Source organism: Drosophila gunungcola, assembly GCF_025200985.1.
Source record: "Drosophila gunungcola strain Sukarami chromosome 2R unlocalized genomic scaffold, Dgunungcola_SK_2 000006F, whole genome shotgun sequence".
NCBI classification, from domain to species: Eukaryota; Metazoa; Arthropoda; class Insecta; order Diptera; family Drosophilidae; genus Drosophila; species Drosophila gunungcola.
In genome coordinates this window covers 3,679,508-3,801,593 of record NW_026453168.1, presented here as the reverse complement: position 1 = coordinate 3,801,593, position 122,086 = coordinate 3,679,508, and the positions used below count along the sequence as shown (strand labels likewise).

At 43.1% G+C, this 122,086-nt stretch overlaps 26 protein-coding genes and 1 pseudogene across 31 annotated transcripts; 15 read left to right on the top strand and 12 right to left on the bottom strand.

Moving 5' to 3' along the window:
- Positions 1–11,203: 11,203 nt before the first annotated feature.
- Positions 11,204–14,080, bottom strand: LOC128254719 (autophagy-related protein 9A). The gene has a single exon (XM_052983971.1). It carries the CDS (start codon positions 13,957–13,959, stop codon positions 11,386–11,388), a length of 2,574 nt encoding a protein of 857 aa, XP_052839931.1. The 5' UTR covers positions 13,960–14,080; the 3' UTR covers positions 11,204–11,385.
- A 465-nt stretch (positions 14,081–14,545) lies between these two features.
- On the top strand, positions 14,546–16,461 carry LOC128254722 (RING-type E3 ubiquitin-protein ligase PPIL2). The gene is made up of 4 exons (XM_052983980.1): positions 14,546–14,715; positions 14,776–15,730; positions 15,784–15,935; positions 15,993–16,461. The coding sequence occupies exons 1-4, from the start codon at positions 14,684–14,686 to the stop codon at positions 16,405–16,407; spliced, it is 1,554 nt and encodes a 517-aa protein (XP_052839940.1). The 5' UTR covers positions 14,546–14,683; the 3' UTR covers positions 16,408–16,461.
- LOC128254732 (mitochondrial translation release factor in rescue) lies at positions 16,441–16,915 on the bottom strand. The gene has a single exon (XM_052983996.1). The coding sequence runs from the start codon at positions 16,913–16,915 to the stop codon at positions 16,472–16,474; it is 444 nt and encodes a 147-aa protein (XP_052839956.1). The 3' UTR covers positions 16,441–16,471.
- LOC128254734 (MIEF1 upstream open reading frame protein) lies at positions 16,819–17,328 on the bottom strand. The gene is made up of 2 exons (XM_052983998.1): positions 17,021–17,328; positions 16,819–16,956 (listed from the first exon to the last, which is right to left on the bottom strand). The coding sequence occupies exons 1-2, from the start codon at positions 17,186–17,188 to the stop codon at positions 16,918–16,920; spliced, it is 207 nt and encodes a 68-aa protein (XP_052839958.1). The 5' UTR covers positions 17,189–17,328; the 3' UTR covers positions 16,819–16,917.
- Positions 17,329–17,467: 139 nt separating this feature from the next.
- LOC128254725 (uncharacterized) lies at positions 17,468–19,793 on the bottom strand. The gene is given in 4 exon segments (XM_052983987.1): positions 17,468–17,800; positions 18,306–19,105; positions 19,473–19,522; positions 19,525–19,793. Coding segments are annotated over 4 exon segments (1,317 nt in total). The 5' UTR covers positions 19,709–19,793; the 3' UTR covers positions 17,468–17,517.
- Positions 19,794–19,982: 189 nt separating this feature from the next.
- On the top strand, positions 19,983–20,737 carry LOC128254730 (uncharacterized). The gene is given in 3 exon segments (XM_052983994.1): positions 19,983–20,128; positions 20,130–20,290; positions 20,292–20,737. Coding segments are annotated over 3 exon segments (615 nt in total). The 5' UTR covers positions 19,983–20,041; the 3' UTR covers positions 20,659–20,737.
- Positions 20,738–20,813: 76 nt separating this feature from the next.
- On the top strand, positions 20,814–21,484 carry LOC128254731 (uncharacterized). Its single transcript, XM_052983995.1, has one exon. It carries the CDS (start codon positions 20,918–20,920, stop codon positions 21,413–21,415), a length of 498 nt encoding a protein of 165 aa, XP_052839955.1. The 5' UTR covers positions 20,814–20,917; the 3' UTR covers positions 21,416–21,484.
- Positions 21,485–22,236: 752 nt separating this feature from the next.
- Positions 22,237–23,530, top strand: LOC128254680 (isocitrate dehydrogenase [NAD] subunit gamma, mitochondrial). The gene has a single exon (XM_052983896.1). The coding sequence runs from the start codon at positions 22,313–22,315 to the stop codon at positions 23,453–23,455; it is 1,143 nt and encodes a 380-aa protein (XP_052839856.1). The 5' UTR covers positions 22,237–22,312; the 3' UTR covers positions 23,456–23,530.
- A 39-nt stretch (positions 23,531–23,569) lies between these two features.
- On the bottom strand, positions 23,570–24,333 carry LOC128254809 (uncharacterized). Its single transcript, XM_052984118.1, has 2 exons — positions 23,950–24,333; positions 23,570–23,697 (listed from the first exon to the last, which is right to left on the bottom strand). The coding sequence occupies exons 1-2, from the start codon at positions 24,229–24,231 to the stop codon at positions 23,665–23,667; spliced, it is 315 nt and encodes a 104-aa protein (XP_052840078.1). The 5' UTR covers positions 24,232–24,333; the 3' UTR covers positions 23,570–23,664.
- A 470-nt stretch (positions 24,334–24,803) lies between these two features.
- Positions 24,804–25,285, bottom strand: LOC128254821 (uncharacterized). The gene has a single exon (XM_052984131.1). The coding sequence runs from the start codon at positions 25,064–25,066 to the stop codon at positions 24,911–24,913; it is 156 nt and encodes a 51-aa protein (XP_052840091.1). The 5' UTR covers positions 25,067–25,285; the 3' UTR covers positions 24,804–24,910.
- Positions 25,286–26,927: 1,642 nt separating this feature from the next.
- Positions 26,928–27,630, top strand: LOC128254794 (protein lin-32). Its single transcript, XM_052984095.1, has one exon. It carries the CDS (start codon positions 26,938–26,940, stop codon positions 27,541–27,543), a length of 606 nt encoding a protein of 201 aa, XP_052840055.1. The 5' UTR covers positions 26,928–26,937; the 3' UTR covers positions 27,544–27,630.
- A 396-nt stretch (positions 27,631–28,026) lies between these two features.
- Positions 28,027–33,647, bottom strand: LOC128254897 (uncharacterized). 2 transcript variants are annotated; one of them, XM_052984253.1, is made up of 4 exons: positions 33,146–33,647; positions 32,963–33,086; positions 29,075–32,908; positions 28,880–29,021 (listed from the first exon to the last, which is right to left on the bottom strand). In XM_052984253.1, the coding sequence occupies exons 1-4, from the start codon at positions 33,491–33,493 to the stop codon at positions 29,011–29,013; spliced, it is 4,317 nt and encodes a 1,438-aa protein (XP_052840213.1). In that variant the 5' UTR covers positions 33,494–33,647; the 3' UTR covers positions 28,880–29,010. The 2 variants fall into 2 exon arrangements, with proteins under 2 accessions (XP_052840212.1, XP_052840213.1); XM_052984252.1 differs by having other exon boundaries at positions 28,027–32,908.
- A 337-nt stretch (positions 33,648–33,984) lies between these two features.
- LOC128254550 (kinesin heavy chain) lies at positions 33,985–39,445 on the top strand. Its single transcript, XM_052983687.1, has 4 exons — positions 33,985–34,601; positions 35,682–36,141; positions 36,718–38,597; positions 38,697–39,445. The coding sequence occupies exons 1-4, from the start codon at positions 34,455–34,457 to the stop codon at positions 39,135–39,137; spliced, it is 2,928 nt and encodes a 975-aa protein (XP_052839647.1). The 5' UTR covers positions 33,985–34,454; the 3' UTR covers positions 39,138–39,445.
- On the bottom strand, positions 39,442–41,757 carry LOC128254556 (protein arginine N-methyltransferase 5). 2 transcript variants are annotated; one of them, XM_052983696.1, is made up of 6 exons: positions 41,284–41,757; positions 40,777–41,236; positions 40,546–40,711; positions 40,312–40,474; positions 39,745–40,256; positions 39,442–39,683 (listed from the first exon to the last, which is right to left on the bottom strand). In XM_052983696.1, exons 1-6 carry the CDS (start codon positions 41,660–41,662, stop codon positions 39,528–39,530), a joined length of 1,836 nt encoding a protein of 611 aa, XP_052839656.1. In that variant the 5' UTR covers positions 41,663–41,757; the 3' UTR covers positions 39,442–39,527. The 2 variants fall into 2 exon arrangements, with proteins under 2 accessions (XP_052839656.1, XP_052839657.1); XM_052983697.1 differs by having other exon boundaries at positions 40,777–41,221.
- Positions 41,758–41,800: 43 nt separating this feature from the next.
- On the top strand, positions 41,801–44,252 carry LOC128254558 (coiled-coil domain-containing protein 93). The gene is given in 9 exon segments (XM_052983699.1): positions 41,801–41,998; positions 42,059–42,267; positions 42,326–42,455; positions 42,632–42,934; positions 42,995–43,243; positions 43,245–43,354; positions 43,413–43,437; positions 43,439–43,527; positions 43,593–44,252. Coding segments are annotated over 9 exon segments (1,788 nt in total). The 5' UTR covers positions 41,801–41,914; the 3' UTR covers positions 44,182–44,252.
- An 878-nt stretch (positions 44,253–45,130) lies between these two features.
- Positions 45,131–67,304, top strand: LOC128254551 (cyclic nucleotide-gated cation channel subunit A). Its single transcript, XM_052983688.1, is given in 10 exon segments — positions 45,131–45,509; positions 51,695–51,878; positions 52,500–52,729; positions 52,732–53,000; positions 60,879–61,112; positions 61,673–61,835; positions 62,710–63,249; positions 64,587–65,252; positions 66,220–66,370; positions 66,442–67,304. Coding segments are annotated over 10 exon segments (2,676 nt in total). The 5' UTR covers positions 45,131–45,421; the 3' UTR covers positions 66,593–67,304.
- A 2,514-nt stretch (positions 67,305–69,818) lies between these two features.
- Positions 69,819–70,930, top strand: LOC128254573 (uncharacterized). 2 transcript variants are annotated; one of them, XM_052983729.1, is made up of 3 exons: positions 69,819–69,877; positions 69,929–70,227; positions 70,294–70,930. In XM_052983729.1, exons 2-3 carry the CDS (start codon positions 69,960–69,962, stop codon positions 70,803–70,805), a joined length of 780 nt encoding a protein of 259 aa, XP_052839689.1. In that variant the 5' UTR covers positions 69,819–69,877; positions 69,929–69,959; the 3' UTR covers positions 70,806–70,930. The 2 variants fall into 2 exon arrangements, with proteins under 2 accessions (XP_052839689.1, XP_052839688.1); XM_052983728.1 differs by lacking the exon at positions 69,819–69,877 and having other exon boundaries at positions 69,884–70,227; positions 70,294–70,929.
- Positions 70,931–71,498: 568 nt separating this feature from the next.
- Positions 71,499–72,308, top strand: LOC128254592 (mediator of RNA polymerase II transcription subunit 9). The gene is made up of 3 exons (XM_052983748.1): positions 71,499–71,751; positions 71,885–71,948; positions 72,004–72,308. The coding sequence occupies exons 1-3, from the start codon at positions 71,546–71,548 to the stop codon at positions 72,166–72,168; spliced, it is 435 nt and encodes a 144-aa protein (XP_052839708.1). The 5' UTR covers positions 71,499–71,545; the 3' UTR covers positions 72,169–72,308.
- Positions 72,309–73,118: 810 nt separating this feature from the next.
- Positions 73,119–77,527, bottom strand: LOC128254554 (GTP-binding protein 1). Of its 2 annotated transcripts, none has more exons than XM_052983693.1 (5): positions 77,373–77,527; positions 75,719–76,076; positions 75,116–75,296; positions 74,714–75,056; positions 73,119–74,655 (listed from the first exon to the last, which is right to left on the bottom strand). In XM_052983693.1, the coding sequence occupies exons 2-5, from the start codon at positions 75,975–75,977 to the stop codon at positions 73,426–73,428; spliced, it is 2,013 nt and encodes a 670-aa protein (XP_052839653.1). In that variant the 5' UTR covers positions 75,978–76,076; positions 77,373–77,527; the 3' UTR covers positions 73,119–73,425. The 2 variants fall into 2 exon arrangements, with proteins under 2 accessions (XP_052839653.1, XP_052839652.1); XM_052983692.1 differs by lacking the exon at positions 77,373–77,527 and adding an exon at positions 76,148–76,306.
- A 2,884-nt stretch (positions 77,528–80,411) lies between these two features.
- On the top strand, positions 80,412–81,432 carry LOC128254572 (uncharacterized). Its single transcript, XM_052983727.1, has one exon. It carries the CDS (start codon positions 80,518–80,520, stop codon positions 81,301–81,303), a length of 786 nt encoding a protein of 261 aa, XP_052839687.1. The 5' UTR covers positions 80,412–80,517; the 3' UTR covers positions 81,304–81,432.
- Positions 81,433–81,889: 457 nt separating this feature from the next.
- Positions 81,890–82,866, top strand: LOC128254576 (uncharacterized). Its single transcript, XM_052983731.1, has one exon. The coding sequence runs from the start codon at positions 82,007–82,009 to the stop codon at positions 82,715–82,717; it is 711 nt and encodes a 236-aa protein (XP_052839691.1). The 5' UTR covers positions 81,890–82,006; the 3' UTR covers positions 82,718–82,866.
- LOC128254552 (transcription factor mef2A) lies at positions 82,759–88,454 on the bottom strand. 2 transcript variants are annotated; one of them, XM_052983690.1, is made up of 4 exons: positions 87,694–88,454; positions 85,428–86,393; positions 85,085–85,116; positions 84,368–84,661 (listed from the first exon to the last, which is right to left on the bottom strand). In XM_052983690.1, exons 1-4 carry the CDS (start codon positions 88,041–88,043, stop codon positions 84,507–84,509), a joined length of 1,503 nt encoding a protein of 500 aa, XP_052839650.1. In that variant the 5' UTR covers positions 88,044–88,454; the 3' UTR covers positions 84,368–84,506. The 2 variants fall into 2 exon arrangements, with proteins under 2 accessions (XP_052839649.1, XP_052839650.1); XM_052983689.1 differs by lacking the exon at positions 85,085–85,116 and having other exon boundaries at positions 82,759–84,661; positions 87,694–88,449.
- Positions 88,455–88,940: 486 nt separating this feature from the next.
- On the top strand, positions 88,941–90,738 carry LOC128254567 (E3 ubiquitin-protein ligase TRAIP). The gene is made up of 7 exons (XM_052983711.1): positions 88,941–89,180; positions 89,246–89,461; positions 89,519–89,872; positions 89,933–89,990; positions 90,047–90,166; positions 90,223–90,423; positions 90,480–90,738. The coding sequence occupies exons 1-7, from the start codon at positions 89,065–89,067 to the stop codon at positions 90,717–90,719; spliced, it is 1,305 nt and encodes a 434-aa protein (XP_052839671.1). The 5' UTR covers positions 88,941–89,064; the 3' UTR covers positions 90,720–90,738.
- A 16-nt stretch (positions 90,739–90,754) lies between these two features.
- Positions 90,755–92,461, bottom strand: LOC128254564 (armadillo repeat-containing protein 6 homolog). Its single transcript, XM_052983708.1, has 2 exons — positions 92,214–92,461; positions 90,755–92,154 (listed from the first exon to the last, which is right to left on the bottom strand). Exons 1-2 carry the CDS (start codon positions 92,328–92,330, stop codon positions 90,877–90,879), a joined length of 1,395 nt encoding a protein of 464 aa, XP_052839668.1. The 5' UTR covers positions 92,331–92,461; the 3' UTR covers positions 90,755–90,876.
- A 389-nt stretch (positions 92,462–92,850) lies between these two features.
- Positions 92,851–103,839, bottom strand: LOC128254553 (uncharacterized). Its single transcript, XM_052983691.1, is given in 14 exon segments — positions 92,851–93,240; positions 93,897–94,207; positions 94,379–94,502; positions 95,002–95,091; positions 95,160–95,282; positions 95,340–95,469; positions 95,552–95,680; positions 95,739–95,975; positions 96,085–96,375; positions 96,444–96,541; positions 100,896–101,003; positions 101,860–102,000; positions 102,002–102,329; positions 103,776–103,839. Coding segments are annotated over 13 exon segments (2,211 nt in total). The 5' UTR covers positions 102,275–102,329; positions 103,776–103,839; the 3' UTR covers positions 92,851–93,084.
- On the top strand, positions 97,483–98,319 carry LOC128254584 (C-type mannose receptor 2-like). The gene has a single exon (XM_052983740.1). It carries the CDS (start codon positions 97,514–97,516, stop codon positions 98,087–98,089), a length of 576 nt encoding a protein of 191 aa, XP_052839700.1. The 5' UTR covers positions 97,483–97,513; the 3' UTR covers positions 98,090–98,319.
- Positions 99,087–99,990, top strand: LOC128254585 (C-type mannose receptor 2-like; annotated as a pseudogene).
- Positions 103,840–122,086: the final 18,247 nt, after the last annotated feature.

Sequence of the window (122,086 nt, the reverse complement as noted above, 5' to 3'; positions counted from 1 at the left end):
AAGTGCGGCAAAAAATAGAGAATTTATATGTTAGTGAAAAATAGTAAGACTATAATTATTTATTTGTTCTACCAATAACAGTAAAAAATTGAATTGCTTTATAGCCTTATTTATTTGTATTTCTCATTTACAGTGCATTGTATATATTAAAACTAAAATTCTAAAAATGAAAAGTATTACAAATTTAAAAGTGTTTGTCGTTGTAAGAAAATGGGTTAAAAATTGCATAGGAAAATCAGACCATCATTTAATTTGTTCCAAAAGTAACTTATCAAAAATCCATTTGATTTTTTAAACTTAATATGTTGAACCTTTTAGTTCTGCCAGAGAGTGGGTTAATGGTGGCACAGGAAATGCCGACCAAAAATAAAAAATAACTAAACGCAGAGTTACAGAAAATATTGTTGCCCGCGATCGCGGATCGTGGATCGTGGCATGCGCACTCTGATCGAGATCGCAGCGACAGATAGCGGAGCAAAGTTACGATCATACATATGCATATAGACTGGGTCCCCAATGCTCCACTCCACTCCAGTCCACCCCACCTCCCCACCATCCCACCACCCCTTCTGGATGCCCGCCTCGAAGCCGTAAAGTTGTCGAAAATGATTTGCAGATCAAGATTTGTGCGCACAATTTATGTGATAACCCACTAAGAGCAGTCGAAAAAACCTACAAAAATGGAGAGAGCAATGCAATTGCTATGCGAGATCGGTACTACTCCCTGCTCCACATCCAGGTCCTGCTCCATCTGCTCCTCCTAGTGCGTCCAATTAGTGCGTGGACTTCGGCTGCATTGGAAATTCATGGACAATTGTAGCGCTAATAATGACGCCTTTAAATGTGCAATAACAATTTTTGAGGCGCGCAAAAAGTGCCATCTATATATAACTGCCAGTATGTCGGTGTGCGATCGTGTGCGTGAGCTTAAGTACCGCCCATAGGCCGGCAAACCAGCTACTGCTGCACTTACTCCCCCTCAACCTCAAGATCCCCGATCCTCCAGCCTCCAGACGATCTACAAAAAAGTTGCTCATGAGATACGTGAGTTTTTTACTGATCAGCAGGCTCAGAAGAGCAGAAGATTGACTTTGATCTGTTGGTGGTAATGGGAAATGGGTAATGGGTATTGGATAATGGATAATGGGCCAGCCTGAGTGCGATTTTCACTTAGCTCCGATCCAATTGGCATCCCAAATATGAGTCGTAAAATCTGTTGTCTTTTTACTGTCTTAAGGCAGGTTGCGTATACGCACCGTGCACTGTGCTTACAAACATTTCAACGGAATTCAATGATAATATGATAATGAGCACAGAGATAGATTGCCTTGACATTTCATCGCCGACTCAACATTAAATGGAGCTGTTAAAGTGAGAACTTCATTTGCGTGTGATTTTGTGCACAGATTGCAAAACCAAGGGGAAATCCATTGCCTTCTCACTTCTTTGGGTGTAAGTAAATGTTGACATGGGGCATGGGAATCACAGCACCCACATCTTTTATCAATCTCTGATAATAACAGATCCGAAAAGTGTTTCTTTGTTTGCTTATGGCAGTGAAGGAAATTACGTTGAGTCATGGTTTGGAATTTTTAACGGGGAAAAAAGTGAAATTAATAAAATACGTTTGAATAGCATTGTGTTTTTTAAATACTATCAATATTATTAAAAGCTTAAACACGTATAAAAAATATCACAATTTTGATTGTATAATGTTATATGTTATATAAATGAATCAAAAATTGTATCTTAAAATATCAATTTTAAATGTATATTAAATTAATAAAATAAATATTACGTATTTATAATTAAATATTTAATTTTTAATATTCCACTTTTGTAAGGTGAATGTTTAAAAAAAAAATAATAATTGAATAATGTAAGGTGAATGTTTAAAAAAATAATAATAATATAAGAGTTCTAATTTTGCTATATGATGAAGACAATCAAAAACACATTTAGTTAAAGCTGTAATAAGCTTATAATGATAAAGGTATTTATCTATTTATTACCATTGTTGTTGACTAACACTTTATTATTTAAAATTTAAATGAATTTATTGAATTTTAATTAAAGAATAGCTAAAAATATGTACAAAATGCAATAAATATATTATTAACTTTGCAACCTTTCCTTCGATTTGAAGTATTTATAAGCCCCGCTGCAGTCAAATGAACTGCCAGTCCGGTGGTAGTAATCATTAATCAATTTAATGCACTCCGCCTGGCTGATTAAAATTGGGCGCATGTCGCGACCAGTGAACCAAATTAAGCCCTTGGGAGTGGCCCCAGCCGCCCAATCGAAATGCCAGCTCATGTCCGGGGACATGGGACTTGGTTTGGATGTGGATATGGACATGGACTGGGAGACTGGGAGTCTGGGTGACTGGAGCTGAGACCTCTGGACCGCCCGGGCGACAGGCGAACAAAGTGTGTGTCAGTTGCAGTCAAGTGGAGCCATAAAGCTCCCCGATCCCACAGATCGACGGTGGCGATGGCGATGCCGTGTCAGCTACTGCGATCAGTCACTGGCGAATGGGTATTGGATTGGGACTGGGATTTGGATTTGGATATGTGGATATTTGGATATGTGGATATGGTTGTGGATTCGGTGGTGGGCGGTTGGTTTTCAACTATAAATTTATGGCCTGCCCAACGTCAGCTTAATGAGCTGCCTGCATCCATAATGCCGGCCCAAAAAGACGTGAGCATTGGAAAAATAGTGCAAAAATACAGAAAAAATAAAGGTAAAATAGAGTAAAAATAGAGAAAAAAATAGAGAAAAAGTCAATTGGATTAGATTAGACGGCGCAGCTGTCGTGACAGGTTGAGAGCTGAGTTTGGAGTTTGGAGCTTGGAGTTTGGAGTTTGGGAAACGGGCACGAATGAGAATTTATGGCCAATGCCAGCCGAGCTGGATCTCGGCCAGATTCAGAGCTCTGGCTGCGTGCAGGGTACGCAATATGTTATAATGACTTCATTACACACAAAAAATAAGCAACAGGAGTCGGAAAGCTGGCTGGAAAATGGCAATAAAAAGCCAGGCTTTGTTTTGACTTTTTCCCCAGCCAAATTTGGCCGCTTTGATTCGTCGCATAATTGGCAATTATCGTGGCAGATCGAGTCGTGGGCGATAATCCCCTCTCCACCGAAACCCCTTTTTCGTTTAGCTTATTTATTTATTTTTTTTTTTTTTTTTGAGGCAGCACGCAATCCCTGCGGGTTGTCTTTGTGTGTGTGTGGCAGTAGCAGGATTTATGCACTAATGTGGCTCATTGTTTATTGTTTATTGAGCTGTGGTGGGCATGGTCAGGTGCGGTTTGCGGCCATTTATTAATTGCAAATCCATTCACTTTGCCTCCAGTGGTGCGCGGCTTTAGCCTTAGGCCCACAAGTGAATGTGGTGCAAAAAAAACAAAAAAAAAAAACACACAGCCAAACTCCTGCACGCACATTTGCATTTTATGGCTGAAATTAGCGTCTAATTGGAGTTTACACGCTGCATATTTTATTCGTAAATAAATTGTGTTTTTGCAGCGCCCGCTTTTCGGGGGTTTTAGTTGATTTTGTGTTTTTTTTTTTTTTTTTGCCAGTTGTGAGTTGCCAATTGCCAATTGCCATTTGCCGAATTTGTCAGCGTTTCTCGCTCTCTCAATCTGAATAGGCCCGAAGTCAAGTGCTGCGATCCGATCCGATCCGTTCACCACGCACTCACACTCACACTCACAGTCACACTCATACTCACACTCATGCTCATACTCACATTCACACTCATTTGCGGGCACCTGCAATGGCTGCTCGACTTTGGTCTATGCGGCGTATGCGTGATTTATAATTGCGAGCCATCAGCACAGGCACACAAACCACAGAGACACTCGCACACACACTCGCACACACACACACACACACACACCTGCACAGGTGCATGCAGTAGGCGTGTTCATTAGTCGGCCTTAAAACGCACACACTTCCAAAATGGCGACCATATCGCCAAACCGCCACATGGCAAACTTATAAATTGAGCAACCAAAAGCAAATCTTGAAAGTGACACAAATCGCCCGAGTCGCAGGTGGCGATTGCTCAGACTCAAACTTGGATACACTCGGTGAGATCAGCACAAGTTCCCAGGAGCCTAATCAGATCAGCATATTCTTGACAAAAGGCACGACTTATGTGAAACATTTATTAAAGTCCGGAATCAATGGTGCTTTTTTTTATAAAGTATGGAACAATTATACCTTAAGCGATTTTGTTATTCTAAAATAATAACAAGCAAATTAAGACCCAGTATATTTTATTTTGCGGAATATAGTTATATGATGCACCAGGAGACAACTTATATGAACAGCAGCTGAAATTTATGATTGTGTTAGAAGAAGCTGAGCATAATTAAAGCTCTTAGCATTCACACATAATAACTAAGCTAAGCTATTGCGAAATATAATTCCATATAAAATTCAGCTAATTAATTTATATAGGAAATCGTATAAATAACTTAAAAGCTATTTTTTGTACATTAGGCTTGGCTAAAATGGACAAACTATAAGATATAGAATTAAATCCGGCCTTTGGGATCGGGCTTACCAAAGCCTATATTCAGATCATCATGCTCTGAAGGTCAAGTCAATTAAAACTTAAATCATTTAAGTAAAAGTGAAAACAACCTTTATATATTTTTTGAATCTCTGGCTAACATTTTTATATAATTTATAATTTTCTCAATTCCTTTGCTTTGGTATTACAATATAATATAATGTTTATATTATTTATCATGTTTAATGAAGGCTTATTGTCAACAATTTCCGTTGTTAGCAGTGAATTGAATCTAGGGATTTACTGGGTTGACCGCAATCAAAAAGTTGAAACTCATACTACGTCACAAGATACATTTATGGAATTTGCACCTGCACAATGTGGAAGTGTCTCTGGGATTTAGCCCGAAATCGGATGCTTTACATGTCGTCAGGTCGGAGGCATCTCAAGCATCTCTGGAGCTTCTCCTGCTCCGTTTGCAGCATGTTGAACAAGTGCTTGGTAGCTCGGGCTTGGAGTTATCTCGAAGAAGTGGCTCCGGTACCGCTGCCGAGTGACAGGCGGTGGCTACCAGCGGGTAGCTTGAAATCCGATACGCCATTTGCTGCTCCGAGTAATCCCAATGCGATTCGAGGCGGATCGCAGTGCACTGCCCACTGTGGGCTAGAATTTTCCAATTAACTTCGCATTAGCCCGCCCAAAGTTAAGTTCTGGCGACTTGCGTCGAGTGTTTATTCATATTTCGCTGCTTCTGCAGCCTGTCAGTTGGGGCCATGTAACGTCATCCGGGAACATGACAGACGCGGTCTAATCCCGCAGCCACCATCCACATTTACACTCACATCCACATTCACACCAGCGCTTGGCCAGCAGAATTATTAACGCCATTAACGGCAATAGAAATATTTGTGCAGGCCGCCTTAAGGCCGTCTTAAGGCCCCCAAACCCCGATCCCCGATCCTCTTGTCCCGCCCAATAATGTCCAAACGGGTTCCGCAGAGGCAGAGGCAGAGGAGGAAATTACAAGTCATGGCTACAAGCGCCTGCGACTGTGGCCCACAAATGTGACTAATGGCATTTCTGAATGCAGATTCAGCCGCGGATCCACTTGGGGTCCCCAGGGAGGGGCCATGCAGCCAACTCCTTTGCAGTTCTTTAAGTTTATAGGCAACAATTTTTAACGCCTCGCCAGGGAGACCAATGTTACACTTGCAAAAAAAGTCAGCTGGGGTATTAAATGCAAATATAAAAGCGCATGTCTTCTGTTTAAAATATTATTCAAATTATGACAATTTTATTTTTTCTACTCATATAAAGAGAAACTGGGTGTTTTTTTATGAAACCCTTAAAAATATAGGATACATTTAATGGAGTCTTGTTAAAAGTCCAGTTAACACTGAAAGTTGATGTTTTTTGTACTTAGGTAATACTATAACAATCAAAAATCGAAATCCTTTTAAAATATATTATTTTAAAAACTTTAAAATAAATTTTTTTCATTAGAAAACGGGAACTAAAATAAACATATATTTAAATCCTTAGCCAAATTGCCTTTATTAATTGTAATTTTACAAGGATTTTTCTTTATCATCGGACCAATTTTGCTCAAAAATCCGTTTATATATATATATATATATATATATATATATATATATTATAAACTATAAAAAAATTTAAATTGAAATATATGCATACAAATTCGAATTTTTTTCGTGTGCAGCAGATTCCGTGTGCGTGTGCTTTTCTGCAGCGTCATTAATTTTGCCATGAATTGACAAAAACATCATAAACTACTTGTTGAACAGAAAATCCACTTCGGGCGACAGCATCCCAGCATCAGCAACCCAGCATCCCAGCATCGATGCAATCCAGCCCACGCGCCAATGGAGCCCAGCTGAATCTGAATTTGAATTTGAAGTGGAAAGGAGTGAGCCAATATCAGTGTAAGCCGGGAAAGTTGGGGATCGGATAGGGAGTTGGGATTGGTATATGGGGTCTATCTAAAGAGGTGGAGTAGGGAGTTGGGGGATGGGAGATGGGAGATTGGAGATTGGAGACTGTTGCCGCCCGGCAGGCTCATGTTCGAGGCTCCGGCTGCCTGTGCGTCTGTGGGGAGCGGCTGCCTCATAAATATGCCAATGACTTGGCCCCCGTCCTCCGACTCCTCCGATCCGCAAAGTGACCTGCAGCTGGAGGGCTTATACCAAATTAATGAGTCCGAAGAATGCAATCTCCGCTTGATCAGGAGATGAGGAAGGAGTGGACCGGATAGCGGTGGTAAATTGGACAAACCTATAACTGTAACTTGCAGTTTGTGAGCCAATTTGAGTTCCACCTTTTATGTGACAGGGAGTGATGGTTAACTTTGTATTCCCAATCACAGTCGCATGGTGATTCAGCTTTTTCTATTACATTGTATTCCCAATGCCAGACATAGTAATTCAGCTAAAAGGCCATTTAAAGAACCGCATCTGAAGTTTAATATTGAATGTGCCCATCTAGATTTGGGAATCATTTTAAGGGTATGACGAGTATGACTTTCCATGACTTGACCATAAGTTACAATACTTTTACGGTCTAAACAACAAACTGCAATATCTTTTTTCGGCTGACTACGTACAATTAATTCAAAAATTGTAAGACTGGTCTCAAAATTATTATGTTTCAAAGTTTGAAAGCCAATCGATAAAGAATCTTTTTACAAGTTTACCATCTTTTATCACCCTTTTTATTATAAGAACAATTCTCAAGGAATAGCACTCTAGTTTAATTTGTCGTGTCCAGAAGAGTTTCCCATGTTATTCCCACATCGCCAGCTTGCCCTCTTTCTGCTGACCCACACGGCGTATGCTTAACGTTAATTAACGTAATGATGGCTGGGAACGCTAACGCTCCACAATTTAAGCCAACAAACATTTACAAACAGGCAACAGCAATTGGATGTTTAATGGAGAGTGGACTCCAATCAATACCCTTACCTCCCCCCCTTCCACCCCTCCCCTCCCCCGCACACAAACCCCTGCGAATCGCATCTCGAAAAACAAGTAGCCGACAGGAGAGCCGGGCAAAAGGTAAATCGAAGCCGAGATTAATAGCGATAAGGCTATTGATTAGCATTTTAGCCACTGCCATTAGATGGAGGCAGTGTAGCTGCAAAAGATCTGCAGACGTTGTAGATGCTATCACCCCATGGACAAGAGGAGAAGGAGGAGGAGGAGGAGGAGGATGGAGGGATCTCGAGATCGTAAGGTGTTGCAGGCATGCGATGCGGAGATAATTCAAGCGGATGCTAGGCCAAAACCCGACTCCTTGGCTGATCGAAAATTAAGCGCATGCCGGCAATTTGCATAAAAGCAGTTTAATGTTTAAATGTTTTATTGAATCGGGTCTCGATTACCAGGCCAACAAGGCAACGAAGCAAGGGGGAGATAGCCGAAATGGAGGCGACTCTAATTTGCAATGCAAATCTGGGGCTGCTGCAACTAAACCATTTGATCCGGGCCCAATCTCAAGCGATCCTCTCCAGCCAGAGATGGCTATTTGTAAGGAGCCAAGCGAAGCCGGTTTTTTAATTATGAAAAAAATCGATAAGTTATCATGGCCGGGCGAGGGGATGGGGGCCAAACGGAACGTGCGTGCTCCAAAAGTGGGAAACGCTGCTCCAAAACGCTGATCAGTTGTCAATCAAAGGCGACGCTGATGCTTCACACTCGAGTCTGCTGGGGATCGAGGGGGGCAATCAGGGTGATAAAGGTGATCGGCGATCGGCGATCGGTGGTCGGTGGACACTGGACATGGAACCATCATCATTAGTCGCTGCCGGAGACATAGAGACACGTTTAATCTCGGCCGACGTGCGGCAGCAACAACAGTTGCTGTTGCATTTGCTGTTGCTGTTGCTGTTGCAGTTGCAGGAACAGCTCTAATTGCGGAATGGCAGCTGCAAAGTCTGGAGTTTGGAGACCAGAGAACAGAGACCAGAGCCCAGTGCCCAGAGCTCCGTTCTCCAACTCGAAACCTTATCCAACTGTCAACGGCAGTCAGCGGCGCAAAGTGACGCCTGATCTTGAACTGGTTCTGCCGACCGATCGCTACGCGGTGGTCCACGGTGGTCCACGGCCATCAGAATATAAGACAGCCGCATATGCAAGTGGCTCCCGTCGCCACACGATCATATCCAATCCAATCCATATCCATTTTCATTTCCATTTCCATTCCCTCTTGGCCTTTCCAATTTCAATTCCGATGGCGATGCCGATGCCGAATTTCCAGCCCTGCTGTGACCAAATTGCGTATCGAGTGATCACCAGATATCCAGAGTTTCGGGGTCCGCCGAGGTCTACCACATGCAGTGTCATTACTCGATTGGCGCAGGAAATCATAAATTAAATTCGATTGTTTGACAAGGCTCGCGAAATGTTTCCATTTGAGCCATAAGCGTCGCCCCACTCCACTGCACTCGTCTACACGGGGGGAAATCTATGTATCGCCAGTAATTGACACTTCGAATAGCAATTCCTATTATAGTTATAACATCTTAACATAACATTTCGAACCCCTATACGTGTACATTTTCGTTCTAATCAATTAAATGTTTTTAAAAACGACTAAGCAATTGGTAATATACTTTTTGAATTTTTCCTTAAATACGAAATAGTAAATACACAAAAATAAGGTTAGTAAATATTATAAAACATTGAAATATAATGTTCCATTTATTTTGTGTTTTAACGCGAAACCAATTTTACGCAGAATTTAAGATATCCTTTAAATATCATTCTTTATTATTCAGTGTTGAAATCAGAGACCGAATATAATCGTTTTTGGAGCCCCTAATTTTTATTAACCTATTTTGCCAACTGTTATCCTTAACTGGTTATCTATAAATACCCATATCATTTAAACTTTTAAACTAGGTTTATAAAGGATCAATTCTTTAATTCTTTATATTTAAAAAAAAATTCTTTTTAGGCCAAAGTCTAAACGCAAATAAGATGAAAGTGCTCTATAAATTAAATCATTAATGTGAGTAATTTGTCCTTCTTACCTTAATTATTGTTTTCTTATCAAGCAAAGCTCAAGTTAAATTAAGTTTTAACTTATTTTGTTATCATTTGTAATCATACCCTAAGTGGTTAATTATCAATTCTTAAACATGTTTCTGACGTTTATTAAGCAAAAATAAAGTTTAAAAAAATTAGTTTCTTATGGTAAACACTTTGTATCTGATATTGAAATACTTTTTTCTCTGTGGCGGATCGGATATCGCGAGCTCTACAATTAGTACTACATGCAACTGCAACTGCATCTCCTGCTTCCAGTGTCCATCGGACTCCGACAGCTCCAGTCGGAGGATGGATCCAAAACGGGCAAGTGGCCGGCAAGCAGTTCGTACATTCGTGCAATGTTGGCCAATGCTCCCCCCCAAAATTGGCGTGCAGCGGAAAAATGAGACAACGTGATCCAAAGACTCTCCAGCGATCTAGCCGCCGATTCCAGCTCCAGCTCCAGCTCCATGCAGCACGCACATAATTCATAAATGTTGCCACAGCCATTGCCATCGCCTTCGCCATCGCCATAGCAGCTGGCGGGGATCTGGAGGTACATATCTGCATCTGTATCGGTGTCTGCTGGGTTGGGAGATGCATTGGCACGCACTTGGCCAGCTCCACTCTCCATCCTTCATGCTCCATCCTCCATCCTCCAGTCTCTGCTCGCCGCATTGGCCATCAACACCAATCGCCAAATGGCGTTCGTGTGTGGCAAGTGACACACGAGGCGCTGCAGCACAGCTGGATGCGTTCTCCTCATCCACTCGCATCTGGATCTCGGTACCAGGTGGTTGAGGATGTGGATGTGGATGTGGTGTGCCAACAATGCCTACAAATGGGGGCCATCCATCAGAGCCCCTGGAGTTGGATTCCCACAGCCGGGAGAGCTAAGATCGGGATAAGTGCCAAAGCCATTAAGTATAATCCTCACAATGAAAACGGAATTTGACTTATAATCCCTAGTCTATGCTGTTAAAAGACTATAATATATTGGTCAAATGTGGTTCAGAAAACAAAGCATATATCATTTTACCATTAAGAGACAACAACTTTCTAATTAATCTATTAATATATGTATATAAAACACCAAAGAGAGCTGAATTTGTATGCTTCTCACTTGACTTAAAAACCCATAGTTAATGGTGTAAAAAAAAATTGCTAAAATATAGTCAAGAAAACACACCAATGTATCATTAAATTAATCAAGAGGTAACCCACAATGAAAACGGACTTTGTAAGGTACTTACTTGTCTTCATAATCCCTAGTTTATGCTGTTAAAAAACTTTAATAAATGGTTAAAACACGGTTAAGTAAACACAACATTTATAATTCAATCATTTCAATTCAAGACATAACACGATTCTAGTAAATCTATTAATGAATATATTCCCCCAATGAAAACGGAATTGTTTTGGTACTTACTTGGCTTCATAATCCTCGCTTCATGCTGTTTAAAGACTTTAATATATTAGTTAAATATGGTTAAGCAATTAAAGCTCATATTCTAGCAATCAAGAAATAACAATTATCTAGTAAATCTGTTTAGAGTTATTTTATGTCTATGTTTCTGACCCACGAATTTGATACTCAAAAGAAATCATACATAGAGGCAAGGCAATTTCGATAATGCATTTAAGTTTATTGCTTCTCGTTTAGTTTAGCTTAGTTTCACATTAGTTTAGCTACGCACTAGACGACTTCGTTCGTTCGTTCGTTCACACTTTAAAACTTAGGTTAATCACTAATAGCAGAATGGGTGGTCCTTAGCTCTACAAGTGGTTAGATCCACTCGGGCCGCTGCTATGAGCGGATGCTCCCCAGCAGCGGCGTGCTCTCGGCAGCCTTTGAGGTAATCACGGTATGGCGGGATCCGGAGCCGGATCCAGCTGCAGACGACGGAGCAGCCGGCGGTGGACGTGGTGGCCAGTGGCTCGGTCCCGGACGCTCGTCCTCCGCCTCGTCGATCCGGGACTGACGCGCCTGCCGCCTCTGCTGGCTCAGCTCGTGCAGATAGAGGGCGCTCAGGCACATGTCGGCCACGCCCACGTTCAGGGGACTGCGGCCCACGCGCGGCTCCAGGCCGCAGAGTCCGTAGAGCAGGGTGTCCGACGGACCCTCCAGACGGCCCTCGGCCCGGCTGAGACGCAGCCGGCGCATGCTGTCCAGCGGGCCCACGCTGGCGGACAGATTCTGCTGCAGCATCTGGCGGAAGTCGCTGGCCGCGACGGGGAATCCTCCGGACACTGGTCCCTGTTGCGGACGCAGCGATTGCGAGATCTCCAGCTGCTGGGGCGTCAGCTGGGCCGTCAGCACCGAGTTCGCTATGGAGCAGTACTCTGCGCCCATGGTGCCGAACGAGATGAGGCTGTTGGTCAGCGGATTCTCCTGCACAAGCGAGGTCTTCGCCTGCACCAGCTCGCCCACGGCGTGCTCGCGGACGCCGCGCAGGAACTGTTTGGCCTCCTTGGGCATCTGCCACTCGGGATTGTTGAGGGTGAAGCGCACCAGCGACATCTCCGTCTTGCCGCCGGCCAGGCTCGTCTGCTGCTGCGGCTCCTGCTGCTGCTGCGGCGGCTGCTGCTGCTGTTGAGCCGCCGGCCGGGTCATCTCCTCTAGTTCGCTGGCTAGCTGCCAGTCGGGATTGCCGTGCTTGCGCACATCCATCTGGGCGAAGGAGCAGACGTTGCCCACGCCCCGCACGGACACCGTGAATGTCCTGAAGAAGCGCACCAGCTCAATGGCCTTTGGCCGGAACACAAAGATCAGCACGAAGGGCGTGATGAACGGACTGAAGATCTCGCTGAGCAGGTAGCCAGCCTTGAACTGGAAGAAGTTGCTGAACTCCTGGCGAACGCGCGCCGTGTGCGCCTGCTGTCGCCACTCGGAGGGCAGATAGTGGACGTGCGCTAGGATGGCGGTCATCAGTTGCTCCGGGCACCATATGAGGTTCTCGTCGGGAATGAGCGTTCTGGAGACCACACCCACTGCCGTGAGCACTGCGATGATGGTCAGCACATGCTCCACCTGGAAGACATGCTCCTCGTAGATGCCCAGTCCCAGGATGAGCAGCAGCAGGCCTCCACTGATGAACAGCAGGTTCCGGGCTATCACAGCGGCCAGTGGCGAGGAGAACGAGCTAAGGTATCGGTCCGCGTAGTCATAGGCCCGATTCAGCCTGGCGTCCAGCTCGTGGTCCAGCTCGTTGAAGTGGCGCAGGTAGAGGCGTCCGTAGTTGGACCAGGTGCGCAGTCCCAAAGCACTTGGCTCCTTGCGCAAGATGTTCGCATAGGAGAAACTGAAGTAGATCAGCTGCCACACGAAGATCAAGGGGGCCAGGAGCAGATTGAGCAGCGCCACGCCCAGGATCAACTTGGAAAGGCGCTGGGCCAGCTCCGTTTGATTGCTCCTCACCGCAAACTCGTCCCGCAACTGCCAGTTGTTCTGGAAGGGTGATCCCGGGCCGCGGAACAGGATGAAGTCAATGTTGAACAACATGCCGCGACTGAGCGAGACCACCTCCCCGTACAGCGGTATGTGGAATCGCACGGGCAGCAGCTGCTTGTTCATCAGCGCCACCAGGTAGTTCTTGAAGCGCAGCACCCGGTGGTAGATGTCCAGTTCCGTGAGCGACTCCTTGTCGATGCACATGTGCTGCTCGGCCTGGACGCGCCGGATGCGCTGCTGCACCTCGTGCCACGTGAAGTTGTCCAGGTCCGTGTCCTCGATGTGAAGCGCGGTCTGGTAGAATCTCCGGATATCGGCGTACTGCGTGATGTGGTAGACCATTTTCAGCAGCCGGATGCCCAGGTAGATGGCGGCAATGAACACAACCAGGTAGGTGATCCAGCCGAAGCTGGCCACGCACTCCCCCGTGGGGATGATCACATCGGATATAGTAGTCTTGGTGGGATTGTCTCCCCCGGGCAGGGCATCGCCAAAGAGCACGTCGAAGCGGACGCAGTGCGTCACGAAGGCCAGCAGCCAGACAACGAAGCCAAACTCCAGCACCTGCAGCATCTCGTCCAGCACGATCACCCGGAATCCGTGCTTCTGCTGGTACTGATACATCCGCGAGAAGAACGAGTCCAGGTCCTCAATGTGGTTCCATCGCGCACGCCCCGTCTCCGGAACCATGTGGATCATGACGCCACTGTTCCGGGGCGTATCCTCGCCCTCGTGCTCGGTGTCGTGCTCCTCCAGCGCCTGCTCCATCCCGTGCTCGCTGTGGGGGTCCAAATCTAAATGCGCAGCAGCTGCGTTCGCTTTTGCGTCTTGTGTTTTTGCTGGGCCTTGGCCTGCGGAGGGAAGCTGCTCCAGGAACGGACTGGCCGCCTCCTCGGCCAGGGAGCGGTAGTTGATATGGGGGCTAGACATCGCCCAACGTCAAGGTCAACCGTGCTGCCTATTTATATCGTTGTATAGTATAACTTGGAAAATTCTTTGTTGTTTGATTCTGCTGAACCTTCCCAGCGAACAGCTGATTCTGAGCAGCGTAGTGTTGGCCAACGGCGAAATACTGGGTAAATAATGTGTAGGCGGGCTGACGTAGTACCTGCAGCAACGCGTTCACACTGGCATTGCAGTTGCAGAAAAATAAATATAATAAAACACAATTAGAAGTGTGTCGGTCATTTAATTTGGAGCCCCAAATAAAGGCTACTACTAGTAGTTTATTTATAAGTAGTAGCCTAAATTTCTGTTGGTTACTTGATATCTAAGTATTTAGAGCAAGCAATTCAGGAGACTTTTCATACTTGCAAAAATCTACTACCCGAGCTATTTTCTTATACTTACACACTTTGGTGTGGTTCAAAATAAAAATCTTTTTTTTTAAAGAATCAACATAAAACTTGTGCTTTCGTTTGTTATTTATATGGTGCATTTCATTATTATTTTTAAACATTTTTGTTGCATTAAGTGAACTAAAAAATCGTTAATGCCATTTTCTAACTGCTAAAAGAGTTGCGCGCAGCATAAAACGACTAAAACTGCAATCAATGATATTATTGGGAAGAGTTGGCAGTTCTGCCTCGCATTTGTAAACAAATTTCTAGAGCTCGTTGAAAAACTTTACAATTTTTAATCAAAAGCAGACAAGATGGGTAAAAGACAGCATCAAAAGGATAAAATGTTAGTGCCTTAAAGAGCCACAAGCATATGAAACTGAAAATAACCCCTTACTTTCTACAGGTACCTCACGTACACGGAATGGAGTGAGTTGTACGGAGGGAAAAAGGTAGAATCCGCGGAGAACGACCATGTCAAGTTCAAGCGGCTTCCCTTCGAGCACTGCTGCATTACTATGGCGCCCTTTGAGATGCCCTACTGCGACCTCCAGGGCAATGTCTTCGAGTACGAGGCCATTCTAAACTTCCTGAAGACCTTCAAGGTGAATCCCATCAACGGGCAGAAGATGGACTCCAAGTCCCTGATCAAGCTGAACTTCCACAGAAACGCCAACGATGAGTACCACTGCCCCGCCTTGTTCAAGCCCTTCAGCAAGAACTCGCACATCGTGGCGGTGGCCACCACGGGAAATGTCTACTGCTGGGAGGCCATCGACCAGCTGAACATCAAGACCAAAAACTGGAAGGATCTAGTTGATGATACGCCCTTCCAGCGCAAGGACATCATCACCATACAGGATCCTCAAAAGATAGAAAAGTACGACATATCAACCTTCCATCACATCAAAAAGAACCTGCGAGTTCTCACGGAGGAGGAGCAGCTGGAGCGGAAGAATCCCGGCAGCGGGCGCATCAAGACTATGAATCTGGAGACCAAGGAGACGCTGGCACAGCTGCAGCAGGACTATCAGCCGGCGGAGGAGGAGCCCTCCACCTCCAAGCGCACAGCCGACAAGTTCAATGCCGCCCACTATTCAACTGGAGCGGTGGCCGCCAGTTTCACATCCACCGCCATGGTGCCCGTGTCCCAAATAGAGGCGGCAATTATAGATGACGATCTGGTTAAGTACGAGCGGGTTAAAAAGAAGGGCTACGTTCGTTTAAATACCAATCATGGCCCTCTCAATCTGGAACTCTTTTGCGACCAAACTCCTCGAGCCTGCGACAACTTTATTAAGCACTGCGCCAATGGCTACTACAACAACGTTATGTTCCATCGATCCATTAGGAATTTTATTGTAAGTTTGATCCCTTAACGAGAGGCATGTAATTAAAATCGTTTATACTTAAGGTGCAAGGAGGTGATCCAACGGGCAGTGGATCTGGTGGTGAATCCATTTGGGGCAAGAAGTTCGAGGACGAGTTTAAGCCAAATCTCACGCACACTGGCCGAGGTGTTCTCTCCATGGCCAATTCTGGACCCAACACCAACGGCTCTCAATTGTCAGTTGCCAAGTATTCATTTTCCCAAACATTGCTTATCTGTTTTCTACTTTGCAGCTTTATTACTTACCGATCCTGCAAACATCTCGATGGAAAGCACACAATCTTTGGCAAGCTCGTCGGCGGCTTGGACACGCTTCAGAAGATGGAGAACATCGAGGTGGACAACAAAGACAGACCAATTGAGGACATCATCATTGAGAGCTCTCAGGTCTTTGTGAATCCCTTTGCCGAGGCAACCGAACAGTTGGCCAAGGAGCGCGAGGAGGAGGCGGCTAGCAAGGAGGAGACCGTCAAGAAGGAGGAGCAGCAGAAACGCTTGAAGGAGCCCTTAAAAGTATATAGGGATGGTGTGGGCAAGTACCTGAAACTACAAGCAGTGGCCAAGAAACCGGACTCGTCGCTTTCTGCCTCCCAAGCAGCCAAGAAAAAAAAACTAGCAAATGGTTTTGGAAATTTCTCCAGTTGGTAGTCGTTGCCCTTGCGAAAATAAAAGTTTAAGAGATTGTATGTTGGTAGAAAAGTATTGATATTGACTATTTATCAGTGGATTCGGTTCCTCCATCTGTGCGCTCTCTATCCTGCCAGCTTTTCTTCATCTCCTGCAGTTTGCCCTGCCTTCGGCGCCGCTCCGTTGACTTCCTCTGCTCTTGTGCCTTGATCTGCGCCGAAATCGAATGCTCCCCATTCAGATGGACATCTAGTTTCTCCAGCAACAGTTTCCGTGCCTCTACCCGGTTCTTGGATGCCAATCGATGAGTGTGGCACTTGATGGTGATATTGGTGGGCAGGTGACGCAGGAACACGCAGTTCGAGGTCTTGTTAACGGCTTGACCACCTGGTCCACTGCCGCGCATGAATGTCTCCTCGATTTCGGACTCCTGTAGCGTGGGAAAGCGGGAGTAGTCAAGATTAGCTGTGGATTTGCAGCGCACAGCAGGCGGAGGAAGGGCCAAAAATCGCACCAGACTTCTCAGCATCCTTACAAAATGCGTCCCTTCTTCAGCAGGGTCTCTCCGCGCTAAAGAATAAGAGGTATACTTTATATTTAAGAAGCTGTTATGAAATACGGTAGAGTTGTTTACCTTAAAACTAAACTCTACTTCTGCCGGATTTGTAAGGGATCGGTTGTCCCGGAACTCGTGCCGTACTCTTCCCAGAAAGTAGTTTTTGTCGGTCAGCTTTAAATGATTGCCGTAACGAATTAAATGTTTGTACAAACGCAGAATTTGCTGCCGCGAAGGTTGAATCATTTTTGGATTTTGTTATTTTTTGCTCACATGTGTGACGCAGTGTTGGAAAATGCGGAATGCGGAAGATAGGTTGGCAGTTCCGTCGCAATCAGCTGTTGCAGCCCGCGATCAAAACAAAAGCAATGCTGATAATGAAAACAGTTCCAAAATAATACGATTTGATAAGGATGAAAGAGTTAAGTGAAATATAAGCGCCAAATCACCATTACAAGTTAGTAGATAAGACTATAGTCGATTTGTAGCCTTTCGCTACGCACACCCAATAATTATTGCAGGCTATTTAAAATGTCTGATTAGTTTTAATCTCTGCAATTACGTTACGGATATGATTACACTTTGGCCAACTTGTCCACATCAATGCCATCGTCAATGGAGACCCCAGTCAGTTGGCTCAGTTCCAGCATTTCCTGGACCTGATGGGCTACCTCCTTGTCCACTACTTCCCCGCCCTGTTTCATTGTGCGTTCGATAAGCTCCTCATTGCTTGTTTTCTTGGCAAACATCTCCTCCGGCGACATGTCCAATGGCTCCACCAAAGTCATGAGGAAACTGCAAGATATGGACACGCTGTACGGCAGGAATCGCACGTATTCCTTCAGAAGCTCCGCCCGACTAAAAAAATGGATTATGTTAGATCATAGTTTTAATACATACATGTATGTGTATACAGGGGTCAAAAATATCAACTATCTTATCATTTCGAACGTATCTTTTTTGATTAAGGCTGATAGTGTTTATATCAAATAAATAATCAATTTTTTGGTAATAGCAGGGAATGCAATCATTATGCGCATTTTTTTTTAACCAAACATAATCATTTTGAATTTAGTAAGAATGTAATAATTTAAGTAATAATAATACATTCATTATAAGGAACAAAAAATAGCGGTTAAAAGTAAAGGTTTCCTGTAATTTTAATTGCATTATATTTCGCGATCGTGTTTTTTGTTTTTATATTTAAAACTTTAATATAAAGTCTATAATTAAAAAGTATTGAGGGTTCAAGAAGAGAATATTTTAACTTAATTTTTAAAAACAAAAATGTTGTAAAATTTAACTCTGGATTTATATACTATTTTTAATATATTCTGGCTTTATACACTAGTTTCAGACTCACCTTATGTCCTTTGGAACCTCCACCTTGGCGTGACTTCTATAACTGTCATATAGCGCCGTGCAGTATTTATCGAAGATGGCATCAAAGTTGGGATAGCGCACGTCGGCGTAAATGGATACGGCCAGAAAGACGGCGAGATCGATCATGGGCGAGGAGACACGCAGGGTCTGGTAGTCGAACATCATGATCTCCTGCGGCACCTCCTTGTCGTTGTACCTGTAGGCGACGTTGTTCCTCACATAGTCCCCATGGCAGAGGGTCGCCAGTGGTTCCCTGGGCGCCACTCGTTGCCTGCCATAGAGGTTGTAGTCCGTGATCAGGAAACATAAGTTCTTCACAAACTCCTCGTCAATCTGGGGCTGAAAGGTGGCCACCGCCTTGGCCGCCCTTTTGATACTCGTCTTCATGGTTAGTTCCCACTCCGGATGAATCACATCGGAGGCATAGCGCGATTCCTTTAGACCGTGGGTCAACTTGGCGAATAGCTCCGGATTCGTGTGCTTCATGGCATAGGCAAAGCCATGGAACTGGCCCAGGTAATCCACAGCAATCAAGGCATGCTCCAGGCTTAGACCCACCCGATCCTTGGTCACGCGCCATCCTTGCTCCGCAAAATTCTCCAGAATGGCCACTGCCGAGTACGGATTCAACTCACTGTAATAATACTTGGGTGCAGCAAACTTTCCGCCAGCCAACTTCTGTATTTCTGGAAGAATTACCGTGTAGAAGTTGATCTCGTTGCTGAAGAGAGCTCCAAACTGAATGGACTCGTAAACTTTTGGCGGCATCATAGGGGTTTTCTAAAAAACATTAATTTCAAACCAAGATTACAATAGATTGCTTGATTATCATATTGCCCAATTATAAATAAACTTTAACAGGTTTGAGAGAAGATTGAACAAAAATTCCTATACTATTTCACAATGTTTGCCAAAGATGCATTAAATCGGTTCTCTTGATAGACTTATCAGTGTTTTCCGCTGAACAACAAAACTGGCATATGTACATATGTATCTTTATCCGTAAACGCAGTTACGGGGATTTATACTGTGCACTGAACACACTGCAATAATTCCGTGACTTGGGTACTGTGATGAATTTAGCCCATTTTTAGATTTCCAACACCCTGCCATTTAATTGTTGTAAGCGGTGATCAAATTTCATTACCTTAACGACCATTTTTCGTTGGAACTTTTCACCGTCGTATTCAAAGTTATGGTAGTCCGGTAGCAGAAGGTGAGCATAAAGGCCTCTGTATGTCCGATCACATCGATCTCGATGTCTCCCACCCGGAAGGTGTTCGCCTTGGAGTCGCTGTAGTTGTCCACCAGTCGTCCGTTCTTCAGAATGTCTGGGAGAATCGTCGATCGCAGCCACTGCGTCTCCGTCTCGATCTTCGACATGGTGAATATATATACTTAGTAGTCGCACAATTCGAACCGCTTGGCTTCCGGCAAACAACTGAAAACTTTGGGATACTTACAGTTCATTTTGTACTCTCGAAAAGCTCACGCTCAATCTGAGGCTACACCAAACCCGATCAATTAAGAGCGGCATCAAAAAGCTTTCCAATCAAAGAGCGTTTTGATTAACAATAAAAATCTTTAAAAAAATTTAATCAATAAAAAGCTTCCTTGCTTTGTGTTTGAAATGGTTTTTCCAAGATTATCTCTAAGCTTGCCAATGATTTGTTGTCAAAATTGTTTTGTTTTAAAGCAGATGCAAGTTCATCGTTGATGATGCCACTTAATTGGTACTTACTGAACATGACCGGGTCGTTGACCAAAACCAACACCTATGTCCGGAAGTACACGGAAGGATCGGATGCGCAGTGGCGTGATCAGGACTACACCCAAAGCTCCGAAAAAGGGAAGAGCTTCGTTCAAGATCACGGAATTGGATAGAAGATCTGCTGCCTCCTTTTCTTCGCGGAAGAGCAATCGCTCTGGTGGCGACACAAAAGTGGCCAAGATTTCGCAAGACGATCGAAACAGGTCCTTTGGAAATTAAGTTTAAATCCAAAAAAGAGCCAGTCGTCCAGGATTCTCCACAAATGCGGCAGTTCTTCGACGAGGTGCGACAGCGGGAGCTCAAGGACTACTACCGTCAAATGAGGGCTGCTGAAAGGGATCCAAAGGAGTCTCTTGAGTGTCCACATTGTGGTCTGCCAAAGCGTGGACAAGGGGATCTCACTGCGAACATTTACTGCAGGGGAGATGAGAGCTTGAAGGGGAAATTGGTTGGGGATAGCGATGGTTTTAAGGACCTCACTTGGCTGTGGAACTCCTCCACGGCTTATTCCCACTCAGCGGTGAGCTGTGAATGCGGTGGAGGTGGCTCCACTACCTTGTAATCTATTGTAATTCTTTATTCAGGCATTAAACTTATGGGGGTCACCCCTTTTATATAAGTTATATAACCTATATATGTTATACATTGATGAGATAATACAAACAAAATTTTGGATGACCCCCATAAGTGATTACATAAAGCAAGCTATGCCCTTGTTGCTTTCCCCCCTGGCTTAGCTTTTCCCTTCCACTTCCAGTCTCAGTTTGAAGTCCAAATCTTTCGTACCACATCGAATCCAACCCACGGGTATCCTAGATCCCATGATGTTTTCCGACCCCGCCCAGGAGTCAGTGGCGACACAGACGGAGCCGCAGGCGATCCCGACGCCCGCCTGCACTCCGCTGCTGATGGTGGACGAGGATGGACGGAAACGGTACTGCTACCACGGCGGCAAGTGCAAGTGCGCCACGTGTGCCAAAATACGGGCGGAACAGGCGGTGCAACTGGATCGCGAGCTGTTCGCCTACATACCGCACTCCAAGCTGAAACTGGAAGTGCCCATGCGAATGGTGAAGCCGAAGCAGTACCGCCTGGAGGCCCGGCGAGCTGCTCCGGACATGGCCAAACGCCTGCAGGATGACCACGAGAGGCTGAGGGCCGAGTACCCCAGCTACTACCTTCCGGACCGGTACTTCAGCGACAAGTTCTACGAGTTGCCCGGACCGCAGCACAAGCAGACCCAGACAGACATCCCCATCGGACGCTTCGGCATCGACGGCTGTCCCTGCCCCAATAAATCACTTTGCTACGATATGTAGCTGTAGTCCTGGGCAGGATTCGGGGTGGGCATGGAGGTGTTAATAAAAACTGAAACGGGAAATCCAAATTGGCTTTTAATGTTTCATTGCACTGGTCTTAATTTAATTAGGAGTATCGTGATTGTCAGCTATGTGTTTATAAACTCGTCCAAATTTAATTAGCTACACTATAAAAATAAAATTTGGAAATCTCCGCTTTTGATTCGGCCAGCATTTAAATCAAGCAAAACATTTTTTTTGTTCAGACAAATTTTAAATTGAATTGAATATAGATATAGAGATAGACAACAAACAACTTTCTTCAAAGTACAAAAAGTATACCAATTTTGCTTTTTTTTTTTGTTCCATTGCAGCAAAAATATGTGCTTAACTTTTAAAGGCCAAATATCCCTAAAAAATAGAGAGGCAGCACTTACGAACGGTTAAAGTCGAAATTAACCAATAACTGATGTCATTGTCATCTATAGATGGTAAACATTTAGAAAGATGAATGAAGATACGAATGAAGATTTTTTAAAAAGAAATTCCTAAATTAAGTAAGGTGATTTTTTTTTATATAAATTCGCTTAACACTTTCAGATTTTGCTCTAAGATTCAAAATGTATTTTAAAACCGGAATAAGGATTCTCATTAGCTTATATGCTAAGAACAAAACCCTTTTTTGTTCTTAAGTTTATGATTATCTAACTTTTAGCCTTAGCTTTAAACCTTTAACTTTAGCTTTCAGCTTTAAACATATATTTTTAAATGTTTAAATAAAATTAAATAAATAAAATATTTAAAACAAAAAAAAAAAAGGGGGGAAAAACATATGATCAAGTTGCAAGGCGACTCCTATCATTTGTTTACTTACTAGTTAAAATTGCAGGACTCTTCCTCCGTTGAAATCTAACAAAAATGCTCCGTAGATGCAGCTCCCGGATGCTGTCGAGGATCAGTGTCCGCCAATACGCCGATGCAGTCAACATCACGGGCAGTGTGCGAGCGGCGTACGCCAAGGGAATGGCGGCACGACCCCTTGACAAGCTGCTGCTGCCCAAGTCCATGTACGGCGGAATCAACTACGTCACCCTGCTCACGGGCAGCACGATCATCGGCCAGCAAGGAGCCCAGTTCGTGACGTCGCTGCTGCAGAGCAGCCGGGTGCCCGTGGAGACGCAGATCATCGAGGCGGGACAGGACGATGAGTATTTCAACTCGGTGCTGCGGAACAGATCCGCTGTCCACGTGGACATCCAGGCGGATGGGCCGGCCAAGGAGAAGGCGCTCAAGATCAGCAACGATCTGGATTTGTATGTGTTCAAGACCCGGACGCGCAGCTTTCCCGGATTCAACTGCCGCTTTCCGGGCGTGGACATCCAGATGATTGGCCAAAACAACATGGGCAACTACAGCGAGCTGGAGTATTCACCCGTAAAGGGTGTGGTCGAGGCCCTGTCCGTCGTTACCCAGAAGAGCAATGAGAAGTACCTAAAGCACGCCTTCGCTGCGGCGGCCAAGGCGGGCCGGAAACGGGTGACGTTGATCAACAAGGCCAAGGAGTGGCCCATTAGCGATGGCTCCCTGGTGGAGGCCGCCACGCAGATGCACTGCGACTACAAACACTGCCTGGAGCTGGAGCTCATGGAGGTGGAGGAGGCCGTCAGCCGGCTGATCACTGACCCCGCCTACTTTGACTGCCTCTTCGCCAGCGATCGCTATGCCACCTTCCTGTCCACGATCTGCAGTGGAGTGTGTGGCGGAGCCAATCTCTTCAGTGCCGTGGAGATCGGCGATCACCATGCCGTGTTCAAGCCCCTGCAGACGAAGCTCTCGCTGACCAACTATGCCACCCTGAGTGCCTATGGCATCGTGGCCACCATTGTGGACCTCTTCCAGCACCTGGGCCACGACAAGTGCGCGGATGCTCTATGGTCCGAGATGCTGCGCACCATGGACGAGGGTATCCGCACCCAGGAGTTCGGAGGCAAGGACAACGGCGAGTACGTCATCTGCAACATCGTCAACAATCTGCGCTGCCGAAGTTTGGGTATGGCTTAAGCCAGGAAAAAACCTGCGGTGAACGCTGCAACATCGAACGCAATCTGTTTTTCCTAGATTAATAATAAATTGAGAATAAAGGCTAACTTTTCCTAAAATTAAAAAAAAGAAATGTTTAACCAACACTACCAACATTAACTTTACTAAATCGTTGACCAAAACAAATTACTTTCATTATACAATTTTAAACTATTTAAAATCGACAGCCATCAGGAGTTTCGACGCTTCAGGTTATACTTGAGCTGGGGATCAAAAGTTCGGTTAATAACCTGCTTAGTACTACAAATATTTCCGAAACACTTAAAACTTTCCAGCCAACTACTCAAAAAAAAAAAAGAGAAAAGGAAGGCGTATATAGGAATCTTGCATTTTAAAAACAATTAGTTAAATTAATTTAAAAATATTCATTTTTGTATAAGTTTTTTAAGGCCTATATGCATCGGAAATACTTGTTTTTGGGCGCCTAAAACTAGGCTTAGGGCCCGTAATCGCACCTGCTCCTCCTCCGTGCGCAGTTTACTCTCGCTCATCCTCATCTTCCAGTTGTCCGTGTAGGTCACCAGCTCCACCATCGTCTTGAAGGAAACAGTTTTCCGTGGCTTCTTGAACAACTTGCCCTTTGCTTTTTTACTAGGATACTTCATGTAATCGTAAACGATGGCCTGATCATCCATTTCATTGATAATAACCTTCTCCGTTTCGGCTAATTTGGGTAGATCTTCCACCATCTTAGGAAGTTTCTGTGGTTTCTGGCGTAGTATTGTTGGGCTGTCCATGATCCGGGGGCAATTTAGTGTGATTTTGTCATAGAGCTATCAAAAATGTATCAAAACTTCACTTGTGTGTTGCTGAAAAGTCAGATTCCAAGTGCCTGCTGCGGGTGTGTAATAAACGTTATGTCCTCCCATTTGCACGTACAATTTGAATAAATTTATGCTCCCAGCCGTAGGCTGTAAACAACTACATAAATACCGGAGTAGAACCTATTCTGGGTGATATTCGGGGGGTGGTGGCAATAAAATGTCTGGCCAGAAGTGAAGCATATTTGCAGGCGCCAAAAACAAAAGCCACAACACAATTGCCCAGCATGTAGGGCCGTGTAAGCCCCAGTCGATACTTTATCATCATGCAAATGGCCAACGTGCCTCCTCTATAATCCCTACCCCGGCTAATAAGTACGATAAACGACTCCGCAACACAAACAAACAGCGAAAGGGAGCCGAAGGATAAACAAAGGCAAAAATTCTGGGAGCCGTGGAGTAAATCCTTGCCGTGGGCCATCTTGAGTTATGGCTCAATTCCCGGTTAACAAGAAGGAAAGACAATTGTTTACACACACATAGCGGTTGTAATTTATTCGCCACTAGAAAAGTTTTCTTTAATAAATTTTAGTTGAACCAAAGCACACACCCACACACACACACATCATTTTTAGCAGCTCTCGTAGTGTCCTGGTCATTGCTCCAGTTCGTTGGTGGGTCCATGGGTGAGCTTGGCCTTTAGGGATCCGCAGACCATCATGCAGGTGAACAGGGACAGCTCCAGGACACGGCACATGCAGTAGGCCACCACATCCAGCAGGTGCTCCACGACTCCCAAGTACAGACACATGCGTGGGTGAGTGATGAGTGATTGGGTGGCTTTTATAGCGGCTTCTGAATGCAGTCTGTCTGTTTTTCACTGCAATAATGTCCTGATAAGCTTAGTCCTTTGTATCGAATCTGCTGATAAACTGCACACTGTTTTTATCCCACGAACTCTTTTCCTTAAATGATAACACTCCGCTGGCTGGCCTCCCGTTATATTCAATCCTGTTGCTGTATCAAAACCCGAAGCTCCTCTTCGTCCTTGTCTCGAATTTCTCTACAAAAACAAAACGAGAGCAAAACAAGTGCCGACCAGAGAGAGGGAGAGAGAGAGGGAGAGAGAGAGAGTGGGAGTGCAAGGAGGAGAGCGGGAGAATGGGGAAGTGGGACAAGGATAACAAGGAGATTCAGGGGATTCCTGCCACTGGCGGTGCATGCGCAAACTGGTTCACTTTGGCTACGCTGTAATGCCAAAACAAGGAGGGAAATTAATGGATACTGATAACAGACAATACCCAATTTAGGGATTTTTTGAACCTGAATTTTTGAAAACAATACTTTGGGAGTCGGAATCTAACAAAACGAAATCTATCAAGTAATTAAGTACAAAATGGGTGTACTTACAATTTTGAGTTATACTTTAATTTTAAAACAAAAACTAGTACATTAAAGTTAAACACATAGTTTTGAAGCTTTGTTAAAAAAAATTAAGTTTATTCTATATTTTCCTATTCAAAATTTGGATAACTAAAGGCACAACTAATTGCTTAGCGTTTTAACTAAAAAGTAATTTTCAGGTCCTGACTTAATATTTATTATTTTAATTTTTTATTTAATTTAAATTAGACTTTGTATGTAAACTATTTTATGTTACACTTTTTATAGCTAGTACATCTCCAGCCTGAACTGTTTAAATTTAACATAAGAATAAATTTAAGGTCCGTTTTAAAATGTTTTTAAAAACTTTTTCTTTGTTTTATTATAGGGAATCTTGTTTTTGGAAAATGTAAAATTACGTCTTACTTAGAACTAGCCTTCAGCTATGCTTCAAAGCCTTGTAGAATTAATTATTTTATTGATGAGTGAATTTCGATGGGTAACAAAATATCCCTTAAAATCTATAGTCACCAAACACAAGGTAATTATCATTCCATGATATATTTTTCATAGCCATTTAATAGTGGGATACTTGCTCTTTGTCAGTTAATCGTTTGATTCGACAACTGACTAGACGGCAAATGTCGTGTTTTCACCAAGGACACTACCTTCGCAGGACCAAAGACAACCACTGGGCCGCCTCGACCATATGGTGGTTCCTAAGCCGAGTTGGGTCGGTGCAACATATGGTCACTAGACGCGAGCCAGAATGCAGCTCGCCAGCGGGTTAATTGATGGCCCTGCCATTCAGTACAGTAGCTCATCCTCGCCACCTCTCCCTCTCTTTGCCTCTCCCGCTTCCACTCGTGTGTGCCGTTGAGCGTGAAAGTCACAAATTACGGGGAACAGAGCAGAGGAGAAGATCACATGGCATGATAGCACCAATTTGGCAAGATATGACGCGTGCCCTGTGAGAAAGAGATGGCAGTACTTGGAAGTGTAGGTGGGCAAGCAAAAAGTAGAAAGAGAGAGAGAGAGAGAGAGAGAGAGAGAGAGAGAGAGAGAGGTGGAGAGGCAAACTTCTAACCCCTAAGTGTGCGGCCGGGGGTCAAAGTCACCCCTGCTCCTCGGGGAGATCCTTTCGGCCGGGTTATATGGTAATAAGTGCGAGGATCCTGGGGCCAGGGGTCATTTGCGGGCCGTTTACACAAACTTGGTCAGCACGGCGGTGAAAATATTTGTAGAACGCATTTCGCGGGGGTTGACTGTGGCGCAGCGACTCGGGATCGTTTCAGTTGCATGGAAACTTTCAGGCCGCGCGGATCTGCCATGAGCTACTACTACTCGTCTGCCTCCGAGGAGGACGGCAGCTCTCAGTACTTGGGCAGTCCCAACTATAACCTCACACCGCAGACCGCAGTTTCCTCGCAGGATTATGGACAGTCGGCCTTCCTGTCGCCGGAATGGCAGTTCCTGGATGCCGCAGGCGGAGCACAACCTGAGCTGGCGACCATCCTGGAGATCCCCTCCGATACCAGTGAACAGCAGACCAAGCGGCGTAGCACCAGCTCCACGGGATCGGATGGAAGGAAGAGCTATTCAGGCAGTGAGCTCACCAACCTCAGTCCCACTGTCAAAAAGCGGAGACGACAGGCGGCCAATGCCCGGGAAAGAAAGCGGATGAATGGCCTGAACGAGGCCTTCGATCGTCTGAGGGAAGTGGTGCCTGCGCCCTCCATCGACCAAAAGCTGTCCAAGTTCGAGACCCTCCAGATGGCCCAGTCCTATATCCTGGCACTGTGCGACCTCCTCAACAACGGTGATGTGGAGGTGGATGCGGCCGCCTACACCATCTTCGGCGGCAGTGAAAGCAGCTTCGGGTTGAGCGGTGGATCCTTATCATAGATGAATACTTAAAATCATTCTCTATTAGATTTAAGCTTTGTGATTTTTTTCTTACTGTTGAATAGGCTAAAGGTATAAATGAAATAAATGGAATATGAATTAAACTGAGTTAAATTAATTAAATGAGGTTGTAAACTTTATGTTTTTTGTTTATTTTGACCATTAACATTTCTTTGGTACTTTAAAAGAGTCAAAGTCAGAGTAAACTTAAGAGTGAAACAAAAAACTGGTTAAACATTTTTTAAAGTGGGTTTTGTGATGCTTTCCACTTGTAAATAGTTTTTTGTAAGCCGGCTCGAGGTCATGTGATGATGGTGAAAATAAAAAACAATATTCTAATATATCCTTTCCATATTTAAAAATATTAAAAAAAAAGTTTATCGTTGCAAATAATGAAACCAGCTTTTTTTAGAAAAAAACTTTTTTAATTTTTGGGATTTAAAGAAATTCTCAGATAACCCTTCGTTTGTTTTTTTAAATTTAAGCATCCCCCTACTATAGCCCTCATTTTCAAGTACCCTAGATTCAATTGGCCATCGGATTGTTGGCTACGCCTCAATGGCTCCGAAAACGATCATAAATTAATTGGTGAAAAAGTTCATTGATAGGAGAATGTCAAGTTTTGGTCTAACCCCGAAACGATCCCGAAACTCTACCGCCACCAAAGTAAGCGGCGAAGCGTAACGCCCCTCGATTCCTCGACCAGAACTCCTCTCATTGAATAAAAGGCAGCTGAGTCCTGCGGCTTCGGTTGGGTGCTGTTCTTTATATGATTCGAGGATGGCCAGGATGGCCGAAAAAATGTGCGTAAGGACATAACAACTACAGATTGATCACCGAGGGACTTTTTGCTTGGGCTTTATAGGTGGCTTGGGTGGCTTTGGATTCACACCGGGATCCTCGCTTTGGACCGTGATGTGCTGCACCTCCACTTCGTCCTTGCTGAAGGAGTTCTTCGAGGGCCGAAAGCCGGGGTCCGGTGGATGCAGGACTATCACCTCGCGCTGGTTGTCGCCGAAGGTCAAATTTCGGAAGGGATTGTTGGTGAGCAGAAGGGTTCGGTTCTCGTCCAGGATGGGGGCGTTGGCTTTGTGGGATGGCCGAAGAACGGGTCTTCTTGGCCTGGATAGTAGTGTGCGTCGCATCTTTCGCAGAGGAAGCACCCCCGGATTCGGCGCCATAATTGTCCTGTTGAGGTGCTCCTTGATGATGCCCAGCGCGGTGTTGGCCAGGAGGGGCGGAACCGAGAAGGAACCCAGAACGGAGAGACCCTCCTCGCTGGGCGGGAACTGCTGAGATCGCTGCGATTGGCTCGCGAGCGACGGATTGGTCCAGGACACGCTCTGAAAGCCGGAGCACTGCCGCTGGCAGTGCAGCTGCTTGCCAGACGCCTGTCCTGAGCCCATCCGTTGGCCATCGGGTCGTCCAATCGGCTTCTTCGGCACCACAAGGAGGTACTTATGGTTGTTACCTTCGTCCTGTAATTTGCAAATAAAATATGCGGCCGATTTTAGGTCAAAGGGCAACTTGCTGTTGGCAGCTGCATTGGTGTCCATAGTTGGTTTCTTAGCACTGGATGGTCCTCCAGTTTTCGCAGTGGCGGGTGCTTTCTTGGTCGGTTCTCCTGGCTGAGTGCGTGGAGTCACCAAGTGGCGAATGGGGCTGGCGGATCTGGACTGCACCTTTGTTGATTTTACGATCTTCGGGGAGGGATTATTTTTAACAGAAGACGGCTGAGAATCATTAGAAGACAAGGGTAAAGCTTCGCGAGGCTTAGTGCTCACTTCCTTCGGATCCACCTTGATTTTATTTGACTTTACATTTGTTTGAACTGGCGGTTTCTTCACTTTCCCAATCGATTCTTCCTTTTGGACCTCGCATTCCATTAGAGCGTTAAGTACCTTACATATACTACCAGCTTGCTTTCGTTGATTTGACACAACTATCTTGGGTTCCTTTGGACCACTGGGAGGACCGCAAATACAATCCTCATCAGAGTATATGTTGTCATTGGAATTACTATCCTTGGATTTGGAGTATTTTTTTTCATCAGGATCCCCAACATCATTGCTATTCCGTCTATCACCTGTTCCAGGAGCATTCGAAATCTTTTTTTCGTTTTTACTCCTTTTTGGTAAAGGAGATTCAGGCGATCTATTTTCATTTTTATTTTCGAATTGTTCATATCTATTGTCTTCGGAGTTGTCAAAATCGATTATATTTCCAGTGGTTCTTTCTTGAATCTTCTCTTCGTTATTGTACAAAGTCGGTGGATCATTTTGCGATTTCCTATTTGGCGCAGAATCTTTATACCTACTGTCTGTTTCTGGAAACACATATTCACTGCAGAAGCATTCGTATTCTGAGTCCAATATATCTGGTCCCCTCGAAAAAGATGGTTTCTTTTTCACAGCCAAATTTTCTTTATTTCGGGTTCGATTGTTATTTTGGTTATCCGACTTTATATACGCCTGATCCTCGCTTTCGGAGGAGTAGTAATCATAGCCCTTACCCCTTTTGTCTCTTCTATTAGCTTGTGCTCTATCATATCCATTTGATTCTATATGAGTTCGGTATCGGTTCTCCCTCAAGGGATATTCATTATAGGCATTACTGGCGTCATATCCATCGGAATCAGTGTAATCACACCTGCACTCCATCGCTGTTCGCCCAATACTTCTGTATTTATTTTCATTGCGGTATTCCCTCGGAGTTCTTTCATTATTTTTATTTGGTACATTCTTTTCCTCCCTTCTTGAATATTTGCTGATCCTTTCGGCGGGTCGACCATCTTCAGGGCTAATATCATAGTCGAGGTTATCATTCCTATATTCTTTTGTTTGATATTCATTATCATCCGAGTCACATTCACAATCATCACAATCGTCGGGAGCTTTATTTCCTGCATTCCCAAAAGATTCAAATTCATTCTTAGCTTTCTCGTGATCTTTAGTTTTGTTCGTTGGCTCACTTCTATACCTTCTTCTCGGTAGCATTTCATCTTCGCCACGCTCTTGGGTAGATTTTCTCAGCCTTTCTTTATGGACGCCTGCAAAAGCTGCATATGGGCACGTGTCATCATTGCACTCGTAGTCTTTTCTTCTGGATCTTTTATATTTACCATTTTCAACTTTTGAGTTTATAATTTCTTGAGCATTTATTGCTTGACGTCCGGTTCGATCTTTATCCTGCCTTAATTTATAGCCCCCAAACGGGCAGGTTTCGTCATTGCAGTTTGCTTGGTTTCGCCGTTTTGAGTTGCTAGGTTCTTCTTCTGATTTTTTCTTGGGTTTTACATTATCTTCCCTGCTTTGATCTTTGGTTCTTGTCTTGGGACTAAGCTTCGGCTCGTTATAGTAACCATTATCTGGGTGATTTGTCTCTTGACCTTGGGATTTACTTTTGGAACTTGGTTTTTCCTCCTCTTCGTAGTCGCGATTCCTTGTAGATGGTCTTGTTCTCATCGCATTTATGTCTTCCCTGGGATTAAGGCGATCGTATGCCGAACACTCTATTTTTTGGGAATCGTCGGTTTGAAGCTGGTATACTTTTGAATGGTTTGGTTTCTCGGTACGATCTCTCCTTGGCCTAGGAGGGGTGTAATCTTCATAGTTGGAATTGGGGTAACTAACCACCATATCATCATTGCGAGGTCTCCTTTGGCTTGGGCGTTCTTCATTTGGATAGTGCCTGTTAGCTGGACACCTCACATCGTCACATCGTTTAGTCATCTGAGGTTGACCATCTCGAATCTTTTGGGGAGGTTTCTCATCATTATAATCGCGCCTTCTTCCTCGAGCAGGATATTCTCCATATTTGTTAAACGATTCCTCTTGATCTATTACTTTACGATGTCGTTTTTGCAGATCATTTCGCATTTGCCTTCGATGTGCATGCTCATCGTAAATTGGGTTTTCCAGACTGGCAAGAGAGTCTTCATTTAAATTAGCAGCTCTGTCTTGTGTTTGGTAGTTCCCTCTGTTCGATCGTTCCCTTTGGTCCTTAGATCGTGGTTCTTTTTTAAAGGCAGGACACTCTACAAACTCATAGTTCTCTATTGGTGACTCTGGTTGACATTTTGAGTGTACATTTGATGGATAAGTTGATGGTGATGTCCCATTGCCTGATAGTGGTACCATGGGCATCTGTGCAGGACTTGGAGCGCAACACGCGGACTGAGCCGGAATCCACACGTTTGGGTCCTCTGCATTGATGCAGTAAACGATTGGTTGATTCGCGTATGCACCCCGTCCGTACTCATTTTCCATTTCTTCATAAGCTTGATTTGGTGGAGGACAAGTTTGGCCGAAATTTGTGGCATTTTGATCAAACTGTTGAGGTGGATAGTAGTTTGCTTGGGCTGGAGCCAAAGATCGATTGCAGTACATGCACTGGCATCCATAGATTTCGCAGCGTTGTGGATTTGGATTTGATTGGTAATAAGAGCAATAACATTGATTTTCAACTGGCTGGTTGCTATTGTAGTTACCCTGATCCGAAATCGGTTCGTTGTTGTTGTTTCGGGCTGAATCGTTCTGCTGACCGTTTTTTTTTAATAGCAATACATTTAACTGATCCTCTCCCGACTCCCGGCGATCGCTATGTTTGTAGCTGCAGTTTTGGTCCTGATCGGAGTCTCCTTCTTCGAAGTAACTGCCATGTGGATTTTCCTGCTTCGCCAACCGATCCTGGAGTCTCCTGCAGATGGCATCGTTATTCCGTTTCCACCTTCCGCTGCCGGACTTTCGACCGTCAGGCACCTCTTTTCGACCCCTGGGCACATATTTCTGGCGGTGTTGACCGCACAGCCTGGGACCTGGCCAATTATCACTTGGTACTACATTATTGGTGGACTCTTCACCATCCCAGTTACCCATATCCACGAACACGCCATTTTGTTGGGTTCTTAGAGAAGTTTTTTGCCTGTTTGTCGAAGAGCTTGGATACTCAACGTGTGGGTGTTTCAGATTCTCGCTTCGCTTTTGTCTGCTGCCGGATTCGGATTGAGATTCCGGTGTATATGGACTCTCGGCCTCTATTTGATGATTTGGGTTGCCGTTTCGATTTTGAATGACCGTTTCTAAATGAGCTTGAGTCTGATCATGACTAATTGTCACCGGATTTTTTCCCCCTTCCAAAGAACTCCTACTCCCGGAACGTGCAATCAGAGTTTGACCTCTTCCATGGCTGTGCCCATCCTCACCTTCATTTTGGTTGCACTGGACACAATAGGTCGTGGGATACCAACGATCATTGCCGGAGGTGGCTCTTTCTTTGTAACTCCTAATGTGTTCTTCTTGATCCGGCTCTGGTTCTAATATCATATTGTAAATAGTGTAACCGCTGGAACAATGCGTTAAGTAAGCTATAAGAAAAATTTGTGTAAAATATAGTTATATTTTCTGCCCGGCAAACCCACCTTCACGTTCGCAGAATGTGGCCTCCGAAAAGGCGGGGTGATAATTGGCTTTAATGGAGCTACAATCGTCCAGAACTAAAACATCCTCCAAAAGGCAATTGAGTTGACTGAAACTGGCCTTGCACTACGAGTTAGGCAGATTCCTGGTAAACTTTTAGGTATATATTTTATTTGACCACATACCTCTTTCGATTCCTCGAAATCCAGGTTACCCAAGAACTGAAGGTCCTCAAAATAAGAGTGTCTGGGGGCGTAACTAAACCCCTTACGCTGACTGAGCCGGATGGCGGCGCACTCTTTGGAGTAGTAGTTTCGGAGACTGAACACCTGAAGTTTCACCTGGTCAGGCGTTAGGCCGCATTTCATCTGCCTCGTAATCCATTGCCAAGCGTCCTCCTTTACAGAATCACTATGGAATCCTGGAGATTTGGGATTCCACAAGCATTCGTTGGATCGATATAGACGAATAAGCTTTTGGGTCCTTTCTAAGCGCTCCATTTTCGAATGCGAGGTCATACCCTTGGGTGCCATCTTGCCTCTTTGTCCCTCGCAGTCCTTCTAGGTGATCAATCTAACATAGCGTTGTCCCTGTCTGGCTGCTATTGGTAAAATGGCAGGAACATCAACTTGGAACTATTTTTTTGTTGGCCTCAAGCCTAAGCAATTTTGACGTACAACTCGAAACTTAACTTAACTTAAAGGTAATTTGATGTTAAATCGTATATGTACCCTCGATATATCCTTTTTAGATTATTCGTTTAAGTGATTACTATACTATTGTGTAAAAGTGTCCAAACTGTTATATTTTAAAACTCCATTCAATTGGTTTCAATAAAATCCTAGTAATAACCCTTTTACTTTAAAGAATTCTTGTGTGATTTATTAACAAAAACAGTTCCTAATTTTCCGTTACAGTTGGCAAGGATAACTGGGAATCTATCAGTCTTCTACAGCCAATAACGGTATATTTAGTATTTTCGGGAAAATGAACCTGGTAGGTTATCCACCAACTCGAGCGGTATTAAGCGTGGCATCCAGAACGGTCACACTGGCCAACGCGAAAATAGGCAAATAAAGTCAAGTTTTGTGTGCCACAAATTCCGACCCACTGACGTATGAGAGTGCATTTAACGGCCGCACTTAAGCATTCCGGGACAGTGCAAATCCGTACGAGGCACCCAGGACCGAATCCGCGATCTCCTGCGATCGAAATCGACCCCTCTGTCTGGTATAACCACAAAATTTTCACTGCATCTATTCGAGCCGCCCCCAACCCAATTTTCGCGAGTGCGACGGAGTCGGAAAAGCAGCGGTGGAACGGAAAGGAAAAAGACGGGCATACGGAATCAGTAAATCCCGCGGGCAGTGCCAGTACCGGATAGTGCTGTAGTGATTCGCGGACTCGCATCCACGTAAACAGCTGCATGCGCAGAGGTCGCGCCCAGAGCTCCAGTGCAAATCTCCGCCAGAAAGAGCCAACTCCGTCGTGAAAATGTCCGCGGAACGCGAGATTCCCGCCGAGGACAGCATCAAGGTGGTCTGCCGCTTCCGACCGCTGAACGACAGCGAGGAAAAGGCCGGCTCCAAGTTCGTGGTCAAGTTCCCCAACAATGTGGAGGAGAACTGCATATCCATAGCGGTATGTTGTCTGATTCTAGATCGGTTTTACAAGTCACCAATCCTCTCGGGATTCCCTTTATTCCCCCGATTTCCCTATGTGTTATGCGTTAATCTCTGCGTGCCGTGCCATGACGTCATGCCTATTAGCGTACATTTACCCCTTCCCCAAAATTGCCGACCAATTGGAACGCCAACCGAAAGAGAGAGGCACTAAAGTTACCCATGAATAATTGCACAAAGCAAAACAAAAATATATGTTTCATCATTAGAAACTACTCCAAATCAATATTGCTTTGCATTAAATTGATTTTCCCCCGCAAGGAATAGGGTGTGTAAGCGGCATACAGCAAGAGCAAGGGAGAGGGAAGACCACCCACTAGAAGGTTTTCTGCTAAAAGCGGGTGTTGGGTGTTCCATTCTTTTGGGCCGCATAAATATGCGCTTTTCTAGAGTTTCCAGTCCGCCTCCAGTGCTTACCTCACTTACATTTCCACACACAAACACATAGACACACAGCGAGACCGCCTTCCACTCCCCCTCCCGAACCCTCTCCCGCCGCCGCCACCAGTGAGTCATGCACGCAAACTGTATAATAAAAAAGAACGAAAAACAATAAGAGCAACTTTGAAGGCAATGGAATTCGCTTGTATTGCTTGTATTCGACATGAATTGTGATTAGTTTGTATGCTACGAGTTTTCCGCTTTTCCGCCAAGTGCTGACCAGCTGTAGTCCGTCATTTTCCTGGTAAAAACTTGGGCAATTGAACCAGTTCCAAAAAGTCAGCACTACTAATATATGTATGAACCTCCATTACTCTCCATCTCGCCCTCTCCCTCTCTCTTTCTCTCGCTCTGTCTTTCTTCCGCCGCTCGTTATTCACTATTCTTCCCCCCTCCACTTACCATTTCTTAATGCTCATAATTATAATCTGCTTCGCGGCCATGCGTTGAAAATGATTTGAAAGCAGTCAGCGGGAAAGCGGGAAGGGGCATTAAATCTTCGAAAGAAATTTCACCGCAACTGTTGGTACAACTATATATGTATATGTATGTGTATATGTGTATACTATACCAAAAACATAATCCCCTCCGTCCGCAGGGCAAGGTCTATCTGTTCGACAAGGTCTTCAAGCCGAATGCCTCGCAGGAGAAGGTGTACAATGAGGCGGCCAAGTCCATCGTCACGGACGTCCTGGCCGGCTACAATGGAACGATATTCGCCTACGGCCAGACATCCTCCGGCAAGACGCACACGATGGAGGGCGTGATCGGGGACTCCGTGAAACAGGGCATCATACCGCGCATCGTCAACGACATCTTCAACCACATCTACGCCATGGAGGTCAACCTGGAGTTCCACATCAAGGTCTCCTACTACGAGATCTACATGGACAAGATCCGGGATCTGCTGGACGTCTCCAAGGTGAACCTCAGCGTACACGAGGACAAGAACCGGGTGCCGTACGTCAAGGGCGCCACGGAACGGTTCGTCTCCTCGCCGGAGGACGTCTTCGAGGTGATCGAGGAGGGAAAATCCAACCGTCACATCGCTGTGACCAGTGAGTCTCCACCCGCTAATGGGGTCCGAACAATGTCAGCCAAGAATCTGTAATTGAAATGCAAAAAAAATTGATTAAGTGAGGAAAAAGATATAGCAGCTACAAAGTTTTTGGTTTGCCTTATCTATGATCTGGCAAATATATGATACAAATTTCTAAACAAGATTGCTGTCTTATGTAATTATTACAATTTTGTTCGAAAACCCATAGCCAACATTGACCTAAAATTTGCCTTAAAAACTTTACAAAATAACTAAGAGGACAGTGTTATAGTGCCAGTGCTTAAATTTTACAAGTGTACAAACATGAGATCACTTGATATTTTAATTAGTCACTTTATTCAATTATCTGTTAGCAAACTTACACTTTTTCTTTCGTAGATTTTTTAATATTTACTAAAATTGTTTAAAATAATTATTTTTATCATATTCTCTGCAGTTTACTTCTTGAAAAAATTTAAGGATATAATTAACTTTGTAAATTAAAATTTTACTTGGATTCCAGTTCTTTGCTCTGATCCCAACTGCTTTGATTTTATGTTCTAGATCACAGTAACCATTGTTCCGTTCTTTTCAGACATGAACGAGCACTCCTCACGATCGCACTCAGTATTCCTCATCAATGTGAAGCAAGAGAACTTGGAGAACCAGAAGAAGCTCTCCGGCAAGCTCTACCTGGTCGATTTGGCCGGTTCCGAGAAGGTTTCCAAGACAGGAGCCGAGGGCACTGTCCTCGATGAAGCCAAGAACATCAACAAGTCGCTGTCGGCTTTGGGCAATGTCATCTCCGCCCTGGCGGACGGCAACAAAACGCACATCCCCTACCGCGACTCCAAGCTGACGCGCATCCTGCAAGAGTCGCTGGGAGGCAACGCACGCACAACCATCGTCATCTGCTGCTCCCCGGCCAGCTTCAACGAGTCGGAGACCAAGTCCACGCTGGACTTTGGCCGACGAGCCAAGACCGTGAAGAACGTGGTCTGCGTGAACGAGGAGCTCACTGCCGAGGAGTGGAAGCGGCGCTACGAGAAGGAGAAGGAGAAGAACGGCCGGCTCAAGGGCAAGGTGGAGAAGCTGGAGATCGAGCTGGCGCGGTGGAGAGCGGGCGAGACCGTCAAGGCGGAAGAGCAAATCAACATGGAGGATCTCATGGAGGCAAGCACGCCTAATCTGGAAGTGGAGGCGGCGCAGGCAGCAGCGGCGGAAGCCGCGTTAGTTGCCCAGCGGACCGCCCTTGCCAACATGTCGGCTTCGGTGGCCGCGGGTGAGCAGGCCAGGTTGGCCACGGAGTGCGAGAGGCTCTACCAGCAGCTGGACGACAAGGACGAGGAGATCAACCAGCAGAGCCAGTACGCTGAGCAGCTCAAGGAGCAGGTGATGGAGCAGGAGGAGCTGATCGCCAACGCTCGGAGGGAGTACGAGACCCTGCAGTCGGAGATGGCGCGAATCCAGCAGGAGAACGAGTCGGCCAAGGAAGAGGTTAAGGAGGTGCTCCAGGCTCTCGAGGAGCTGGCTGTTAACTACGACCAGAAGTCGCAGGAGATCGACAACAAGAACAAAGACATCGACGCCCTCAACGAGGAGTTGCAGCAGAAGCAGTCTGTGTTCAGTGCCGCCTCCACGGAGCTGCAGCAGCTCAAGGACATGTCCTCGCACCAGAAAAAGCGCATCACCGAAATGCTGACCAACCTGCTGCGAGACCTGGGCGAAGTGGGCCAGGCCATCGCCCCCGGCGATTCCGGCATTGACCTCAAGATGAGTGCTCTGGCTGGCACGGATGCCAGCAAGGTGGAGGAGGATCTCACCATGGCTCGGCTGTACATCAGCAAGATGAAGACGGAGGCGAAGAACATTGCCCAGCGGTGCGCCAACATGGAATCGCTGCAGTCGGACTCCAACAAGAAGATCTCCGAGTACGAGCGGGATCTGGGCGAGTACCGCTTGCTCATCTCGCAGCACGAGGCGCGCATGAAGTCGCTGCAGGAGTCGATGCGCGAGGCGGAGAACAAGAAGCGTACTCTCGAGGAGCAAATCGATTCGCTGCGCGAGGAGTGCGCCAAACTGAAGGCCGCCGAGCACGTGTCCGCCGTGAACGCCGAGGAGAAACAGCGGGCGGAGGAGCTACGCTCCATGTTCGACTCCCAGATGGACGAGCTGCGCGAGGCCCACACCCGCCAGGTGTCCGAGCTGCGGGACGAGATTGCCGCCAAACAGCACGAAATGGACGAGATGAAGGATGTCCATCAGAAACTGCTGTTGACTCACCAACAGATGTCGGTCGACTACGAGAAGGTGCGCCAGGAGGAGGCCGAGAAGTCCAACGAGCTGCAGAACATCATCCTCACCAACGACCGGCGCGAACAGGCTCGCAAGGACCTCAAGGGACTGGAGGACACAGTGACCAAGGAGTTACAGACGCTGCACAACCTGCGAAAGCTGTTTGTTCAGGACCTGCAGGTACATTTGATGTGGATTTGAAGCATCCATCTATCTCTTCCTTTACATAGTTAAAGTCATCAAACTCTTAACTCATTCGTTCCCTTTGTTTTCTAACAGCAACGAATCCGGAAAAACGTGGTGAACGAGGAAAGCGAGGAGGATGGTGGATCCCTTGCGCAGAAGCAGAAGATCTCCTTCCTGGAGAACAACCTCGACCAGCTGACCAAGGTGCACAAGCAGTTGGTGCGGGACAACGCCGACCTGCGGTGCGAGCTGCCCAAGCTGGAGAAGCGCCTGCGCACGACCATGGAGCGGGTGAAGGCTCTGGAGACAGCGCTGAAGGAGGCAAAGGAGGGCGCCATGCGGGACCGAAAGCGCTACCAGTACGAGGTGGACCGCATCAAGGAGGCGGTGCGACAGAAGCATCTGGGCAGGCGCGGCCCACAGGCACAGATCGCCAAGCCGATCCGCGCCGGCCAGGGAGCGATCGCCATCCGTGGAGGTGGCGCCGTCGGCGGTGGAGCGCCGCTGGCCCCGGCTAATGCTGTACACTCGTAGATCCGATCACCACCCGTCGCCGCCCAGTTCAGCTCCGCTTTAAACTAAACTAAATCGATTACGTTATACATACTTAACATAACTGATAATTGCCTTCGCTTAGAGAGATGTCGTGTCGCGATCATGTGCAGCGCTTTAAATATACATACATATAATTTAATTAAATAAATGAGAGGAAACCGGAAATTAACTAAATTTTACAAACCGAAAATAATAAAACCCACAGATATGTAAGGACATCTATGTACGTTAAGAGTATTTATAAACTTTTCAAACATAAACCTAAATAAAAGTCGCAGACAAATTAAGGTCGCTTCGGTTTGATTCTATATTCAGTTCAAAAAAAAGTATTGAGGATCATTTGGCTACAAGGTGTTGCATTTCCTGCTGCTACAGTCGCATGTTGTAGCCAGTGCCGCATATGTTGTGGCGCTCCCACTCCTCGGAATCGCTGATCACCTGCCATTCGTACCACACTTTGGTCGCATCCACGCAGCGCCAGAACTTGATGTTAATGGTCTGGCCCTCCTTGAGAGTCCTTGGACGCTAAAAGGATAAATAACTAACATTAGATGGGTGACCTTCAAAGGATCTAAACGTTGCTCACCGTGGGGAAAAACATAGGGAACCAGGAGAACATACCCGCCGTGTGCGTCAGCGGGTTGATGCTCAGGCAGATGTCCTTGTACAAATGGGTATCAAAGTATCCGCCGATTCCGTGCAGCACACAATCCTTTTTGACAGTAAACGAGAGCATCTTGCAGCGAGTATTGTCTATCTTCTCCGCGCGATTGGGATGCGTGAATTCAAACAAGGCCTGTGGCTCATCGATGTGGTAGATATTCTTTAGCAGCGACACATAGCCGTAGTCGAAGGCAGGCACAGTGGATACCAATTGACAGACATTCTGATGCAGCACAGCCGTCATGAGGGGATTAATGTACGAGGTGGACTTGTAGGGTATGCTTATGCCATCCGGTTTGAGCAGCTTCAAAGCTCCGTCCAGACACTCGGGTGAGAGTTCATTGTCGCCAAAGGAACCGAGTAATTCGGACACCATTATGTCAGCCAGCTCGGGAGGCGAAAAGTCACGCATATCCTTGGAGAAAATGTGAACGTCTATGGGATTAAAGGGAATTAGGCTTTATTTTTCTTAGTTTTTTCTTTTTCCTACCCTTGTTGGCCCAAAGTGTTTTAACCATATAGGAGAGCGTGCGAATGGCATTGGTATTCTTCTCTATAATGTAAAGCCGCACTTGGCGCTTGGTCAGCTCAGCTGCATTGAACACAGCCCGCGCAAGAGGACCGCGTCCGCCACCCAGCAGCATGACCACTGTCTAGAGGGGAACATTTTTAAATTTAGAATATAGACTTTGATTTTACATTTAGAATAGAGACATTCTCTTACCAACTTGGTTTTGGCCTCTTCATCGCTGACTTGATCTAGCAAAGCCGCCTGTATTGCGTCTTGGTAAAGCTTGTATTTGACGGGATCAGTCTCAAATACTTCATAGGTATAGCTGTCCAGATTATCGCAGAGTGGCTGCAATGGGATCTCCAGCATGTTTTCATAGCTGGAAATGGAAGGAGTTTATCACAATAGGTATTTAAGTTAACAAATTCCTAGCATGACACGCACCTGTTTAGCATGTGTGTGTCGCAGTTCTCACTGATTAGCTTCTTCAGATAGTCTGCATACTGGGACAAAGCCTTATCGGTGGGATTCGTGGAGATGATGATGTTGGCCCTCACGGAGATGAAGTGTCCAATGATGACCTGCCACTCCTTCTTCAGCACGCAGTAGTTGGAGCGATTCCTCACGAACAGGGAGGATGGAATAATGATGGCCTCGATGGGCTCGCCCAACCAGCGACGTACTGTCTCCTTGCTGGGTCGATCCGAGTCGTTTAGCTCGATTACAACCTTCACCTTGGTGCTCTGTTTGACGGCGATTCGCAGGTTGTTCCACCAGTGCCATGGGTCATTGTGTTCCGCACGAGTCACATCTTCGGCGGACGCATCTTTGCGGTGCTCGAAGGTGGCCAGCTCGGGATTGGTGATGGGCACCTGTATAAACCAGTTGCCTAGGGGGAAGAGATCTTTGAATAAGTGGCTACAGTTTCCGCTCCAACGGCCAGATCCGTACCCTTCGTTTTGGTCCGCACAATGTCCGCCAGATTTGCGTTTTCCGGACCGCGCAGTCGCACCATCACGCTGCCCACGTTCTGCAGGTGCTCCGCCCAGGCCACGTCCCGCAGGAGCACCTCCCGGGCGTGCTGGCGCAGCTTGGCGTTCGGCGAGTCCACGTCCACGTCGGACATGGTGAATATCACCTTGGAGTTCCAGTCCACGGCGCTGAGGATTGTGGCCGGGTATGTGGGATCCGACTCGTCCGGTTCGAAGGGCACCATGTTGGCGTTGATGGAGGTGGCCACCACATTGTAGTTGTTCGCGTAGGCTTTCTCGATCAGCTTGGGAATGCTGCTGACGCCCTCCTGGTGCAGGCAGACGTAGTAGGACATCATAAATCTCCACTTGCACTGCGCCGCTTCAAAAAGGCCAAAAAATGCGGTGACCGGTGCGAGTGTGACCGTACGTCACGAGAAGTCAAATGGACCGAATGGTGTGACCGCCGCGCCAAAGCCGCAGAATACTGCATTTCACCCAATATTGTTGACAATTGTTTGTGTCGTCGTTTGCCCATTTTTGTGTTTTCCCCAATTTGTATGATAAGCAATAGCTTCCGGGCCACCAATAGCATGTAATTCAGGCTGTTCATGGCTAACCGCGATGTATTCTCCAAGATCCTGCCAAATGTCAAGTTGGGCACCCGTTACGACGAGGATGGGCGTGAAGTGCAAGTGAGTCAACGGAGCTCTTCCTGCCGGGAGTCCTTAATCCAAATTCGATTCCCATCCAAGGTGGAGCGTCGCGAAGACTCGGATGCCACGGCCAAGGAGCAGGACACCTTCGACATCCTGGTGGCAGCGGGATATTACCGGGCCCGCATCAAGGGCTTGTCCGCCTTCGATAAAGTTGTGGGTGGCATGACCTGGTGCATCGAGTGCTGCGACTACGGTGTGGACGTGGACCTGCTCTTCCACGAAAGTCTCTCCATAGGACAGAAGATGTGAGATATACAATAGAAGGGTTCGGGTACAAAATCACTTGCATCACTTAATTTCCAGAGCTCTGGTGGAGAAGATTGTCTCTGTCCTGATTGACATGAAGTGTCCACATAGCCTGGAGCCACATCAAGTGCAGGGTCTGGAGTTCCTGGCCATACATCCCGTCATCCAGTGGCTGGTGAAGACCTCTGTAAGTCACCCACACAACTATAAGAATACAGTTGCGGTCAATTCAATAGCACTGAGGCAACACAAAATTCTTGAAGCTCTTAATTTTAAGACACAACAAAATTTCCATTTCAATTTTCTGATAAAGTATACTCTTTAAATGTTAAATGACTAGACTTATAATAATTCCCTTTCTAGGTGGAAAATCGAGCTGAGCGTGGCCAGCGCTTGAAGAGATTCGCCATTGGCCAGTTCCACAATCACTATCAGTACAAAAGCGACAAGGACAATCTCACTAAGATACGCTTGGCCTCCACCCACATCAAGGCCATTCAGGAGCTGTACGGCCCCAGGAGGCTGTACGAGCGCCAGGAATCTCCTGGGGATGATGATGATGTCTCCCGTGTGCGACTTACTCTCTTGGAATACGGAGATCCAGGACCAATGCTCAAGAGCAGCGCTGGAAGAAAGGTAGAGCAGGGTCCTGGGGAAACGGCGGAGGTGGGTTTTCTTTCATTTCTTAATCCTATTCCCTATTAAAGAGTTCCCTTTTATCTGCAGCTCGATTTGGAGGAGTATCTGCGCAGTTTATCCCTCGCAAAAGATGACTTAACGGGCACTCAGAAACGAATCGATCTCGATCCCACAGCGCGGCAAGAGCTGCAAAAGCACTATGCCGAGTTTAAGCTGGAAATGGAAACGGATGCTCAAGACCTTAAGGCACAAAATCAACAGAAACGTCTTGAGGCGGCCAAAATTGCCCTGGAACACAAAGTAAAGCGCTACTGCAAGGACAAGGAACAACTGCAGGCAGGCAGAAAAGGAGCAGAACCAGAAGACCAAGGAAGCGGAGGAGCAATTAGATACCATAAAAATTGAGCTGAAAGCACACAAGGAAACGCAGGATAATGCAGATCCAAAGTAGGTTAAAGAATATAAGGCATTCTATCAGTTATTTGTACTTTAATGTATATTTTAGGCTCCTTGAAAAGGTTCAAAACTTACTTGCAGCAACATGAAGAGCTGAAGAAAAGCGAGGCGGAATTTAAGGAATCTTGTCGCACCGATTTGGCCACCCTTCAGCAGCAAATCGAGTAGGTGTTTCATTCGAAACCAATTCCAAAGTGGAAGATTATTATATAGCCATTTAATTTCACAGCGACCTGGAAGCATTTAGTGCCCAAGATGCGGAGACTCAAGCTGCAGCCCTGGCGGGCGAGGAGCAACGCCTGAAGGAGCTGCGCCTGCAGCTGGCCAAGCGGAACCGCGGAATTGTGGCCATCGAACGGAAGCTGGATGCCATACCCGATCGCACAGAGCTGGCCCAATACCAGCGACGCTTCCACGAACTGCACAACGAAATGAGCGGCAAACATCTGGAAACCAAGCAATATTACACCCTGTACAACACGCTCAACGACAAGAAGCGCTACCTGGAGAAGGAGCTGGCCCTCCTCAACTCCATCTGTGAGGCCTACAACGAGGGCATGATGAGTCCGCACGGCCGCGAGGACTTCATCCGCCAGTTCGAGTCCATTGTGGACGGGGTGAAGAGCGCCCAGGACAAGGTGCGTCATAAGTACAACGAGGAGCGGATGCGTCGCGACGAGCTGAACGAGGAGCTGCAATCGCTGCTGGAACTGCAACGCCAGTATGCCCTGGCTGTCAAGCAGCTCACCCGCGAGTGCCAGCGCTGCGAGCAGCTGCAGCAGGAGCTCAGGTCAATTAGGAGCAGGACCCAGTCCTAGCCCATTTTAACTATTGATTAGCTAACACGAAACACTCTTAGCGAGTTCGTTCAATAAATTCTATCGCCCCAGTTGTAGTGCAATATCCAGGAATCCAATCGAAACGTTCTTATCCAAGCATTTTCATCGCACATTTGTCAAGCTTAACTTTAACCTTTGGCCCTGTCGTCCCTCTCATTTTTCATATATTCGAGTATTTATGGAATTCCTGTCACTCCAGCAGGGTCAGCAGTTTATTTCCATATAGCAGTCGCTGTGTGATTGAGCATCCCACATGCAGCTGGTGAAATTTGCATATTTGCCTTGCTGTCAGCACACTTTCTTTCGTTCCATTTGGTGCTCTAATTAATATGCGGCCCGCTTAGTGGCATGCCGAGCAATCAGAGCCACTTCAGGAACCCCGGACTGCTATGCTCCTGGATTGCTGGACTGCAGCTGCTGCTTGCGGTTAATTAATGTCCTTGCACCTTAACATTGAATTCAAGCTGAGCCATTGCAATTACATTTTATTGCGTGGCAATCAATTCCATTCAACAAGTGACATTGAGACGTGTGGTGGAGGACGGGAAAAATGAGAATTGTGGCCCACTTCCTGTCTTCAGCCTTCGGCCATTTGGCCAACATAAATTTACAGCGTATGACAAATATTTAAAGCGAGGAGTCCTCCGGCAAAGGTTAAACCGAAGTCCTTGACAGACATTTCACAACTAACTTTATGGGAACTCTGCTCCCGGCTCCCCTTCTCCACTCCGCCCATTTCTAAATCGACCTTATCGTACAGAAAACACACCCATATAGAACCAGTCAGGCATATTCCGCCCATATATAGTCTATAGTCAGAATAAATATGTGTAAAATGGGAGGTTGCCGACTCTGGATAAAAGTGAAAGCCAACAAGGGCCCATATCCTCCCGCGTTTCCTCATTTGTATTTGCCATGGCATTTCGCCCGTCCAAACACAAAGGCTGAATGGAAATGGATTCGAATGGGTACTGATTGGGGATGGGGATGCTACAAAAGGGTGCCACACACACACGAGCATGAGCATGGGCCTTGACAAAAGTCAATCAGCATATTTGCTCGATTGGAGGGAGCATGCCAAGCGGATAATCGATTCGCAATGTGTTTGAATAACAAATTACTGGAAATTGTGAATGCGAAAGTCACTGTGTAGCCCAGAGCCTCGAAACACAAACTGAACACGGAGTACTTTTCGGCGGAATCAGGGAGATTAAAATGTATGCAGCTGTCGATCCCCAACATCTTCATCCTGACAGCCTCGGGAATCCCCATGCGATGCCACTTGTTGGCCCTTGCCATCTTGTTTGGTGAGTGAACTTGTGACTCGAACTATTGAACTTTGGGCTCAAACAATGAACTGTCCTCACTATTTGCTCCTTCCAGACTCCCCAGCCTACAGTCAGAGAATATTTTGTATTATGGATAGTGCTTAAAAAGCTTTTTAAGTTTTAAATTCAAATTATATTTCTTTTCATATATATAATCTTTTTTTATTTTATGTGTAGTCTCTGAAATTGTTTCTGATGCTTTGACCAATTAATGATGCTGTTATTTTATTGCAAGTTTATTAATTTCAAACTTAAATAATTTTTATATAAGGGGGTGACTCAGATATCCCTTTGCTTAGAATTCGGTTTCCTTTTTTAATCATCATCACACACTTCATAAAGATTCTCCACAGAATTATAAATGTTAAATTGATAATAATATTTACTTATTTTTATAGTTAAATAGTACCTAGTTGTTATACCTTAGTATCAAACAAAATAAATTAATTAATAATTAATTAAATAAATTTTATTTTACAATATTAATTGAATTAACATTCTTAAACTTAAAAAAAAAAATGATTTTATTGGTAAATATTTGACCCGTTTTTTGCCATCAAGTAAGGTATCTATTTTCGAGTAAAGCCACTTTTTAGTTTCCAAGTGCACTGTGTTCTCTGAGTGTAGCAAAACCGAAAGCAATAAACGTAGACATGCACAGATGGTCGAGGAAAACTTTATCCCCATATCGGCAGAATAGAAGGGAGCAAACCAATGGGGCAGCTCAACCACACAGCCATATAATGTTCTGGCCAAGTTTAATCTAATCTCTGTGGCATGTGAATAATCGTGCCGAATTAGTTGCGTTCGATTTGGTCAGATGTCAGTGCACCTTTCTGTCAACAAAGAAAGTTGCCCGTCCCAAGATGCTTGACCATCGGGGACAGCATATGTGGCAGACAAGTTTAAATCAAACCAGAACAAAAAGCGAGCGATTGAAGCATTAATCAACTTCAGCAAATGAACCAAGTTGGCCCCTGGCCCGAAATCCAAAGGGCAGTTCGAACCTCATGACCCTGACTTCTGACTTCGGACTCCCAAAATACTGAATCGTGGAGCCCCGCAAAAACCCACTCCCCGGCCACCTCAATTTGTCAATGTGTCAGATGATCAACCGAAACGAGCATTGGGGCATTGATTTAATTAATTTATGTTATTCCTGCGGGCCTGGCAACAGCCGACCCTGGTAACTCTGGCCAGGATGCCGGGATGCCCGGACTCTCTGGCTCCTAGAAGGCTCAACAGGTTGGCCAGCTTCCGTGCGCGTATCCATAGAGCTTTTCTTGCGGGAAAAGCTCACCCGAACCCGAAACAGCACTCATGAATGAAAAGCAAACGGACTCGGCTTCAGCCTCTGCTTCTGCTTCTGCTTCTGCTACTGCTACCGCTTCTGCTTTCAGTTTCGGTTTCAGTTTCAGTTTCCGGAGCTCTCATTGCGCCGCCAAACGGGCAAGCGAACGTACACGGCGCGGACAACTCCGTCGAGATCCCAAACACAACACAACAAAAAATATCACGAGATCCCCCCATTGTATCGCAACGCGCGGTTCCATTCAAACCCAAAACGGAACAGGGCCAGCCGTCACATTTGATTTGAATTTTAATTCAATAAAAAAGTGCACAAAAAAATCATAATCATAAAAAAAAGGATATCGCAGCAGGCAGCTACAAATGTAAATGCCTGTCATTTCGAATCCTCCCCCGTGTATGTGTGTTGTTGTTGCTGCCGTTGCTGTTGTTGTGTGATGTTGTTTGTGAAGTCGCGAGGCGTAAAAAATATTCAAATTTCATGTTGAAATTACTGCACGCATTCTTAAATAATCCAATGCCAGCAGCACAAGTGTGCAAGAAGTAAGGAGACTCAAAAGGCGACGCCAAGCGTTTGCTAATAGGATTACGCATCATCTCCGCCACTGACAGAGTCCAGGATTAGCAGGATCCACTTGAAGAGCACTCCAGAGCACTCCAGAGAAGAACCGAATCGGTACAGAACAGGTACATCTGGCAGCCACCGAGCAACAGGCTCGAATCTAATCGCAAAGCACTAAACTAAAGTAGACCACACGGCGTATGCGTGATTTCCGTGCCCAATCCGATATTGATATCGGTCTGCCTAATTGTTAGCTACAGCCATAGGACACACACAGAGCGGTGAATTAATAACAAACTTGGTGCCATATTAATTGGCATCCGCAGAGCAGGTAGGGGTATAGTCGGGTGAGGGGGGGTGGTGAGGGGGGCCTCAAGAGGAGCAGTAAACTCCATAAATATCACATTTTATTAAACAAAGCCCGAATCCATTTGCGTTATTGCCTTTACGTGCACGAATGTTAATTGAAGTCACCTCACCTTTTCAGGATGGTGATACCCCCGACACCCCTTAACCCCCTAAAACCCCCTCAGAACCCCCGTGTTAACCCCTGATTCGCCCCCGTAGCACTTATCTTGCCAGCAAAACCACCAAAACAGATTAGATAAGTCGATGGCTGCGGAATGATTAGCGAACAAAGGGGATGTGGATGTGAATATGGATATGAATATACATGTGGCTGTGCAGGATGAGCAAGTGGAGAGCACTTGTATGCGGGAAATGAATATTCATAATGAGGCGCCAGTTACACATTTCCCGTCGAAGCATGAAAAGCAAATTACGCACAAAATAATTGACATTAGCATATTTTGTGCATCCCGTACAATTAAGTGTATCTGTGCGTGCGTATATATCCTATTTTAGAAATTGCTTTCAACTTCGGTATTTCTTTATAATACCCCGCCAACGTTTTGATTGAACTTGAAAGTCCCTGTCCCGCAGCCACATGGCGTATACGTGATGCGTCTGAGAGGATTAAACACAGCTAGCTGGCGAATGGCAAACAGAGGGCGTGCAGTGAGTGTCAGAGTGGAACCCGCTCCATATATTGAATAAACATTTTTTTCTGTGCCCCGACTCTGTGGGAAGCTCTAATTGATCCCCCCAGCTGACAAGCGGAAATGGACAGAGGACCAAAGCGAAATTTGATTTCAATATGGACATGTGTTTACTTATTTAGGACCCTCGTCCCAGCCACTTGGACAATCATAATCCCCGCTAAGCGAGGCGAGTGTAAACGATTCCATGGGGCATAAACTTAACACGTTCCCCCAGTATCGCTTTACTTACCCCCATGGTGCCACTAAATCATTACAAATAAGACACATCGATGCACAGGGAAAAATGTATTTTGCTCAAAAATATATATCAGCCAAGTTAAGTTCCACGTGAAAAAAATAGAAAATAGAAAAATGAGATATATTCTATTGGTATGTGTGTTTTTCTTTGGTTTTTGCTAGCTACAATTCCAAATTGGTACTTATTTTGTAATAAATTGCTTTTTTGTTTTGATAAGACATATTGAAGAACAGGGAAAAATAAATTACACTTGCCTATAAAGACGTATTTTAATTCCTTAGGCGTTTAAATTCGCAAATTATCATAATTATTTGTCTACTCAGTTAAAATTAACGTAGCATTTTAAGAACACCGATGTTCAAAAGTTTTGATAAAAATTAGTTTTTATTTACCAATTATATATTTCATACCGATTTTATTGGAGTCGCTAATAACTCAATATTTTTTTAAACTTTTTATTATTATTTTAATTTGAAGAATAGGTTTAATTTGTTTATTTTATTGAGATACATAGAACAATTATTATCTGAATCTTAAGTATGTTTTGGCCATTCTACTTCCGTTTGTTTTGCTTACTGTCAATATAATTTTCGATCAATCTGTTATGATTGCAATTAATTTGGTTGTAAACGAAGGTCATGAATAAACATTAATGGACTAAGCCAATTAAATGGTTAGGTTATGCTTTTTTCCACGTGCACACCCAGTGGGGCACATTTATGGCTCGTTAGCAATTCCAGTCGAAGAGGCGTAAGAGGGTCTGGGAATTATGCCAGAGGCAAAGCCAAAAGTTTGCCTAATTTTGAAGTTGCTGCCAATGCGGTTGCGGATGCCTTTGAGGTCCATGGGTTAATTGCCTCGATATCCCGCTGCAAGAGGGGCTTCCCCTGGCTTTTCGATTGGCTTTGCAGGGCAATAACCAAAGGAAGATGCAAACATCTAAAGTGGCTTGCCAGAAGAGCCACATTTTATCAAAGTCAGTTCTTATCTGCACGAAAAATGTTTGCAGCTGATGTTGATAAATGGATTTACTTTGATTTTATAGCTAAAAATCGATGCTGCCAGGGGTAGGAGTTACTGTACGTAGCACTTGTGCCATTTAAATCCCTTGGCCAGAGTCAAATTCGAGACAATGGACCAACTGGCGGTCAAAGACTTCGAGCCCCTTGCCTCTGACTCATCGAAGGATGCCAAACCACTCCGCCTGGCCAAAAACCAAAATTGCACTTAAAATTGAATGCTTGGCTGGAGGAGCGTGCAACCCACAGATAATCTATGACATAAAATCACGCGACAGTAAACGGTGCTTAATGCCAGACAAAGGAAAAGGACAAAGGATCAACTGCAACTTCTGTTTTCTTTCGCTGCGAATGTATAGATATACCTACATAAAGTATATGCATATACATACCTTCTTTGTGGCAGCCACTCGACTGGAAATTACATAAAAAATTTCCCATTGCCGCTCGCTTTTTGCGCTCGTTTTGATTATCAGCCATTGCATTTGCATTCGCACTCGCACTCGCATTTTCATTTTCATTTATATTTTCGATGGCAAACCCTGCTTCGATTTTTTGCGTGAGTCACAGCTGCATTTTATCAACAACTGTTGAAATTTTTGCTCTACTGGCAGCTTGTATTTATCATTTGCGCATCATTAGCCCGCGACTAAACGGAATAATTTATTTGCCTTCGTTTGCCAAGTGAGAACTTTGTCTACTTGGGCAGCTGCTGTTGAATCCAGAATTCCTAGAACTCCTCAATTAACACTAGCTGATGTGCAAAAAGTTCTGCATTTAGTATTTGCTCTTGAATTTACTGGGATTTTTCGTTTAGTTTTTCCAAACGATTAAAGTTGTGAAAATGTCCCAGACAAGAAAAGTTTGTACTCCCTAAGTTAATGCCTGTTTTTGCTAGTTAAAGATTTTCATAGTAAACACAACCGCTTCTTTTTTTATAGAAAACATATTATATCATTAATTTAGGCTTTAAAATATTAATTATCATAATATTTCATCATTTTCATTTTTGTACGTTTCCTAAGAAACAAAGCTTTATTTCGGAAAAATATAAAGTAGATTCATATATTTGTCTGAATTATTAAACCCTTTTGTTAATTGAAACAATAAGTTTATAGAAACATTCTTCTACATTCTGAACCATTAAAGTTAAACAGATAATATAGGGCTCTCAAGTGATTTCTTAATAGTGTCCTGTAGTTTAATAGAAGATATTTTCCTTTGAATTTTATATTAATTAAATTATTTTCTAATGGCTCATAACTAATTTTATGTAAGCTTAATATGTCTTTAAGTTATGCCATATTGTACGAAGCTATTTAAGTTTCCAGCCCAAGGGGGCTACTTTTTTCAGGAATTTGCATTTGCTTGGCAAAACCTCAACCTGGTGTAGATTAAATTGGAAGGCAAAGTAGTTTCTTAATCATTTACCATCAGCATTAAATGCTTTTCTGATTACCTGCGGAGAAAGTTTTATGTGCCAAAGAGTTTGCCTGGCAAACACACCCCGCTCTATGCTCCCCTCCTTCAAGTCGAAACTTTTTCACATGAGGTGCCAGCAGGATGGCCCCCTTGAACATTTTCTGTTGCCTACCTCGAGGGGCAATTTAAAAATGTCGAACCACAGACTGTTTCGTAAGCCAACAATTTTGCATTTAATTGCTTAATTACTGCAGCACAGCAGACGTCCCAGAGGCACAACCCCTGAACCCTGACCCCTGACCCCCACTCTCTTTTGGCCACTAAGCGGCTGGCATTTATGTTTACGTCTTTCCAAGTGTTTTACGGTCGTGCAGAAAGGAACATTTATGACTGCTCGGTTTCCCGGAGCTGCAGCCCAGGGGCGTTTAACGGTGGGCGTGGCCAGACCACAATTGCCGCCGAGTGGGCGTTTTGGGCACACGGGTCACACAAACAACTTAAATCTTGGGCCGGAGACAAATGCAAAAGTTTAACTCCCTCGTCCTCCTTTTCAGACTCCTTGCCCGCTGTTCATCATGGTGGTGGGTTCGTGCCTTGCGTAGCTGCATTCCCTCCGACATCCAGCCATCGCCCAGCTATGTGGACCTACATGATGGCTGCCGCCCGCGGAGATCGGGTCAACACGATGATGTCCAGCCGCAGACGCCCCGAAACCGAGTCCCCTAAATATGGCTACAAGTAAGTTGGTATTGGTATTGGTCAAAACAAGATTTTACCAGAATTACCTTGCTTTCATAAATATAAAGGTATATTAAGAATAAAAAATATAACAACAAATTATATAGCCCATTCCCATAACAATCTTTAGTTAAATTTAGAATGCCCACTAGGCATACTTACACTATGAAAAATATACCGCTAAAATGTAAGCCGCAATTCTTACCGTTTATAAGATTATTTTCTTAGCTTTGGACCATTAATTCATAAATGAGGAACACTAAAAAACAACCGCTGTTCGTACAGTTTTTTCCCAGTTTCAGTCCAATTTTTGTTATTTGGTTATTCAAATGCAGTTCTTAAATTGTTACGTTTTCCCAACCTTTCAAATTTTGAATAGTTTTAAAACTTACTTCTTAAACAAATTTATTCACTTTTCCTTTTAAAATAATATTGATTATTTTAAAAATGATTTATTAAATTCAAAGTGTATAAGTAAAGTTCGTTGTCATATGGTTTGCCTTAAAATTTAATAATATATATTAATTTAAAAACAAATTCGCATGCAAACTTTATAAATAAATAAAACGTAATTGTTGTACCTCTTCTAATTGTGTCCGTCACTAAACCACTCGGCCTTAGCCTCTCCACCCGTCCCATGTACCGCACCACCCGATTTGTGGGCCCCGCCTCCTCGGCGCCCGCCCAGCTGCAACTGCCCTGCGGCTCCCATCAGGCGTCGGTGGGCGTGGCACCTCCGCCGCTGGAGGAGATTAGCGGCGGTCTGTTCGCACCGTTTGCGCCCACGGCGACGATTACGGTCGAGCAGGCGGCCACATCGATTCCGATGGCAGTGGATGGCGAGGTCCACCACCTCACTATCCGCGTCGCAGTTGGCAACGGAAATATCGCCAGGGGAATCATCGCCGGGCTGGCGGAGACGCCGAGGAGGAGGACGAGGATGAAGACGACGACGACGACGACGAGGATGACGTGGATGAGGACGAGGATGAGTTCGGGGCGGCAGTGGGCGTGGACAACCCGGAGGAGGCGATTGCCCGGGCTGACCAGCAGCAGAAGCAGCACCACCAACCGCATGCCAGCGATTCCAGCTATGTGGAAAATGGCAGGAAGCTGATACAGGTGAGTAGCTAGTCATTAGCTACCTATAATCGTAAGCTTAAGATTTAAAGGGTACATATATTGTAATCGAGTAAAAATATAAAACTTTTCAATTATTTATTAGAACCAACAACGCTTTGGTTTTTAAAAAGTTTATTTTTAAAACATTATCTAAAACTCTTATACATGGTTCTTGTACAAGTACCAATCATGTGAAACTAATCTGATTTCCTTGTCTAAGTTTCGCTTAGCAAAAGCAAAATGTTAAAAAAATATTTGTTTTCTTTTCAATGCTCTATTATATTTAAGGCAATTATTTTATTTAAAATACATCTTATAATTGGTTCTTCAATACTGTTGGTAGTCAAATGAAACTAATGGCAGTTACGCACTTTAAAAGTGTTTCAATGCATCACATAAAGTTAAACAAATAACTGATATTTAAGTATATCATGTCAATAAAAATATCCTTTTGAAATATCAGTTAAACAATAAAAATATCCTTTTGAAATATCAGTTAAACATTTAACCATTATAACTTACGGTCATGCTATTTTTTTTAATCTGCAAATCAATTTGGCTGCACGGCCAAAGTGGCGTATGCGTTATTTGATAACACTTGCAGATAAACAATAACCAATAATCCGCATTTAATAACTGATACATTATGCTCTGGCTCCGGTGCGGTTGTAATTCCATTCTGTCCCTGGCCACAATTCAATTATGTGGAAATGAAATTAAGTAATTGCTCTAATTGATTGACGCCTCGCCCCCAGGAGGCGGAATTGGCCCAGTTTGCCGTAGCTGCGGGCCAACGAAACTCCGCATTGTCTGCATAACTCCCCGCAGACTTGCCATTCCAGACTAATGCAAATGAACTGGGCAGACCTTCATAAACTTGACCTTGCCGTAAATCGCGTTTTAATTACTTCCTCTATTGTCACGTAGCCGAGGCATCGCCCCAAGCCGTCTACTCCGCCCCTTATTGCTTTATATACCCTTGTTACCCTCCAATTGAATGCCATTTTCGGCTGCCCGCAGAAATTTTTATTAGCACGTGTCAATCGACTTAAAACACTGATAAAAAGACCGACAAAAAAGGCTGTGTAGTGCTTTGGAAGGGGAAGGAGGTTATGGGCTTGCTAAATTCATTTTTGGGTTCTCTAACAATGGAAATGTATTAGCTGACAGAGTTGAAGGTGAGAAAAGTTTAAACCGATGCATTGATAATGATATTAACCTTGATTTCTTTTAATAGCTAAATCAAATTCCTATTTTTAGGCTTTAGGAAATCATTTTAAATGATCCTAAATATAATTTTATGTTAAAACATGAGTATAGACCTTTAAAGAAATTAACATGTAAAATTTAAAATTTTAGAATTATTATTTTCTTACCAAAATTCTTAGAGGAAAGCCCAAGCCAAACATCCAGTAATATTTTCTAAGTATAAAATATATGTTCAATTCGTTTTATTTTTTGTATTAAAAAAAAAGAGCATTACAAAAGTCCTCATAAAGTTTTATTTAACATTTTTGATATTATGATTAAGAGATTATGATTTAAATTTGAAATAATTTGCATATTATCTGGCCCTTATCTATGGACAATCGAAAATAGTTTGACATTCTTGCATAATAAATAAACCTAAAGTTTGAATAAAAATATTAATCGTAAATTTTTATGCAAATTCGTAATAGGCATTTCCATGATCTAATTTGAAAATGCAAAGCTTTTAGGAAAAGCAAGCATTTCAGTTGGTGTCCCTTGACTTCCGTATCTTTAATCTACAACTTGCCGCATCTCGCCTTTCAAATCAACTTGCTAAGCAAAGCGACTGCATTTTTCGCTTCCTCCGCAATCCTCATCAGCAAGTTGGAGAGCTCTCATGTCCTGTCCGGGATAATTGCATTACTTAGGTTTCCTTATAAAATACAAAAAAAAAAAATAAAAAAAAGGAAAGAGAAGGAAACCAGACTTCTTCTGACCCGCAGGGCTATAAATAAGTGAGTGTGTATTTCGGTCAGGGGAGTGGGTGTTGGGTGTTGGGTGTTAAGCCAGCTGGTGGATACTGGTGGAACCAGAAGGATACTGCTGCCAGGAGGACACTGAGAGGACATCGAGGGGCCAGGGGCGACAACCAATTTGATAGATAAGAGACTCGACTCAAAGTGAATGAAACGGAGGGCGAAAAAACAGCAACACAAACTGTTTCAATGTCATTTCATAAATGGCAACAGCAATGCCAATACCGAAAGAAAAACGCAATGAAATAAATACAAATGAAAAGCCCTCAAAGTCCCATCCTCTGGAGCCTCGCTTCCCGGACTTTTCCATTTCCACAACCACTTCCATTTCATGCCCGCATATCGTTGTGGTTGTCCTCGTCCAAATATTGGCTTGGTCGGTTGTTGTTAATGCTTTTGAGGTGTGTTCCGAGTGTTTGTCCAGCAGCAGTAGCAGCAGCAGCAGCACAAAAAAACAGCACAAACAGCTGAAGAAAAGCTAAGGAAACCGCAAACTGCTGGCATTGTGGTTATATAAACGTCCATTACTCAAAATTGGCCGCTGGTGGGGAATGGGTGGGCTTAATGAGGAGAACTTTATAGAATTGGCATTGAAAATATGACAAGTCTCGTGCCAATCCAAAATAGTTACAAGTCCTCGAGTTGAACAGCCCCGACAACAGCGATGTGTATCCTTGTCAGCTGGTCCGTACAGTCATTCAGTCATCCAGTCATGCCATTAAACCGATTAATGAACTCTATTTGCCTGGCCGTACCTGCGTACGTATACTGGGCGAAAAAGTTGAACAAGGATGAAATTCTTAAATGCAAAAATATAACATATAAAAGTAATTCTTGATTTGTTCATTATTAAATAAAATAACAGTTATTAATATAGATAATATTGAATCACTGATAGAACTTTTGAGAATCATTACTTTCAAATCTGTTTTTAAAATTAACTCGAGGAACTTTGTTATGTTAAAATAGAGATAATTAAAACAAAACAGGACCAACTTTGACACACTTTCAATTCCTATTCGTCTACAATCCATAACAAACATAATACAGTCAAACTTCCTTAGGGCGAACAACCATATTACCAACAAAATGGGATGAGTTATGGAGGGTTTGAGCTATAAAATTGATTTAACCAATATTTCCTATTTCCTAATGCTACCATAATAAGTTTGATATAGAAACTTTGAGTTAGGATAGTTGGAGTTAAGGCTGAATATTACAAATCTATTGGAAACTTTTTGGATATTTGGATTAACAGTATTTAGAATCTATACAGTTAAAATTTAAATTTTTTAAGTTGAATTATCATTTTTCTCCCAGTGTCGATGTTGGCTCGATTGTCTTTACCATAATGTAGTTGTTGCTGTGCAATTTGAGAAGGCAGCAGGACACTCAACACGATGATGATGGCCATCGTAGAAAGAGAAAGTGAGAGAGGGTGAGGGAGAGGTAGGGTCGACGGAGAAAGGAGCGAGAGCAAACAGCGAAAGTGCGGTCTGTCTGCGGACATTCCGCTTAGTCAAATTTTTTGCGCCATCGACAGTTACGAAAAAAACGCGTTCGCAGGCGGCAGCTTAGCTCGCAGGCAGTAACTTTGCAACAAATAAAATTACTAAAAACAAGAAACAGAAACAATGCTGAACTCGTCAACTTATGCGTTCGGTAAACAATCGAAAACAAGGCTTAAAAATTGAAGCGGCAATAACAAAAAAACAGTGGCAGTAGCGAACAACGACAACTGTTCCATGGATTTCCATGTTGATGAGGGTTTTCCCGATTCAAACGTAACTTCTAAAAGAGAGACACAACAATCAGGACATCGAATAATGCGCAAAATATAGGAAGGGGGGAGCATTAGTCAGTTTATTAAACGGACCTTGTTGTCGTTTAGCCCATTGCTTGTTGCTCGCCCTCCGAAAAGCATTCACATCCAGCTTTTGGTCATCGCCATCCAATCTGCGCCACAATTTGCATAATTTCCCACGTTCCCATCGAAATCACAATCAATATAAATAAATACACAACTATCGGCTGTATCAATAACAGACAAGTGATAAAGTGCACGGGTTTCAGAAAAAACAAAGGGGTTAAACCTTCGAATCCGTCGTGTGATAAGATATCAAATGGCTGTTATTCATCCTATAAGTTACTGAAACTAGAGCTTTTCCACTCTTAAACGTTTGCTTTAGTTTATTAGAAAACACACTATCGGCAGTATTCTTCAAACGCTGTGGGCAAACAAAGGGGTTGATCCTTTGAATCCATCAAGTAATTTGATATCAGAAAGCTCATGTTTATTCCACTCCAAGGAATCAGCTTAATTTTTGTGTTCGGTATCACATTGTTTAATTTATATCCTTTTAAATCAAATTACGAAAATTAATTCGTTTTGATTTTCGACAATCAATTAAAATTAGGACTCCAAAAATAATAATGCAAGTGAAAGGAAGCACTGACTAAAAAAGTCCTGTATGGGATAAGCCTTCAAGAAGCTATTACTCAAGAAATCCCTTATTAAATTTCCTTTAAAAGTACCTCTCAAATGCTTCCCAATACCATTGCTAGCTACCCCTTAATAAACTGCAGTTTACAACTCGCTCGGTTTGATTTCCTCAATTACGGGTCAGCAATTTGGTCATTTCTAACTCGATTTTTATGGTGCAATGCCTTGGCTTAGTCATGTTTTATGGGTTAAGCATAAAATGCCCACGCCTGCCATAAACACCGATATGAAAACGCTTGATTTGCTTAGCATAAAGATACCTGGCAGGTGTAAAAGGGGGAATTGGGGGGTTTTCGGCCTAACGGACTCGCAATTATGGAAATTTATTGTGAGTTCCACGCTGCCGGTGTGATATGAATGCCAATCAGGGCGGTGGTCCGATGATAATACCAATGCTGGTTCGCTGGGTCAGTGTTTCGATTTCGATGCCAGCTTCAAGTACGGCCAAAAAGTAAAATAAAAATACCGAATACCGCTCGAATTTTGTGCGTAACCTTGCAATTGGCAAATTGCTGGCCGATGATGAGCTCATTGAAAATCAAAATTATCGGCTAGCAGGAAAACTAACTGATCTAACGCACCGGCTATCCGTCAAATGAATTGCAATTAATTTATGCACAAGCTTCGCAGCGTTAACCCCTGACTGCCCGCGGTCGCAAAACGCCGCCTTTCAGCCTAATTGAAACCGAGTTGGTCCGGGCAATTAAAAAGCATTTAGACTAAAACGACAAACGCCGGCCGGCATAATCAATCTTGTCGATTTGGCTGGTCCGGGGCTGGAGCCAAATAAATATCTTGCGGAACCGAAGGACCAAGTCACCGGAGACTTCATCCACCGATGATGCAAGTTAATTAATTAAAACGCGGCAGCGCGATGAGTGGCGATGCAAATTAAGAAAATTGCAAAACAGCATTCCGAATTGACAACAACAGCCAGCAAACAAGCCACTCGGTTTAAACTATTGTGCACTACAGTCGAACTTCTGCATAACGAACTTCTATGGCTTGCGATTTTGTGGGCTTAAAAAGCTAAATTCAAAATTTTAATAAAAAATACAATTTTTTTACAAATATAAAAATTAGTTTGTTTAAAATGTAATGTAAATGTAATTTATAAAAACTCAAAAGAAGTTGCGATAAAAAGTTTATTAAGTGTGAATATACATTTATAACAAATAATAAAAAAAATTATTGTAACAAATCTAACAGGCAAATTACAACATTATATTTAATATTTGTTAATTAAGGTAACACAAAAATGTTTTAAAACTTTTGTAAAATTAGTATTTATTTGTTTTGCCCAAATAGGTACCTTTTTTATACAATTTTAAAATCCATTTTAAAGTATTTTTAAAATATTGATATTATTTGCTTAAATATGGGACATTAAAAACATAGAAAACTATTAAAATCTTCAAATTAGAAATTTCTTTCGCGGCAAACTGTAGTTGGTGTTATTGAATGTTCGACTGTGGTTTATTGTGTATGGATGTCGTGGTTCGGTCAGTGGCGACTGCGCTGCCGGCGTCGCTGTCGGCGTCGCTGCCTCGCCTTGGCCAAGTCAAGTGTTTTGGCGGCAGTTATCAGTGTGAACAGTTTGAACAGTTTGAAAAGTCCGCTCGACGCAACGAAGCGCATGCGCGCAGCTGCTGCCCAAAAACTAACCGTTATTGCCGCCGTTATTGTTCTTGTAATTGTTATTGCCGCAGGCCAAATTCGGAAGCACTAACGTGGAAGTGGAAGTGAAAGGGAAGATTCACCAGTAAAAGGAGACGAAGAGAGAGAAAGAGAGATAAAGAAAGAGGAGACACACTCGATTTGTATGCGACATTTCAAAGTCAAAGCCATGGTGCAGTCGTTGGATATATCCGCCATAACGGGACAGCAAACAGATGCGGTAAATCCACCTACATACTCACTAATACAAACCTCCACATATGGCCTTCGAACCTACTTACACACGCAAACACACACACACACACACACACTCAGCGGGGGGCGTGGCATTGCATTGTCATTTGCCATTGCCCGCCCAACGAGGCGTATGCGTCATATTTTCTGCTTTTTTCCACCGCTTTTCCCATTTTTTTTTCTCAAACTAAAGATGGCTTAATGGATTAACCGCTGCCGGCGGCTGATAAGCGTTTATTAGACTGTCAAGCACACGCCTTTAATGCCCAGAAAATGGCTAGGCAACTGGAGCAAAGTAAGATCTGTAAACAGTTATGCCCCTGGGAATTCCATTAAATCTGGTGTGAGCGTGGATGGTCTTTGAAAATAGTTTAAAATTTGTAAGTCCTTACCCAATAACGTAAACTCATCTAAAAAAGCAAAACAATTAATTTTTAGTCAATGAAAACATGTTATCCCTATTATGTATTTGTAGTTTTCCATTTAATTTTATTCTTTACAGTCAAAATACATGAACACATGAATTTTTTAAATACTTTATCAAATGCCCTTATATGTTATTTCATTTAATTTTATTTTATGCGCTTTGAAATGGTCAGAAGTTGATTAAATCCTTTTCAAGCCGACAATATAAAATCAATTAATAATTTAATTAATAAAACCATGTACTTATTATTAGGAACATTATTATACTAAAATTTCCTTAGAGAATTTTATAAAATTTCCTAGTGTTTCAGTTTGCTTGCTTATCCAACAATATTAAATCAAATATTTTACTAATAGAACCACGTATTTGATGTTAAAAATATTTGTATTACTTTCAAAGAATCAAAACAAAACACGCACACGTGCCAGAATTAAACACTTTTTCACATGCAAATTTTCCGATTTCGACAAAATTTTCCATTTTATTTTAATAATTAAGTTCAGATAAGCGCTTTGAAATGTTCATAATTTCGTTAAATCCTTTCAAGTTGCATAAAACCTATTCTTTAATAGTTTTATAGTTGGCTTGAAATACTACCCCTAAAACTGTGTAGCGATTGGCCGCGTCATTCTGCTGGCAGACATAACAAAACTTAAGCACCAAACTTGGATACTGACCAACTTTTAATGTGGTTAGTAGGGGGAAACCAGAAAAAAGAGATGCCCATAACCCGAGCACTAAAACGCTTCAATTAGTGAACGTTCGGCGAAACTTTTCCCTAAACTTATGGGAAAACGTCCCACTCTTAACCCATTCTCGATTACACATGGGAAAGTAAAATACACAAAAAATAAAATATGACTGCAAACTCTTTAAAAAGTATAAACTAATTTCCAAGAAAGGGAAAAATTTTGTACAAAATTGGAGCAAGAACTCTTTAATAAATGTTTGAAATGGTGACATAATTTTAATAAACAAATATTTCAAAAATATTTTGTATTGACAAATTGAAATATTTGTTCTCTGTGTAGGAACCAAATAAGCGAAGCAAACCATCGGCTCTAAGACGCACTCTGCAAGCTCTACGTCAGCGTCTGACTAAAAGAAATCGCCCCAAACCGCCGGACTGGTTCCTTGAGAAATTCTCCAACACCACAAATACGGACAAGATTGGCAAGGATCCGGCCCTCTCCAGCGAAATTCGTGGCTCCAGTGTCCTGTGCAACCGCCTCTCCGTGGATCCCACTCTGCAGTCCCACTACAGGGTGAGTGAACTCTTGCACAAATCAAAGTTTTGTACTCTTTCATGATTGATTCCATGATTTATGATTTGTATTTAATTAAGGTTTATTTATATAAATGATAAAATAATGATAAGGTTGTAAGCGTACCATTGTCGGTCAATACAAATATTTATCATTTATATTTAATTAGGGCTTAGTAATATAAATGATAAAATAACGATAAGGTTGTAAGCGTGCAATAAAACCATTGATTTTTTTTAAATTAAAAACGGAAAACCATGTTTATAACTTAAGTCATGTAAATTAAGTATTTGCAAAAAAAAATTGTTAAATTCTTTCTTTTAACTAAAGAATTTCTTTCTTTTAACTATTTTCAATTTGTTCATATGATTTATAGTTTTTAATATGCAAGAGATCATACAAATCTCAAGTGACTTGAAATAAGAACTTAGAATGTGCCTTAATGTATGCAGCGAATCGGATTTTTCATTTCCTAACTTAATTATTGATTAATGCCAGCTTTGTGGCCTTTTAATGGGGCGTTTGCGAGTAATAATTATGCCTTAAATACATATTTGCAGTGGCTGGCCATCGTTTCCCTGGCAGTGCTTTACAACATCATCTTCGTAATGGGCCGTGCGGTCTTTTGGGAGATCAATAAGAGTGCTCCGGCCGTGTGGTACACCCTGGACTACCTGTGCGACTTCATCTATCTGCTGGATACGCTCGTCCACATGCACGAGGGTGAGCCACCACATTTTCCCTTCTCGGCTACGGGTTACGGGTTACGGGTTAGGGTTTAGGGGTTTCAGATTTGAGATTTACCTATGCAAATGAGACCCGCACTAAGCCGCCTTCAGACAATGGAACAGCGATGCTGTCGGCAAAGCCATTTGGCACGCATGCCAGTCCCATTTCTGTAGATGAATCCACACACAGCATCCACACACATCGCAGATGTGGGAGAATTCTGGATTGTGGGTGTGGTTGAGTTGCCAAATGCAGGGGATAAGCCAACCTTGACATTTTGTACAATAGCAACAAACGTTCTGCTACCGATTAGTTATGTGGAGTAGGGCATTATTCATTTTAGTGGGGGAATGTGACAGGCTGAACGATAGTTGAGGATTTATAGATATTATGGCGTTTAAAGTTTTGTGGTAAATCAACTCGGGAAAACTAAAATCAATACTAAAATCAATTGCCATTTTATCAAGTTATTAATTATTATGTTTTAGAAAACCCTTCTTTTTACGAATTTAGAAAGTAGAACTTATAGAAAATTAATTGAGTATTAAAGTGATTACTTGTGGAAATCACAGGTAAAGTTTTTAAAATTTAATAATTATTTAGAAGGCATATCCTTTATAAAAAGTTAATCTACTGATATCCACTGGTATTCCTGGGCACTCGTGTTCTATGATGCCATCAAAAAGTTAAAAATCCAAAAGAGTCATAAAAAAGCGTCGCCGCATGGCGCAGGCATAAGGCAAAAGGCACGACCGAGACAAAAGGCAGAGTCACCACCCGGAGCAAATCTCTAGGTCACCCCCTCATCCCCCAGAGTCACAGTCACACAACTAAGTCGCATTGTTTCCGCCTCTTTGCTCCTCCGCAGGATTCCTGGATCAGGGGCTCCTCGTGCGGGATGCCTTTCGGCTGCGAAGGCACTACTTTCACACCAAGGGCTGGTATCTGGACGTGCTGTCGATGCTGCCCACGGATCTGGCCTACTTCTGGTGGCCACCGGAGACCTGCTCCAGCCTGTATCTGCCGTGTCCAGTGATAGTGCGTCTCAATCGCCTGCTGCGGATCAACCGGCTGTGGGAGTGGTTCGACCGAACGGAGACGGCCACCGGGTATCCCAATGCCTTCCGCATCTGCAAGGTGGTGCTGGCCATCCTGGTGCTGATCCACTGGAACGCCTGCATGTACTTCGCCATCAGCTACGAGATCGGCTTCAGCTCCGACTCGTGGGTGTACAACCTGAATGGGACGCGCAATAACACGCTGCAGCGGCAGTACATCTACAGCTTCTACTGGTCCACGTTGACGCTGACCACCATTGGCGAGACCCCGACGCCGGAGAACGATGTGGAGTATCTGTTCGTGGTGGCCGACTTCCTGGCCGGCGTCCTCATCTTCGCCACCATCGTGGGTGAGTGGGTCAGCGGGTGACTGCCTGCAAAATCCCCTTTTTGGCCCTCTGTTTGCGCCCGGTTTACGCAAATATTTCGTCTGATCGTTTAATTGGTTCCAGAGCTGACATCTGTGACATCAATGGGTATTAATTTACAGCCACGCACGTCAGGGTCGTCCAAGTCCAAGTCAGGGTCCCTTTTCCTTTCCCTTTCTCTTTCCCGCCCATCGACCCACATTATTCATTACGCCTGCCATGTTCTGTACCATTCGGTTCTATGCCATTTTGTTTTGTTTTGCCGGGTTGATTTGTTGCCGTCGCCCGCTTGCGACATCTCTCCATTTTTTTTTTTTTTTTTTTTGGCAAACGTGCCTTTTTATCATTTTTGTCATCCTCCTTATCGCTGCCATTATTGTCCCCAGATGGGTGGTGGTGTCAAGGAGCACAACCCACCCTCTCCCCACATTCACATTCCGCAGCCTCGTCCTCATCCTCATCCTCATCATCATCCTCATTCTCATTCTCGAACTCGCTGTGCAAACAAATTTACTTACTGTGATGAATGCCGAGTTCGTTTGGACAGGACAATTTGAAGGGACACACTCGGAAAAAGTTAAGAAATAATAACAAGTCAAATTATGTTTAAAAACTGATATTAACCAATGCTAACTATGAGTGCTTCAGACAATCACTGCGAATTTCAAAACTCTTAAAAAAAATAGATAAATTTGCAATGCCATTACTAATTACTTTTTATGAGTATTGAATTTACACAATTAAATGTTTGATGCTGCTTAACTTTTGTTTTTAAAAAAAGGATTTATTGAACTCCTGAATGTCCTTTTAACCATAAAAGTTTGGACACTTAGAGAGCAAATATATTTTTTAATAACTTCTATATATTAATTTAACATTTTGGGTACTAAGTTTGTAAGCAATTGCATAATCATATTTAACATTAAAATGATTTATTGAGAAGATAAACATGGCCCAATTCATTAGGTCCTTGAAGTCTGCAAAGTTTAATTTTTCTTCAAAATATATTGCCAGCAAGGGAACAACAATTTTGGGATCAAATTTTTTTTGCTGAGTGCCCTGAGGCATCTCCACCATTTCGCCAAGTTGGGGATGCGTGTGCTTGAGTCCGGCACCGGAAGTGCCGCCATTAGTCGCCTTTGTGCCATGTTATCCGCACGCCGGAATCCATGAGTGGCATGGAACATTGTGCTGCTGCTGCTGTTGATGCTGCTGCTGGGAGTGGGTGGCCGGTGAACCGGTTATGGAGCGGCCAAGATGAATTGCTGCCGCCCCGCTCGTTCATTAACCAAGTTTCCCTTAATTTCCCCGCCCTCCAGGAAACATTGGCTCCATGATCTCCAACATGAATGTGGCGCGCGTGGAGTTCCAGAATCGCATGGACGGGGTGAAGCAGTACATGGCCTTCCGGCGGGTGGGCCACGAACTGGAGGCCCGGGTGATCCGGTGGTTCGCCTACACGTGGTCGCAGAGTGGCGCTCTGGACGAGGAGCGGGTGCTGGCCGCCTTGCCGGACAAGCTGAAGGCGGAGATTGCCATCCAGGTGCACATGGACACGCTGAAGCAGGTGCGGATCTTCCACGACACGGAACCGGGTCTCCTGGAGGCCCTCGTGCTGAAGCTCAAGCTGCAGGTCTTCAGCCCGGGTGACTACATTTGCCGCAAGGGCGACGTGGGCAAGGAGATGTACATCGTGAAGCGGGGCAAGCTGTCCGTCGTCGGAGACGATGGCATCACCGTGCTGGCCACCTTGGGTGCCGGATCGGTGTTCGGCGAGGTCTCTGTCCTCGAGATTGCGGGCAATCGGACGGGCAACCGGCGAACGGCCAATGTGCGATCCCTGGGCTACTCGGATCTCTTCTGTCTGGCCAAGAGGGACTTGTGGGAGACTTTATCGGACTATCCGGAGGCCAGATCCACTCTCACGCAGCGGGGATGTCAGCTGCTGCGCAAGGATGGCCTCTTGGATGAACAGATATTCGCCGGTAAGTTAGTTACTCGAATTGATTCATCAGAAAGCACGTATGCGACATGTATTGCAATATTAAATGGTGGTCACTAACGCCTTTTGCAATGAACGGCTTTCGTTTTCATGATTCATGAATGCCCACTCGAAATAATCTCTGTTGCATTAAAATACATTTTAAAACATGAATTAATAAACGAAACACGGACCTTGACAGCCTATTTATCAATGGTTGTTTACCATATAACATTACCTCAGATTAATTTCTTATTAATTTGCTATTAATTTACACTAATTGCTTTGCTCTTAAAATCATAAATCAGTAAAGTTTGAGTTTAATTAATGCTATAATTTGTATTCAAAGTAACGTTAACATAAGCTTAAGCTTACAACTAAAACAATTAGTTTGTTCAGTTCATATTCAGTCAAGCTTCCCTGAGCGAATAATATTTAATAGGTTGTAGATATTTATTTTAATAAATTTGGAAATTATTTTGTATAAGTCGAAAGATATTGACCGAAACAGACACACAGCCAAATAGCTAGGGTCTAACATGTCTCAGACTTTCAGGCCACATATTAAAATAAACTTGCGCTTTGTGGGCATATAGTTTCCAAGATTTGTACATTCATACGCGGACATACAGACCTGATCAAGAATATACATACTTTGTAGGGTCGGTGAAGCTTCCATCTACCTGCTTACATACTTTTGAACGAAGAAAATATATTATTTTAATTTACGAGTAAAGGGTATAAAAAGGAAAATAATTTACCGACATATTTTTAAATTTCAAAGTAATATACATTCAATTATAAACAATTGGAACATTTACAAAAATTAATTTTTTGTCTTACAAAAGTATGGATTGATATGCCTCTTATATCTTATTTAGAAGCAAAGGGACAACTAGTTTATGTTTAATTAATTTAAAATAGCCAATACTTAATGTTTCATATTTAATATTGTATTTAATGTTTCGCAGATTCGCAAAGAGTGCACGATAGCATTGAGGGCGGCATCGAGAAGTTGGAGCTGTCGGTGGAGAACCTCAATATGCGGCTGGCCCGCCTTTTGGCGGAATACACGGCCAGCCAGGCCAAGATCAAGCAGCGCCTGGCCAAGCTGGAGATGAAGTGAGTATCCTTGGAGTGTTGTTCTTCATGAACCTTAAACTTAGGCCCCTCATTTCTCAACCCCCCTTTAGCGGCGGCCCTGGCACGTGGCGACTGGAGTGCGAGCCGCAGACGCGGGTTCGCAGCGGTCGCCTCTATTCGCTGCAGCCCAAGCGGCGCCCACGTTCGCGACCCGACGCGACTGCCAAAATCGGCGATGCTGCCAAGCAGAACACGCTCTAAGTCCCCGGAAAACCAGCTGGAAAAGCCCCAGGTCCCACTAAATACCCCCCCAAACCTCCATATCTCCACCCGAGGCCGGAAAATAGTGATAAATGCATTAAACTTGCAGGAGTTTTTTTTTTTTTTGGCCGCGGAGATAACCCCTTGGCCCGAAGCCAACTGTAAATTGGCCTGGGCCAATCAATTTTTAATTTTTACAATTAGTTCGTAGCGCAGAAGGGTGCGGGGGGGGGTAAGTTATAGGGTTTGACTAAGGGTGTTGTTTGTTGCAAACTTTATGAATTTGTAAAATGTTTCAAAACTGAATGTGCCTCAAAGTGTGTGCGTGTGTGTAGAGCTAAGTTAAGAGGGGCGGACGGAGAAGCAAAGGGCAAAGGGCAAAGGGCAACCCACTAGTTAACCCACTACGATCCAGTGTACATACTTTAAGCATAGTCCAATTTTACACGTGAACAGCAATTGTTCGCCTAGGCTAGGATGATTTTACACACACCGGCGACCGATTTGGCACCAAATGGCACCAAAATCAGAGCAAAATCGACAGAACAGCTAAGGATAATTTCACAACAACTGACCAAGAACCGAGGACTTTGCTGAAATAATTAAGGACGGACGGGGGGGATGATGCACACAAATCGAATTCAAAGAAAGCAAAAATGTTAACAACCAAGCTTCCAAAGCTTCCAAACCAACGCAAAACAAACAAAGTCAAGAAACAAAATGGAAAGCAAATGAAATGTATTTTTATATTAGTCCTAGACATTGAGTGTACGATGTACGATGTATTGTCTGTGTGTAAGTACAGCTAAAGCTACAGAATAAACGAGAATCGAGTAAAATTATACGCAGCACTTATGTCAGCGAAAACATATCCGGCGCAAGTGTTTCAGGCAGGCGTTGGGTAAATGCAAATCGCCCGCAGCCTCCGGCCACGCGTTACCACCAAAGGATTCCTTGGCAGGACTCCTTTTACTGGCTCTAATGACATCTACGAGGGTGTAGACAAAAAATACAGAAAGAAATGAGGGAAAAGGGAACTGTGTACCAGAACACCTACAAGAAAGTCAATAAATGCAGACGCATTGGGGAAAATGACAGCGACACGCGTTGGCTTTTTAGGTGCGACTTTCTTTGTGCGTACAATGAGGCGTATGAGCAATGTCAGAGCTAAGAAGGTAAAATGGGGCAGCAGAAGTGTAACGTTTGGGTAAGGGGCACTTTACACAGAAAATTAAGATGCACTAAATATTACATTTTGTTGTTCCCAAGCTAGTCAATATTTGTGCTTATTAAAAATCTCTAAAAAAAATCCGCAAAAGACTCACGATTTTAGAAACCACAAAGTGTAATTTAATTTATTTTATTAAATTACATTTGAAAAGGTAATGGTTACTATATTAAAATACAAGCATAGGCACAAATATATATTTTGTGGTGTGTTTAAAGTTGATTTGAAAAGAAATTAAGAGTCAAAAGTATATTAAAATTATAGAAACATAAATAAAATATACCTTACCTTTTAAAATATGTTTTTTCAAACACATTCTTGACTACAAAAAACATAGCAGTAAAAAAATAGTATTCATAATTGGTTATTTCTAAAAACATACAAAGCCATTTTTAAAATTTAAGCAATTTCATTCGGATAATTTACATTATTATTCCTAATAACATTAAATATAATTTTTCAAAATTATTTGAACTTCGTCAGATTTAAATCGAAACATTTTTAAAGTCATATAAAAATTTCACTCTGTGTATAAGGCCCACGAAACCATGTGAAGCCATGTGGAACCCCAAAACGGTCGCATCATGCCGTAAGTGCAGTAAAAAATCAATTTTGACAAAATGTTGAAAAACACACTCAAAGCCTTAAAAAAAGTGAAGGAGAAGTTGGGCCCCTTCGAAAATCACTTGGGCGGTAGGCAATGGGGGCGTGGCACGTGAACGGAACCGATTGCGGTGAAGAGGCCGCGGGGCGTTGGAAAATGACTGACAATAAAATGTTGACGCAGCCAAAGAGCATTATGAATACAGGGTGCTCGAAGGCGATTGGATTAAGTCGATGTGTCCTGGAGTGGGGGCTTTCGAATAACCCCACTCCAATGAAAAACCCAATCACACTGCGAGTACCTGCTGGTCTTTGCTTTATTAAAGGCAGGCGTTCTCATACAGCTTAAGCTGATTGATGTCGAGGGGTTTTCAGTTCACACATCTGCATTAAATAAATTTTAATGTGCTTGGGCGGTGGTGATGGCTGCGGGTTTTATTAAAAAGAGGTGAGTGTGCAGTTTCCTTTCAAAGATTTCTGCGGAAAAACTGGTTAATAAAGTGTTACATTTCAGCCGACTTAATTTGACAATATTGTTTCCTATGAAAATCAGTATGACACTTTTTAAGGTGTCACTCTAATCCACATTGAAACTGTCTACATTGAAGTTTTTTTTTACACTTTTAGCTGTAAAAAAGTGTAATACTTCTTAGTTTAATATTAGCTTAAGCTGATGTTTTTCAAAGTAAGCTTTCAGTCTTTTTCCCTTATATTTCATATAGCTATTTATTTATTTATTTATTTTTAACTTAAACAGTTTTAAGGCTCGTGGTAAGACAGGTCTGATAAGAGCTGACTGGCGAAAAAATTTTTAAAATAGCTACATAAATTTAAAATTAACAATAATTGCAGAGCTCAGATGATTGTAACAACTTGGAATATCTGCAGATGATGCTAATCGAACATTTCTTTATTCTAGGTGTTTGCGATAGTTTTAAGGTAAAGCTCAAGCTAAATAGACTTCCAAGTTTTTTAAAGTTCTTATCTCACTTGGCTCAGAGTTGGTAAATATATCCAGGTCGTCGAAAGGCTTTATTAAACTCAAAAACCTCAACCAACTGAATAATCACCTAGAAACTCTCCCACAATGGGCCACCTTCTACCCTAAATTTTTGGGATTTTTAAATGTACTTTACAAAACAATGAACAAAAACAAGGACTATCCTTTTGTGGCGTGTTTAATAAAAATGCCTCTTCGACCTATTACAAAAATGTTCTATATATATTTTATATATTATAAGTATTAAACTTGGGTTTGATTGCACACTCCTCCTTTTGAGGTATGTTTGACGGTTCCTGCATTTAAAGAATGTCCTAATTAAACCCCGTATTTTAAGGATACAGCTTTTTAAATAAATGAATGCGTCAAAGGTTCTTTCCTTTTATTGTATCATTTGTCATTCATATTTGCACAAGCAGCCTCTGCTATCAAACGTCTTTGTTTAAATTTGAAGGTGATTTATTTTATTTTCACGTCAGACCTGAATAAACACTCCCCTCAGTAGAATAATCCAGAATTGAATAGCAAGCAAAGCCATGTCCCAGGCATCTCCAGCAACTGGTGATATGCAGTCCCTCCGCTGCCTGCACTGCATGAAGGTGATCCGTTGCTCCCGCTACGACACCAGTGGACTGGTTCGCCACATCGAGCAGGATCACCCGGATATCTATTCGGCGACCAACGATAAGATCAAGAATCTGCACAAGCTGGCCGCGGATCACGGCATCAGCGAGGAGCGTCTAACGAAGATTGGCAAGATGACGGGTCTCTCGGAGACCGAGATGGCCGAAAAGGCAGATAAATGTAAGTCTTTTTAGAGTGGAATATATATATAGTATATATATATATATATATATTTCCATTCAACAGATATGGCCAGTAAGATGAGCTCTGGTCGGAGTGGTGTCTCCGGCGTGGGAGAGCCAGTGGGAAAAACTTCCTCGAAAGCGGCCTACAGTGCGGCATCCTCAAAGGAGGAGAGATCCTCCGGTCCATGTCCATGCCCATGCCCACGTGCAGTGGACAAGACGGCGCATCGGAGGCACTGCTACCGGGCCTCCATCGAGCGCTGGGCTCCGGTAGAGGGTCGCATCTTCTGCCCGTGCTGCGCCTGCAGCAGGCGTCCGCTGATCAAGGCCGCCACGGAGATCATGGATTCCGGATGCTGTGCCTCCTGTCTGCTCACCTGCTGGCCCCTCTGCTTCCTTCCCTGTCTGCAGTCCGCGGACAACCGGGAGTACCTTTACTGCTCCAACTGCCGCACCTTCCTCGGCATCTACGATCGCGATCATAACTGCGTCAATCCCAGCAAGGAGTTTGTATCCTGTACCAACTCGGCCACGCCCCCACCGAAGCCACCACTGCAACCGCCCCCCAAGTAACCTTCAAAAAAACTTTGTTCTTTTTTCTATTGGTCAAATTGTTTGTGAAAAGATTTGGACGAGCTAGTGAGTAGGGCCCAAGATCCCTATTTTTGTATCTCTTACTATAAATTATATTATTAAATTTAAAACATATCGTTGATATTTGTAAAATACTTTTAAAAAATCTATTTGTATAAACTCAAGTAATGTTATTTAGTCAGTATAGGAAAATAAATATGTAGTTTTCCCTGTTTCGATTTTACAAAATAAAAATTAGTTCTAAAATAGTAAGACACAATTTTATGTGTAAGCATATCCGTATAAATTGAAAAACAGCGACGATTTATTTTTTTATTTATTTTTCGGTTGTTCCTAACTACCAAGCTGAACCAAAATATAATTTGAGTTCTAACGGTATTCAAAAATTTCTTCACTACTTTATTAAACTTAAAAAATCCTCTTGCGTATTCAAACTATGTATTGTAAAAATATAAATTACTCCAATTTATGTATTTTTTCATATTTAAAATAAACAGAAACGTAAGCTTATTTGAATTAAAAATCTTGACTTTAAAACCTAATCCAATAAGAATAAAATAAATAGCTAGGTTTGTCCAATAATAGCTAGATATCCCATGACCAAAAAACAGCTATTAAAGTGGCGGGAAAAAATGCAATTGCGGTATATTTGGTATTTTAAAGCATTACCGGTAAGGTCCCACTGATTGCGACGCTGGAAACTCGATTCGCCTTTTTTTATGATGGAATTGTCGCCAAACAACCAGATCGAGGACAGAAAACCCATCCTAACCGCCGACGGCCTGGTGCAGACTTCGAACTCCCCCTTCGAGCCGACCATATCGCAGGAGACGCAGACGTCCAACGGAATCGGCGGACAGTGCCAGTTGACGGTGGACCAGTTGGACATTGAGATTCTGCCGATAATCTACGACATTGTGCGCTGGTGGGTTGGCACTACGCTACGGGCTTTGGGGCCAATGCCCCTGTTCGGATAATGCTGAAAATAGCGAGCATGCGTCAGCAAATGCGCACTCAAAACGAGGCCTTATATAACCAGGTGTCTTTGTGTCTTGCAGCGTGGAAAAGGATCCTTTGGAGAACGCCGTGAAGCTGCGCGAGTCCCAGGATTGCAACCACAAGGTGGGTCCTTGGATCACGCAGCCCGCCGTCAAATTTTATTTTCTATTCTCCGTAGATCTTTGAGCTGCAAAAACGATTTGAGTCCGCCCGCGAGCAGATCCGCCAGCTGCCCGGCATCGATTTTAACAAGGAGGAGCAGCAACAGCGATTGGAACTGCTGCGCAACCAGCTGAAGCTCAAGCAGCAGCTGATCCGCAAGTACAAGGACACGGAGTTCTAGACGGGATTAGGGAGCGAAAGAACACGGCAAGATGGTGCTGCGTACTGCTGATGCGCTACCTGGCCAACAACGAGCAGCTCATCCAGCGCATGGCGGATAGCTATCCCATGCGACGCGCTGCCCAGTTGGCCGTTTCCCTAATGTACCGCACCAAGAGCTTGGCCAGGGAGCAGGGACTGCACGAGATGACGCCTGAGCGCTTCAAGTGGGTCCATGTTCAGGCAGGAGATTGCAAAATCTAACAACATTTTCCAATTGCAGGGCCTTCGTTAACATGTTCAAGAACAACGTGCGACAAGAACTGGAGGGAGTCAAGAAGGAGCTCAATAGCAAGAAAAAGAACTAGGGATCAGTGATTACCTTGGTCAGCACCAGCAATTGTACATACGCGGCAAGATAAATTTTAGTTAACTATAGTAAACACAGATGAATAAACATTGAAGCCTGAACATTTAAAAAGGTTTACATGGATTATTTAACAGGGAACAGTAAGCTCTCGTTACAAGGTATATAAAATCATAGATTTGTAGTCAAGGAAATTGCTTTTATTAAATGGATTGAGAAACTAGATAATCTTAATCATTTTTCAGTGACAGTGTACTGTTCTTAACTCTAAATAACAAAAGTAAAGGGAATCCAGATTGTCATTCGGAACCCACCGTTTTACAAAAGAATTATCCTTCTAAAAAAGAAAAAATAACTTAATTTATGCATTCACAACGCTTTAAACTTTAGTAGTAAAAGTATTTCGATTATGTCTACAAATTCACTCAATTTTTTTTCACAAAAAGAAAAGTTTTTTTTCATTCCTAAATTAATGATTGAACATTTGAGTTTATTCACAAGCAATGGGAAATTCAATTAAACTTAATTTTCATCTGTAAACTTAGCTAAAACACACAAAGGTAAACGAAAAAAATTCATTCCAATTAGTATAGTATAAAACAAAATTGAAGTCGATAAACTCGCGTTTATTTAGTAAGAAAAATAGGTGAAAGAAAATTCATGTTGCAGTGACTACTGTGGTCTTAATTCTAAGGAACAAAAAAATATATCGAATTCGGTTTGGCATTTCGCACAATGTACAGTGGACGAGAACGGGACACGGAACAGTTTATTTGAGGCAAACGCCCCTTCAGATCAAGAGTCCGGACTGGAGAGTAGGAAAATATATATTCATCCGCTTCTCTTTAAGGATTTCAAAAATACTTTAGCTTACAGAACTAGAAAGAACAAAACTTTGGGGCGGCACGCGAGTTACTCTGTGAGACCTGCCGACGCGGCTTCTGCCGAGGACGACGAGGCTATCTCGCCGAGGGGCAGACCCAGACCGGACGAGCCGTTGGACTGACCCGTTCCGCCGCCGGACGGAGTCGGGCGATTGTTTCGTTTCCGCTTGCCGCCCCGCCGGCTGCCTCCCTCGCGCTTGTAGCCGTTCTGCTTCTCCTCGCCGGATGCATCCTTGCTGCATCCCGCTCCCGAGGAGCTGCCCTGGCCCTGCTGGCGGTGCTGGTTGTTGCTGCCATTGCTGCCACCGTTCTGCGAACGCGATTGCATTTTGGCGGGCTTGGGCCGGTATGGCGAAGCGGCGGCATTCGGTAGCGGGCGCAGGATGTTGCCCACCGCCTTGGTGCGTCCCTCGCGGAAGACCAGCCGCTGACCGGAGCGTATGTACTCCGGCTGCTTGATGAACCGGAACTTCACATGCGCCTTGTCGCCGGTCCGCAGGCAATCACGCGACATGTGGATTATGGAGGCCGTCTGGCGGATGCTGCCGCAGTGAACCATCGCCTGGTAGCGTGCGGATATCGTCGTCGGGTGATGCAGCACTAGGATCTCGCCCTCGAACTCCCAGCAGGCCTGCGGCTTCAGATCCTGCGACACCATCACCATGCCCTTGCGCAGATAGGCGCGCTTAATCTTCTTCAGCGCAAAGCTCGCCGTCTGGCCACAGCGCACGCGCGCCACATTCATCCGCTTGCGGTGGATACTCTTGATGGTGATGGGCACAAATCCACCCACTGCGTCTGGACCCAGCATCAGGCCGTCGTTAAGCCGGATGGTGCCCTGAAGGCAGGTGCCGGAGACCACTGTGCCAACGCCCGGCACAGAGTATACATCGTCAATTTGAAACTCGGCCGGCAGGCTCTCGGAACCGGCCATCCGCGTGCTCAGCAGGTTGAGGAACATCTTGAGCAGCCCCAGGTTGTCACCGGTCACATTCGACACCTGGAAGATGGGGCATAGACGCTCACTAACAAAGTTCGTAGCGCTTAGGACAACGTCGTCGTGCGATCGCACCACTACCGGCACCTTCCGGCATCCCTGCGATTTGAGCATCTTGAACAGCAGCTTCATGTTGTCCTGCAGCACGTTGGCCGGGCACATGTCGATCTTGGTGACCACCACAAAGACGGGCACGGCTAGGGCCAATGCCAGGCCCAGATGCTCCTTGGTCATGCCGATGATGCCAGCATTGGCGCCAATCTGCGGAAAGAAAATGCTCAGTTAAGCCACGATGCGATTGCAAAAGCGAAGGACTCACCATCAGCATGCCAAAGTCTGGAGCATGTCCTGTCATGCCGAAGACCGTGGTTTTCAGGTAGCGCTCGTGCCCCGCCAGATCGATGAAGGTGATCACCTTGGCCGAGTTCTCGCAGATCTTCACCCAGTCCAGGTGGCCATGGTCCGGCTTATTGACCACATTGCCCACCCCATCGAAGCCGAGAATGTCGTTGCCCACGGAGCTAGTGCGTCCGCTCTCGATTTCGTGCTTGTGACGGAAAAGTCGCTGTCTGGCATGACCACGGCCATTGTCCAGCTCTCCGTGGGTCAGCACGCCCAGCAGCGTGGACTTGCCCGCATCAACATTGCCCACAACGGCCACTCTGAGGAATGGCAAAATGGTTAAATTCGGAATTTTTCTGAGAGGATATCTTAATCCTACCGTATTTCCATAAAGTCCGTCGTCTCGATGTGCTTACGGATGAGGAACTGCGCCGATTGGCCCTTCTCTGCCCGCCGCTCACGCAGTTTGACCACATCCGCATCTATGTTGGCCGCCAGAAGATGTAGCGTGGCCACGGAGGCCTCAAACTGCTCCGGATTCAAGCCATTGTCGCTACCATCTATTAGGAAACAGCATTAGTTGAACGATTAGTTGAGTTTATTGAACGTTTTCAAATTTTTATGCAACTCCATAAACACATTTGTTGTTTATTGCTTTTACCAGTTAATTTTTGTTTTTGTTCATTTACATAAATCGCATTTAAAGGTAATGTGTTAAGTATACAAAATATGATAGCCACATAGTTAAATTGAGTTTCTGACTTATATATTTATTTTAAACAGAATATTTACGTTCTTAAACATTTTTCTATTTTTCAATTACTAAGTAATCAATTTCACAATCAAGTGAAATATATAAATCTGAGGTGTCTAAAAATGACCTGGCGCAGTTAGTTAAATACTAACAGACTATGCCATGTTAAGCTTCATATGGGTTCCGTTGATTTTAGCTAGGCATGCTTTGAGCTCTGAAAGGACTCACCCTCGCCAACGCCAATCTCGTAGATGGTCTCCCCGCAGTTGTCGGCGATGCGATCCTGTAGCCGCTTCTGCAGCAGCTCCATCTGCTCGTCGCTGGGCTGCACCAGGACATCCTTGCCCCGGATGCTGGAGTAGTCCACGCTCATGGCGGCCATCTGCTGCGGCAGACCGTCCACATTGAAGATGTTGCTCCGTGCCGTCTTGATGCCCACGCCCACGGCCACGCCCCCGCCATTCGGGGCACTCTGTACGTTATTCATAGTGCTAGTAATTATCGGTTGCCTCACTGTATCCTTGGAATCATTGGAGTCTGTGTGTGATGGTGCAGGTTGATGGTGATGCTGGATGTTTGGTGAGTTCTGCAAGGATCAGAGAGCAAGTGCGTCGTGTTAGAAGGTGGAATTCCCTGGAGACTGAAGGCAATCCCGACCTATCCTACGCCCATTTGGCTGAGTTGTGCTTTCGTCTTTTGCCGGGTGTTTACTGCTTGCATCGCGATGATGGAATAAGCGTGAAGAAGCCAGCGACGCTGCTTTTATACCAGCCCACTAGGATGATGAAATCCCAAGCGTCGCATGATGCAATATCCGCTCTAGTTCTGCACTCCAAAGAGAGGCAAATCGAAGAGAGCCAGCAGAAGAGTTCAAGGAACTTCCCGCATTTCACAAACATTTCCTTAGAAAATGAAATTAACCTTATCGGTCATATATTTTAAACCCCAGATGGAAGTTCCACATCGATTCTGCGACCCAAAGAGGGTGGACATTAATATTTCCGTTAAAAGCATTATGCAAATTTGTATATTTGTAGAAAGAAATTGGGGAGCACAGGAAATCAAACAAGATACCTTCAGGCTGTGAACGATGCAATAGTTACTCTGCTTGTGTACTCCAAAGAGAGGCTTATAGAATAACACAAAAGAGAGTGCAAAAAGAGAGACTCAGGAACTCCCGTACTTCATAATAATTTCGTTGAAAAGTGAAACGACCCTTATCGCTGGGAACACATTCTTGCGGTTTGCTCGCCAAAAAAATAAAACACAATTTTAAATTATTTAGACTCAAATTCACACAAGTTTTACTATTTTTTTTTTGGTATACTTTTTAATAACAAGTTAACTTTTAGTTTAAAAACCGTCTTTGTTTTATAGATACGATTTTAATGAATGTCCAAAATGTACAACTAATAATGAAGTCTATCTAGGGTTAACAACAGCTGATGGCCGATTTGTATTTGTTTATATAATAAAGCTTTGTTGACGTACACAAAGAGCGGCTAAATAGCAACAAATGGCATTAGTCAGTACGCATTTTTCGCTGTTTATTTATAGGCGGCAAACAAAGAGCGCAGGTTTTATGTACATATATGTGTGTGTGTGTGTGTGTGTCAAACATATGTACTATGTACTCTTGTACATACATATTTGTATGTAGCGAACCAAAACAAACACTACATTTGCATATTATGCGCCAAATAGTTTATTTTTGTGAAGCGGCGAGAGGCTGGGGAACGTTTAAAGTGTCCATTGAATAACCAGATAAACAGTTAATCAGCTGAAATACCCTTTGTAGTTGTATGTTGAACTTGGCCATAAAAAGTGAAAGCATATTGGGGAACACGGGGAAACGAACGAGGACTGCAAACATGCAACTTACAGTTCATATAGCCCTCTGTGCTCCTCGTGTCCGTCGGGTGTCTGCCTCTGTATCTTCTAATTTTTAAAGCGATTTGTAAATAATTTGTTTAGCTTTTCCTAAGCCACGTACCGCGCGGCGTTGCCAGACCGATTGCATATCGTAACTATGTGCTGCTACTTATCGATAGTTCACTTTATAAATAAATATTTTGGGTATTCTTTGCACCGCTCAATCTTTAACAATTTAACGAACATTTTTAGAAAATTCATGGAAATTCGTCCTTCATTAAAGTTGAGTTTACAAATAGATGTCATGCTTTTTTAGTTCCACATTGTTACATTCCAAAATAAAATTATCAATTCAATTTCACATTAATTTCCTAGCATTATTTTTTTTAAGCAATTTGTTTCTTCTGACTAAAAACAATAATAACCTAAAAAGCTTAAATTCATTTGAACTAACATAAATAAATTATGCTTGAAAATAATCGCTTTCCCAGCTTAGTTTGAAAGACAGCCAGACAGCCTGTGGCACATATTCCTGGAGATGACCGCAACTCTGACAGAAATCTGTCCACCTTGGAAAGGGCAATCTTTGATATAAATGCTAGGCTGGATCAACTTTTCAAACTAGTCATGGAAACGATTGAGTCGAACAAGGCCTTTCGCGACCTAGTTCAGATTCTTATTTCAGGGAAATGACAGTCGCAACACTTAAGATCGGACTATGGAACGCAAGAGGTCTAGTTAAGAAAAGTGAAGAACTTCGTCTTTTCCTTATTGATAACTCAATAGACATTATGCTCATTACAGAGACCCATATGCGTCCTGGTCTTAAAATGTACCTACCTGGTTATGACCAATACCTTGCCAATCACCCTAGTAACACCGCTAAAGGAGGATCTGCTATCCTCATCAAGTCTAACATTATTCACACTCAAGCTGAGCCCACATCACGAAATGATCTACAGCTAGCTAGTCTCGATCTTCCAACAAATGGAGGTGTTCTTAAAATAGCTTCATTGTACCTTCCTCCCAGCGAGCCCTGGACAAAAAACGATTTCGACCAGCTTATAGCATCTCTGGGCCCTACATTTTTGGCTGGAGGGGACTTTAATGCCAAACATCAATGGTGGGGCAATATAAGGTCTTGCTGTCGGGGGAAGCGTCTTCAAGAAGCGTCTGGACAGACCTTTTCAAATGGCCCTGCCCACAAGGCCTGTAACACTGGAAGAGGTTGCGACACAGATCGGAAAGCTCAAAAACAAAAAAGCTCCAGGTGAGGATCTCCTGGACAACAAAACGCTCAAAATTCTTCCCAAAAAAGCACTACTTTTTATAGTACTGCTGTTCAACAGCGTCTTAAGGCTCAGTCATTATCCAAGTACATGGAAGAGTGCTATTATCACAATGATTCCCAAGCCAGGAAAGCAACCCACCGAAGTAGACGCATACAGGCCAATCAGTCTCTTACCGGCATTGGGCAAAATGATGGAAAGAGTGATATTGGATCGGATCCTTGGACTAGAAAGTGTGAGCAAAGCTATTCCAAAATTTCAGTTTGGTTTCCGAAAAAGTCACGGTACTCCTGAACAGCTACACCGCGTTGTCAATTTTGCTCTGGAAGCCATGGAAAACAAAATGTATGCAGTTGCTGTGTTCATGGACGTTCAACAAGCCTTTGATAGGGTATGGCACGACGGTCTCCTAAGTAAACTGAAGATTATACTAACGCCACAGCTTTTCCTCCTCATTCAGAGCTTTTTATCAGAAAGGAAATTCAGTGTGACTGTCGATGGTGAGAAGTCCGTCAAAACGTCCAGTCTCAGCCGGTGTATCCCAAGGCAGTGTACTAGGCCCGACGCTTTACTCACTCTACACGTCAGATATGCCAGATTCCTGGGGCTGTGCCGAAGTTGACGATGATAACATGCTCATCGCAACATACGCCGACGACACTGCGGTTGCGGTTTTGGTCAGGAGTTCAAGTATAGATATTGCAACCTCGGGCCTGCAGGAGTACGTGACACGCTTTGAAAAGTGGACTACAGAATGGAACATAGGCATCAACTGCAGCAAATGTGCTTGTGTCACATTCTCCACAAGGCCAAAAAACTGCTCAGGCATTTCCATGCTCGGCTCTGTACTTCGACACGAGTCCTACTACAAGTACCTTGGTGTGATTTTGGATAGAGGACTCACTTTCCAGAGGCACACAACCATGGTCAAGCAGTCTGTGCTCTCAAAGGCAGCAAGTATGTCCTGGGTTCTATCTCCAAGAAATAAGCTCTCACTGTCCAACAAAGTTCGCATCTATAAAGCTATTCTTAGTCCAATCTGGAAATATGCATTACAAATCTACGGCACAGCGTCTAAGTCGAACCTAAACAAAATCCGAGTAGCACAAAGTAAGATTATCAGATCGATTTGCAACGCCCCCTGGTTCATGAGAACTAGTGATATAGAAAGAGATCTCCAAATCGCAAAGATAGGCGATGTATGTCGTACGCACGCCGAAAACTACCTCAGACGTCTTGGCTCTCATCCTAACACCCTGGCGAAGAGGCTAATATGGAGACCTACGAAAAGAAGACTTAAAAGATACCACCCACATGACCTTCCATTAAGATATATTTAACACATTCGAAGTCTGAAGAAATTAAGATGTAAATCAAGTAGAATTAATGTATAATCTAATATGCCAAAATTTTGTTATCCCCTATATTTACAAACTGCTCAAGCTGCCACATAGGTAGCAGTATACCTGTTAATTTTGAATAAATATACACTTTTATAAAAAAAAAAAAAAAAAAAAAGTTTGAAAGAAAACCATATTATGAATTATTTATTTATTGTAGCATGTATTTATTTTTGTTTAATTATTATTTTCACAATCTATTTATTAAAAATCATTTTACATTCCAGTTAAAGTATTTGAAGTCCGTTTACAAAAACTTGTAACTTACCGTTAAGTTCCTACGTTGTGGTATTTTTTTAGGGCTACTAAAAATATACCACAACTGAGGAACGTACCGATATCATCGCTATTATTATTGTATTTGCTAAAAGCTCACCACTAGATAGCAGGATGCAGTTTATCGTTTTCTGGTTATTGTGAAATAAACCAGGAATAAAACTACAGCTTAGTGACGACATACGCAGATATGGAGGGTGACAACACGGACAGTGCCGCCGGTGAAGACGGAGTACCTGCCCCGGCGACTGGCTCATCGCCTGCGTTGAATGTGCTGTGCGCAATTTGTAATGAGTTTTTCCGGGCGAACGACATCGTTTTCTCGACCGCCAAGTGCGGACACGTTTTCCACAAGGACTGCCTGACCCGGTGGCTGAACAGATCCTCCACCTGCCCGCAGTGCAGGTCCTCCTGCACCCGGAACCGGGTCCACCGGCTGTACCTTAACTTCGCCGAGGCCACGGAGTACGATGACACGGAGCCACCGAAGATGCCCATCGAGTGGGTGGCTATGGATCTGGATGTGCACAGTTTCCCGGATGCCCACCAGCCGCCCGAGGGAGCCGTCCAGTGCGGCACCAACGAGGACGGGCTGCCCACATATGTGGCCAGGGCCTACTTTAACGACGACCTCCTGCCCTCCGTTTATGTGCCGGAGAAGAAGGCCGCCTACGGATCGTACGCCTGCCGTGCCTACGCCCTCACCGACGATGTCGAGATCCTGGTGCTGAACGACTGTGACCTCAAGTGGGTGCCCGGTCAGCATGGCAGCTTTCCACATGATGCCCTGCACACGGGCTACTCCGAGCTGGGCGAGATCACCTACATGGGACGCGGCATCTACGAGGGCATCCTGCGGTTGGGCAAGGTGCACCCCAGCCACAAGGTCATGTACATGCCGCACCGGGGTGCGGAGGTAAACGTTAACACCTACGAGGTCCTGGTCGTCACACCACGCGATCACGCCGAACGATGATGATCCAGCATCTCGGTTTCCTTAAAAATCCCTTTACGAATTGTGTCTTAATATTGTCCCGAATCTGTGTTATATGTATGTACGTCTGTTATATTTTAAAAAATATAGTGGCACCTTTAGATTCTCAAACCATAAACAAATAAATTTCATACTGCTAAGAAAGGCATTTCCTGTTGAAAATCGCTTCGATTTGTTCCGCATTTGCTCCGATATATTTTAATGAGTTTTATTTTGAATTTCCTTGAAATTGCCCAGATGTATGCAACCTTTGAAAATCTTTTAAATCGTTTTGAAAACAAACTTTTTTTAACACCATACCTACATTATAAACCAATTACCTGCAGCTTTTTCTTGAAAAAAGGCTTATCTTTTCATTTATTTAACTTCAATGGTGTTAGAAATGGTAATCTAAATAAGGACAGAACAGCCACAATATGCATTGATAAATTCCTTATCTTATAGAAAAAGAAAGCAAACCCAGAGATAACCAGTTTACAAAAGGGTCAGATCGATAAGAGCCGAAATCTTTAAGTAGGTAAAGTGAGGAAAAGGGAGGCGAGGTTACCCTAAGTAAATTTTTCTGTTTGAGTTCATTGATTGTCGAACAAACCAAGTATATAGTTCGGGCTTTTGCTCTTCGTCATAAGAATTTTATAAGTAGTTTATTATTTTTAAAATATCTGTTAGCCATACAGGTCGTAAAATGGAAGTAAAAGCCCGGAATAAGTCCTCATCTTTAGGAGTTATATGTGCGATATGCAGCGAGTTTTACACCCCCTACGATGTGATATTCTACTCTGCCAGCTGTGGGCATAATTTCCACAAGGTCTGTTTGACGCGCTGGCTCAACATATCCTTGACTTGTCCGCAGTGCCGATCGAGTTGTCACAGGGATAATATCCGGCGGATATATTTGAACTTCTCGGAGAGACGGGAAGGTAAAGGTGAGGAGCCGCCCAAGGTGCCCATTCAATGGGTTCCTCTGGATTATAAGGCCACAAAGCTACCGAAAGGCGTGGTAAAATGTGGCTTCGACAATAAGGGTAACTCCACATATGTGGCTCGCGTCTACTTGAACAACGACTTGTTACCGGCCAGCTATGTGGCGAAAAACAAAACTGCATTGTGTTCCTGGGACTGTCAGGCATACGAGTTCTTTTCGGAAGTAGAAGTACTGATACTGACCGAATGCGATCTTAAATGGGTGCCTGGGACAAAGGGAAGTTACTCGTCGGATGCTCTCCAAACCGGATACTCTGAAGATGGGGAGGTGACCTACACGGGACGTGGCCTTTACGATGGAACCGTGCGGCTGGGAAAAGTTCATCCGTCCCACGAGGTCATGTACATACCGCACCGGGGACTGGAAGTCAATGTGCCAGACTATGAGGTTCTGGTTGCAATCCCTCGGTAGAAATTCGTTCTTTCAAAATCGTTTTTACTGCTTTCTTCATCTTCATCTTCATGTTATAATTTTTTATTAAAAATGTGTTAGACGCTATGTATATTCTGATTAGTGTTTGGAACCTACGCATGTTGTGAACATAATGCTTATGCCTAAACAAAGGGGGATTAAGTATTTATAATAGACTACTCGCATAACTCTACAATTCATATTTCTCTCTGCACTCCGGCTTGGCTTTGTTGTTCCAACAAAGAGCCTCTCTCAAAATTTGCTTTAAAAATACGTTTAGCTTGTATAATTCATTTAATAAATCTGCTGAATCTGCACTGTAACATGACATTTAATATATATGTATATATTTAGCTAAAATACAAATATATATGCTCAACATGCTTGTAACATTTAATCAACAGGCTTTTATTTTTCAATAGAAATAGGATTTCTTTTTTGTTGTTATTTCATTGACTTTGTACTTAGTTTCTAAGCAATTTGTATGTATAAATATAAAAATGAGTGTGTGACTGTGTTTTGTGTGGGAGTGTTTATGTGTTGTGTTTGTGTGTGTCTGACTACATAAGACTTTTATATATATAATTGATATTTACAAATTGATCGGATCCGATGAGTAATGCATGCATGTGTTTTGACTTTTGTTTGTTTGCTGATTGTTTGAGCCTGGTTTTGAGTTGATTCTGATTTGTGATAGGCTGAATTGGGTGTTTTGGTTTGACATTTGAGCTCAGTTTAGGACGAAAAACAGTCTACATGTATATATATAGTACCTCCATTAGGAAACATTTACGGCAAACAATTCAGGAAACAACGAAAAAAAAACTTTTTAACAGACTTGAAGAACATTGTGGAAGTAACTGAGGGATGACTCTCTATAAACTATATTAACTAGTTTACAAATGTATTTTTCTGCCCTGACGACGATGTGCTAATCTGTCTCACTTCTGGGCCGACAGATAGTTCATGTACTTGGTGGTCTGCTGGGCATTGCGCACCAGCTCGCTCTCCTCCTTCAGCGGTGGTGGCTGCTCCTGGGCCTGACCCTGGCCACTCTGAGCCTGCCAGTTCTCCTCGTTCTGCGGCTGATGGATGTCCGGCTGGGAGCGGCGCGTGAAGTGGCGATGCCGCTGGGGCTGGTGTTGGTGTTGGTGCTGATGTTGCGGCGAGGTCTGCTGGCGACGATCAAACGAACTGGACGCCTCGCTGGCCAAGCTGCTCTGGCTACTGTAGCGCGGAAACCTCGGACCACCTCCATGCGTGGGACTCTGGTTGTATCGATAGCCGGCAGACTTATCCATTTGAGACTTTGGCGGTCTTGGCAGAGTGCGAGCCCTCGAAGAGCTGCGACTATTTGACTCCGGACCGTTGGAGTTGTATGCACAGTTCTCATCCTGGTAGCCACTATTTATGGCATTGTTGGAGCGCCGCCAGGTATCACTGTGTATTTTCTGATGGCCGCCTTGGTGGTGTTGCTGCAACTGTTGCTGCTGCTGCTGCTGTTGTTGCTTCTGGAATCGCGGCGGCTTGTCGTAGGTGTTCCGGTTGTTGAATCGACCACCACGCTTGTAGTTGTTCCCGCGCTCGTAGTTACTTATGTAGGAGCGCTCGCTGCGATCGTCGCGATCCCGCTGATCCCAATTCGAGTTGACGATGCTGTTGTAGTTGCCGCCGCCCGTCATGTTGCGCTCGATCCGCTCCTGCGAGTGTTTCCTCCTGTCGTGGATGCTGTAGAGTCGCAGGTTGCCGCCTCCTTCACTGCGCACGCTGTGGTGGTCGTCGTCGCAGCTCACGCTGTACCGCCGCTGTTGGTCCCGTGAGCGTCCGTTGCTCTGGTCGCCGTCGTGGTTGCGGTTGAAGCGTGTCTTCCGCCAGCTAGGGAGCGGCTTGCTCTCGTCCCGATCCTCGCTGCTGGCCATGGATGGATACTGGTCGGAGTTGGCACTGTTAAAGATGTACGTATATGGTTATATTGATTCTTTGCAAATTGTCATTAAAAAAAAAGGAAAATTACAAATTTGTAAAACTTAAAATTAGGAATGAACTGATATATAGAGTAAAGCTTTTTGGCATAAACATAGTTTTAAATTTCGTTTTTACCAATTTGTTTTAACTCTGACTGTTACTGAGAACACGTCTATAAACGAAAAGAAAAACAACAAATTAATCATATAAAACGATACAATAAATTAATATTTTACTGTATTTATATTTTGTTTTAATTAATCTCAAGATCAAAATCAAAATCTATCAACGCAATCTGTATAAGCAACACATTGTTGAAAATCAAACTAATAAAAACTGAAATATATATTTTTTAGTTGAATCAAATAAATAATTTGATTAAAAAGATTTTCCTTGACTTACTTATAGGACTTGAATCAATCTTGGAAATATCGCTATAATAAGATTACAATTGAGCTTTATGTTATTTTTGGTATAATATATATAAGTTTAAATAATCAATCATAATTTTTTATTGAATATAAGCCCATCAAAAGAATCGTATCAGTTTGATTGATATATGATGTGTGATTGATCAAAACGTTCATACGCACGTTTTACTTTAAAGAAAATGTTTATAAAACATATAAACATTATCTTTTATAATTTAATTTTAAATTTAATTTAATTTTAAAGGTAGTAGGTACTCTCAGCTAAATAAGAACTAACAGCTAGTTGATTTAAAATAATATAATAAAGTACATACTCTATGCTGTTTGGCTGTTGATGCTGCTGATTGTGTTGTGGCTGCTGCGACTTCAGAGGCCGCGGAACTTGGCGTGGCTGAAATCCGCGACGTCGATGGCCAAGGGCGAGGGAGTTGTTGGCAGGGTATGGATGACCTCCAGCCTCCGAGTACCTATCGTCGACTTGCTCCGCCTCGCCGTAGCCAATGTCGCAGAACGAATCCTCGCACACCTGCTCGCTCCACTTCTTTGTCGTCGACGGGGGATCGAAGGAATCCTGATCATGGGCGGACGTGTTAGCACTGCTCCCGTTCTCCGACTGCTGATGCTGGAGCTGCTGCTGCTGCGGGCGGCCATCTTCAGCGGGATGCTGGGGGCCGGCACCGTTATTGTTGACCCCATCCTCCTCGCCATCCTCGACCACCAAAAAGTCGGTGTACATGGCCTCCAGGTCGTGACCGATGTGCTTGAAGTGGCTGTAGAATAGGTCCAGCACCATCAGCAGCATGGCCTTTACCTTGGCGGTCAGCGCGGGCTGCATGATCAAATGGCGGCGGACATGGAAGAGCAGCAGGTCGATTTCCACCTTGTGGCGCTTGCGCATAATCTCCCCGTTCAGTGTGATCTGCGAGAGCACCAGGCGGGCGATGCGAGTGCCCAGCACCACCGAGGTGTCATTCAGCTCGCGGGTGAGCAGGTCCAGCAGGGATTCACCCAAAATCGTGATCGGGGCATTATCTGCCAGCCGCACCCTGTGGTAGTACTCGCCCAGCAGCGTGATCGAGTTATACAGCCGATTCTTGTCGTGCACCCGGTACGTATCCGCGTTGAGGAAGTTCGTCTCCAGGATCTTGAGCATGGCGCTGCGCACCTTTGTCTCCTTCATGGCCAGGGCGTCGAAGTTTCGCGACGAGAATAGCAGGGCGAACTTAAGCGCCGTGTCACCATCGCCGAGCGCCTTGTCATTTAGGTACTCCATAGATTCGCTGCGAATAAGAATCGTTTACTTAATTAATATCAAAGGAGTTTCTTATGACAAAATCAATGTGTACCTTAGGATATGTTTATTGAACGCCCTACCAATTTAACAATTGTTATTATTGAAGTTAAGTTTGGGGTTGGCTTTACTATTGTGTTGTTTGTTTAAATAAAAATTGCATACATAAATATACTTTGAATGATTCGGTTGGAATCTATGACTACTCTCCAAATCTTCCAATATCTTACATATTTATTTATTCATTTGTATTACACACATATAAATGTGCATGTTGATTTCCTTTTTATAGTAATAATCTGAATATGTTTTTACCAGTCATTACTTTTCCTACTTGATCGTTACTATAGTTTTTGCCACAACTCGCTTTAACGACCACATTTGTTTGCCTCCAACTGTTGGTATGTTATTGTATACATTTACACGATTGGTTCGCAGGCACAGCAGCATTATCTGATAAGCCCAAGCCGCGAACTATTTACTCAGCAATTAATTCGAGCATGAGCCTGAGAGAATCGGAGGGAAAATTGTTCACTTTGAACTGATTCGATGGCGCCGATGTCTCTCTAGTCGTTATTATTTGTATGAAAAGCTGTAAATTTTTAAGACACGCTGACGTACAAGCAACCTGGTCGCAAACAACAAACTCGTGTGCACACATATTTACATGTACAGTGCGTTTCAAAAATGTACAGCGGATGGAAATTATAATATTAGCTTATGCTATTTTACAAATTGTTAATTGATTTAGGAAGTCATTATTAGTTAAGCAATGGAAAGAAAGAAAAATGGAATAGGTAACGCTTAATAAAGTTAATTAATCTACCGGCTAAACGCCAAAAATAAAGAAACTCCTGAACTTTGATGTGTTTTTCTTGTCAGGGGGCAAAATACATAAATTTCCAATGAAGGAACCGTAGAATGCATAAATTACATTTGACGCAAGCCCCGAAATTTCAACAATAAATTTGGCTACCATTTCTAGAAAGTTTTACCAATTGCCGAATACCTATTGAATTTTTACCTTACCGAGCTTTTTGTTTGTTAAACAGCTACAAATTAATTTACGGAATATGTTTAAATCGTTTTTTGTAGGATCGGTTTTATCGGTTTATCGAAAGGTGCTTTCAAAAGCAGTTAGCTATCCGAATAAGTTGGACCTACGCTTACGCACCGCACTGTACCTTCACCTCACCGGGTATTTATACGCGAAAAGAGCTACCGAACATACACACAACTTATGATATTATTAATCATCAATGGGCGCACGGACGGCGGGGAACACATACCACAGCATCGACTCGTCGCGCACTATGTTGCAGTAGTCCGTCTCGATGGTCTTGATCTTGGAGTTCAGCACGATGCCATCGTCCTGCAGGTCGAGGTTTCGCATGAGGGCGATGATGTGGTCGTAGGCACAGCCACCTGTTGGAATTTGGTAGCCGGTGGCGCCTGCGTTCAGAATGTTGCAAACATCCCGCAACCGCGCCCCCTCGCCACCACCACCTCCACTGCCGCCTCCGCCGCCGCCCAGTGACGAACTGTGTCCACTGTCCGCCGCACTGTTGTTGTAGCTGCCGTAGGTGGTGTTGTTGCTGCCGCCACTGTTGTTGCCGACCATGTTGTTGGCCATTTCCATTTCTCGACGGGATCGCTGCCGATTGTTGTTGTTATCGCACGGTTGTTTGTCTCTGCCCCTTCCACACACTTTTGTTCTGTGTTTGTATGCGTGCGCTGGTCGTCGGTGTTCCACCAAATAAGAATCAGCGTTGACAAAGGTGTCGAAATGAAATGCGCACGCCAAATTATCCACCTTTTCGCCCAGCTCCCGCTTCCGGTGCAAGTGCGATTGCAGTTAGCTCACTGGGACCCACGGTCAATTGGAACACAACTAACAAACGGAGTTAAATGCACAAATCTATCACAATCCTATTTATTATTGCTACTCGACGACTTTTATAGTTGTGTATTAGTGGTGGCACCGATGGCACTGTCGCGCTATCGAAAGCGCACGGTGTGCTTTCGCAAACAACCCGCTAGTGCTGGCATTGCCATCGATAACTCCGCCATGGTGAAAAGAAAACTATTTGCAATGGCCAAAAGAAATAGCCAATCTCAATCTTAACATTAAATTGTAACTATAGAATAAATTTTCCTTTAAAAATCTGTAAAATGTGATTTTCAAAATTAAAATATATGAATATTGTGCATTTTGAAAGAGATAATAGGAACTATTCAGGCTGTCAATATAACATATTCTTTTAATTTGTAACTATATTCTCTGAAAATGCTTACCAACTGTATTGTTAAATATTAATATAATATACAATGTAAAATACATATAGTAGGCAAATTGAAAATTTCTTACAAAGGCAGAGGTAATTAATGTGTTTCTGGTGTATGATGTTCATAGTGCGCGGTAATTTTAAATCATTTTAAGTCGAACTGTATTTTCAAACTGTCGACCTATCTAGCGAAAATAGCTATCTATGCAAAACTATCGATTTCCCACATCTGTTGGTGTGGTGGATTTAGCTCGTGCAGTGGTGGTGAAATCGCCAGAAATCAGCTGTATTTCGTTGGGCGCGTAAATTGTGCGGCGTGCATTTTATTGTTGTTGTATTGTAATAACTGTTTTTATGTAGTTATTTGTGCCAAAAATGTTGAACTTAAACTGCGTCATATGCGCCGAATTGTTTGGCCAGGCCGACGAGGTGTTTGCCACAGTGTGTGGGCACATGTTCCACCATAGTTGTCTTAACCAATGGCTCGATCGGTAAGGAGTCCTCCGAAGATTTTCAGGATCACCCAATAATATACATACTCCTTAATGATTTTTAGCTCGAAGACCTGTCCCCAGTGTCGTAACAAGTGCACCACCCGCAACATTTTTAGGGTCTACTTCAATCTAGCCAATTTGGATGTTAGCCGCATCGATGTGGGTTCGCTGCAGGAACAGCTGGACAACGCCAAGTTGTCCATGAAGATGATCGAAAAGGAGCGCAGCAAGGATGAACAGCAGATGCGTAATCTGAAGGAAACGCAAAAGAAATGCCTGTGAGTCGTAGTCTGGAAATTCCTCAAGTACCTACCTGACCCTGCCTTCCTTTTCAGCAAAACCATCGCTGGTCTAGAGCAAAAGGTACAGAAGAAGGAGTTCCTCATCAGTAGCTATGCTGAGCAGATCAGTATCCTCAAGAGCGATGCACTGGTGGTGGATGGGCTGCGCAAGGAGAACAAGTCTCTGAAGTCACAGATCCAGGCCATGGAGGGCATCTCGGCCATTCTGTCAGCTGGCTCTGCGGATGCCGAGCGCCTGCTCAAGAACGAGGCCGATCCCCACGTCCTGGCCAACTGGGTGTCCACACTGAAGCGGGAGCTGCGCCAGTGCGAGAGCAAGAAGACTGAACTCAGGAACGTGGTCAAACTGGTGCAGAATGATCTACGCAAGGAGATCGAACTCAAGCGGTTTGTCCACTTTAACTTCTAAATGACTCTCATCATTAATAATTGCTCTTTTCATCACAGCAAGTTGGAGGAGCGTGTTTCCCACCTAGAGAGTGATCTTTACCAAGCGCAGGAGAAGGTCTGCAATGTTTCCTTTAATCTACATATAATTTTAAAGCATCTTTTACTTTTTAGCTACAAACTCTACAGAGCAAGCCCATTTGCTTGGACTCCCCCGACAGCTCTTTTAGTCTGAATAGCAACATTATGGCCCTTAAACGCGAAGCTAGGCGTTCCACCATATCGCCCACGATTGTGAGTAGCCAGAATTATTGGTTTAGATTGGAGCTTAATATTTTCAAACCCTGCAGAAGGAGAATATCAAGCGTATTGAAGAGTCCACCTCGCCGTATCTCAACATCAAATCCAGCAGCGTGGGTTTGGCCCACCTTCTCAATACGAAGGGCAACATTGGACTGGCCAAGACCAAAATATCGCCCATCAAGGGAGCCGGCGGTGTCAGCATGACCAGCGGAACCATACGCAAAACCAGCAGTGATCTCAGTGAAAAGGTAGGCACAGCTAGCCAACCGAGTGCAGTTCAGTTAACAATTTAATTTCTCCGCAGTACTCAATCTTCAAGAAGCCTCGCCTGCTGCTGGGCAGCTCGAGCAGCACTGGCCTGACGGCCGCCGCAGGCTCCAACTTTGTATACAATGGAATGGGCGGCTCCGAGAAGGTGGATCCCTTTGCACAGCGCGCCGAAGAAGAGGGTCTGGCGAGCAGCAGACCCACAGCCGTCCTTTCCCGGAACGTCAACCAGCGTCTTAAAGCCGGCTCCCTGCGCAACTTCAACTTGGGCAAATAAGTCAACACCCATGTGATCATTAGAGACTGCTCTAGTTGGGTATTAGCGTGTGTTTGCTATTGAGGATTGCCGATTTTGTTAGTTAGCCAATGCATGGAATAAGCTGTAGTAATAAGTTAGTGTTAAATACAAAAAAATACAAAAGGCATATGTGCGATCAGGCTGCGATCTTCTTTTCCGCCGTTCCCGTCCACTCCTCGCGCAGGTGGACGCTGCAGCCGAGATCACGCAGCGCCGCCTTGATGTCCTGCTGCACGCTGGGATGCTCCTTCATTGCGGCATTCAGCAGATCCTCGATGCCGAAGGAGATCCAGGTCTCGCATTGGTTTCGCGATCGCGACACCATGTTGCGAATGGCCCAGGCTCCGTTCCTCTGGACGATCTTGTGCTTGGGATGGGCGCGAATCGCCTCGACGATCACCTCGGCAATGCCAGTCTCGAAAAAGGCAGCGCTGTGCTCCTTTACTCGGAGGGTCAGCGTGGTCACGCAGGCCAGGGCGGCGGCCACGATGTTCTCGTTGGAATGGTGCGTCTCCAGCAGTTGTTTTATGATGGGAGCCACGCCTTGCTGGACAATGTGTGTTTTTACGGAGTCATGACCAGCAAGGGCCCGCAGCAACTTCAAGGCCTCCTTGTTCAGACGCACTTCGTCTAGGTTCTGGCTCATGATCTCGAAGACGGACTTCAGGCCACCAGCCTCGTCGATGGCCGTGCAGAGTTCCTGGCGCACAGCCAATGTTCCAATGGTGAGCAGCAGATCGGCCAACACATTGGGATCCTCGTAGGCCGGCAGCAGTTCCACCAGAGTCAGCAGCACCTCGCCGGCTATTTGGCGGGCATGCTCATGGGCACAGCCGAACTCCACGCGGATGTCGTCGTCGAGGACCAGGAAACGGAACACGGCGGTCAGCTCGCGCACCAGGCGATCCTTGCCTTTGCCCAGCAGAGGCTTCATCAACTTAAGGGCGGGAGTATTCATGATGTTCTGGCGGTTCATTTCGTGCATGATGCACGCCTTCTGGAGCCACTGTAGCGTCAGCAACGTGACGTCCTCGTTCTCCACTTGGAGGGCCAGTAACTTGAGGACCACTGCCATGGCCTCGGCATCAAACAGATCCGGCTGCTTGTGGGTCAGGCTGTTGACCGCCTCCAGGGACTTTTTGATCAGCGATTCGTTGGGTTTATCCGCAGAGAGGGTTTCCTCCAGCAGAGTGATCAGCGCATCGTGGGCGCCGTTCTTGCCGGCTAGAACCCGGTGGGCCAAGGACTTCTGGCATTCGGCATCCAGGATGGCCAGCTGTTCCAGCAGCTGGGTCGTGTCCTCCGTTTTTTGGCCAATGTACTCCTTGATCTTGTCCACCGTTTCGTTGATGACCGGTTGGCCGGTCTGCGGATTGACGGACAGATCCTTGATGATGTTGGCCAGGTTAATGCCCTGCAAGATGTCCATTAGAGTGAATCATCTGGGGGAGTTAGACAATTGACTTGACTCACCTGCGCCTCGAATTGCTTGATGGTTTCCTCCTTCGCCTCCGATGGCGTCATAGAAAACTCCACCACATTCTCCTTGACCACATCGTCGAAGGTGTCCTGCGATATAACCTTGGCCATGGCAGTGATTCGTCCGATTTTGGCTATATCCTCAGCAGCTGCAGTGCTTTAACTTTTCAAATTTTACTTTGTTCTTTCTGTCTGCAACTTCCCACACACACCAGCTCACACGCACACGCTGACACAGTTCAAATTTACAGCGTGCGGTCACACTATTCTACTCCAGCTGACCAGGTATCGATAGATATCGACTGAAGAAGTACCGTTAAATTTAACTCACCATCAACACTCTAAGAAATATTTTAGATTTTTAAAAAATTGAAAGAAATCTTTCAAGCTCCGTTCTCGTTGTAAAAATAAATTAAAATTGGGGAACCTAACTGTAATCTAAAAATATATAATGCTTTATTTGAAGAGCAATCAAAAACTTGTTTACTAAATAAATCGGTTTAAGTGAAAATAAATTAAAAACTTGTTTTTGGTCAAACAATAAATAAAATTATATGCTTAAAATCAAGCTACCCATCATGTTAAAAATCCAAACTTAAAAAAAAATTTAGGTTCCTTTTTTATTTTTAATTAACATAAGTCTGTATTTTGGCTTAATCATGCTCGTTATTCACACTGCGGATTACATAAAGACGGTTAGGCTTCAAAGCGTCTAAGGATAGAACAAGAAAACACACCGAGATAAACACCAACACCAACACATGCACATCTAGAGAGGGACAGCGAAAGCGCCATTAACATATGGCTACAGTTTACTGGATATCAGCAATTCGGCCTAGCCGGAAAATTGGCAGTGGCCAGTCGCTTATTTCCGCTTGGGCAGCTTGTAGTCGGTCGGCGGGTGCAGCTTCAGGTGATCCAGAAACACGGGCTGCATGTCCGCTCGCCAAGAAATCTCCTCGCGAGCCCTCACGGGTCCGTCCTTGCAGGTCAGCCAGTAGGTGCTCATTAGGCCCTTACCCTGAAATTAATAACCGAATTCTGATTTTAAAAATATATCTATTGCTTTTGGATTTCAAAGACTGTCAAATCAAATGAATACTTTTTAAGAAAGACATGTTTCTAGCCTACAAAAAGCACTTTTAAGGTCATATCATATCCTTTTAGAATGTTCAAACTTAGAAATATATGTATATTCATGTCACAAATAACACACTACGTATGATTGATATTTTTGTCGCTCATACGTTGTTTTGCATTTAGGAAAATATAATATTTCTGGGTGATTTCAATTGTTAATAACAACTAATAAAATGTTGATAACCCAAAAAAAACTTTCAGGATATTTAAAGAATTTAAAAAATTCTGTTTATTGCTTAACTTATGAGTGACATGGTAGGGTAATTTCCATTACAGGAATTAATAATTTATTACCCATGAACAATTAATAAAAAACTAATAAAATGTTTAGAGTCCATAAAAGGATATTTCAAGACTTTCTTCCTTAAAATTCAGTAGATTATTGTTCTATCAAATACCACCATACGTAGGAGTGATATTAAGATCGCTCATACGTCTTGTTGCTTTTACGGAAACATTTTAAGTGAATTGCAATTGTGGCTCTCAGCTAAATAAAATTTGAAAAATTAAATCGAATATATTGTAGTCCCAACCCACCTTGACATCGATGAGGCCGCGGTGCTCGGTCCGGAAGCCGCCCACCTGTTGCAACGAGTCGTTCATCTCCTCGGTGATATGTATCTTCTGGGCCTCGCCGGTGCTCTCCATGCGCGAGGCCGTGTTCACCGTGTCGCCGAAGAGGCAGTAGCGCGGCATCTTGGTGCCAACGATGCCGGCGACCACCGGACCCGTGTGCACACCGCACCGGATCTGGACGAACTCGTCGCCGGCCCTGGGAATCCGGAACACCGACGAGGCGTCCAGCAAATCAAGCGCCATTGTTGCTATCTCGCTGATGTGCTTGATTCCTGCGGCGGAGGCAGTTCCATGGCATAAATTACGCGCATGGCCACAAACGAAATTTAAATTAGCGCAAAACCTTTTTTTTTTTTTGGGGCAGTCAAGTCAGCCAGCGGGGCGTTTGGCGGGGAGCCGGGCTAAATGACTGACTGACTGACAGCTGAATTTGCATAAATTACCGTTCTTCACCGGCAGACCCGATGCCACCATATACGAGTCGCCAATTGTTTCCACCTTGTAGACATCGTAGCACTCGATACGCTCATCAAACACCCGGTAAATCGAGTTCAGAAAGGTCACCACCTGCCAAATACAGAGTTCAGATAAGTTTATTTCGTAACCACTTCAACAAAATGTAAGGGTCCCTTTGAAAATGAAAAATACAATATTTAACCTCAGGCAAGAAAAATTTTTAAAAAATTTTAATCTGATAACTAAAATAGGAAAATAGGCAATAAATAAATAAACAAACAAAACAATGTCCAAGAACGAAAGTTGGTAATGCTTTATTTTATATATTTACTTTTTATTCAGAAAAAATATTTTTATTTAAAAAACTATTTAAAAGATTTTTTAATTATCAGGGGCTAAAGAAATTCAAATTGAAGTCCATGTTTTTATTTTGATCTTTTAAAAAGTTTAAATAAAATTAAACTTATTAGAATCGTTATTAAAAGTTTTAAATATATATATATATATTGTGTAATATATGAATTCGATGTGAATTTTACTAAAATTGTGAAAAAATTTGATCTTACGATATTGGCATCAAATTTATTTCCAAAACCATTATGACATTTACCTCCAGTGGAGTGCAATCCGCTGCGATTTCGGTGAAGCCCACGATGTCGCTGAAGTAGATGGTAACTGCCTCGTAGAGCTCGGCGGGCACCTGTCAGTAAACCATTTAGACCAGCCTAATGCCCATTTCGAACCCATCCCCCCTACTGCCGGACTCACCTGCTGTGTCTGCTTCAGCTGCATGGCCACGCTGGGGGGCAGCATCTGAAAGAGTAGCGAATCGCTTTTCCGCTTCTCCCGCTTCAACTCCTTGGCCTTTTGGGACAGATTCAGGGCATAAAGCTGGGCGAAAGAGTATGTTGAGTTGGGGGAGTCAAACTATAGTGGCCAAATAAGCACCTGAATCGTGGCTGCGGCATTCTTGACCAGCACAATGATGACTGGCGACACCAGGAGCACCACAACCAGAATGGCAATGCCAATGGCCTCTTTTCGGTCAGCCTCCACCAGGGTCTTGTCTACATACTCCCTAAGAAATAGATAAGTTAATCAGAAAACAGAATATACAATTTTAAGGAAATAAATCATTTATCAAGCTTAGAGATCCATACTTAATTAAACGTCGGAGGGCCTTTTGTAGTATTCTCAGATCATCGGTATAGTTGTTCATCAGTTCGTAGAACTCGATGGCACTGCGCTCGTTGGAAACATTTGGATTGTTCTTAAGCAGTGTGTTGCTCCTGTGAAAGGACTCCATATCAAAATATATTATAAGACATTAATTCGCCACACACACACATTTGTTTGGCGCGATGGAACTTCTTGGTGCTGGTGATATTGGTGTACATGTTCTTTAGCATGGGTGCATAGTTCAAGGTAGAGTTGATCATCTCACGGGCCATGAATTCGTAGCGCACATAGGACACAAAATTTTCAGCCGTCAAGGATCCCCGTCCATAGTATCTGATGCCAAAGGAAGTGGCGATGTTTTGGCACTCGATGCTCTTGAGCAGATTCTTGAATCCCACCAGATAACTATTCGATTTTAGAGAAATGAAAATAGTATTAATTTTATTTAAGTCTAAATGAAATTTTACTTAATTTATAAATATAAGCTAGAATACTTTAAGAGTTCTTAACTCACCGCCAAACGCCGCTGTTGTCCGTTTCCTTGATTTGCTCATTGAGATGGTGCAGTAATCCCCGATTGATGGATGTATACCAATTCATCACCTCGGTGATGGAGCTCTCCTCCGGCTCCAAGCGCACTCGATCCCTAAATTCGTTCAGTCGGCTCTGGAATTCGTAGCGGTTTAGCATCATCTCCCGATCGTCCTCATCCTCGTCCGGAGCTGTCGGCACACTGATTTCGCTCCAGGTGGTCATGTTGTTCAGAGCGTGATCCGTGTTGGCAAATCTTAGGGTTAAGTTGGCACTGTTCCAAATCCAAAGGTTAAAGGATAAGCTGGTAGTCCTGTGATATTAATCAGTCGAAGCACTCACCGCTGCTTGCTGCCGTTGGTAAATATGTAGAAAGCTACTTCAGAGCGCTCGAGTTGCAAGCGTGTTACCACCTTTCCTAAATCGGTGGCAATGGTAACCTAAGATACAAAAGTTATTTATTCCAGATCAATTTAAAGTCAAAACCTTTTAAACAAATGTAATATTTAATTAATATTGCTTCTAAAAAACCTTAATGAAATGGTAAAAGCACAAACTTGCAAATTGATGACCAATTTAAACAAGTTAACACATGAAACAATTTTTATAAATAAGAACAAATTTTGAATTAAACAAGATTTTTGTTTATTTTAGCTTATTGTTTCTTTATCTTAAGTAGCTTATACTAAATGTCAAAATGTCAACCGGGGTAATTGCATTACGAACACGATATAAACCACTATAAAGAAGTTTATAACTTGCGTTGTTAAAATTATTTAAAACAAAGATAGAAAAATAAGCTTATGTGCTTTATTTTTTCAAGGCCAAGTGAAACCAAACGTGGTTTTAACATTTTATTACTGTTTTATAAAGAAAAAATATAAGTGTTTCTACTTAAGTAGTCCTAATGATAACAAAGTATACTAAAGTTGTGAGATCTGCTTTTAAAAAGCACAAATTGGTTGGTTATCTTTTGCTTGTGTTTATTGTTAAAAAACTGCCTTCAACGTTACGTATACGCAGAGTAGAACTACTAGGTTTATGAAAAAAAGTAAAAAAAATAGAAAAATAAGTTTGGCAGACAAACTTAAGTTTATAAAACACAATAAACACAATCAAATGAGTCATTTTTCTTATTCGTCAAACATACGTGTGATTTACAAATCTAAATGATTTTATAATTTTTGCCTATCTGTAAACTCAGGGGATTCTCCTTAGTAATCTACTGAGCCCTTGGAGTCAGGCATTTTTTTTGGGTTTATGATGGTGAAATTGATAACAACATGATAACTACCACAGGGCGTATACTTTATATTCTTCGATTGCTTATCAAAAGGCTGGCTTATCGCAGCCCCCAGCTCTTCGGCCTTATAAAAGAGTTCGGTTGACCAGCTGCGGGTCAGTTACCCAAGATGTTGTGGCCCAAGTTAGTTTGTTTCGCTTTCGTTAGTTTGGCCTTTGGCCAGCTTGAACATGTGGCCGCCGATAAAACCATCGCCGCCTGTCCCACAAACTTCACCCGGGTGGCGGACAAGTGCCTCCTGATCGACGACAGCTGGAAGAACTTTTACGAGTCAGATCGCCACTGCCGATCCATCAACGCCGGACTCCTGAGCCTCAAGAACCAGACGGAACTGAATGCCATCAACAACTGGCTGGCCGAGGTTGCCCCCAATCAACCGGAGTTCTGGACATCCGGCAACAAGTTGGGCGAAGCCAGAAACGATTACTTCTGGCAGAGCACCGGGGAGCAGGCTGTGTATCTGCCCTGGAATACGGGACAGCCCACTCCCGCCAGCGGAGATTGTCTCGCTTTGCTGGCTCACGTCAGCATGTCCACCGGACAGGTCGTGATGGATCCCCACCGCCTGACCGTGAAGAACTGCACCCAGTGGGCGGCCCACATCTGCCAGGCCCCATTGCAACTCTTCCAGACCCAGCTGTGTCTCAACACAAGTGCGTTCTTCGAGGCCAAGATTGCCGTTTAAGTGAAGTGCTGCTTGTACAAAATAAAATTTAAATAAAACGAATATATTTCAAATATTATTTGTATACGTTAAAACAATATCGATTTGGGAACTTTTATTTAGAAAACTTTACTGCTAAGAGACTAGGTTGCTTAGAAAGGCACAGAGGGACAGTCGCAAATATGGTTTTATTAAAATTTAATAAAAATGGTTCAACATATACATACATATTCAATACGATTACAAAGAAAGTTTACTTGTTAATTGTTATTTTTAATAGTAAAGTAATCGAATTAACTTGAATTACACCTTTGCAATGATTTCCATGCTTCGATCAAAAGTTAAAAAAAAAAAAAATTTTCGGTAATGAATGAGCCATTGTTTTTCACCTTTAAATAAATATAGGAATATTTTTAGGATCATTGTGTCAATTGTATTATGTTGGGCAGCTCGATAAAAAACATTCGTTTATGACTTTTTTAACCAGCTATCTAGGTTAGCGCAAAATTAATTCGAAAAAGCAAAACTTTTGTAGTATTAGCAATATCTTTAAATCATTTTTTTTTCACAAATTTGGATTTCAGACATATGTTGAAGGTGCGATCGTCACGGCTTTTTTACCTCGTTAAGACGTGTTTTTGTTTGATAAGTATTTTTAATCAAATACAATTTTAAGAACCGGTTTAAAAAAGCTTAAATTTATATGCTATCTCTTGTTTGTCTTTGTTGCAAGAAACACTGCTTTACATATAACGTATATGCCGAGTGCAACTATCACTCCAAACTATCTGGATTATAAAAAAAATAAAAGATAGATTAAAATTATATGTTTTGGTGTAATTTCCAATCCGAAATATAATATTTTATTTATATTAGGCGATTAAAATTGTTAACGGCTTCTACTAGGCGCATACTTTATGTTCTACGAATCCTTATCAGAAAGCGGACTTATCGCTGCCCACAGCGGTTCGGCCATATAAAATAGCCCGGTTGGCCGGCTTCGGGTCAGTTACCAAAGATGTTGTGGCCCAAGTTAGTTTGCTTTGCATTGGTCAGTCTGGCCTTTGGCCATCTTTATCAGGTGGCCAGCGAGGATACCATCGCCGCCTGTCCACAAACTTCACCCGGGTGGCGGATAAGTGCCTCCAGGTGGACAGCAGCTGGAAGAACTTTTACGAGTCGGATCGCCACTGCCGATCCATCAACGCCGGACTTCTGAGCATCAAAACCAGACGGAACTGAATGCCATTAACAACTGGCTGCCGTTGGTTGCCGAATATCAACTGGAGTTGTGGACATCCGGCAATAAGTTGGGCCAAGCCAGAGGCGATTACTTCTGGCAGAGCACTGGGGAGCAGGCTTTGTATCTGCCCTGGAACACGGGACAGCCCACTCCCGCCAGCGGGGATTGCCTCACTTTGCTGGCCAACTATAAGCATGTCCACGTGGAGCATTCGTGATGGATCCCCACCGCCTGACCGTGAAGAACTGCACCCAGTGGGCGGCCCACATCTGCCAGGCCCCATTGCAACTCTTCCAGACCCAGCTGTGTCTCAATACCAGTGCTTTCTTCGAGGCCAAGATCCCAGTTTAATTCAATGTTAAATACTTTTTATTCAATTAAGTCAATCAAGCGATAAAAAACAAACCATTTTGCTTCAAATACTTAAAAAAATACCTAGTCTTTCTTAAGACCTTTCGAAAATACATTTTGAAACATACAAATCAAGACTTTCCCCAATGCAAATCATCAGTTAATCATTTAAGATGAATAACACATTTGGCTTTAACAAAATTAGTTATGGCATATCAATGGCGTAATCTTTTAAATAATTGAGTTTGAGGACCGGGTATAACAAAATAATTGAAATTGATTGAAATACTATCTTTACCATTTATTAATTTTTGGGGCAGAAAGTAAATACTGTTTAATGAGTATGCTTATCAATTCCAATTTTAAAACTTTAATTAAACTAATAATCATAGTTCTTTAGATAACAATGTTTTTGGTTAAAGTTATTTATGTGTATAAAATTACTTTACTTTAAGAAAGATAAGGAAATATCTTTTTGTAAGCTCTGCTTCTTATTAAGCATCGAAGCCTACCTTCTTATTAAGCACCGATGACTACTTTCATTTTCCTTGATTTGTTTATAGTGTGTTTTGCATTCTAAGTACGTGACCCCATTCAATAGGCACCCCCACTGCAACCACTATTCATCGGCCTCCCATTTTTCACACCCCATTTTCCGGGTGTATGCCACCCCCTGCCATTTTCCACCCCCCAATCCTTCACTTGCCACTGTCGCTGCATGTTTCGCATTGCGTTCTTATCAATCCACTTTGGCCACTCCGCCACCACGCCACTCCCCCCGCCCCCTTCTGGCTCATATAAGTACGTACAATATTTTCCGTTCTTTCACATTTTCCTGCGACGACTTCGCATTTGCATTATGGATAGATGAAGTGGGCGGTCGGTGGGGGTTGGGGGGATGGGGGGGGGGGGGGGTAGGGGCAGAAGGACGCCGCTGAGTGCCTGGCCACGCGCTCGTGCTCCAGCACCCTTCACGGGGACTTGCACGGCACTTACCTGAGCAAACAGACATTCCCAAGGTTTCTCGAGATGGTCAAGTGAACATTGACCGGCGAGTGAAAGTGAATCGCCCCCGTAAACTACTTGGCGCTTGATTGAATCGCAGTAATGAATTTTAATTACGTTTGAAAGGCGCAATTTCCGGGTCGCCTTGGTATTGTTTGTTTCTTTTCATTCACTGACCCATCCATTGACCCATCCACTGACCATCCACTGACCCACCCATTGACCCACCTGTGTCTCAATGTCGGCCACGGCGGAACGGTACTCCAGGATCTCTTGCAGTGTCACCGATGTTTGCACAATTAACGCCAATATTGGTATAAATGGTAGAATTATCATCTGAAAAGGAATCGCATGTCAATGAGAGCATACTTTCGTCTACCGTGGTTTTGTATTGTAAGGGGTTAAATAAAGAAAATTAATAAATTATAGTTTCAGTAAAATCTATTTATTAAATAGGTTTTTTTTGGTATGGTTCTTAATTGTGTTGTCTTCTTTGTTGCTCATAGATTTTATTAAAGGAATTTAAAAACAAAGGCATCTTACTTTTTTTTGAGCCTTTGCCTTGCAGATAATACCTTTTTTTCAAATACTTAAAAAAACACTAATTTAAGCTTTTTAATAAAATTATGCACTGTCATTTCTAAATGCGGTTTTCAATTAACTTGATTAAAAAAAATAACCTTTCTTATAGATTTGAAATGATTATTTATTTGGTCCATAGTCCATACCTGTTTAAGGCGAATTATTAACATATATGAATATGGAAATACAACATGAATAAATCTTAATAAATAATTTAAACAAACTCTGTCCTATTTTGACCCACTGTGCCACATATATTTTCATTTGCCATCAATATGTGCGTCCGTGGAGGAAGACCTGATTGCGAGCGGTATAGGCAAAGGCAAAGGCAAAGGCAGAGGCAGAGGCAAAGTCAGTGGGAAAATGAGGTGAAGTCGGTGTGATTAGTCTTTATCGTGGCCCGCTAATCGCGACATTCATTAGACAGACGCACTCTGTGGTCGCCGAGGCACGTGACTCTGACCAGTCGCCCTAATTAAGATGCATGCGCATCCGCTAATTTATGCTGCTCCGGATAAGTGTGTGTATTTGTTTTGTTTTGTTTTGTTTTTGTGACAAAAGTGACACCTGTAGAGGTGGGTGTCCCTGTTTCCCGATGAAAAAAACTCACCTGCATGAGCTGCAGGCGCCGACCCGTTTTTATGGCCGGATTACGGGCGGCGGCATTGCAACATCTTCCACTGCCGCCATTCGATATATCCTCGGAACTAATCGAGCGCACGGAAATTTTATCGAGCTGCAGATTGTGATGCTGTGGGCACCAATAGAAGGCCACCACCTCCTCCTCCTGGTCCTCCTCCTGATGGGTTCATCTCGTCGGGAGCCATTCGCGAGTCCATCGGATGGTTCGATTGGCAACTGCTAATGTCGATCTTGACGCTGGGGGTCGGCTTTCTGCTCAAGCCCGCACTACCGCCCGCTGGGCAAGGGCAAGGGTCAGGGCTTGGGTCTGTGTTTGGGTTCGGGTTCGAGCCCACGTTCTCGTTCTCGTTCTCTCCGGACTTGTGCGCTTTTCCATTTAGCATATTGCTGATTGTTCAGGCGAGGATATGGAGTGCCAGTGCCTCATAAACACGATTGCTGCACGGGGAGAAAATGTCACCGAAACCATAATATTTGAGGTGCTTAAAGGTCACGCAAAACTCCCATTTATTTTAAAATTTCAAAGTCAAATCATCAGATACAAATTAATCGCGCAAATTCAAAATAGCATTTTACAAATTTATTAAGAACACCCAGAGAAAAACCCCATAGTAAAATTAAACATTAAAATATTTAAATGTAACACTGTTTTTCCAAAAATAAACTAACTTGAAATAAACGAAAAAATAGGAAGAAATTTGAAGATCTCAATTTGTTTTTTAAGCTATATTTAATGTAAAGTGAAAACATTAGAATTTGCCCTGACTTTTATCTGGGTGAAGATGTTTTTAAGTTATTAGATTCGATTCCTTAAGTATCAACTATCATACACATGGCTCTTTTAATGATGATTCGGCATTTGGAATACAGCTATACAAAAAGGTTTTTATTTATACAGACAAAACTTCAAAACGCTTCAACACGTAAAACATTTGGGGATTTTTGAAGAGTTTCCAACATTATAGGTACTCCTACAAATTCAAAGTTAATGCACATTTTTCTGAGTGTAGTGGAAGTGCAAATGTCAATGCGAATGCTGTCTGTACATAATTGTTGCGTGTTCAATTTGTATCTGATAGTTTCACTCGGGCGACACTTGTTGAGTTTCAATGGGGCCGTAATGAGGAGGGCGCGTATAATAATTGCAGGGAATGGCACATAAGCACATATGGGTGGTCGGACCACGCCCCCCTCCTCGCCCCCCGACGCCTCGCTGGCCGCCAAAGAAGCGACAGGACTTCAGGACTTCAGGACTTTGGGACCTCGGGACGTATGGACGTCAGGACGACATTACGACAGGACGACAAATTTGATGGATGAGCAGCCAGGCAACCAAGCGTTGTGGACTGGAGGGTGGGAATTTAGCAAAGGGGCTGGGGCTTTGAGTTTAATTGAAAGCACATTTGATTGCTGCTCCCCAGGCGGAACCCGCTTTTCGCCCAGTGTAGCGCCAAAGTAAACAATTTGCGCGATGGCCTGCGTTCTGGTATCTATGTGGACATATATCCTTCATCCATTGTTGTTTCTGCTGTCGCAATGTCCGCTGGCTGGTTTATTTTTCACACTTATCATGAGCACATTTATTGATTAAACTTTTAATTGCCTACACTCGGAAATAAATGAAAAACTCAAAAGTAATTTTATAAAGTTTTTTTTTTTATATATTTTACAGCTGGGTTTATTGGATTTGACTTTTATGCTATGTTCGCGGATGTTCATTTCCAATCAAACGCCCAGCACGCACATAAAAAGTTTCTTCTTTAATTTTTATTGCACAAGCCACGCATTAAATTCCCACACAACAATGGCAAAAAATTCAATTATCTATTAGCGACAAGTACGAGGAATTCGTTGTTAGGCCCCGTAATGTGGACTTTGCCGTACGTGGGAGTTTTCTCCGTATTTGCCGTATTTTTCCTTCGGTTTCCGCGATTGAATGCGAGCAGCGCCCAGAGACAACTGAGCTTAAACCTGTTGAGTTTCGTCTGTTTATAGCGAATGTCCTGTGGGACCACCCCCTTTACTCACTCCTCCCCCCGCAGGACTGCGCACACGGCACTCTGTTATCGCGATGTAAACTTTTATAAGCTGTAATCTGTGGCGTGCAGGATGACTGAATTTTATTGCTTTCTTACATATTTGGGCTAATTTTTGGGGTAGACGCAGGAATCTTTAATGACCCTAAATTAAGCCGTTTAAAGGTATGCTGTAAATAATGTTGCCTTTGGTTTTCTGGATTACCCCTTTCTCTGTTCCTTTTTAAAGGCCTAATTTTCAGCATATTAAATGGTATACTGTGCTATCTATTCAGAACAAGCATGCCTATCCTATCTGTGCATAAGTCAAGTTGTTATTTTGTATATTAAAACTAGAAAAATTAATATAGTTATGTTCGTGCTATTTTTAATATACGGATTCTCGTTTTAATTAAATTTAAAAAAAAGTTTAGAGAAACGGATTTTCCTGCATTTTTTACATGCTACTTACATACATAAACACCATTACTACAATTTTTAAGCAGTAAACTGCTTTCAGTATACTTAGTTAGCCAATGCGCGAACCTTTTGTAAAATGTATGTATATAATATGTAAAAAGAAGATATTAAGAAAACGCAATATAAAAAACAGAACAATAGAAAAAATATATTATTTAAATATAATTTGTATTCAATATTAGTTTTTGGTGTAAAGACTATAAAGTGAATTCAAATTTGAACGTTTGCCTTTATGTTTCTTTTGTAAAACATTTATATATCAATAAAAATGTAATCTTAAGGTTCACAAAAAAATATGTGATATTATATTTAAAATGCAATAATTTTCATTATAAAAGTACTTAAACCTATGTTCCTTTAAAACAAAAAACGCCTTGGCATAACAAAATATATTTTTGCTTTAAATAAATCATATTCAGTAACTTTTTATTTAAAAAAATGTAAGTTAGTTTTAAATCAAGTGATAGCATAAACAATATTTTAAAATGATTACTCAGGCATCATTCGTATTTATATTTCCCCGGCAAAAATAGTTAATAGCTCAGAATTGCCCAGATCGTAAAGACTTTATTTAGATATCGAGCAGCATAAATCGTACTTTGGCAACTCTGAGCGTTCCTATTGTCCCGCCTCTTCCATCTTTGGGCAGCGGCCGCGGCCATGGCCATGAGATCATCCAGCCGAATCGGCATAATGCCCGCCTCGAGCTAGCGACTTTCCAAACGGAAAAGAAACAGCCGGGCATTTGCATAACTAGCTGTAAAATTGTTGGAAATTAACAGCGCAAGCGGCGAGCGATTGGCTGGCTCCAAATCCCAGAGGTTCGAATCGGAATCCGCAAAAGCCGGCGATCCCGCAGCAGAGAAGAGCAAACCTGTTCTAGGCGGTGGAGACTAAAAAAAAAAAAAACCGAAAATGAGGAGGCACCAATGGACCACCTTGATGGAGCCACAGCCGTCCCAAGCTCCCCTCCATCTCCATCACCATCTCCATCCAGTCTTCTTCCATCCAGAGTTCTCCAGTGCCATTACCATCGCCATATCTCCTCCCGGGGAAGACAATTGGATCGGGTAACTTTGAACTGGTCGGGTGTCGTCCGCTATGGTGTCCAAATTGATGTTTCAATAAAGCCTATAAATTTATGACTAACGAACCGAGTAAACATTCTCCCATGCCGATTGCCCGTTTCCATTCCGGTTGACAAAGTCGGGGAGATGGGCGAGGTGTAACGGTGACAACGAGTAGGTGTCGCCATTGGTGCCACTATGAATTAATTTGGACAATTTATGAGCCAATCTCGCCGTCCGACAACTGGCTAGGAATGTGTTTAGCGGCCACCACGGTGGTCGCTTGTCTTTTCGTAAATTGAATTATAATTTGATACCCGATTCTCTGCGACTCTCTGCCAACTCCCCAACTCCCAAGTCGACCATCTGGGGGTTCCGATCGCCCCGGCATATATTACCGATTGATCGGGCCACATAAATCTGACACTAGCGACACAATTAGCACGGCCTTTCAGTTCCCGCCCTTCGCCATCTCCATCTCCACCTCCATCTACATCTCCGTCACAGTCGCCGTCGCCGTGATCGTGACAGTGACTGCGACTGCGACTGTGACCGTGGAAGCAGCCACCCAAAAGTGACAGCCGCCACAACAAAATGTACATAAATAGTTCGCATTGCTCTTGGCCCAGCTGCAAGATAATGCGTAGAGTGAAGGAAGTGTATATTCTTGGCAAGTCGCTGGAAAAATACTCTAAGAACGAATTTTTTATACCAATAATTATAACTGATATTTTTTCTCCTAAGGAAATAGATTTAAAAACAACCGCGTCTTAAGGGTACAGCAAAGAACAAACTAAAAAGAATATATTAAAGTAATTCATATAATGAAACTGAGTTACTTTAGTTCTTAACTTACTGAGACCCTATAGGGTCTATAGTACTTTAGTACTGTATAAGTCTTATGGAAATTACAAGTCTTATATTTAATTCAAGCTTACCGTAAACACGATATTTCAAAACTTTCAACAACTATTACCTACATAACTGTAACTTAAACTTTGTAATAAAAACCTAATATAATTATTTGTGACATCGATGTTAGAGGATTTATGTGAAAAGAAATTAATTTTACTTAGAAACTTTAGAACTTACTTTAGAAAAGCTTTGCTCGAATACCAGGTACCCTTTGTAAGTGCATCGAATTTCAGCCAAAAAGCTGTGGCCAGATCCTAAGCTGTTCACATGCCGCCGCCTGGCCATGGACGCTGAAAATGTCTCATTTAAATAACTTGCATGCATTTAGTCATACTTTTTTTTTGTTGCCTGGCCCCTGCACCCTCTCCTTCCCCAGCGGTCCCACCGATGCCACCCCCCCTGCAGCGGACTGGCATGCGCCTCTGGGCAGGCAGCGAGAATCAAGCAGCGCATCGCGACGTCAACTTAAGTGGCCAACGGAGGTAGAACAACAATAACAACTTTGAACACAGCCTGGCAATCAGTGTTGCCAATTTGGCTATTGAATTTGGCAATATTACTATACTTTAAAAAAAAAAATATTTAAAGAAATAAATGCAGCTGTGAATTATATCGTTTATGTTTACCCAACTTTGTGTCACAAGGTTGGCAAATTTCTTATTTTTGTGAAAAATCCTAAAGATCCATCCAAAAGTCTAGATTTTTCAACAAACAGTTTAGTATTTTGTAAATAATAATAAATCGTTAAAAGATCAAATGGCTATGAGTCCTCGACATTTTCATTTAACGTTAATTTTAGCATAAATAAATAAATAGGTTGTGGGTTCTGCACTTAGTCAAATTCGTATTTTGCCAAAAGTTTGATGGCAGAAATCTTTAAAAAACTTAATTTTCAAATTTTGGGATTTTTAAAAAACTTGGCTTGTATAAATTCATTTCTTCAAGCATTTTTTATCAATTTTTTTTGCCAACCTATTGAATTGATGCAAGTCTTTTGGCACTTGCAAACTATTCTGTTGGCATCACTGCCTGCGATCCTCTTTTGCTCTGCGGCTCTTTGGGTGTCGAGTATGTAAATCTCCCGATCCGTTGCCATTCCATGGTTACCATTGCACTCTGGACTTCAGCGAAGAGTTTTTGTTCATTTTATTTTTATTTATTCGCTGCTGTTGTCGCTGATCGATTTTGTTCACGTCACTTGTGGTTTGCAGTTGGCTTTCGGTGAACTTTCAATTGTTCTGGGATCGATAAAGAGCTACATGTGTAGGGCCAGACACCCCTGTATATATATATATATATATATATATATATATTTGCAGTCTATGCCTTGTTTAGTTGACAAATTCTCGGTGAGCTCTTGCGGATTCGTGTCTGCGTCGAGAGTTTTAATTAATTCAAATACAATTCCAACTGCACGGCGAGTGATGTAGGACTGATTGAAGCTGAAGGCCAGCACGTGAGTGGAGCCACTGTTACTTTTTACCCACTTCCCCTTTTTTTAAGGCAGATGGACTGAGATATAAATGCACAGGAAAAAATCTTGTATATTTCGAGGGCAAAAACATTTTACTCTGATTTTTTTCGTGGAGCTTTAGTTAAAAATGTTTAAAGTAGAACTGAGTTTTTACTTTTCAATTTTGTCTGTTCCACCTTCCAGTCACAGTTATTGAATTTCCTTTGCTAAAGGTTCGATACCAAGAAGATTTTTTCAATAAAAATGTTGGCAAATTGAATCATACATTCTAACTGTAGTGCTATAAATATATACCGATTAAAGCACTGTTTATTTTCGCAGTGTACTACACACAGAGACAAGACATAAGCTGCAGACGGACGTTCATTCAGTAAACGTAAACGTTTGTGATTTGTAACGATTGTGCAGTACATAAATCAGTCATGGATTTATTGCGAGAAATGAAATTCGCCGGCTGCTCCTCAACAGCTTCGTCTTGGTCTTCTTCCCCAGTCTTCATCTTCATCTGCGTCTTCGTCTGCAGTCTTTGCTCTTCGGTCTTCAGTCTGCAGTCTTCAGCAGTCTTCAGTGTTCAGTCTCGAGTCTTCAGTCTTCGGATTGGTGAACGTTTGCAGCGGTCGTGAGTGGCGCTGCGTGTGGGTCGCATAAATTTCACGCTTTGCGCAGGCGCTGCCACAAATCGATGTTCTCTTTTGTTGTGCTCCCCTTACCGCCCCTCCAACCCCCTCTACCGCCACACCCCCTCCTCCACGAGCCCCTTTTTTTCGTAGTTTTATGAGTCACGCTGCTGTTTTTATTAGTGGTGCCAATGTAAAGTTGTTCAAAGCAATCATAAACATTAAAAAAGCTAAAAATAGCATAATAAATAAACTAAATAAAAAGCACAAGCGTTAAAAAGGATAGACCTAACATGACGAGCTTATGTTGGCCAGGCTTGTATAACCAACAGCTCACATTGCAATAACCATTGATCTATCATTAAAAAAAAAAACATCATTTACTTACATCTAAGACTCATTTTACAAATGGCAAATTAAATATCGCAAGTTATTGCAAATTTAGAGTGAGAAGTAATAATTTGTTAAAATTTATTTAATTTATTTGCCAATCCTTTTTTTTAATTAGCTTTTTACTGGTAACAAAAATTCGTTTAAATAAAATAGGCTTACAACCTGGCAGTCATAAGGCAACCAATTTTAATATATTTATTTACTTATCTGCACTAAATGTAACTTTTTAGATCGGTTCAAAATATATTTCTAATTAAAAACGCCCGTATTACTGTAACCAAAAATCTAATTTTAGGCCAAACTGCCGCAAGATAGCCAAGGTAAGCAACACTGCAACAGCTTGGATCCCTGTTGCAACGAGGAAGTGGGTTGAATTGGCAATAGCCCAAGCTGGGAATGAGCTGATTGGCCAGCCGGCCCTAGCTGCGGCTGCCCTGCAGCGGGTAACCATTAGGACGTGGCTTACTCACGAGTCTCAGGTTTTTAGCAGCCGCTCCACCCGCCGCCATTCCCCTTTTAACGCTGGACACGCAATGCGGCTAATTGTCTACTAAATGCCAAGCCAGAGTGAAACACTCAAATGCCGGGTCCCGAACCGGGGACCAATCCAAAGCTGAAACCGAAACTGAATCCGAATCCGTATCCGAATCCAAATACGAATCCGAGGACAGTCCCAACGAATTTATGTGCACGTCGCATTTGCAATCATATCAGATTGCATGACAGTTCTCAATTACTTTTTACCGAACAAAACGCTTTCAATTGCGAAATCGACAAAATTGTAAAATTGTTACGAAGCCTGTCAAAGAAATGATAGCTGGGAAATTATGTAAATGCCGAAATTGAACAAAGGAAACAATAAGGGTTTTATTAGCTATTCCAAAAAAATTGTTTTGTTTTTTTTATGTAAATGCAATTGAACAAAGGAAACAATAAAGGTTTTATTAGCTATTCTAAAAAAAAATTGTTTTTTTTCCTGCGAAATACTCCATGTTTTTATCCGTATTCAAATTTGTTTAAAAGGGATTTAATTGGGCCTGATAAAGTAGTAAATTATGAAGGACTGATTAAAAATGAGCAAGGTATTTCGTAAAGTTTTAATAAATTTGTCTATTTATTTATATACCTATTAACTTTTAATCTATACACTTTTTATTTATAATATAAGTACAATTAAAAACCTATATTCAGCTTACCAAGTCAAAGAAGGGCCTGGGGTATTAGTTTATTTTGTAAAAAACAGTTTGTATTTAGCTAGCTTAAAACATTTTAAACAATAACCAGTTTGTTGAAATTGTATTCTAAAAAAAAATGTAAATGAAAGTATAAAGCCATTCTTAACCAAATCAGATGTGCATGTTCTTCGCATCTATTTCGGCGAAAATAAATCAATCAAGTTAATTTACATTCAAGGCTGATTCCGTGATTAATGGGCCGCTTTGTCCATATGCATATGACTCTGTTTGGCGATGGGTTCGGCATTCCAGCTTAAGTATTCAATTAAAAAGCTATACTTTAGCGCTCAAGGAACTCCGCCTCCGACAACCTGCCCATTCTGGGCCAGACTAATCCTTAAGCGGGTTCAGTGCACTTTCGATTTCCCTTTTTTTTGTCGGGCTGTCTAACCGTTTTGCGGGCCCAGTCCCGTTAGCTTTTGGCCCGAATCGAAACTACAATGTATAATTTATGGCCTGCAGACTTGGCCTAATCCCTGGCCTAATCGTCTCGGCCAGGGACTGACTTCTCCCCTGCCCACACAAACGATAGGGTCCCCGGCCTCACTCACCTCTCCCCGGCCGACATTTTACTTTCTTGGCCCGGCTTTTGGCGCTTTATGTTGCTTTCGTTTTGTTTCGTTTCCATTCGCTTTGTTTCGTTTCGTTTCATTTTGTGCCTTCATAATTTATTATCGCCTCAAAAGCATCTCAATTATTGCTCCTGGCCAGACATGAAACCGCCGCAGCCACAGCCACAGCCGTATCAGTGGGGAATACTACGAGCTGGCTGCTATCTGTATTCGTTTTGTTAATCTGCGGGCGCAATTACAAAACTCTTACAAAACTTTATTCAATTAAATTCGCATGAGGCTGTCGCGCGAGCAGCGAATGAATTCGAATCGAACGCTTCCCGCTGACCAAGTTCGAGATTTGGCAACAGTTTATCTGAGTGAAGAGCCTGGCTTCGATAAAGACAATGCTTTCTACACAGAAATAAAATTATGGGCTAATATTTGTTGTGCCATCAAGAAATCATTTTTCAGAATTATTTGTTATGGTTTCTTCACAAGACTTTTTTATTTTAAAATCTACAAACTAATCAGTAAATGATAATCTGTATAAATAATTTCTATGATTTTGAAAAACAAACATTGTCCTTTTCCATTCTATTTATTTGCATCACAAAGAGACCCACAAATTCCATAAAATTAATACATTTATTAATCAAAAAGGAAAACATCAATGAACTCTTCTCCCAGTTTTATTAGTTCTGTTATATCAGAATTATTACATACGAATTTCTATTTTTAAATTGAATTGATGATATTGGCTGATGTATAAACCTTATAATACGTAATGAAAATTATAATTTAGAAAATTTGTAATAATAATATATTATGAAATATTGAATAATATTGACATAATATAAAATTGTTGTTATCCCATTTTATGAAATGTTAATATGGATATTAATGAACTACAGCATGATGATGATTTAAGCCCTAATAAATTCATTTAATCTAAAGATACACAAAAACTAGTTTTAAAGAAATTATAATTTTCTAAAAAAAACTCTTGAAATATTTTTCTGTGTAGCAATGTAAGAGGCGGAGGGGCGGGGCTGGGAGCTTACACACAGAGGCGGCTTCAATTTCATCCTCACAATCGTGATGTGCTTTTGATTGCCCCAAGCCAGGCAGCCATGATCGACCCCGCCCCCGAAAAAAAAGGCGCTGCCATTGTTGTCAGTTCATCTGGAGTTCTTTCCGCCTTTCGTAGAGATCGGCATTAGGATCGGCACACTTTTACTTTCGGGATCTGCCAGCGGGACTTCCTTTCCCATCCGCAGACCCCGCCGGAACTATAAATTCGAGTGGTGCGTCATTAGTGTCCCTCCATCGGGATTATCGCAGACAAATTGTCGTCATGTCTGGGCAACGAGGGATGCATTTCAATTTCGGTTTTCGGTTGTCGGCTATCGCAGGATGGGCCTCGAAAGAATGAATGAGTGCTTTGTGGCAGGTGCCGCATATTTTGAATTGTTTTCCTCCGCCGCTCGCTGATTTATGCATTTGTTCACTTCAAAATTCAAAACTCAACGATTCATTGGCTGTCAGTGGGTTGAATGAACAACAAGTGGGGATGTTACAGTGTTTAGAGTGTTTAAAATGTATGGCTTTGAAAATACCTCTTATATTACTTTTGAAATAAAAAGAGATAATACGATCATAAGATTTTTACTAAAACTTTATTTAGTAGGCCCACTTAATTCAATGTTTATATTTAAATTGAAACCTAAATAAACAAATGTTTCCCTTGCTCAGCATTCCTTCGATATTTTTCTAGCCAATAGGTATCGCTAATGGGAACTACTCTTCAAAGTGAAGTGGAAACATACTCCATTATGGCATTACATATTCCAGGCAGCGACATTTTACCTAGGCAGTGACACTTATTGTTGTTTTCCTGTCGAACCAACTGGCCAGAGAAGACATACCTGCACATAACTCATCCGCGAGTGGAGGCGATGACAAACGGCTTCCATTTCCTCATTATCGATTGATATCTCGATACTCCCGACAGCCCAAATTCGCTGAGGGCCAAGATGGTTTCTCATTTCGAACGGATGGGGGGAGAAGGAGGTGCTCTGGGATGTGGTCGTCAGTGGTACGTACAAGTATATCTGACGAAAGTATGCCAAAACTGCAATATTCGTGTATTTCGTTTCGTTTTCGGTAAACGGTGCATTCAACGGGATGGATCAAGGGGTATGAGGGGCATGGGGACTGAAATGCGCTAATTACACGCGCATTGAAGTTGTCAAGCGGGGCATGCCACAAAATATGCGCCGCAATGGCAATGTCAATGCGATCAGATTCGCGGGAAATCAAAAGCGCAAGGGAAATGGGAGCATGGACAGGGGCAGCAGCAAGCAGCAATCAGAAACCAGGAGGTAGAAACCAGGAGCCGCCCCAATTATCCGTGAATTGAGCTAAAACCAACGAAAATGCCGCCGTTCAGCGAATGGCGCCATTAATTATCGCAAAAAGGGATGCATTTCTTCATAATTAAGCGGGTGAATGACACAGCGAAGGCAGCTGTGGATTCAGTGGATCCTACATGGCATCCATTGCATCCAGTGCTCCTTCTCCATTAGCCGGAGTGATGCAGCGGCTAATAGTGGAACATTACTCATGCCCAGCAGGACATCGTCGAGTTCGCAGCGTGTCTAGCCGGAGTTCTGCGGTGGAGCAGCATTAATATGAAAAAAAAAAGAAAAAAAAAAAAGAGGCATCAGGGGCAAACATGCAATTGAGAAATTTATTAAAAATCATTTTCATTAATTTGGTTATTTATGCCCAGGATCAAACATTCAATTAGGCTGATGTTATAAATCTCGTATTCATTTTTCACATGCTACAACCACGCACGGTCCCTATAAATCACTTGGCACTTGCACGGCTGTTATGTACCGCACTGTACCCAGCAGCCAACAGCCGACTGCCAACTGCCCACGGCTCACGCACAGTTGCAGTTGCATTACGATCGGAATGAGGGAGCAAATTAAAGGCTATTTAAAATACCTACAAGTACTTGGTTTCCCCAATTTCCCCCGATTTTACCCCTTTTGGTGCGATTGTCTTGTTTTTTTATTTGCAAGGTTTGCGGAAAAGTCAAACGAAAGGTTAAAAGTGAAATATCTCCCGCTGACTTGTAACAATGTCAAAATGCTTTATGATTCGATTTTTTGTCTTTGTTTTTTTTATTGGTTTCGGTTTTTAGTTTTCGATGTTTTTTGTTGTTTATTGTTTTCATGGTTATTGTTTTTACTGTCATGTTGTTGGGCACGAAAAAACGAGAGTAGCAAGATGCACAAAATACGATAAATGCAATAAAAAAAGGTTAAATCAAAAGTTGTTAAGCTTTTGAACGAGTCTTAGTTACTCTAGGGCATTATAAGCTTATCGGCTGTCGGTGGGAAGTGAGGTGATTTTTTAAAAGTTAAGCTCATGAAGGAGAACGATTTTAATTTAATTTGTATAGCAGAATTTACATGAATTTAGTCAAAACATCGTTAAATGATTATTTACTATTTTGACTGCAATTAAAGGCTTAACTAACTATTTTATTGTGTTTTTTTTTTAACAAATTAAAAGTTTTTATAATTCTTCAAAAATTTTTATATATATTTCGGCTGGAATGCTTTTACTATTATAATTACCCAACATTACTGATATTTACCTAGCTGTTTTTACCACAAAAACCTCTCAAGAAACCCACGTACTTGGGCAGCCATGGCCGCCAGAAAAAAAAATTTATCGAAGACAACATAAAATATATTGACAACGGCAGATCAGTTAACGAATTGCAAGCGGCAACAACGGAGCCGAACAAATTTGGGACATTTGTTGAACCTCCGAGTTGACCCGCCTGGGTAAAAGCTGCAGCCAGACCACAAGGAGCCCGAATTAAATCAGAGCCTCAGCTGCAGGAAGCCGGCTGAAAAGCGGAAAACTGACGCCCGACCAGGGCTTATCGCCAGTTGGATCGAAGTCGGGTGGGCAGACCAGATCTCTGGGAGATCTTTGTGAGGAGATGGACGGAGGGCAGAGAGAGGGGCTGGGGCTGGTGCTGGGGCTGGGGCTGGGGCTGCTCACATGGCTAGATCACAAAATGAAGCCGGCTGCCTTGGCCGGGCCAACATCATCAAAAGCTCAACCGAAGTGGGGCGTGGCGCAGCCTTGTCAGCACGATCAGGCCTCCAATCGGTGCCTTGTGCAATAAGCTCCATATAAATGTTATTTTGCGAGTAATAAATTGCATAGAAAACATCAATTTAATTTAAAACGCCCCGCTGCAGTCGCCGAGTTGGCAATTAAGACGTCACCTAATGGGCGCGAGCGAGAGCAACAGCTCGGACAATATGGCGTATGATAATCGCTGCCCCCCGCTCCCCCCGTTGCGAAACAATTAATGGCGCCCGGGCAGGGCACTTTTCACACTCTCACATTTGTCAAGTGCCGGCGAGGTGGCGGTGGCCCAAGTCGCGCCCTTGGCCCTGTGGCTCATCTGCAGGACAAGGGCGTCCACTGAGAAAGTAGTCTATGCTAAAAGTTCTTTAAATTTATTTATATTTCACACCTTACCCTTCATAAATCAACATGAGCATTACTTAATTCGCCACAAAAAGGCCATTTAAATAAAATTTCATACAACAGAGTTTATATCTCGATTTGTATTATAAATATTTTACCAGCAAGTATATGGAGTTTCCAGAAAAATAATAATAAAATATAGCAACCAACATGAACATTTTCTAATCTTAACTTTAAATTTTAAAATAAATTTTAAATAATAATGCATTTAAAATATCTCACTATAAAGTATAGAGAATAACAAACAATATAATGATTAAATTGTTGTAAAATATAACCATAAACATTTTTAAGTTACCTTTGAAAATATTCAACGTTTACTTAATTCACCAAAAAGTTAAAAAAGTTAAAAGTTAAAGATAATGCATATAATTGAATTAATAACTTAGCTTCCATTTTAAATATCCTACTAGGGAGTATAAATGCCACTGAATTTTGTATGACGATTTTTTCTGTGACCTCGCACAATCCCTTAACATTCTTAAAAGCTGTTGAAATTATGGGGCTTTTGGGAAATTTGCCCGAGGTCTTAAAAACAATTTCACCAAACCCATTTCTTCGTTAGGAATATGGCTATAATTTGTTTTGGTAAGAAGTAATTTTAATCTGTTTTCATGATTTCTGTCAGTGCGGATGGCTTGTTTTGTTTGGTCAGCCGACCTTTCCTTCAAAAAACCATAACGTTCTGCGCATGCGCACCGCGCACTCATATTCCCTACGCTTGTGTTTGTTTTCGTGTATTTGTGTTTGTGTTGCTTTTATTTGTATTTGTCCTCGGAGCAAACTGTGAATGCGCACGCTCTGCGCGTTGATTGATGGCATTCATTTGCCACTCGGACAGGGCTACATTAATATCAACAGCGCCAGCCCCATCCCATTGACTCCCCAGACCCCGAACCTCGTCCTTTCCGCGCCCACTGCACAATCATCATCCCAAAGGGGCGTCTCAGTTGTCCAAAGGGTGTGTGAGGGGGTGGAGGTGGTGGTAGCTGGGGAGTGGGGGGATGCAGGCATTTCAAGGATTTGTGTGACTATAACTATTCGCTGGCCAGAGTGTTTGCATAGCCATCCACGATCCCAGATCAGCCGCCAGTCCGGCATTCACTCTTCAAGTTGTGGAGTAACCAATTGGCTGAATTCCAGGAATTTAATGTTTGTTATCTATTTTATTTTATTTTATTTGATTTGTGAGTATATATTTGCATAATACCAGTGTCCTTTAATTGGTTCTCGACTAAGAATTTGTAAACAAATATTTTTAAAAATATTTAACTATTAATGTTAATATATCGCTACATTCAAAGTACCCAAGGTACTAATTTGGGTTTAACATAACGAAATTTAGCGAAATATTATACATTTTAAAGTTGAAAATATATTCATTTTAGCAGTGAAATATTTAAAAAAATATTTTTTTACAATTTCCTAGCTGAGAACAAATTGGCGGACGCAGGTAAAATGGCAAATACATTACTTACAAATAAAATAAAACCATCACTTATATCTTATATGACTATCGCATTAGTTATAGAGCTAAGCTTTGTATCGCTGAATATATTTAAACTAAGAAAACAAATAAACACGCAATCCTTATTCAGGCCAAAGCCAAAACCAAATTATTTATAACTATAAACAGCTAATTTAGTAAAGATTCTGACTTCATGGAAAACGATACACATAATATTGTTAATTAATGTCATTAAATGTATTCCTAATAACCTATTATTTCTATAAAATAGGAAAACAAATATCTTGTCTTATTTAATAAAATATTGATTTTAAATTAAAAATTTCTTTAGAATAACTTTTCAAAAAAAAATTAATTTACTAATGAAAATAACATTTTGGCAGGCAAAATTCGTTGTATATAACCCGCTGCCATCTACCACACGTATATGAGCACATCTCCCTCGATCCACATCGCTATGGCCCCCATCTTCATCTCCGTCTCCGGCGCAGGCCACAATCATTACTCACTCGCGCTAATCCCAGCGACTCCATTCCATTCGGTTTCGCGGCGGCCAAGAAAAATCACATGAGCGGCATTTAAAGATTTGGGGCGAGTGGCTCAGTTGGGGCAGATGGAAATGCTGCAACTGCAAGACCAGAAACTGCAACTGCAACTGCAAGAGCAACACCACACAACGGCAAACTGGCGATAAGCAGCTCGGGAAAACTGAGAGACGGCAATGGCAATTGAGTTGTTCGCCAGCTGGGCCATCTGGCAGTGACTTTGGCTCAAAGGAGCAACTGCTGCTTCATGCTGCTCCTTGCTGCTCCTCTAAGCATGTGCTGGCCGTAATGGCGATGCATTTATTAAAGGCTTTTGTGCGTGCGGGCTGCTCGACCCCCTTTCCGCCCCCCCCCCTTGAAAACATCCCGCTGGTCAGTTTGCTCACTTGCTTAATCCATAAATGGAAATTAATGGTTGGCATAAGTGTGTGTGTAGATCCGCTGAGCCTCTCAACTTGGCTAATGGCGCTGGCTAACGGTACTGCCTGAGTGCCACCGCATTTGCATTTGGGCCTGCAAAAATATTAAGACATAAATGTCATCAACAATGATACCGAAGCAGGAGCGTAGGGAAGGGGGGAAGGGGGAGGGCCCCAAGTTGAGCTGAGGGTTAAGGCTGCGTAGGAGTACCAGTACAGTGGACTTAATGGTGACTAGTTTTTATTTAAGTTATTAAACTTTATATGTGTGTTGATAATTTTTTATGAAACTGGTCGCATGTATACTAAAAAATGTGAATTAATTGAGCAGGTTTTACAAAAATAGCTCTTTTTTCTTTTTTGCAAGCGAGTCCTAAAACAAAAAATGGGGACAATTTCTACAAAATTTATTTACATCTGAACCCTGAAATTTGAATGTCGAAATATAGTTAGCCAAACCACAATCTTGAATATATATAATACAAGACAAATGAGAATTAATTACTCAATTTTTTTTTATATTTAACACCTTTTTTTATTAAATCGTTTAAATCTGTTTTTTTTTTTCGAAGGAAAGTATAACAAAACGTAAATATAATAGTATTTAGCTATTGCTCTTTTTTTGAATTGTAAAAATAATATTGGTAATTAATCTCTAATACCTTTTTTTGCTTATTTTGCTATACTGCCTTAATTACTGTGCTCAAAAAATTTGTTTTAGCTTAAGTTTAGAAACACTGATTTAATTTTTAGCATAAGAATAAAAACTGAAGTTAGCTCAAAGTCACCACAATATTTAAATACCTTATTCTTACTTTTACAAGTATTGATTTTAGTTTAGACCAACCAAAAAGCTTTATTCTCCAGATATATTGATTGCCGAATGGTAGAAAATCAGTGAATGCCAAGCCATAAGTGGGGAAAACTGAATAATCAAATCAAAAAGTGGCAAACAGATAAACGCCCACCGGGCCCAAGGAACCAAAAAGGGATCCCCTTTTCTTGGGTCATTTAGATGGCCGGTCCGAGGAGCGTATAAAAAATGATACCACAATTTATGGGCGACATCTAATGGCGTACAGATGCAACTAAGTTGGCGGATTTGCAGCGTCTGCAGCATGCAATGCAACTGCAACTGCAACAGCAAAGGCAACAGCATCGGCAGTGAGTCTCATAAAACATAATCAAGTTCACATTCAGAGAGTCTCAGACGACCGAGTGAAACCGGGCGACAATGGCGGTCCACATCCTGCCTAGACGACTGCGATCCTACGCCCTCCTCCGGCGACTTTATATCTCCGTCTCCATCTCCGGCTCTATGCAAGATTAATTTCCAGCCATATTGTCATATTCTGGTCCGATTGCAGCTGCCGCAACCGATGCCGCAACCGATGCCGATGCCGCTGCCGGCCGGGCATATAAGTTTTATAAGCGTTTTGACTCCATTAACTCTCTGCGGCAAGCTAATTTCCATAACTTCTGCCTGGCGTTGGGCAGGCCGATTTATCAAATTGCTAAGTGCAGCGAGGTGTGTATTAATTGTCAGCCATTTGGCATTTGGCAATTGATGAAGAAGGGCGGCTTCGAGGGCGTGGGCGTGGCAGTTACTGCGTGGGACGTGTAGAGTGCTCCATTTGGAGAATGCGATCTTAATGGTCATTTGCCATCTAATTGAAAACTCTCTCTCTCTATGGATCATTAATTGATGCTTCAGCTTCAGTTGAGGCTAAGAGGCTAAGAGAATTGCTCAAAAAAAACCATTGGCCCCGAACCGGTTCGCTTTGCTAGCTAAATTGATTTGAGGGCAATTTATGTAAATTTCCGTCTTGTTGTGTTGCCTTGTAACATTTTCATAAGTATTTCGTTTGTTTGCTCGAAAAACACTTTTCCATCGCGCCCTCTTGGCCAAGTTCGTTGCCTAAGTCTTTTGTTTGGCCAGCGATGGGACCACACACACGCATCGCAGGCATTGATTTCACTCACTTACCCAGGCCCCCAAAAAACGAAACAAGCCCGTTAACAATTTGCACAAAACATTTGCGGGGGGGGGGGGGTTAAAAAGCGAGGAGCGGGGCCTGTTCGCATTCAATAAATAAAATGTCAAAACAATAATGAAATGAATTATGGCCGCGCATCAGGCCGATCCTCGAGAAGCTGCATCTTGAGGCAGGGCGGCGGCGTGGGCCTCCATTTGCAGTTGGATCCTCTGGATCCGCAGTTCGCAATTTCTGGACGCTCTTTTATTTATTGATTTCGTGCGTATGCACAATCAGAGGCTCGTTTGGCCCGACCCTGCGGCATTCTGCACTCCCTTGCTCGTAATGAAACGTAGTGGAGTGGAGTGGATTATCCAAGGCCTGCTAACGCCAGCGGAACGCAATCAAAACTTTCGCTGCCAATGCCAAAGTCAGAGCCACAGCAAAAAAGCCAACTGAACCAACTGCAGCAACAACAGACACAACACAAAAAAAAAATGCAATTATTTCGATAAAAATGACCGTTTACTGTCGTTTTGTGGATATTGGGAGCCAATTTATGTGCCCTCCGCTCAGGTGGGAGGGAAGTTCAGGGCAGGCAAACATGAAGCATAATTTTCTCGAATATGTACGATTCGTCTGGCTCTTTTATTTCTTTTTGCCATTTAAACTGGGTCAAGGAAGCGAAAAAAATTCATGAAATACGCATTGTTGGGTAAATGTTTGGATAAAATGTAAAAACAAGGAAACACAAAATCATTCAGAAATGATTTTATGTGTTGTTTTGAAGAAATTATAGGATGATACAGCATTATTTATATATACACAGAGCAATCTCTTAATATATGTATAAATTTAAATGTTTCTTTTAAATCAATGCATTTTGCCAGATGGGTTTGTACATTATAAATAATAAATGAAAAAGTTATAATTTTTGTAAAATGCCTTCCCCTAAAAAGCAGCTGAATTTATTGAAAATAAAAGACTAATTATAACAATAAATGTTGTGATATGTTTTTTTATTTAACATTTAAGCAGAGACTGGTTTTTGTTATCCACTTAATAGCTAGTTTTAACTCACTCGAAAGAAATCTGAGTATTTGAGTTGAAATTAGTAGTTTATAAAAGTTTATTGTTCATCATTCCCGTTTTAGATTGGCTTTTAGTGAAATAAAGCCAATGGCTGTAATGATTTCGTAATAAGAAATTGACCAACTGTCTTATGGGCCTGGCACGCAGCTTTATTGTTTGGCACTCGAAGTCAAACAGCTGTGGATCATCCGGTATTTCCTTTTTTATTGATAGTTATCGCATAATCAATGGACCGCCTGGAACAATAATCAAAACCAAATTGATATTCCCCAATGTTAACGACGGACAATAAAACAACCAGGTTCATAACTATGGCCATAAAAAGTTGATTTGATTTTTGTGTCATTTTAAAGCCATGTCCGAGACAACGGATTCGATAGTTATCGCCGACTCGTGTTTCGGACATCCATTTAACCGATTATTATGTGGATTTTGGGGATGATTTATGCGTTCCGGTTTTTATGGTGCACTTAAGTGTCGGCCACTTAGCCATTTTCGGCATTTTTGTGGGCGAGGGGCGTCACCGCAGCGACAAATAAGGCAAGGCATTTGAAACGCCCATGAGCTGAGCGTTCTTTTTATATTTTTGGGAATTATGCTCATAATTTCGATACATTTTGCATATGGTCGAGACTCATTTGTTGCTCGGCCAATTCGCCATTAAAACTCCCAGCTACGAATTGGCCGAAAAAAAAAAATAAATATATATCGCCTCTGACCACGCATGCATATATTAACGACGGCGAGGTATGGTATAGTATCGATACGAAACAGTATTACTGGTTTCTTTGGCCCTAGGGGCCCAGCATCGAGCCGCGTTCTGATCGTGTAAGCCTTATTTGGATCAAGATAAAAATTATGTATGATCAGAAATCAGTTTGACAACAAAATGCTTTATGTGCGCAATTCTTAACGCTGCAATTTAACAAAACGGCACATTAAGCCAGAGGGGCAGGCGCAGAAATGGGAGGGTAACCCACTTTTCTCCGCCGACCGTGAACGTCCGCGGCATGCTAATAAGGGCGGCGCATGCTTTTCACCCGGGCGAAAGTACATAAGGCTGAACCCGCCGATGCCTCGCCCCCACGCCCGAAATCGTTCATCACAAGATCGGCAGCCGCAGCATCAGCAGCATCGGCAGCATCTCCACATCACGGCGTAGTCTGGCCAGTCTCGATGCACTGGGAAAATATCTGACTCGATCCTATAACACATGTTGTTGACAAATTGGCGACTAAAATTTCTCATAAGAAGTTGATTAATATAATGGATTTATTATTTTCACATTTAACTTTTTTGTAGACTAATTCATAATTTAATTCATAATTCATGGCTTTTTATCTGAAATTTAGCTAAACTAT

Excerpts from the sequence above, each read along its gene's own strand:
- LOC128254719 (XM_052983971.1), bottom strand. The coding sequence starts at position 13,959 with ATGTCTAGCCCCCATATCAACTACCGCTCCCTGGCCGAGGAGGCGGCC.
- LOC128254722 (XM_052983980.1), top strand. The coding sequence starts at position 14,684 with ATGGGTAAAAGACAGCATCAAAAGGATAAAAT. Across the intron at positions 14,716-14,775 it reads CAGCATCAAAAGGATAAAAT|GTACCTCACGTACACGGAAT; the intron begins GTTAGTGCCTTA and ends TACTTTCTACAG. Across the intron at positions 15,936-15,992 it reads AACACCAACGGCTCTCAATT|CTTTATTACTTACCGATCCT; the intron begins GTCAGTTGCCAA and ends TCTACTTTGCAG.
- LOC128254732 (XM_052983996.1), bottom strand. The coding sequence starts at position 16,915 with ATGCTGAGAAGTCTGGTGCGATTTTTGGCCCTTCCTCCGCCTGCTGTG.
- LOC128254734 (XM_052983998.1), bottom strand. The coding sequence starts at position 17,188 with ATGATTCAACCTTCGCGGCAGCAAATTCTGCGTTTGTACAAACATTTA. Across the intron at positions 16,957-17,020 it reads AAGTAGAGTTTAGTTTTAAG|CGCGGAGAGACCCTGCTGAA; the intron begins GTAAACAACTCT and ends CTTATTCTTTAG.
- LOC128254731 (XM_052983995.1), top strand. The coding sequence starts at position 20,918 with ATGATGTTTTCCGACCCCGCCCAGGAGTCAGTGGCGACACAGACGGAG.
- LOC128254680 (XM_052983896.1), top strand. The coding sequence starts at position 22,313 with ATGCTCCGTAGATGCAGCTCCCGGATGCTGTCGAGGATCAGTGTCCGC.
- LOC128254809 (XM_052984118.1), bottom strand. The coding sequence starts at position 24,231 with ATGGACAGCCCAACAATACTACGCCAGAAACCACAGAAACTTCCTAAG. Across the intron at positions 23,698-23,949 it reads TGCGCACGGAGGAGGAGCAG|CTCAAGTATAACCTGAAGCG; the intron begins GTGCGATTACGG and ends TTTGATCCCCAG.
- LOC128254821 (XM_052984131.1), bottom strand. The coding sequence starts at position 25,066 with ATGTGTCTGTACTTGGGAGTCGTGGAGCACCTGCTGGATGTGGTGGCC.
- LOC128254794 (XM_052984095.1), top strand. The coding sequence starts at position 26,938 with ATGGAAACTTTCAGGCCGCGCGGATCTGCCATGAGCTACTACTACTCG.
- LOC128254897 (XM_052984252.1), bottom strand. The coding sequence starts at position 33,493 with ATGGCACCCAAGGGTATGACCTCGCATTCGAAAATGGAGCGCTTAGAA. Across the intron at positions 33,087-33,145 it reads ATTTCGAGGAATCGAAAGAG|TGCAAGGCCAGTTTCAGTCA; the intron begins GTATGTGGTCAA and ends CCTAACTCGTAG. Across the intron at positions 32,909-32,962 it reads CACATTCTGCGAACGTGAAG|CTTACTTAACGCATTGTTCC; the intron begins GTGGGTTTGCCG and ends TTTTTCTTATAG.
- LOC128254550 (XM_052983687.1), top strand. The coding sequence starts at position 34,455 with ATGTCCGCGGAACGCGAGATTCCCGCCGAGGACAGCATCAAGGTGGTC. Across the intron at positions 34,602-35,681 it reads AGAACTGCATATCCATAGCG|GGCAAGGTCTATCTGTTCGA; the intron begins GTATGTTGTCTG and ends CTCCGTCCGCAG. Across the intron at positions 38,598-38,696 it reads TGTTTGTTCAGGACCTGCAG|CAACGAATCCGGAAAAACGT; the intron begins GTACATTTGATG and ends GTTTTCTAACAG.
- LOC128254556 (XM_052983696.1), bottom strand. The coding sequence starts at position 41,662 with ATGATGTCCTACTACGTCTGCCTGCACCAGGAGGGCGTCAGCAGCATT. Across the intron at positions 41,237-41,283 it reads TGTGCGGACCAAAACGAAGG|ATCTCTTCCCCCTAGGCAAC; the intron begins GTACGGATCTGG and ends ACTTATTCAAAG. Across the intron at positions 40,475-40,545 it reads AAGAGGCCAAAACCAAGTTG|ACAGTGGTCATGCTGCTGGG; the intron begins GTAAGAGAATGT and ends GTTCCCCTCTAG.
- LOC128254573 (XM_052983729.1), top strand. The coding sequence starts at position 69,960 with ATGTCCCAGGCATCTCCAGCAACTGGTGATATGCAGTCCCTCCGCTGC. Across the intron at positions 70,228-70,293 it reads GGCCGAAAAGGCAGATAAAT|ATATGGCCAGTAAGATGAGC; the intron begins GTAAGTCTTTTT and ends TCCATTCAACAG.
- LOC128254592 (XM_052983748.1), top strand. The coding sequence starts at position 71,546 with ATGATGGAATTGTCGCCAAACAACCAGATCGAGGACAGAAAACCCATC. Across the intron at positions 71,752-71,884 it reads ATCTACGACATTGTGCGCTG|CGTGGAAAAGGATCCTTTGG; the intron begins GTGGGTTGGCAC and ends TGTGTCTTGCAG. Across the intron at positions 71,949-72,003 it reads CCCAGGATTGCAACCACAAG|ATCTTTGAGCTGCAAAAACG; the intron begins GTGGGTCCTTGG and ends TATTCTCCGTAG.
- LOC128254554 (XM_052983693.1), bottom strand. The coding sequence starts at position 75,977 with ATGAATAACGTACAGAGTGCCCCGAATGGCGGGGGCGTGGCCGTGGGC. Across the intron at positions 75,057-75,115 it reads ACGGACTTTATGGAAATACG|AGTGGCCGTTGTGGGCAATG; the intron begins GTAGGATTAAGA and ends GCCATTCCTCAG. Across the intron at positions 74,656-74,713 it reads CAGACTTTGGCATGCTGATG|ATTGGCGCCAATGCTGGCAT; the intron begins GTGAGTCCTTCG and ends TTCTTTCCGCAG.
- LOC128254572 (XM_052983727.1), top strand. The coding sequence starts at position 80,518 with ATGGAGGGTGACAACACGGACAGTGCCGCCGGTGAAGACGGAGTACCT.
- LOC128254576 (XM_052983731.1), top strand. The coding sequence starts at position 82,007 with ATGGAAGTAAAAGCCCGGAATAAGTCCTCATCTTTAGGAGTTATATGT.
- LOC128254552 (XM_052983689.1), bottom strand. The coding sequence starts at position 88,043 with ATGGAAATGGCCAACAACATGGTCGGCAACAACAGTGGCGGCAGCAAC. Across the intron at positions 86,394-87,693 it reads CGCGACGAGTCGATGCTGTG|CGAATCTATGGAGTACCTAA; the intron begins GTATGTGTTCCC and ends TCTTATTCGCAG. Across the intron at positions 84,662-85,427 it reads CAACAGCCAAACAGCATAGA|TGCCAACTCCGACCAGTATC; the intron begins GTATGTACTTTA and ends CATCTTTAACAG.
- LOC128254567 (XM_052983711.1), top strand. The coding sequence starts at position 89,065 with ATGTTGAACTTAAACTGCGTCATATGCGCCGAATTGTTTGGCCAGGCC. Across the intron at positions 89,991-90,046 it reads TTTACCAAGCGCAGGAGAAG|CTACAAACTCTACAGAGCAA; the intron begins GTCTGCAATGTT and ends TTTACTTTTTAG. Across the intron at positions 90,424-90,479 it reads GCAGTGATCTCAGTGAAAAG|TACTCAATCTTCAAGAAGCC; the intron begins GTAGGCACAGCT and ends ATTTCTCCGCAG.
- LOC128254564 (XM_052983708.1), bottom strand. The coding sequence starts at position 92,330 with ATGGCCAAGGTTATATCGCAGGACACCTTCGACGATGTGGTCAAGGAG. Across the intron at positions 92,155-92,213 it reads TCAAGCAATTCGAGGCGCAG|GGCATTAACCTGGCCAACAT; the intron begins GTGAGTCAAGTC and ends GACATCTTGCAG.
- LOC128254584 (XM_052983740.1), top strand. The coding sequence starts at position 97,514 with ATGTTGTGGCCCAAGTTAGTTTGTTTCGCTTTCGTTAGTTTGGCCTTT.